Source organism: Uloborus diversus, chromosome 9 (genome assembly GCF_026930045.1).
Source record: "Uloborus diversus isolate 005 chromosome 9, Udiv.v.3.1, whole genome shotgun sequence".
NCBI classification, from domain to species: Eukaryota; Metazoa; Arthropoda; class Arachnida; order Araneae; family Uloboridae; genus Uloborus; species Uloborus diversus.
The window spans coordinates 138,689,974-138,834,152 of record NC_072739.1 but is presented as its reverse complement, the minus strand read 5'-3'; the positions used below and the strand labels follow the sequence as shown (position 1 = coordinate 138,834,152).

The 144,179-nt window shown below is 35.3% G+C and overlaps 1 protein-coding gene across 1 annotated transcript; it reads left to right on the top strand.

Annotated features, from left to right (window-relative positions):
- The first annotated feature begins 60,779 nt into the window (after nucleotides 1-60,779).
- LOC129229927 (epidermal growth factor receptor-like) lies at nucleotides 60,780-129,671 on the top strand. The gene is made up of 25 exons (XM_054864307.1): nucleotides 60,780-61,211; nucleotides 61,739-61,863; nucleotides 76,150-76,360; nucleotides 76,616-76,753; nucleotides 77,957-78,144; nucleotides 80,330-80,471; nucleotides 82,182-82,283; nucleotides 87,517-87,808; nucleotides 89,782-89,981; nucleotides 91,479-91,611; nucleotides 91,698-91,767; nucleotides 102,065-102,189; nucleotides 106,795-106,882; nucleotides 107,141-107,242; nucleotides 116,560-116,814; nucleotides 118,433-118,545; nucleotides 119,656-119,794; nucleotides 120,104-120,244; nucleotides 121,934-122,032; nucleotides 122,271-122,456; nucleotides 123,443-123,506; nucleotides 124,688-124,776; nucleotides 125,217-125,292; nucleotides 126,902-127,048; nucleotides 129,368-129,671. Exons 1-25 carry the CDS (start codon nucleotides 61,049-61,051, stop codon nucleotides 129,652-129,654), a joined length of 3,675 nt encoding a protein of 1,224 aa, XP_054720282.1. The 5' UTR covers nucleotides 60,780-61,048; the 3' UTR covers nucleotides 129,655-129,671.
- Nucleotides 129,672-144,179: the final 14,508 nt, after the last annotated feature.

The window sequence follows — 144,179 nt, the reverse complement described above, 5'->3', positions numbered from 1 at the left end:
TCCTGAGTTGAAGTTGGGGTCGAAAGCTCATGAATTTGATGAGTCGGAGTCTGAGCCGGTGTCGATCATTTTACCTCCGCTCCGACTCCGCTGCCCTGCAATATACACTAAAAATAGAGTATATAATCCCAATCGTACAAAACCTCGTTTGTACGGCACCCCTTTCGACAGAAACGAGGTAATAACTCGCCTCTATCGACGCAGAATTAGTTACTTATTTTTTTTAAAGGAATAATAGAAAAATTAAAATGCAAATAAGATTTTTTTTCCATCTTTGTTATAGTTACTACGAGACCCGGATCTGCGTGTCCGCAGACCTCAGGGGGGGGGGGCGTCCTTAAAGGGACCAACGACCCAAGAAACTGAAAAAAACTAGCACTAAGACTCATTCACGTTGCAAATGTACAGAGTTCGCCTCTGGAGAGGGGATCTTTACATTTTGTTGCAGGGGGCCTAAAGTTTATAGATCCGGACCTGGTTACTACTTTATTATAGTTAGTCAGGTAATCAGTTTATCATACCTGAACATCAAATCTCAAACTTCTTGCTCCGTTTTTCAAAAAATTTTTCGCCCATTTTTCTTCAAGAAGAACAGTATAATGAGAAGACCATTATTGACTATGGTTTGGTTTATTTGCTTTTAATGGCACAAGAGCCCTATTGAATATGAGTAAAAAAGTTACTGAAACTAGCTAATGTAGAACAATTTCAGTGATTCGCATACATGTCTTGCAGAAGCCAAAACAATTAAGTCCATTTTTAGACACATTCTTTCTGTAAATTTTAATGAAGCACATAATTATCATCAAATCCTCACAGAGAAGTACACAATACATTTATTATTTGCTTTTCTGATTGAATTAGGAAATGTGGAGTTTGAAAAGTTGATTTAAAAATATTTCATTTCTCATTTTCTCCCCATAGAACTAGGCGGTATTGTCTAATCTGAGAAACTCGTATACAGTCAGACCTCGATATAAGTTCACTCGCTTATAAAATCATCCCGCATATAAGGTCACTTTTCTATAGTCCCGGCTCATTGAATAGGAATTCTACGTTGTGTCTTATCGGATATATGGTCAGGTCATACTACTTTAATCGCTTATAAGGTCACTTCTGTCTGATTTCTTTAAATAATTTCAGTGCTAAATAGATTCACTTCCAAGAATTTTTCGCGATATACGATCCTTAAAAAGTGAAAAGTATTCCTATTACGTAGCATGTAATGCACCAAATGCAGTAGAAAGTGAGTTTTACGACAGTGACACTAAAATATGAAGCAGTAGTAATGAGGGCACTCAGCGTGTACATATAACACTTTTATAACCAGTCATGACTCATGAGAAGCTGAAGAAAATTTTCAGAAAACAATTAGAAACCATTGTGCTTAAACGGAAGAAAAATCCTATCAGTTCTGTATTTATGATAATTTTAAGTCAGGTAATATGCTCATCAGTTCTCTGCTTGGGCATATTTGTATGCAGCTTGACTCTAAATGAAAGTTCTAAAAAATCATTTCAAAATGTCTTATTGCTTCCAAAAGTTTTAATTAGTTCAAATCTATTAAACTATTATAACCCAATTACTGATATTTTTGATTGCATTAAATTTTAAAAATAATTAATGTATATACGTGTTTATTTATTAAAAAATATACATGGATCGGTTATAAGGTCACCTCTCTTATAAGGTCAGTTTCGTGAAGTCCCGAGGGGTGACCTTATATCGAGGTCCGACTGTAATTATGGGTAAGTGGCATTTATACGTAGGAAATTTTCGAGCAATCTCGAGTTACTTATTACTCTCACTTGACCACTGTTTGAAGTTGATCTGATTTTTCAGATTACCATTGCGACGAGAAAGAGAATATGCGATCAGGGGCGTATGCAGAAATGTTTGTAAGGGGGGTCAAGTTTCAATGGGTAGACCTCTATCATAAAAAAAGTATCAGTTAAGCAGGTGTGCCGGTGTGTCCATCCCTCCAAGGGTGATGGAGCTCCCCTCATATGCTACGGAGCACCCCCCATCCCAAATGAGACAAAGCCTCTTTGAAATTGCCACCCCCCTCCTCCTAAAAACTTCAATGGCGTAACCTGAACCATGCATCACATTCCCTCAAATTTGCGTAAAAAGTCACATTTCTTTAGGCAGACAGGTTGGTCACGTTGGAAAAAGCACGCGCACACATACATACGCATGATTTGAGATGAAATAGTGCTCTGAAAAACGATAAGCTCATTAGAGACGATTATTCTTTGGAAAAGGAACAAAAAACTCAAAATAGCAGTAGGACAGTAAACGAACCTAGTCAATCCTTTGAATTACGACGCGCTGAGAAGAAATAAGTTGCTTTGCAGAACCAAGTTTTTAAAAAAAATGGTTAACATTGATTTCATGTACTATTTTTTGGAATTAAAAAAATTGAATTTTAAAAATTATCCCAATAAAATTCTTATCGCAAGGGGGTCAGATGACTCTTTGACCCTCCCCTGAATCCGCACCTGATATGCATAGCTCATTGTTTTTGATATTTATAAAGAGGGTTCGCTATGATTACAAATCTTGTTTGGGTTTTACGAAGGACGAGGTCCTTAGTGACCCATTGCTGTTCTTGGATTTTTTGCAGATATTTGGATTCATGGGGGTTGTTTAGCATTGCTATACATGCCCGAGATGAGTCAAAAAAAAAAAAAAAAAAAACAAATCGTGAGCTTTTTCGTTCAGTCATTTCATTTTTTTTCTACGCTGTAAATGTCATCTTTATGTTAAATATGCGAGTGCAAGTTGGTCACAATCACCAATTCTTAATAGCCGCATCCTAATTATTGTTTCTGTTTTTATGGACGTGCGTCGCATCATCTAATCTAGAAAATCGCCGGTTATGAACTCGGTTGCGAATTTCCTCTCTATTTCCATTCCATTCGTAGAAAGAGAAAAACAAAGAATAGGGTCCTATCGCAATTCGTGATTGCGAAAAACATAATTTTAACTCAAGACTTCGAAATTCAAACGATTTCCTTCTTTCTTTTTTTTTTCATTTATTAACTGTGATTGGGTAATAAATATGATTACATTATTTTAACAAGCATTAATCAGAGAACTTACTTTTTTTTACTCTTAATACACTCAGTAATAATTACACTGCCGTTTCTGAGAAGCTGATCTCCGCCAAAAAAAATCGCCCATGGCCCCACAAGAAGTAGGGCCGTCACTGATTAAATGCCTCTCTGAAGAGGCGAGCACCACAGGGGCAGATTCAGGGGAGGGTCAAAGGGTCAGCTGACCTCCCTGTGACAAGATTTTTTTTATGATTATTATTCAAATTTCAAACTTTTAGATCCGAAAAAATAGCATCTGGAATTAATATTCTCCCTCTTTTGCTCGTTCTGTAAGGTTTTTCTTCCCAGTACGTCGTAATCCAAAGGATATGACTGAGTTCGTTTACTGGGCTACTGCTATTATGAGTTTTTTGTTCATTTTCAAACGAACAATCACCTCTAATGAGCTTAAAGTTTTTTTCAGATCACTCTTCCATTTCAAACCACAACGTTTTGTGTGCTATAAAATACTTATGCAAATGTATCTAATTATTTAATATGGTAACGTGACCAGCCTGTCTGCCAAAGAAATATGATTTTTAGTAAAAATTTGGGTGAATATGATCCATGGCACAGGTTACGCCACTGAAAAATTTATTAGCAAGAGGTTTTTTGAAAGGGTTTTGATCTAAATTTATGATGGGGGGGGGGGGGTCGTAACCTATGGAGGGGGCATGCCATCAACCTTGGGGGGATTGGCACCTTTGTTTAACTTATTTTTTATACGGTATAACACACTGACATTTGAAATTTGACCCCCCTTTCACAAAATTCTGGATCCGCTCCTGGCAGCACCACAATTGGAAACCACTGTGCCAATGTATCAGTAGACGGTAGACGCAACAAGGGAGAAGGCACTGCCCATAAATGATGTCACATTTTACCTTAAGATCTCCCTCCTTTGTCACATGTCACTTTTTTTCACAAATATAGTCTTGTACAAAATGCGTGACATCAACACTTATTGTCACCCCCTCCCGTTACAAACTGTTACACTTTCACGACAAACCCCTTCCCCCCCCCTTAAATCAGGGCATCATTTGTGGACAGCCCCTAACTCTACTAAAATATGAATGGGACAGTTAAAAAGAGAGAAAGCTTGGATAAAAGTTACCCGAAGCACTTGAGAACCAAAATGTCGGACATGTGGACCGCAGATTGCATCGGGCATCGTTGGCTCGTCGTTTCCATCTTGGCGGTGCTTTTTTCTGTCTAATGTCTCTTTGATAAGGTTTTAATTCTCAAGACTTTTTTATGTGGTAGAAATTGAGCACTTAGCTTTTTAAAAATGAGCCCTGCTTTCAGAGGGCCTGATTGTTACCGAGTCGCTATCACGCCCATTCATAAACAGGGGGGGGGGGGAGGGGGGGGGTTCTGGAATATAGTAAGATTTCTGTGCCGTCCCAGAAAAAAAATATATCGCTCTTGTTGGATGAGTTATTAACGACGTGATCCTTCTCTTAGCAACTCCTGAAATCTCGCCAAACGGTTAACGCCAATTAGCTGTTCAAATAGACAGAAAACATATGCAGATTCAGAGTTTTATCATGCGTTTCTTGACAGGTAATTGGTAGAATGAGTTCTTCCAGGCGTGAGCGTAAAAAGCTTGTTATTTAAGTGTGGTGAGTCTGTATTTTCTTAGTACAATAAAATAGATTATAGAATGTAAAATTTTCCTAACACTGTAACACTGAAATAAATTAATTGCTCTAGAATTTCGATTAGCCGAAGTGGCAGGTAAATCGAAAATTCCGGATAAAAAAGGCATTGAGATATGACACCCAGGAGCTTAATGCTCTTAAATCATGTTCATATTTACAGAATGACAATTGCATGTGTTTTAAACCTGCGTTTCTTAACCTTTTCTGACGCACAGATCGGCAAAATGTTTTGAAAAAAAATTCACCAACCAGTGAGATTTTTTTTTCCTTATTCTTCCATTTTTTTAAATTAAAAAAAAAAAAAAAAAACTTTTGAGACTCTATGATTGATGAAACGTTGTGGAAAAAAATCTGACCATTGCGATTTCTTTCATCTTTTTTAAATCTTTTTTTTTCCTTCTTTTTTTGCAAAAAAAAAAAAAAAAGAGGAAAAAAAAAACAAAACAAAACCGGACTTACAGACCAATGAATATGCGTGAAAAAAAGTTTTCAGACCGGTGAAGTTTTTATTTTTTGCAAAAATAAATAAATAAAATAGATTGTTATTTATTTCTTTTTGCAATTATTTATTGTATTTGGTGTTAAAAAACTGTCACAAAAATATTCGATGTGAAGATAAACATCAACTATTGTAACAAATAAGTATGTACACATTTGAGCAAAATCATTCAAAATTATGAAAATTAATCACAAAGTTAAAGGTAAAGTTCACGTAAAAAAATACACTTTTTGAAAGAAAAAAATGTTATTTGGGAAGATTCTTTTAACGTGGTCGCAGTGGCACAGCGAAGGGGGGAGGGGGTCCCAGAGGCATTGGTTTTAATATAAATGCGTATTCTAATACAGTATAAACATATGAAAGGGGACAGTTTTGACCAAGAAACCTCGTCCAGAAAGTGTTTTTGATCAAAAAACCAACCCCAGAAGGTATTTTCGATTAAAACCCCGCTCCAGTAGGTATTTTGGATCAAAAAAACCCCTCCAGAAGGTTTTTCTGGCTGCTCTAGTGCGTGGTCGAACAAAAATCTCCGAATACTAGTCCAATTTTCAGTGCAACAGGTATCGGACCACTGGTTGAGACTGACTGTTTTAAACCACTCTATTTTACCCTTTCTTAGCCGGCTTGCCGGAATTAAGTGAGGTTGACCAGCATACCGGGAAAAGTCGAATATTTCGTCATGCCGGATTATTCAGGGCTCATTTTGAAACAAAGAAAAAAAAGTTTCCACTCTCAGTTAAAATCAATTATTTTCAAATAAAAAAAGGAACCGACTTCAAAAAACAAAGAGGAACTAAAAAGTAAACGAGCTGATGTGTGCATCACATGACTTCCTTTTTTACTCCAATTTAATGCCATTTCCTCACTATTGGCAGTTTTAATATGATTCAATAGTTTACTCTCTAAATATCACTAACAGTGGCCAAATTGAAAGATTAAAAAAGGCGTTACCAAAAGACTGGCGATACGTCGCCAAGTGTCCGCCAAATTATAACACCACTTGAGTTTACATCGAAATTAACAATGATTTCCCCCTAAAAAGGGGCAAAAGACCCCCTTTGGAGCATCCGAATGCAACCAAAAAAGGAGGTGCACAACTAGACCCCAATAAGAGTCTACGTACCAAATTTCAACTTTCTAGGATATTCCGTTCTTAAGTTATGCGACATACATACACACATGCGCACATACAGACGTCACGAGAAAAATCGTTGTAATTAAGTCGGGGGTCGTCAAAATGGATATTTCGGGTGTCAGTACGTTCCTAGGTACATACCCACGTGTGGTCAGGTTGAAAAAAAACTCAACATTCATTCGGGGGTGAGCAAAATGGAAATTAAGGTTGATTTTTGGGTGAAAATTTTTTCGCGAATACAATACTTCCCTTTTTTGTAAAAGGAAGTAAAAAGGAAAGACGGTTGAGAAAAAAAAGGGGGGGGGGGGATTTGCGCCATTGAACTTGGGGGGGGCAGCACCCCTGAGTCGGAGTCCGATATTTTGCCTGCAACTCTGCCCGGGGTAACGAGTAAAAGAAGGAGTCGTGGAGTCGAAATCAGATTGATTTTGGGTCGGTGCAGAACCTGAAAGAAGTAGAACCCCTGTCTTTAACAGGTGCACCCCGAACTTAAATTTTTGGGAGAGGGGAGATTTTGAATTTGCCGAATAAAAGTCCGAGTTTTTCCGAATGATAAAATATGAGCATAGCATCTTTATAATTTTGCTTCCATAAATTGCAAATTAGCGGTGCTGTGTCCAATTTTGCCGAATCGTCCGACAAAATTGGTCGAATAAGGAAATTTTAGGGAGGTCATGGTGATCTCCAATTGGAACGCCCCAGGTTTTAAACTACCATTATCTAATTTACATTTCTGTTGCAAGGATGAATTAGGGGTCGTTTCAAAAAAAAGTTTCTGATTCGTGTACTGAAATAGTCGGAAGTCGTATATTGACAACAAGTTGGTTTTCTTTGTTGTGCTTTCGGAGAACACTGGTTTAAAAGCATCATTTTAACTTTATTTCTATCGATTTTTATTGCGACTTATTTGAATTTAAAAAAACGAATGGACGCTTTAAGAAGCCCTTGATTGATCTCTATGTAAACTTAGTCTTCCGCTTAGGGTCAAATTAAGTCATAAGGTACTTGAAGCAAAGGCCCAGGGCACCAAATGTGTTGCATGTCTTTAAAAATTGAAGTAATTTCATATTGCATTATAGCAAGATTTTAATATTGAATCAGAAAAAAAAACACTTATTTCTTTCGAAAATCCTTAAGCCACTGTACTCAGAACACTATATTTAAGTATTGTAGCATTTATAAGTTATACAATAGATGTTTTTGATGTTTGCGCCATATTGCAATCAGGCAAAGTGACGACATTATCATCAGGACTTAGATGCGTGGGAGCTCAAGGGAGCTGAGCTACTGCGCTCCCTTATATGATTTTGCCCAGAATTCAGTCGATTTAAGCATTAAAATAAGTTGCAGGTGCTATTGGGCTCTTACACTCCTTTCGTTAGAAATTAAGCCCAGCTAATCATGTATTGATCATACACATATGGCAATGGGGTGGTTTCCTTCAGTCAAAAGTACTATAGCTTGACCACGAAAAGAAGGCGGATGACCTTGCAGCAAAAACATAATTTGTATCATTTGCAATAGGATTTTTGTTATTATTTTGGAATGGATAGGATTAGCGAGACCATGCCTCTTACTATTCGGTGCTTTCTGGCAGATTCTACCTATCACAAATGATACAAATGATGTTTTCAAGGTCATCCGCCTTCTTTTCGTGGTCAAGCTTTACTTTCAGTCATTGAAATGGATAGAATGAGCCAAAAAAATAACATGGGCCCAGAAAATACTTTTATTTTCCCAGCAGTTTTTTTAAATAAATTTTTTAAATGTCCGATTTTTCAAACAAGGCGTGGTCTTTATGACGTCACGAACTATGCTTTTTGGCGCATCTTTCTACTACGTTTCCACGTTATGATAATCAAGCAGCGAATTAAAATTGCGCTCTATTACGCTTGCTATCAACCATATCGTTGCCAATACACGTGAGTAAAGATGCGAGTTAAATATTTAGCTCTGTGAGTGGCAACAGAGAATGGCATTTCATCATTTGTATGTCATCGCCAAGAAATGTAAACAATGAAAGCTCACCGATTTAAGTATTTTTTTTAAATATTAAACTTAAACAAATTATTTAAAAAATTGTCAGATCCTATGTTTTTAAGCATGCTGTTTCAGAAAAAAATACTTTTGAAATTTTGGAAACGACCCCATTGTTGTTGTTGTCGTGTGCCATCCAGGCTGGCAATTTGGGGTGCGCTGCTTCACTTTTCCAACCCAACTGTCATTTGGTGTGAAGTCCGACTTCCACAGTACGTACATGCCATAAGGACCTGTTTATAGGGTAGGCAACCATTCACAGCTCAAAACATTAACACAAAGAGAGGACTAGGACGCGAGAAAGAAAGTACATTCTTGCTCGAGCCGGAATTCGAACCCGGGACCTCCCCGTCGCAGTCAGACTTCTCTGATCACTAGACAAGGCGGGTACACATATAGCAATTAATGAAAAGAATAATAACTAAACATTTTGCCAAATGTGATTTCATTGCGATTGCGACAATAATTAAGCATCAAAATATTTTATTTCATTTCTATACAATAGAAGCCCGGAGGCGGGGGAAGGGGGCACCAAATCAAGTTCATTGTCCTGAAAAGTTGTAGCCGAACCCTGGCTGGGGCGGATAGAAGGGGAGGGTCATGGGGTCATGCCCCTCCCCTTTAAACAGTCTACAATATTATCCGTCCATATTGTGTTCAAACAGCATATGAATATAATGTAAACGATTTCAGCGATCAAAAAAGTTCATCAATTATTTTTAAATGTAAGCGCAGTGGATACCGGTTAATTGATTCAGTGGTTAATTGAATCAACCGTTTTAATGAATCAAATCGTCCAGAACAGAACAAAGTCTAGCTTTATTGAATTTGCCGCTTTATGGAATTAGAACTGTTTCGAACAAATGTGATTTATATAAGCGGCGGCCACTGTATTTTAAACTAGTGGTACCCGCACGGCTTTGCCCGTAATAGAAAATTAAAAGGTCTTTTGGTTCTCCTGTATATTTACAAATTGTGTATGGTGAATTTTCTCGCCAATTGTCTTGCTCCCATGCTACGGTTCCACGTTATGATAATTTCGCAATTTACTTGTCCATCTTATGATAATTTTATTCTTAAAATTGGAATAGAAAAAGAACCATATCGAATTTTCGAAAAATCGCTTCGAGGTGCGCACCCCCATGCTACAAACTAACTTTGTGATAAATTTCGTGAAAATCGGCCGAACAGTCTAGGCGTTATGCGCGTCACAGAGATCCTGACAGACAGAGACTTTCAGCTTTATTATTAGTAAAGAAAAGATAAATATATTATGTCTTTTCATTGCTTATGAAATTAGTAACTTTTAAGCTATACTAAGTGCCCTGTTGCTGTCCGATTTGGTGCTTTTAATTGACACTAAAAAAGTTTCAGAATTTTTTCGTACCCAAAATCGTAGTTTCATTCATGAGGGGAGGGGGGGGGGATTCTTCTGCATGACCCCTCTAAAATGGTACTCTGTATCCGCCCCTGGTTCCACGGAATACAATTTAATTATGCTGCCATAGCACAACCGCAAAGTTATTGTCAGGCGATCTCTTCACCAATCAAGCCTTTTGCCATCGCAACTTGTTTCTTGATCTGCGCATCTCTTGGAAAAGCTTCTTCTCCCATTATTAGTTAGGAAAGGGCAAAGCACTTTGCCTCCTCCTCCTGAAGCGAGACCAAATGGGGTGGGGGGACACGAAGAGACGTAATTGGCCATTGTTTCGAATCCACGGTGCATGACCACCATCTCGGCAGATGGCCATAGAGTTGTTCTATGCCGATAGAAGATGGCTCTTCGCGTCTTTTGGAATCACGTACCGCTGAAAGAGCCATATACGCCGATTTAACGGATAAATATTATCTGAAGTTGTAACTAAACTTGATTTCCGCTCGTTGGGAAGTCGGGACCACTAGTTGGTAATGAATAATTGAATATGCGTCGATGGTTGGCATGAGAAACATTGAAGGAATTTAATTGGCGTATGAAAAACTTTAGATTTTTCACTCATCCCTTAATATAGGGACGGTGAAAGAGTTTTATCAGGGAATATTTCGATACTTAACAGGGCTCAAATTTAACAGAGACTACTACTGAACCACAAAAGATCCATCGATCCAGCAAATACTGTACTGATCCCGTGGACCACTAAAATTTAAAAAGTGTTTATCAGGTTTCTATCTTAAACCTCATAACGTTTTGAAATCCCCAAAAGAAAGGTTGCAATGCTTATGCACAATATGTTTACAATACTTGCTTGCTTATTCATGATTTCAAAATTTATTTACTATGTTTAAATGTTCTTTACGAAAAAATATGTGTCAAGGAATTTCCGCATCATCGCATCAAATTGTTTAGGCCATTCTTATCCTCCCTGTCAAAGCAATAACAGAGACCAGATTTTATTTTCTGAATATCCTGACTAGTATCGGTGTTGAGAAGAAAAATGCCTGCTACTTTCTCTTCCCCACTCGCTCAGATATGTCTGATTGACTCCATTTGTCATGTTAATTTTGTTTCCGATGTTTTTGTCCCTTTTCTTTCACTTTTCATTATTTAGTACCAGGACTCAAAGATGAACCACTATCTACGCACCAGTGAAATTTTGTAGATACTAGTCCTTTGGACCAGTGACTGATTATCTAAAACTTTTACCCCTGCTTGAGATTTTTGGTTAGGTTTCCAATTTGCTCCAAATATTTCGACTAACTAGTAATTTACCTTCATTTAGTTCCCAAAAATTGTTATCATAAATAGAGTAAAAGTTCTAAACGAAAATCCTTAGTAAGGTTGCTTACCTATTGCGTGTGAACTAATTAGGGTTGCCATGGGATAAAAGGTGCCCTTAAATGAGTAAGTTACCCTCATTGAGTTTCTAAAAATTGTTGTCATAAATGAAGAGTAAGAGCTGTAAAGAAAACGTTGAAGTAAGGTTGCCTACCTTTTTTATTCCCTAATCGAGATTATCAGGGGCTAAAAGGTGTCCAAAAATGAGTATTTTACCCTCATCGAGTTTCCGTATAAGTTACATTAAAAATGTAGGTAGAAATATTACAAAACCGATGTTTAGGGTTGACCAAGCAAAAGTGGTCCAATCATAGGGTTGTCGCTATTCGAAGTTTCAATAATTGAAACACCCAAAAGCACGAAGCGCCCCCTGTCTGCGGGTCATAGGTTCGGCCCCACTGTTATAAGCGATAGAATAAAAGCAGATTCGCCTCGAACTTCGCGAACAAGTGTCAGCCCGTGAGTCGCGCTTGAGCTGAACTGTTTTGCTTGACTCTCACAAAGGCAAGAGGAGCGCAGTTTAAAAAACAGTAAGTAATTGCAACGCACAACCCACGGTCGGCACCACCCCAAGCGGAACCGAACAAGTCACAGGACAATGCCTTTTGATATTTTTTTCACTTTTTTTCTTCAATCACAAAGACTTTCGGCTTAACCTAAGCAGAAAACGTTCGCTTTGTTAAAATTAGACTTCTTTTCTTTTGTCTTCTTTTTCACCCTTCAATTGCAACCTCAGTTTTCTTATAAAAACGTACTGAAAGCAGTCGGAACAGGCGAGGAATTTGAGCAAGCTTATTTACTGACGTAACCCGCCTTTTTTTTAAAAAATCACTTAAAAGAGCTTTTCTATCTCAGTAATAAAAATAATTAATGCAGTTTTAGATATTCCAGATCAGCGTGCCCAGCTTACCGCCCACGGGCAATATGCGCCCGCGAAAAGTGCTCCGGAGGCATATAAACAACCTTTTTACTCAGCTAGGGACCTTGTAATAATTTTGGAACTCCTGATTGGCCAGTCGACGCAAATGTGTGAGCTATGTTTTTCCCTATTCAACGTATTGAACAAATTTCGCTCCTCGGAAGTTCTGGGTTGTTTGTTACAATTGAATGCTTTTAATTCAAACCCTCCCTTTGAATATGTCGAGAAAACATTCTCGTTCTTCGACTTAATCTTCATTAGAAATGGCACAATAATTAGAGCGTACAAAACAAACTATACAAGAGATGGATGATGTTTTCACATGGTAGCCAATCAGCAGTCTAGAAATTTTTACATGGTCTCTAGCAGAGTAAAGGTTGTTACAAAGCGGAGTCACCACGCTTTTTAACTGCTAGTAACCGACCGTAGAACTTACGGATTCTCACATTTATTGAGCACGTTGTTATGTGTACGGGACCCCAAACCGATGACCGTCCGATTCCGAGTTTGATACCCTATCTGCTATAGACTAGCTACTTTTATCGCAATAATCAACACTTAAATATGATTTAAGATAATATTTTTAAGGATAGAAATAATGGGGGGGGGGGGGGTATCCAAAGAAGAAATTGATTGTTTGAAACATTCTTCGAATCACAAATTTCAAGATCACTTCTCCTTCCCTAGCAATTCTAATCATTTTGTGAACATAAAAGCAATTGAATTTTGTTTTGAAACTCATCTTCATTTTAGCGTCTTGCATATTTGCCTTTAGGGGCCATTCATTAGTTACGTAAGGGTGATTTTGGCAATTTTTGACTCCTATCCCCCCACGTAAGGGCAAGTAAGATTTTTCAAACCCCTCTCCCCTATCTTACGCAAGAGTCCATTTCGTTTTACAAAAATAATAAAATAATGAATCTTACATCACTGGAATCGTTATAAAATTCGTTATTATTACATTTTTTAATATTAATTAAATATTTACTAAAAGAAATCTAGACTGAATGTTTTTCCGACAAATATTTTTTTTATATGATGCGATATTAATTAAAAGTAAGACATTCGATATAGAGTGCGATTCTTTTTTTTTTTTACACTATTCATTCTTTGTAAAACAAATAAAAAACGTTTTTTACCTTCAAGAAGCAAATGAAATGTGATCCCTGCGAAACCACTTGACCGCGCGATTTCTAATATAAAATATCGACTCGGAAACTATTGCGTAAGAAAGCGTCTGACCCCTCCGACACCCTATATAAGGGTATGTGAACATTTTTCCAACCTCCCTCCCCCCCTCTTGACTCTTACGTAATTAATGAATGGCCCCCTTAACACTGTGCAAATGTAATGCATATGAACATAAATGTAATGCGTATATACATTAAATATACAAGTTAATAATTAATATAACTGATGCATTGTAAGCAAAATATCAAACTACGTTGCGGCATCTAGATACCGCAGTAACATCCTTGTTCGGGATCGTCAAACTGGAATAGCCATAACAGAGCTAAACGTCTCACAGAAACTGAGCTTTTATGAGACGTTCAGCTCAGGATCGTCCGTCTGGATTAGCCATAACATAGTTGGACCATTCATAGAATCTGAGCTTTTATAACTTTCAGCAGTTCTATATCCGAATGAGCTGAGCATCTCATTATGAGACGTTCAGCTCAGGATCGTCGGTCTGATTTAGCGATAATCGCGTTGAACCTCTAATAGAAACTGAGCTTTTATAAGACTATCAGCAATGTTATAACTATCCGCACGAGCTGAACGTCTCATAGAAGCTCAAATTCGATGAGATATTCAACTCTGTTATGGCTAATCCAGACTGACGATCCTGAGCTGAACGTCTCACAGAAGCTCGGATTGTGTGAGCCGGTCAATTCTGTTATATTTATTCCAGATTGACAATCCCTAAAAGAGTGAAACTTCTGTGTCTGAATGCAGCAACGAGCTGTTTGGTTGTTGCCTGCAATTCTGCCCTAGCTTCAGTTACGGAGTCAGTAACTCGAATCTAATATTAATGATTTGATAGAAATAGCTCATTGTAATTCCTGTTTGTGTTACTCTGAATTAATTTTCTTTTTTTCCCTTTCAGGTAAGTGCTGAAATGATTTTGAAATCATTAAAATATAACTTAAATTTAAAATATAACTGTGGCAGCTCAAGTATTCACTAATTGCAATTGAATTGGCGTATGTATAAAATCTCTCTCTTTGTTTTTCCTAGTCTATCTCTAATATTTACAAGGAATGAATTTTGTATTTCAAAATGCTCTAAATTTTAAACTACCTGTCAGTGTCAGAATGTCTTGATATATTTTAGAAAAGTTGTGAGGCAGCAACGGAATTTTGTTTGGTGAAGGACAAAAATACATGAAATACACCGCCAGCTCAGCCATTTCCAGCCGAGTTTCGTGCTTATTAGCACTCATCAGCCCGGCATAGGAAAGTGACTGAGTTGGAGATGGAAAACCTCTTAAGGAAGTCAAGAGTGCAAAACAAACTGGTAGCTAATATAGAATTAGCGCAGACCAGACGAATGACCGAAGCAATGTTTTGATTAAACTCGATGATTGAAGGCAAGGCATGGTATATTCAGTAAATTGCCGGGGGGCCCAATAGCCAGGGCTAAAGCAGAAATACATGAAATACATGAAGACACACATGAAACGCTTTAGCCCCTGGCTAGTGGACGGTAATTTACTGGGGCGGTCATTCCAAGCTTGTCAGCTTGCGAGATCGAGATTCTTGCTCACGTGATCGGTTGTGATGTAGAATCGTCGCAAAGTAGTATTCTAATCTACTCGAACTTAGCTTGCGGTTAGCTTTGAATAGATTAGAATACAACTTCGCGACATTTCTACGTCACAACCGATCACGTGAGCGAAAATCTCGATCTCACAAGCTGACGAGCTTGGAATGACCGCCATGAATAAGGAAAGAAATAGTTTCAAAATGGGTCGATTGTTGGCCCTGTCTGTTTTGGAGTAATGCAATTACTAAGACATGCACATCGTAGACATAGCTGTGATGGAAAGAAAATGTGAAAAATGTCTTCTGATCTTCAAAAGTAATTTTATTAAAATAAATAAATAAATAAATATCTTCTATTGCTACAGTTTCTATTTATCGATAAAATTATCCCTAAAGGACTCGGCCCCGCTTAAACGAATACCGTCGTTTCCAAGAAATATGATTCGATTAGCCATTTTTTAAATAATTTGAAAAAGTTTAATATTTTTTAACAATTATTTTAATTGGTGCGCAGATTGAAATTCATTTTTTATGCTTCTGCACGTGACATCACAAGTGATGAAATGCTATTCACAGATGACATTAGTGCACAGCGCAAATTATCATAACCTCTCAAGCAAAGCGTAATAATTTAGCTCGGCAATAGAGTAGCGCGCCAAAGTTCGTCACTTGTGACATCATAACGACAACGCCTTACTTCCAGGCGTGACATTTAAAATAAAATAATAGTTTAAAAACTAAACACGCTTTAGTAGCAAAATGAACTAAAAAGTTAAAATTAATCTTTGGATTACAAGTATATAAAGTAATTGACCAAGCACTTAATTTTAATGTAATAAGAAAAAAATCGTAGGGGGCTGCCTATTTACATTTTTGTATGGATAACAAGTGAAAGAAATTTAAGACAGCTGATAAGAAGCCCCCCTCGCTTTTTTTTCTATTACAGTAAAATTAAGTGTTTGGTCAATTACTTTATGTACTTGTCATCCAAAGATTATTTTTAACTTTTTAGTTCATTTTGCTACTAAAGAGTGTTTTTTTAGTTTTTAATTTATAATGGAATGTATCTTAGCATTCAACTGCATTATTTGCATCAGACATTTTGAATGTTTTCTGGTAAATTCATGTGCAAACATTATTACACTCCGCAGCTCTGAGTTGTACGTTGTAAGTAATTCTAATAAGCCACTGGCTATTTGTCCAAAGGAAAGTTGGACCCACAAACATACATGTTGAGCTAATAAAAGCGTGTTAATTAGAATAAACTAATAACTTATCGTTAATAAATTAATTTGATTATAGAAGATTGCATTGTCATCGGGTCTGAGGTTGCATTTCAATTTTTAAAAGAATCCGATCACAAAAGTGGGCGAAAATTGAGTTGCAAGGTTATAAATTTAATTTCGGTGTAGACAGGTTTGGAACGCACTCCCAATGATTTCCGGAGGTGGACGTCAGCGAAGACTCGCGCCTTAGGGGGCCTTGACAATTTATGACTTTTCTGTGTTAAACCGACACAGCTCATTCATCCACCAATCAATGTCAACGTTTCAGAGTTTGTTTATTTTTGATTGGACGTCACCCATTTTGACCGCAAGAGGCGCTGAACGGAACCCCTGCATCCACCAATCAATGGCAACGTAATGGAAACAGAGGTGCCCTGTAGCGCCAGCGCCCTCTTTGTTGCCATGAGTTTCAGCGATTGTCACGGGTAATAGGAATTAATTGGGATCATGATCTATTTCAACGAAATAAACTTTCAGCCCCGATTAAACTCCCACCACGTTGCTTGAATTCCATTAAAACAAAACTTCCGTTACAAGGAGCAAAATTTTCGGACCCTTGAGGTTCCTTCCAACGGAATTTCACTGCGTAACAAAGAAATTAGAACTGATCTTTGGTTTTACTATAGAGACCACTTCCCATCCTTGCAAATGTTTATACCATATTTAAGAAGTAGTGAATTCCTCTCAGCTGCTGCACATACGCGTTGCAGTCAAAGGTCACGTGGTTTCGAAATCCCTTGACTGACGTCGAAGAATGATGTTGGGAGTAGGGTGGCAGGATGAAGAAAAGAAAGAGAGAAAAAAAGAGAAGGGTTTGGCGAAAGAAAGGATTAGCTTCCGGATCTCTGCGCCACGTATGGTAGAGATTAATGCGAACGGAAGAAAAACTTTTTTCTGGAATAGGAAGTGCTGGTTTCGTTATTAAGATGTAATGGGGTTTCAAACTATCGATAGTATCGACTGCTGCTTTCCTAAACGCCTCCCGGGGGAACAAGACCCCACATTTAAAACTATAGTGATTGAATACAATATAACTTCAATTTAATGATCTATTTCACTGGTCCGGATTTGACTGCATTGAATGTCTATGCCCCTCGATTTATCTATATATCATTGATTTAACGACAACTTTTTCCAGTCCCTTGACAATCGTTTAATTGGGGTAATACTGTGTATAATATTTATTCAAATACAGTAGAATTCCGCTATCCCGTGCCTCAGTTTTCCACGGGGGTTATGTCAGTCTCGATATTTAAAAAAAAAAGGTTACAATTCCGTTTTATTTTATTCGCAAAACCTCTACAATCTCTCGATTTCACCTTCTTGTCAAAGAATCATAAGCTTTGCGGTAGCAGTGGTTCTCAACAAGGGGGAGGCAGGCCCGACCAGAGGCCATGTCAGCCTAGTGGGAAACTAGGGGCCCGGACCTTGGGGTGGGGTGGGGGGAACGACACTGGCGCAAAAAAAAAGTAAGAAAGAAGAGAAGGAAATAAAAAAAGGGGGAAAAGATGAAAGAAAGGGTGGGTGGGGAGGGGGGTTCCGAATCAGAGGAAACGTAAAGATTAAGTACTATTTAATCTTTTGGTAGTTACTGCAGAGTAAATTGTTTTCTAGTAAGCAGTTTTGATATTTAAATGTCCACAATTATTTAAACTCTGTAAAATTAACTGCTGTAGAGCCATAGCCCGCGTTTTCATCAACCGCATTACTTTTTGAGTAAAAATCCCTTCCCTCCCATATGAAGCGAAGGGCACACTTTTGTGCACCAAAAGATGGTTGCTTATTATTATGCAACTTTGCAGTGCTCTACAAATGGTGTACTGAAAAAGCCTCGAGCAAAACTCACGCATTCTTTTAGAGTTGTTGAAAAACAGTAATTTTGGAAAAAACGTGATACAAATATGATACAGTGGCGTCCCTAAAGCATGGGTGACACATGGGGCAGTAATTTGAGGTGTCTCCCCCTCCCCTCCGGAAAAATTTTCAAATTTGTAGTCTAAAAAATGCATTTTATCTTCATATTTTTCAAAAACTTGCAATTCCATTTTGGGTGTCACCACCCCAGGCGGATCGCCCCGTCCCCTCCCGTCAGGGCCTGATTACTGAATAGGCAACTAGGCCCTGGCCTAGGGCCCCGGATATTTAGGGGCCCCCAAATGGCTGAAATTTCTTTAGTCTATGGCTAAAATTGTTTTAGCCAACGGCTGAAGTTATAAAGTTTGAATACAGAGGGCCCCAAAAAATAATTGGCCTGGGGCCCCTCGAAATCTTAATCGGGCCCTGCCTCCCGTAGCGACGCCATTGTATGATAATGACACATAATATTCTACATATGTTTTGGTGTTTAGTTTTTTATACTTAATTCTTGTAATAACATATTTCTATGTAATAAAATGAAAACGATGTTCGCAAGACTATTTTATAACCTTTAACTTTTTTTTTTTAATTTCACAAAACTAAACTTTTAATGTGACCAGAAAATAAATTCAAATATTTTTTTTTCTTTTAAACATAAAGAAATTTATCAAAAATTCTTTATTAGCAAAAATATTTTTAAACCAACATTTACAAAATAAAATTTTCAAAGCTATACATTTACATTGAAAATTCTAACTCGAACTTTTAAAAAATCCTCATTTTTTCGTTCTATGCGGGAGCCTAAATGCCGCATGAGAGCAAAACCTTTTATTTGACGATAATTCCCGGCTTTATTGCTCACAATTTTGAACTGAAAAAAAAATAACATTTTTTCTGTTATTCAAAAAAATTTTTTAAAAAGAAATTGATTTTTTTTTTTTTTTTTGAAGAAAATAATAAACTCTTTAGGCCTCGTGCGGGGCACCTAAATATTTTTTGATTCGAATAAAATTTTTTATGTAAGATGTGGGTCGGTGGGGGCAACTTTTTTTATCAACTTGACAAATTGAATTTCGAAAAAAAGTTTCTTCGATACACCCTATTGCTGAGAGTGGCAACCAACTGATAAATAAAGTTGACTTAGCACACGCGTTTTACTAAAAACTTGAAAATTTCCGCTTTCATCCCTTTGCTTCTCACTGCCTCAATTGATGATGTGAAAGTGATTGGTATTACCTGATCATCGCTTGGATACCTCAAGTTATTGTGTGTTTAGTTTTTTGATTTCATGCTTTATAATAATTAATGCGTTCAAAAATAAGGGGAGTACCTAATATCAAATTTTGTGTATGAAATTGCAGTGAATTCTCGATTTTACGTAACCCGAATCTACGTTTTTCCTGCATTTTACGTTTTTTTCATGAGGTCTCAGTTTTTCCGAATGCAAATAATGTTAATTTTCCCGGATTGTAACTTTGCTCTTTATGAATTTCCCGCGTTTTACGTTTCCCTCGGAAATAAATAAAGAAAAATAATGAGCACTATGTTTTATTTGTGCTTTTTAAAAGTTAACCCACGCTTTTGAAAATTAATCAGTGAAATCAGAAATGCTACTGCCCCATCCGTAGCCGACCTTATGGATTTTTCGTCCGCCAATGAAAATGAACAGGAAGAATCGCTAACATAGATATTATACCTTTTGCAAGAGTCGTCTTTTCTACCTTTATTTCTTTCCATTTGATTTTTGCTTTCTATGTATTTCCCGTATTTTACGTTTGTCCATATTTTACGTTTTTTGAATCCTGTTCCCCGAGAAACGTAAAATTGGGGATTCATCGAATCTATATTTTCATTCATAACCAGTTTCAGCTGTTTTGATCAGTTTCAATTTCAAATTGCGACTACTTGTGTTGCTTAAGCACGTGCGGCGGGGGGTCGGCACCTTACAACAGTGTTCAAAGGGGAGCGCAAATTGCTATCCCCTGCGGTGGAGTGTAGAAATTTTTTATGTATAAAACCATTAAAAAGCGACATGCAACATGCATGTCAAATTTTTTGAAAATGAGTTTAGTAGATTTTATGTCAATAGTTGGGACAAATGCGTCTGGTCCCTGAGAAATGCGAAGCGATAACTGTTTTCCAAAATTTGATAAACTTATGAGTTAACTAACTTGGAAGTATTTGGAGAATGGGATCGTTTCCAAAATTTTAAAAGTTTTTTTTTTTTTTTTTTTTGAAAGAGCATGCTTAAAAACATAGGATATGACCCTTTTTTAAATAATTTATTTAAATTTAATGTTTTTAAAAAAATTACTTAAATCGGTGCGCTTTCATTGTTTACACTTCTGTCGTGTGACATCACAAATGATGAAATGCCATTCAATGTTGCCATTCACAGAACAAAATATTTAATTCGCATCTTTACTCACGTGTATTGGCAACGATATGGTTGGTAGCAAGCGTAGAGCGCAATTTTAATTCGCTGCTTGATTATCATAACGTGGAAACGTAGTAGAAAGATGCGCCAAGCTGCATCATTTGTGACGTCATAAAGACCAGGGCTGTGGAGTCGGAGTCGGAGTCGAAGAGTCGGAGTCGGACTAATTTTGGGGTAAAGGAGTCGGAGTCGGAGTCGTTAGAAAACATGTCGACTCCGACTCCGACTCCGGGCTTCTTTTTGTCTTTCATTTTTACTGACTCTCATTGCATTTTTTAAAAACTGACTACTAGCAATTGGTTCGATTACATGTATAAAAAGTTACTAATGAAAAAAATAACTGCTACAATGGCAATCAGCTAGCTTGAGTGCTTATCGAACTTTCTGTAGCCGTCCCCTAGTTTGCTTGCTTTTTAACTTAAATAATATATAGCAACTGTCAGCAAACAGTTTTATCGCCTAACATTTTCAAGTAATCAATTTCAAATAAAAATAAAAATATAGTGTTTTGTTCGATCTCAGTTATAAAATAGTAAAAGGGACGTAACAATTTAGTAAGTCGGGGCCCGTACCTCAGGTGGAAACTTTTGAGAGTGATCGATAAATTCAAATAAGTTCTTGCGCGAAAACACGAATACAAAAGATCCGATGAAATAATCAAATGTTTTGGAGCAAAATAAGTATAAATGATTTCTTGATTACAATACTAAATAATTGCAGTTAATCTTAAAATCTTCACATTAAGGTTAATTCTAAAGCAGCCAATAAAATTGAAATTAAAAATTTAGCGAAGAAGAAATATAGGTATAGTAAAAACTATTCGTATAAATCTGTATACCGCCGCATTTTGTGTAAAATTTGCACCTGACGTATATGTGCCCTATTTTCGTTGAAATTTTATTGATGAAATATAATTTAAAATATAATCGGGAGAATTTTCAGAATTAAAGTATTTATACCTTTTATAAACTCTGAAATTAACTTTAGGTGTCACCTACCACATGGGTGTCACCCGGGGCAAACCACACCCTCTCAAGAACTTGGACTTAGAAAAAAAAAAAAAAGCTTTTTTCCTCTCAAATTACAGCTTTCAAAAATTGAAAACACACGATTTGATCAATACCTATTTGTAAATATTAAAGGGGGCAAGGTAATCCTTTTCAATTTTTTTAAAGGAATTCTAAGTCATTTCATTTTTAAACTCGTAACTGTTGGAAAATTTGATTTTTAAATTGAATTTCTAACGTTATATGCATCTTGGGTTTACAGAAAAAATGCGAAATTTTCATAAAAAGGAATTAATATTTTAATCTCTGTTTAAAGGTTTCCCCCCTTCTCCTGAAGGGAGAGAGGGAATTGAAAAATACAACTAAAAAAATCCGGAGTCGGAGTCGGAGTCGGGCGTTTCAAAATCCAGGAGTCGGTGTCGGGGTCGGAGTCGGCCATTTTCCTTCCGACTCCGCAGCCCTGATAAAGACCACGCCTTGTTTGAAAAATCGGACATTTTAAAAAATTAATTTAAAAAAAAACTGTTAGGGAAAATGAAAGTATTTTCTGGGTCCATGTAAATGTTTTTGCTCAATCTACCCATTTCAATGACTAAAAGTAGTACTTTTGACTGAAGGAAACCACCCCATTAATCACATTACCTGCATTTAATCTTTCATTAAAAAGTCCGACTCCGAACACGCGGTTTTGTTGTGAGAAAGAGCAGTTCAGTGTTTGCATTTTGATTTTGATCCAAAACAGCGAAAACAGAAGTGACAAGTTTTCAAAATCTTCCTTTAGAAACTTGAAAAAGAAAAAAAAAAATCTTTCCATTGATTGTTGGGGAAGTAAACAATGGAATGTCTCCTACTTCTGCATAAACGCGTCCGGTGTTGAAGCCGATAACTGAGATAACTCTGTTTACAAAAGGGATGAGTGTGCAAGACGACTTTTCACATTTACGTTCCTCTAGCTCTTGTTAAATCGGAACATTCTGTAGGGATAAAATGGAGCACTAAAAGCTTTGGAATTCAATAATAAAGAGCAAGAGCTGAGAGTTAAAAAACAGGCAGAAATTGAAATATGTGTTTCATTATTTATTTTATTTATTTATTTTTATTACATAACGCATTTATTCCCTCTCCCCCCCCTGTTTTTTTCTTTCTTTCTTCCCCCCCCCCCCTTTTTTTTGAATCAATAACTTTTGAAACTTTATGATATTTCTTCTACTTTAATGAATAACTGAAATACCAAGAATCGAATTTCAAAAATTGAGAGAGTTAAAATTTGAAAACCAAAAATAAATCGAAGCAACTGATAGTTATGAAATCAAAAGCTTAAAAGAAAATGTATTTTAAACTTTTTTACTATTTTTCTCCCTCAATAAAATAAATAAATTTAAAATAAAAGCTTTCTTTTCTCGAATGACTTTCCATCCAGAAGCTCACACATCTTTGCATTGAAAAAGGAATTCCTTGTAACACCGAAAAACGTGTCTGCAGTAATTTGCCGTTTTTGTGCTTCAAAACGTTGGATAATTTATTATTTTGATTTTCAGCACAAAGGTATTTATTCGTTATATTGTCGGAAGTATTGCGTAGAGACTGTTATGGGGCTTTGTCCTGGAATTTTTTCGAAACTGTAGTCTTAATAACGCAGCCCGCCGTTAGTAACTTCAGAGGAAGAGGTGGGACTTAAGTATTCAAATGCAGCAATTTTTCAAACTGGAGGTCCGACAATAATTTCAGGCCGCGATTGGTGCCACTAAGGAAAGGATTGTTCCCCGAAGACCGCTTCTCTTCACTCTCCTTCTCTACGTCCTTATTTTCATTCATTTTAAATAAATATTTTGTGGGAAAACATATTAAAATTTTTCTTTTCCAACAACATTTAAAAGTTATATTTTAAGAAAGCAATATTTTAGATTTCTAGATTTCTATCCTTATATTTTTATTTGGTGAAATACCGTAGATTTCTAATTAATGTTTTGTTTTATTTCCGTTTTTATCTTTGAACATTTAATTACTGGCGTACTAGTGTGACTTTTCATTACAACCCTTTAAATCCCTCTCTCTTTCTCTTTTATCTTTTCTTCTGTTAGACACACATCCTGCAGATCATGTATTTTTCTCTACTTTGCCGTGATTTTCGACATAGTATTTTCATTTTAAAAAGAGAAATATGAGTATGTCAGAGGCCTTTGTCGAGCTATCATATTTTCTTATCCATTCATTTTTAAAAAATATGATTGTCATCAGTTTCTACAACGTGCAGAGTACTTTTTGTTTCTTAAAAAATGTTTAAAACCTACATTTCAGCCGCCTTTAGCAAAGTGTTTCCATCGACATCGGCCATCGGCCATTTGAAACAAAAATAATCGGCCATCGGCCGTCTTTGAACCATCGGACAACAATCGGCATCGGCCCATCAACCAAAAATTGCCATCGGCCGAGCCCTACTAATCAAATAGCACCTGCGGATAAAAATTGTTACAAATTACTTGGAACGGTCATGGCCTCGGAGCGTTTTCTTAAAATTTCGAAGTAGATTTTTTGCAATTTTTAAAGCCAAAATTTCAAAAAACTGCCTATTAAGAGAGTGACGAAATCCCTTATCCCTTAATATTTTATAGCATTCTAAAGGTCTTTTTTTTTCTGTACAGGATGATGTTTGTTCCAAATTTCTCAATTGATTAAAACAGGAGCTATAACTGCTATAAACATTTCTAATTTAGATGAAATGATAGGCCCGATTTTTTTCGGATGTATTTGCATCCATAAACTCACTTCCTTTATATTGAAAAAGGAGTTGGTTCCTTGTAACCCCGAAACACGTGTATATGGTTCTTTGGCTGTCAACAACACATCGAAATCAAAAATGAGAAAAAATAAAGTTTCAAATTTGATAAAAAAGATTCAAAATCGCAATTCTTTGAGTGAAGATTCATAAAACTTTTTATTTTTATTAAAAGGCTTTTTTTTTTTTTTTTAATTTGGGGTTGAAGTTTTTTCTCAGATGGTGGCAATGATGCAATTTCTTTCACGGCTACATTAATAGAATTCCCCTTTTTTAACAGGAATGTAGTATTAATGATTAATGAATGACGAGACTATTCGGGAAAATGGAGTTTTTGGAAAGAACCATTTCTGAATCAAACGGCCCTACGTCTAGTTAAATATACTGTCGCTAGATGGCAGCATCTCTTTTCTGATTTATGAAAGATTCCATAATGGCGATACGATAATGGCCATTCTAAAAGATCATTTTTAGTGCAATTTCAAAATCCTCTCCAATTCCAGTGTGTCTCCAGTAAAATTTTAATAATTCCTTCAAGAAGAACAAATGAGATTTTTTTTTTTTTAAGTTTCCAATGGCAGGGTCCAGAAACAAGAATAGTGACAGGAAAAATGAACGAATGAAATAAGAAACTTCAGTAGTAGCTGCTTGTCTCCTGAGAGTCACTTTTTTTTACATTGAAAATTGCTTCCATGTAATCCTGAAACATGATTATGAGACTAGTTTAGTGCAATATTTTAGTCAAAAGCTGTTAGCTCCCATTCACGTGTTTTTGAATCTATTCGGGGGGGGGGATGAAAAAACGTTTGAACGGGAAAGGAAACAGAACGCTCTACGTGACTGGTGCTTCTGTCTCAGGTTATTACGAAAAGTTTTTTTTTTTTTTTAGAATTCAAATATATTTTACATTTTTATTCCTTTTCTTTTTTTGTGTCTGAACGTTTTTCTACTAGGCTAAAAATGTGAAAGTGCTACTCTGATAAATGTTTATTAAAAAATTGGAATAAACTGTAGTTACACTAAACGACTTTGAAAATCTCACGTAGCTCACAGGACAGTGTTTAATCTCTATCTGGACATTGTACACTTATTATTATTATTCGTTTTCAAACAAAAATCTTATTAAAATTACTAAAATGTCCACATGAGAAAAAAGGATACAAGCAACTAGTTACAGTTTCTTTATATAGATGGCAGCACTAAGAATTTTCAAAGTTCTGAAGTCTGCTATTGTTCGGGAACTCCGTATGTCCTTAGTCCAACCAAAAGGCTAAATTTGGTAAATGTCGACATTCCTTGGTGAATATCAACAGCAACAGACCAAAGAGATTGGCGAAAAACCGGATATTTCCTGTGACCCTACCGATGATATTCGACTTTCTCCCATTTCGCTCTACAGTTGCTGTACTAAGCAGGGCCCGATTAAGATATCAAAGGGCCCAAGGCCAGAAATTTTTTTAGACCCTCTGTATTCAAGTATTTCAATTTAAGCCATTGGATAAAACAATTTTAGCCACTGACTAAAACAGTTTTTGCCATTTGAGGCCCCTAGGCCACGGCCAATTCAGAAATCAGGCCCTGATATTAAGTAAAATAAGAAATTACAACGTTAAATAGCATAAATTGCAGATTACTGCAGACACGTGTTTCGGCGTTATAAGGAACGCCCTTTTCAATGCAAAAGAAATGAGCGAATGGATGAAAAGACGTCCGACAAAGCAATTTTGGTTTTTGTTGGATGTCTTTTCATCAAGGTAACAGTGATATTTGTCGGTTAACGTATACATAATCATGGACGTAGCCCAGGGGTGCTCACCCCACTAAGAGCAAGGGTGCACTCCCCCTCCAATAGCAAAACACCCCTAGAGTAAAAAATATCCCGCAAAACACACACCCCCTACAAATGTTAATGGCGCAGTCTCGGCCATGACCCCTTCCCTCTAGGTGGGCACCCCTGACGTAGCCAGAGGAGGGGCAGTTGCCCCTCCATAGAAACGAACCGCCGTGCCGACACCCACGCTCTTTCCAAATGACACCTAAGATATCTAAAATTGAGATTTTAGGATTTCAATTTCGAAAAAATTCCGGGGGAGAGCCACAGAACCATTTTTTCTGCCCTCATCTGACAGAAAATAGCATAAAATAATGTTTTAGAGGGGGAGGTGAGGATTGCAATTGCAAGAAGTTTCATACGAGGGGAGGGGGGAGTTCACTAAAAACCACTATCTTATTATTATTTCGGTTGGGTTGAAAAACGGCAAATTTTATGTAATTCCCCCCCCCCCCCCCCTTAAATGTTTAAAAATAAAACTCATTGTTACTAATTTTGTTGTCTTACAACAGCAATATTAATAGCTATCATAATAAAAAAATTGAATCAAGGCATCTCTGGAGCAAGCATGAAATTTATTCACTGCCATTGCTTTCTTACAATTTTTATCCTCATCTATGACAAACCGAAAACGGGGCTAAGTAAAAGCACATAACCGGATCTATATCACAAGTAGCTTGTATATTTTGAAGCATAAATTAGTTTGGGAAAACTTTAATATTTAAATGGTTTTAATTAAATTAGCAAACAAACAACAGGGACAAGGATTAATTTTTAGTGCTACTGCTAAAAGTTTTAGACACGTGTATAGGTTTTTTTTACCCATTTTAGTACGGAGCATTTATATGAAAAAATAAGGTGAAGTTTCGTGATGGTAACATTATTCTATTTCTGAAATGCATTTTCTCTAAAAAGAATAAATAACAGAATTAAAAAAAAAAAAAAAAAAAAAAAACTAAGCACTTTTCAGAATGCACTCAAAAGTACAAAATAACTTTTCTGGGTCACAATGGACAATTTAAGTATTCCTGTAGTTTTCAAAAATTTCAAGAAAATGACACCACAAACGAAGAAAAGTGCGGTTCTAGTTCTTTCAAAGCAAACCTTCCCAATATGAAAAATATGCATGTTTCAAAATTCAAAGTTATGATTGAAAGCTTGCTTAGTATTTTTTGTTTTAAATTCTGTTTATTTATTGAAGTGAAACTTTTCATGCGAGGGCTTTGAAATTCTGATGGGCCAACTTTGGTGTAACGGAAGTGACGTAGTTGTTTTGTATCTATTTTCTTCATGAAAGAAAACAATTTTGTTGCGAATATACATGCCTGAAACGTCTTATAAAAGAGACTCCGATGGTTTCGAAACTTATTTACGCCCTGCCGATTGAGACACTGTGATTCGTCAGATTGCGCTCTGCGGTAATATTAGTATGAATACGAAAATGATAACTTCTCTTCTTAAAGAAAGAAGACGACTCATAGTGGCATTTTTGTATATAATTTTGTGTAAATAAATGAATTATAAACTCAATCCATGTTATTCAGAAGTGAATGATGAATAATTAAAATGCTTCCCGGGAAAGGCAAAAGTTTCACTTCTATCGTGTGTCCGTATGACAGTCCCTGTATTTTTATTTATTTATTTATTTTATTGTTATTATTATTATTACTAGCTTCGTCGCCTGGCTTTGCACGGTCTACTTCGAAAATAAGAGTTATGTCAATAGACTAGTGTTCAACAACCAGGCTTGAACAAAAAAAAAAAAAAAAATCTGTAAAATTTACTGACAGATTGTGGAAAAAAGAACCAAAAAAGAAAAATTTCAAATCCTCTGATTACAGGAAAAGCCTTAAAAGTGAGGCCGCTTTTACGAGATAGCAATAAATAATGCAGTTGGGTGAATTTATTTAACATTTCAATGTGATCAGCATTTCTCAACCGTTTTTGAGTCCGTGAACTGGCAAGTGCTTTAAAAACAAAAAATCGCAGAGCATTAATGGTCCTCTCCCTCTTTCCTTCTATTTCAAAAAAAAAAAACTTGCATTTGCGGACCGTAAAAAACATGTGAAATTTCTTTTAGGGACTGCTGAGGTTTTTCCCATTTTTTCTTTGCAAATTAAAAAAAAAATTTAATTCGGCGTCCGTCAAACATTTTGCGAACGGCTAAGGGTCCCCCTTCCCCCCTCCCGCCCCATTTTTTTTTTTTTTTACAAATTAGCAATAAGAAAAAATGAATAAATATATACATTTAAAAAAAAATACATAGTGTTAAATAACTATTTAAATGCTAAAAATAAGATAAGTAACTATTGTAATTATACATAAGTAATAAATATTGTTGAAAAATCATAGATTAGTACAAAAATTAAAAACAAAATTCGAATAAAAGATGTTGTATTGGATAGATTATTATTAATGGTGTTTTCATTTTTGAGTAAGGACAATTTTTGTTACGTGGACAAAAAAAAAAATCTACATTTTTCTGCGAACCGATGCCGGTCTGCCGGTTGAGAATCGCTGCTCTAAATGTAATTTACGGTTTTTAATTTTTTGTTCCGTATTTTAAAGGAACTTTTAATGATTTTTAAGGCTTCGTTACGTACATTTGATGGAATTTTCATATTTTAACCCTTTATGACCCGACGGGACTCAAAAACCCATAAAAAATCGCTAAATTTTCAGAAATTAGGACTTTTTCATGTCCCAGTTTTCAATAGAAGAAAAACAATGAAAAATAAAAAACATAAGTTGAACTGTTGAATTATAATCTCATCTTAAATTTGTTTCTCACCTCCCATTTTTAATTTAAACGAGCTGATTGTGCATCACATGACTTCCTTTTACCCCAATTTAATGTCATTTCCCCATTACTGGCAATTTTAATGTGATTCAACAGTTTACTCTCCAAATATCACCAACAGTGGCCAAATTAAAACAGATCTAGAAAAAACCCGCCAAATTTAGACTGGCAATATATCGCCAAGTGTCCGCCAAATTATAACACCACTTGAGTTTACATCGAAATTAACAATAATTTCCCCCCAAAAAAGGGCAAAAGACCCCCTTAGAAACACCCGAATGCAACCAAAAGGGGAGGTGCACAACTAAACCCCACTAGGAGTTTACGTACCAAATTTCAACTTTCTAGGACATACCATTCTTGAGTTATGCGACATACATACGCACATACATACATACGTACATACAGACGTTACGAGAAAACTCGTTGTAATTAACTCGGGAATCGTCAAAATGGATATTTCGCGTATCTATACATTCTTAGGCACTTATCCACGCCCCCGTGGTCGAGTCGAAAAAAAAAACCCCATCATTCATTCGGGAGTGAGTAAAATGGAAATTAAGGTCGATCTTTGATTGAAAAATTTTTTCGCGAATACAATACTTCCTTTTTTGTAAAAGGAAGTAAAAACAAGAATTATTTTAATGAAGATATGTAAAAAAAAGTTTCATTATGATGATTGCTTCGTGTATAATAGTATAACTTTTCAAATATAACGAAATTCATTGGTTTTCTTTCTTTCTTTCTTTTTTTTTTTTTTTTTTTTTGTGTGTGTGTGTGTGTGTGTGTGTGTGATAATTTGAACGGGGAAAAAAAACTGGAAAGGTGACTAAAATTTATGCAAAAGTATCAGTTTTAGAAGCATGGATTAATTACTGGCCGTAATCCTTGATTACAAAAACGTGTCTGAAACGAATTCAAGTTAATTTTTTAGTAAATTTGACCTCAGTTAATGGAACACTTTTTTTTTTTTTTTTTGAGCAATCACTAATTGTTTATTTTTCTCACTTGACCGTTTTAGGTGTCCGTCCGTCCTTCGATTTTATTTTTGTCTCCGCCTACCTCTGCAGCTCCACCGTCTCCACGTCCTTTGATTTTTGGACAGGGGCTCCACCTCGATCGGTGTTGCTTACTCTCCAATGAGCATCGTCTCCGAGTTGCGTCCATATCCTACACACACACATTCACACACGCCTGCACACACGCACGCGCGTGCACACACACACATGCATCCACCACACGCATACACACAAACACACACATGCCTGCCCACAAAAACACACGAACATACGTCTTATACACACACGCACACACACACTAGTGATTGCGAAAAGCAGAGTTTGAGTTCAAGATGCCAAAAATTCAAATTTTATTTATTTATTTATTTATTTATTTCTCTTTTGCCGTACTTATTGTAACTTTGCTCCAAACTTCTATTCAGATGATTTGTTGTGCTTGAATGTGCAGCTCGATTGCACATTAAAACAAATAATTTAAAAAAAAAATGCGTTGTAATAGGGAAGGCTATCGTATTACTTAAGAGATATTGTCTGTAAGGATCAGGCAGGTTGTGATTGTTGACATTTTGAATTTTCTTTATTTTTGCAAATGTTGTTCCTCATCATGAATGTAATGTTTGTGCAAAATATGAGCTTTGTCTGATTTACCGTTTTTGGGAAATTAAAATTTTAAATTTAGGGGGCGTGGCACATTTTTGCGTGTTTTTCAAATTTGCAGATTTTAAAGTTCTTGTTGCTTTAAGCGCCCCTATAATGACATGGATGTTTAAATTCTCTACAAGAATTCAAGAATTTTATTGTGACTATTATTAAACTCCATTTTATTGTATCTGAAATCAATGTTAACCTTTTTTTTCCTGTACTTGGTTCTGTTTGGTACTTCTTCTCAGCGCATCATAATTCGAAGGACTGACTGAGTTCGTTTAGTGGGCTATTGCTTTTTTGTGGTTTTTTTTTTTTTTTTTTTTGATTTTCAAAAGAACAATCATGTCTAATGAGCTTAACCTTTTTTCAGAGCACCCTTCTATCTTAAACCACATGGGTGTGTGTGTGTGTTGTGCCGGCTTTATCCAGCTATTTTTTGCTGAAATCCCATATATTCAAAGCTTAAGGTAACGTGAGCAGCCTGTATTCCTAAAGAATATCACTTTTGATGAAAATAAACAACACAGATTGCTTCGTTGAAAAAGTTGGGGGGGGGGAAGGGTATTTGAAAGGTTTTGGTTTTGGTCTAATTTTGGGGGAGGGGTGTGCTCCGAAGCGCCATCATCTTTGGGCAGCACCCCTGCTTAACTGTTCTGGTCATTGAAACTTGACCCCCCTTTCAAAAATTGCTGGATCCGCCCCTGAGTTATGTGCATTGACGTCAAAAGGAGCAAAACTAGGCAATTGCATATTATCTAGGCTTTATTAATGACCAATGAAGATGACTAGCGATTTTCGCGGCATCAGTTAAAAAGCGTTTTTAAAAGCTTTTTTCACCGTGAACTTCTTTCAAAAAACCTTTTACTTGGGAAGATGACTAAATAAGTATCACGGACAATCAGGGTCGCCCAAAACTAAAATTTTTGGGAGGACGAAAATTCTCAAATTTCCGAATGCGACTCCAAATTTTGCCGAATGATCATCATTTTGCCAAACAGAACTCCAAATTTCTCCGAATGAGCATTATTTTGCCAACTAGAACTCCAAATTTTGAAATGATGTAAATTTTGCCAAATCGTCAAACAAAATTTGCTGAATACAGAAATGTTTGGAATATCAGTTACCTACCTTGAACCCCTATTAGGAAGCTCCTGCGGACAATATTTAATTTGCAAACATTAATTAAATAGTCGTTAATGCTTGCGTTTCTAACATGCAGGGCCGGCGAGAGGCCACGTCAGCCTAATCTGAAACTAGGGGCTCATCCCTTGAGGGGGCCCGGCTCGGAATCGGACTTTTACGAATGAAACAATTTTTATTTGGGGGAAGGAACCCGGAGATCAAACTAACAACGGCTCTCCGCGGCCCTGCTAGCACGAGAACCGCAACACGATTGAAAATTTTGGAAACACTTGGTCCTATTTGACGATTTTCGAGCGATATGTGTGCACTCTCTCTTCTCCCCGCACAATTTATTTTTTTCTCAATATCCTAAAGCACTTCGGACGAAACACCTGTGTGGTCTTACGATATCACCTCCCAGGCAAACTCCGTACAATCCACGTTATCTCCAAATGCGAGCTCTGTTTGAAGTGTTGGCAATCTAAACTCTTCAGATATTTACGCATAGAGGGCAAATGTTTCCCGCTGTGTTGATTTTCGAACTTGCCTTGCTCTGGAATGTCTAGCCGTCTAGGAAAGAATTTAATACCCAATTATGATAGAAATTTTTTCGTTATCTTTGCATATGTTCAGCAGACCCGTCATTTAGGGGGCTCAGGAGAGGGCAATTGCCCTCCTGACTTTTAGAAATCAATGTGTTTATAAATAAGTAGGCTTGGTTTTGCTCTTTTTCAATAGAATTTGCATTCATTACCATTTTATGCCCCTTGAGCCCCCCCCCCCCCTCCCTCTGGAAAAAAATTCGAAATGACGGGAATGAATTTAATACCCAATTATATATATATATATATATATATATATATATATATATATATATTTGCATTTGCATATGTTCAGCAGGCCCGTCATTTAGGGGGTCAGGAGGGGGCAATTGCCCTCCTGTCTTTTAGAAATCAATGTGTAGTTTGTAAAACTCAAGTAGGCGTGGTTTTGCTCTTTTTCAATAGAATTTGCATACATTACCATTTTATGCATCTTGAGCCCCCCCCCCTCTCCCTCTGAAAAAAATTCGAAATGGGGGGAAAGAATGACGGGAAAGAATTTAATACCCAATTATAATAGTTTTTTTTTTTTTTTGCATTTGCATACGTTCAGCAGGCCCGTCATTTAGGAGGTCAGGGGGGGGGGGAGGGTAATTGCCCTCCTGACTTTTAGAAATCAATGTGTTTATGCATAAGTGGGCATGGTTTTGCTATTTTTAGATAGATTTGCATTGATTGAAATTTAGCAAGATTGATGATGACTTTCCTCTGAGAGGACATTTTGTTCCTTGCGACCGGGATTTCGGGGCAGTAAAACGAATGTTAAACAGGTATGACAGATTATTACCATGTGAAATCCAATCTCTTATAAGTGAAATTCTGAAAATACATCAAGGTTCACCGTCAAAGTAACGCTTGTCGGCTGAACTACCTTTGCCAATATTGAGTATAAAGGGAAATTTTTCATATTGTACGAAGAAATGACAGATATCAAGATGATTATTCAGTGCAATTTTGAACATGATCATACTAATATGTACATCGAACTTGGGGGCACAAAAGTAGACAAGACAAGGCTAAAAAAAAAAAAAGATTTCCATGGAGGATGTATTTGATGGAATATGAACATAGTTTTATATACATGTAAAACTTTAGCTTTTTTTCTCTGTTTGTTAGATTTTACATTTTTTTAATTTCTTTTTACACCAGACTTTATTATTTCACAAAAACAAGACGAGAGAAAGAGGAAAATAAAAAATGTATTTTCTTAAGGTAGTGAGTTTATGAATACGGGCTTCATAAAAAGTTCGTCACTTTGTCAACAAAAGTCTCACTTTTATGTTCGTCACTTTGTTATAATATTTTTTATTATCATTAATCAGTTTGAAACAAATCTGTTTCTCTTGATTTACATTTCCATCACTCTAAACTAACCTTTCAGAATATTTATTGCAGAAAAGGCATAAGTTCAAATTAAAAAAAAAATTAATAATAATCGATTTAAGTAGGGTATGTGTACAGATTATTTTACTTACAATATACGTTATCCGACAAAAATGCACTATTGCTCTAATTCGCCTTGAATTTATACTGTATAAATCGCTGTCTTGCTTAAGAGAAGTCCGGTTTAAAATGGTCCAGATTAATGAGACTTTACTGAAAGGGATGATTAGTGCGCAAAACCTTTACTAACAGATGAAAATTAATGTAAAATTACTATTACTAATTTTTGTTTTCAGCGACGAAAGAGAAAACCCGTCCCAACCAAACTGACACCACAACGGAGCCATTAAAAAAATAATGAAAATAATAAAAAAAAAATCGTCAATATTGAAAACATCCGTGTTGAAAAACACCATCTGCAACCTGTACTGACGATAACGAACTATAACGAAAGCGTAGAAGCGCGAAATTTTAAAGACCGCCAACTCTGCTTCATTTTTTTTCTTTCTTCAAATCCGGCATTGCCTGAAAAACCGCGATTTTTTTTACTGAAGAAGCAGCTTCTTGTATAAATATGGATTCTCACTCGCCGAGCGTCGGCAAAGGCCGAGTGGAATGAAAAATCGTGAAAAGGTGTCATGGCTCTCCCCCCACCTGTGCTCGTCCCACCCTCTAACAACGCGGGGTTGCCACTTGGCTCGAACATTCCGGCTAGAAATTTCTTGCCCGAGCTGACGAAGAACAAAAACGAAATTGATGGACGGCACGGAGAGGGGAGGAAAAAATGTGTTTTCTTTCACGGCGAGCTTTTGTTCTTTACCGTGAAAACAAACGTAAGAAATGAAGTGAAGCGAATCGTATTTTATTCTTCTTTCTTTTTAGAATTTGAAAAATTTCGTGTCTCGAATTAATAGCAAAAAAAAAAAAAAAAAAAATGATTTTTAAGATCTTAAACTCTAAATAATTTTCAAAGTAATGGAAGTAAAGGGCAATGGGGTTGTTTCCCTCAGTCAAAAGTACTACTTTTAGTCAATAAAATTGATAGAATGAGCAAAAAAAAAAAAAAAAAAAAAAAAAAAAACATGGAGCGAGAAAAGGCTTTTATTTTCCCAACGCCCAATTTTTAATTAATTTTTTAAAGTGTCCGATTTTGAAAACAAGGCGTGGTCTTTATGACGTCACAAATGATGTACTTTTGCGCATCTCCACTGGCGGTTCCACGTCATGATAATAAAGAAGCGAATTAAATATTGTGCTCTACGCTTGCTATCAACCATATCGTTGCCACTACATATGAGTAAAGATGCGAATTAAATATTTTGATCCGTGAATGGCATCAGTGAATAGCATTTCATCGTTTGTGATGTCATCGGCAGAAGTAGTAAACAATGAAAGCGCAACGATTAAAATAATTTTTTAAAAATACTAAATTTAGCCAAATTATTTAAAAAATGGTCCAATCATGTGTTTTTAAGCATGCTGTTTCAGAAAAAAAGCCTTTTAAAATTTGGAAAACGACCCCATTCTACGAAAAGTGGTCCTGACCCACCAAAAAATTTTTTTCACATAATATAGAAACAACCTTATTTTTTGGCAAAAAAAAATGTCTACACTTTTCAATTCTAGTATCAATTTTGAATTTAAAATATTTTTATATCAGATTTTTGCCTTATTTGATAACATTTAGACGAAGTGAAAAAAAAACGCATTGTTAGTGAAACAAATGTAAGAGCCATTTTTTTTACTTAATCATCCCCTTTGTTTTTTTTTGGGGGGGGGGGGGAACTATCAAATATCATGAACACAAATTCTTTACTATATTTATGTAGCAGTTTTTTTTTTTTTAATAAAGACATTTGATAAGTTTTTAACCGCTTAAAATATGCAGGTCACTTTTTATTGGTCAAACACGTAACGCAAAAGTAAAAAAAGTTTTCCTCCAAGGTGAAATAGGGGGACTAGAAGAAAAATATCTCATATCATAAATTAACTTGATACATAATACCTGTGACCAGACTTTCATCTTCAAACATTCGTACATTCGGCAGAAAAATTTTAACGAGGGTTTTTGAATGATGTCACACACGTAACGCTCCTGAATGGTCTTCATTGTAAAACCATTTTTGCGTGCCTTTTTTACAGAAAAAAGTACGTTACATAATTCAGCTAAAAATATTGTGTGCTGTCACTGAAACCAGGACTCAATGAGTGTTAAAAAATAATTAATAATAATAATCTTTACTAATAATAAAGCTGAAAGTCTCTCTGTCCGGAGGATGTCTGTAGGATGTCTAGATGTCTGTAGGATGTCTGTGACGCGCATAGCGCCTAAACCGTTCGGCCGATTTTCATGAAATTTGGCACAAAGTTAGTATGTAGCATGGGGGTGTGCACCTCGAAGCTATTTTTCGAAAATTCGATGTGGTTCCTTTTCTATTCCAATTTTCAAAAAAATATCATAAGATGAACGAGTAAATTACGAAATTATCATAACGTAGAACCGTAACATGGGCACAAGCCAATTGGCGAGATACGAAATTATCATAACGTGGAACCGAAAGATGGGTAACAAGCCAACTGGCGAGAAAATTCACTATACATTATTTGTAAATATACAGGCGAACCAAAAGACCATTTGATTTTTCTATTACGGGCAAAGCCGTGCGGGTATCACTAGTAATAAATAAATAAGAACTGTTTATTTCAAAGAGCAACCTCAACTTAGTATTTGCAATCTCCAAGATAAAAGTACGTATAATGTTCTACTTCCTTAAATTGCATTTCTATTTTTTGATAATTTTTCGTTTTTGAGAAGAGAAGTGAATAAGTTCTACAGATGATTTAAAACATTTCAAATAGTTTTAAATCACATAAGTAAGTATTAGAAGTTCGTGATAGTTTATAAGTTTGATATTACTATTTAATTCGAAAACAAATAAAAATTAATTTCACTTCTTCTTTGTTTTGTTAATATATCCTTCCAGTTTAAGTATTCAGTGGCTGCGTTGCCCGGCGTTGCACGGACTACCTCGAAAATAAGAATTGTGTCAAGTGGTGCATTTTCAACTATCAGACTTAAATAAAAGAAAATAATAGTGTAACACTTCCCGTCAATGTGTAGAAAAGAGCAATTTTTTGCATCAAAGTTTGAATTCAGACGTCTTAGGCTTTTATTTTAATTAAAAAAATATTATCATTGATAATAGGACTAACTACCCCGTTTCATGGATTTTCTGGCAAAATCCCCTAAGAGGGATCAACCCCTCATAGGAGGGAAAATACCCCTATGTGAACTCTTGAGCATCGAAGGACCTCTGTGCCAAATTTGGCAAAGATCCGATGTAAACTAAATTTGAATTAGGAAAATCCACGTGTGTGGGGGGGGAGGGTCATGGCCCCCCTCCCCCCCCCGGGGTAAAAAAAATCTCCATGTGAGTTACTGAGCACCAAAGAGCCTCTGTGCGCAATGTGGCAAAGATCCAACGTAAATTGTGGATTTTTAATAGGAAATCTCCCTCAACTGCTGCACGCGGTCACACACGTAACGCTCTAATGTCACACACGTAACGCTAATAAAATATTTTTTATTGCTATTGTATGAGCTTTAGGAAAAAAAATATTTATAGAATACTTGGTATACTTAGACACATGCCCCAAAAATACTGTTCATTTACCTTTCAAAACTTTACAGAAAATTACAAAATAATATGAGGTACAGCTTATTTTCAGATTTTCCGAGTCACACACATAACGCTGCACTTAAAATTCTATAAAAAAAAATTTAGAATTATCCTAGGAAAAAAAACAATGCCACCTAAAAACTCTTATATATGTTCTGTAATTCGAATAGAAACTATTAAGAGATATTTAAAAAATATCATACTATTTTTTATTGTTTTTTGCAAAGAAATGGAGTCAAAAAATCACACACGTAACGCTAGAATGGCTTGTACCCACGAGAAAATTCACCATACATTATTTGTAATTATACAGTCGAACCAAAAGACCTTTTCATTTTTCTATTACGGGAAAAGCCGTGCAGGTACCACTAGTTATATATATATATATATACTAGAGGGCCCAACAGACGTTGTTCTGTCCAAACTTTGTAAATTGAAAAGTTAAAAAAAAATCAATAAACTATCAAGTGTTTGAACGTTATGTTGAAAAAAAAAAGTAAAAATATGTTTTAAGCTGTTGTGGTGTCAGAATGCGTATATTTATTACAACTTGAATTATCTAATGCCCACTGAGCAGTTGTTTTATTAACTATTTTTTCTCCCGTACTTGATGGTTTGTTCCTTCAGCCGTACTCAAAGGATAAAAAGCGTCCTCAGATATTAAGTATAAAAATCTTTATATATATATATATATATATATATATATATATATAAAGAAAGAAAAGCAAACCCTTTTTTAACGATGCCATGAGCCTCTCCAACAATAAATAGTCCCTCTCTAGAGAATTGCCCAAAAGGGAGCCCCTCCCCCTTCCATCCCCCTTATGCGAATTCCTGAGCATTAAAGAACCTCTGTGCCAAATTTGGCAAATATGACGTAAACTGTTATTTGTATCAGGAGCACACCCATAACCTCATATGCGCTGTGGTTTCGAAAATACAATTTTTAAAAATTGGATCCATCTCTCTAGTGCTTCCCCTGTATATTTTCTTGAAATTTAATCCTTAATAGCTTCTACTTTTACTGACATTAATCAACAAAATGTCATCTCCCGATTAGCAGTTAACTCACGTTATAACGTGTACAATTACCGAAGTTATTTTTGAGAAGCAAGCAAAAACAGCCTGTAAATTACGTTTCCTTGCGTCGGTAGTTTCTTTGCAGTGAAACCTTGCTAACTGGGTTTACATTTTATCAAAATGAGCTGCCGTTGCTGAAAAAAAAAAAAAAAAATAATTTGAATTTTGCCATCTTGATTTCAAATTATGTTTTTCGCAATCACGAGTGTGTGTATGTAGGCATGTGTTAGTGTGTGTGTGTGTGGGGGGGGGGGAGTTTGTGTGTACGGGGGTATGTATGTTTGTGTCTGTGTGCTGGTATAAGTGTGAGGGGGGGGGTATGTGTATGTGTGTGTAGGCATATGTGTTTGTGTCTGTGTGCAGGCAGGAATGTGTGGGTAGTTGTGTGTATGTGTGTGTATGTATGCGTGTGTGTTTGTGTGTGTATGTGTTTGTGTGTGTAGGTGTATGTGTGTATAGGTGTATGTGTGTATAGGTGTATGTGTGTGTGTGTATGTGCGCGTGTGTGTGTGTAGTTGTGTATGTATGCGCGTGTGTGTAGGACATGAATGCAACCTGGAGACAGCTTTCGCTATAGGTGCAGCATCGTGAGGAGCCCGCCTGTCCACGGTGATGGTGCAGAAGGTGGCGGTGGGAAAAATAAAATGATAGGACATCAAAAACAGTCAAATGAAAGCAATAAGCAATCGTGATTGCTCAAAAAAAAAAAAAAAAAAAAAAAATGGGGGATAAAATTAGCAGCTGGAACAGAGAATAGCAATGTAATGTTTTTGTCAAGTTCTGCCAATGAAATAGTGTTTTTCAGGAACAAAAATTTTAGTGATATTGTAAAACTTTTTTTTAAATTTATTATTATTTTTTAATGAATGGTTGAAGATACTTGTAGGGAAAATCTGTAGGGGAATTGTTTTGCTTTAATTAATTTATTTTATTCTGTTTAATTTTTTGTTCATTTGCTGATTGCTTAATAATTCAAAAGCCTTTTCTGAAACGGGGAAAAAAGGAATTTTGATGTCTTGAATTCAATTTTTTCTTTTTCGCAATCACGAATTGCAATAGGACCCTACTCGTTGTGATTCTTGTTTCTACAAATGAAGTGGAGAAGAAATTCGAACCCGTCAGGTTATGACTGGTAGTTTTCTAAATTAAGAAAAACGAGGCATATCCAAAAAATAAATAAATAAATAATTGACAGTTAGGATGCGGTAATACAGATGTCATGACTGTTATGGCCCATTTGTACCCGTACACTTATCATAAAGATTATATTTACCGTGTGTATATTGTTATGGTATTTTTATTTCTTATTAGTGGTACCCGCACGGTTTTGCCCGTAATAGAAAAATTAAAAGGTCTTAGGGTTCGCCTGTTTTTTTTTTTTTTTTTTTTTTCAAATGTATGGTGAATTCTCTCGCCATTTGGCTTGTACCCATGTTACGGTTCCACGTTATGATAATTTCGTATCTCGCCAATTGGCTTGTGCCCATGTTACAATTCCACGTTATGATAATTCGTAATTTACTCGTCCATCTTATGATCATTTTGTTCTTAAAATTGGAATAGAAATGGAATCACATCAAAGTTTCGAAAAATCGCTTCGAGGTGCACACCCCCATGCTACAAACTAACTTTGTGCCAAATTTCATAAAAATCGGCCGAACGGTCTAGGCGCTACGCGCGTCACAGAGATCCTGACAGGCAGACAGACAGAGATCCGGACAGAGAGAAATCCTGACAGACAGAGATCCGGACAGAGAGAAATCCTGACAGACAGAAATCCGGACAGAGAGACTTTCAGCTTTATCATTAGTAAAGATCAATCATCAGTGATGGGAATTAGTAATCTGCAAATTTTATATTTAGATGAAGTATTGCAATTAAGTTCATCTATATAGGTGTTTTTCCTGAGAAATCGTGATTTTGCACCCTCCCCCCTCCCTCTCGTTTCTTAATGATAAATCTGCTTGAGTTTAGCCTTGAATGAACGCAGACGATTTGTAACCATGACGACGAAAATTAATCTCTCTAAATAAATATTGAAAACAACGAGCTAGAGTTGTTCTCGTCGTCATGTTAATCTGACAAACCAGACCAACGTTAACTACGGTCAAGTGAGGATAATAAGCAATTCGTGATTGCTCAAAAAAAAAAAAAAAAAAAGACGACGTACTATAACCAGGGCTGCGGAGTAGGACTAATTTTCGGGTAAAGGATTCGAAGTTGCAGTTGGGAATAGAAGGCTTACATTCCAGGAGTGGAATTGGTCATTTTGTGCGCAACTCTGCCCGGGTTACCAAGTAAAAGAGTCTGAGTCGTGGAGTGGGAACGGGATAGATTATAGGGTAAAGCAGTTGGAGTCGAAGGCTTAAAAACTCCAGTTGGAGCCGGAGTTGGTTCGCGTCCCTCCGACTCCGCATTTGCTTGTACGCTATTTCTCTTGGGTAATTTGTTTCATGATCAAATTTAAGATTAATTGTTACCGGTTCCCATTAATACAAAGTATTGAAATTTCTTATGAATTTATTTCTTAAAACATCACAACTCTTCAATTGTTAATATTTAGTTTAAAACTTTTTTTTTCTTTTTGTACTCAACCCCTTTATTTACTTAGAAACTAAACTTGGAACAATTTGAAAAAATTCCGTCTTAAGAATTTTTGCATCTTTCACCTCTGTTTCTAATATTAGAGCAAGAAGGGGGGAGGGGGAACCCGTGTTTTGCTTTGAAAATTTTGAATTAAACTGCCCTGAACTATCCAATTTTCTGCAGCCTTTATCTTGCTTTCTAAATTACGAGGGAAAAAAAGGAATCACCGAGTTGTTTTTTACCTTCCGTTTCTTATGCTGCTGCCAGATTTCGAATTTCTTATCAAAGTCACCTTATGTTATCAGTTCTGAAGACGTTGTATTTATCTCTTTCAGAACTTCAAACACACGGAATTTGTACGTTACACGGTTTTGATTTACGCTCTAGACAATTTACTAGCAGCATTTCTTTTACATGTACAGAAAGCGCGCGAAGACTGCAGGCGAATCAGAGCAAAGAGTATTTTTTGCTGCCAATTTCGCGGTTATCAGCTGGACAAACGGGAATTTTATCCTTTTCTCTGGGTTCATAAAAACCAAAAATTCTTTCTAGATAAACGTCCTCACCCGACCACAAGTGCAGCCAGAATTTACCTGCTGTTTATATTCATTAAGAATTGGTTTAGTCGTACCGGTTCTTAATAAATATAAACTACCGTAATAGGATTGGCAAATGATAAAATCAAGGGTTTGGGGAAAGTGGACCTCAAACTCGGATCGCTGCGCCCCAAGGGAGCAATCAAAAGAGCCAGAGTTTTCTTTTGGGTCAGGGTTATTTGCAACGAACCTTAATATTAGTATACTAGGATTAGCAACATGGCTTAAAATCAAGAGTTCGGAGGGACTCGACCCACGAACTCGCCCGCAGCTGCGCCCCCTGTTAAATTATAGTACATGAAGGAAAATTGCTCTACAACTAACAGTAAAGACAACTGTTACGTATAATCTGTGGTATTGCTGTTAAAACTGAAAAACAAAGTTGCTGTAAATAACAGGAAGATCGTCAACATTTTTCGTTTAAAATCAAGTTTTTTTTCTTTCTTTTTACACTGAAGTAGTATTTCATAAATGAACTTATTACTCATACAACTCTTCCAAGATTCGAAAATCGAAAACTATGAGGTGAAAGGGAAAAACTACAGCTCAATTAATATTATTATTATTATATCATTATACTTCTTCCCTTTTTTTCGAATTGATACGAACTGTTTGTTTTTGAGATAAAACCGCCAAACTTAGCAAAACTCTTTGTCGAGTTTGTTGATGATTGTTTTTTAAATGCCGAAATTTCTTATAATGCACAGAGTAGTTGAGAGAGAAAAAAAATATTTCAGGGAACTCACCTCCGTGTTTGCCGAGACTCGCCAAAAGAAAAGATGATTTGAAACCAATTTGTGTTACATTTGAAATTTTGTTACAACAAATATATATAATACATATATATTGGAGGAGAGCGTCTCCCCCTTTCCACTCCAACCACCACATTCACTGCCCAAAGGAAAGCAAACTAACTTTGAATTGAAATTTATCAAAAGACACCAACTGAAAATGAAGCATGTCGACTTCAGAACACCAAAATGACTTCATGCCATGATTAAAATATACAAACCTGAAAAAAAAAAAAATGAACAAATACTTTTAGTTGATAATACATTTACACTTTTAAACATTTTTTGTGAAAACTAAGCCCAGAAAATCTCAAACCTCCACCAAGCGCTTAGTTAAAAAAAAAAAAGAAAAAGTGTAAGTGTGTGAAGGGTGACCACTTGAACTGAAATATTGTTAGATTCTTGCCCCCCCCCCCCTTGCCTCAAAAAAATAATAATGTGACCCATGAGTAAAAAAGATTGGGGACCCTTGTTTAAATCATTGAAAGGCAAATCTTGTTATGGTATGACTGTGATAAGTTGAGTTATGACCTTGACAATGATTTGAAAAAGGAGCGTGTAATTGACATGGATTTGAATTACACTACTTTTGCAAAACTACTGCGAGAGTAAAACAACTCAAATGATCGCATTGCCCTTCGCTATCACCCCAAAAAGTGGTAAACATCGTCAAGGTCAGAGCTCAACTTTTAGAGCCATACTATAATTTACAAATTGAAGTGAATATCTGTTTCGAAAACATAGACGGAGGTGCGCGAGAGATGTCTTTTGGTTTTAAAGGTTTTTGGCGACATTCGAGATCTCGCCAAGCTCCTGAAACTGTAAAATGTTTCTTTATTATATTACAAGATTATTATACCCTTCGTCAAAAATTAATACATTTGAATACTTTTCAGTAGCAGATTTACAGCAGAACAGTCATTTTTAGGGGGAGGGTCAATCCCCCATCCCAGGCCTCTGGCTATGAAATATCAATGTTTGAACATATAAGTGGCCGCTGTTTTCGTTGTTTTTCCATAAAATTTATACCGAGTAAACCCCCTTTACCCCTTCAACCGGGAAAAATCCGAAATGACGGGTCTGACTAACAGGTTTGTCTGTAACAGAATTCCGTTTAACATTTATCAGGTGTACTTAAAGCCGCCTTTGGGGTCCGTTCCGTATGGAAGTGGGCGCCTTCGTAAATGCGACAGTTCCAATATGATAAAACCGCTACTAAAGGCCGTGTCCAAGGGGAGAGTTTTAGGGGTTAAAACCCCTCCCATTTTGAGAAAAATAATAAAAATAAAGTAAGAATGCATTTGACTTAAATTAGCTTTAATATTAAAGTTAGTATGCTGCGTTTTCTTGAGCTATCACGATTGCTCGTTGTTCTCACTTCACCGTCCTTGATGTTGTGGTTCCTTTTTCAGTTTCGGACCAGGGGCCTCTGCAGCACCACCGCCCACTGGCGGCGGCGCGGCTCCTCTAGTCCTGAGCACTCACCCAGAATCCACTTCTGCTGGACGGCGGCGTCCATGTCCTACACACGCATGCTCATACACACTCGCCTACGCGCACGCGCCTTTACACACATACACATGCCTACGTGCACACATGTAAGCCTACACACACACACAACTATACACACGTAACCACCCAGGAGAAGGGACATGCTTGGGGGGGGGAGCCATTTCTAGAAACAATAACTCTAATGAGTAGGGTCTTGTCGCAACTCGTGATTGCGAAAAACATAATTTGAATTCAAAGTGTCAGAATTCAAATTAGAGTTAATTGGAGGAAGTGGGTCACAGGTCCTTTTTTTTCTCTCTTTTTTTCACACACACACACACACAGCATCTTCTGCGCTTTTTTCAAAAAAATTTCTTTGAAGTTTTGCTGCAACTTAAGATTATCTCTTTATACCGACTGATATAATGTTTTTGAAAAACAGTGGTAGAAGGACCGCTGAATGGTTTGGCAATAACAAAGCAGCAAAATGCTTTAATATTACTTCTTGTAACAAGTTTGTAATGAATTTGACATTTCACAAAAAGAACGTTGCTGCTATAAAGATGCATCGTACTACTGTGTACGTAATTTGCGCCTGCAATTAACTTGTGGCGTATTGAGGAGTCCAAGGCTGGATTTGAGCCACGGCCCTTTGGGATGCTAACTCAGTACTTTAACAGCTGAGCCAAAAGGAGCTCAAGGTTCGAAGGCAAAGTTGGGTTAAGTGCTTTTTGAATGCACAGCACCAAGCTCTTTGTTTGGCTTATAAGCATTATTCTAGAACTCAAAACTTGATTTTAGTCTGGGCCTGATTACAGAATAGGCCAACTAGGCCGTGGCCTAGGGCAAACTTTAGGGGCCCCCAAATGGCTAGTTATTTTTTAACCGATAGCTAAAACTGTTCTTGTCAATGGCTAAAACTGTAAGTGTTGATCACACAGGAGTCGCGAAAAAAATATGGCCTAGAGCCTCCAGATATCTTAATCGAATCTTGATTTTGGTTATAAAATAATTTGTGAACTAATTTTAATTCTTCTTGCAATGTACAGCCCTGTAAGCTGATAATTAATTAGGATTGATTCAAAAGAAGCTGCAAAATGAATGAACATTGCGGATACTCATGTGGTCAGAACTAATTTCATAGAAATACCATGCTGTGATTGGTAATATGATTTAAGACCAAGGGTTCTGGAGGGAATTTTGAGCCCCGTGCTACGAACATCAATATGGCTATCTAGAACAAACGAATTGTTTGACACACTGGTATGTTTTTCTGAGAATGTAGTTTAGAATTAAAAACCAAAAATTCTCCCTGTATGAAATCCTGGGCACGAGCATGCGCCACTGAACCTTTTGAATTGAGTATTGACACTGATGAATTAATGTTTTTGTTTGAGGATTTTTTTCAACAGAACAGGCAAGGGCGCCCACATGCAAAATTTTAAGGGGGAAGGGCTCAGATATTTTCCTCATGGTTTAGCAGGATATTTTTCCCATAGAAACCGATTTCAGTACAGATTAGAGTTATTAAAGTTTGACATTTTTAATAACTTATTCATTAATTGCTAGAGAAAAAAAAGTTTTTACATTTTTAGAGGAGGGGGGGGGGGCTTGGGCCCCCACTTGCCCCCTCATATGGGCACCCTTGAGAGCAGGGGAAAACACATGTGATAAAAAATAAGAGTAATTATTCCCTCTTCGGTGAAACCTGAATCTGAATGGTTCTCTAACTCAAAGATGTTTCTCAAGGTCGATGACGGATCCATGATTTTGATATTTTGATTAGGGTGGGTTCAGGGGCCTGAAGTTATAAAAAATTTTTGTAATCGTTGCGTCTCCAAATATGTGTCCGTTCTGTCCGTTCTGGGGTGAACAAACACTTGTTTTGACCACAAGCGCAGCAAGTATTTTCTCTTTGGGTGGATTTTAGTCTAACATTGCTTACATGCATATAAATTACCGTACTAGGATTAGCAATGTTTCTTCAACCGAGCGTTGTAAGAGGATTTAAATTTCAAATCACAGAAGCTGCATTTCAAATTTCGATACTATTTTTGTAAGCGATCTATCGATCTAGTTATTTAATCACTCAATAGATGGCGCCTCTTAAACAATAAAAAAAAACGTTGATTTCAGCGGCGCTTTCTACTTCAATAAATTTGCTGGGAAAATAACTAGTGGTAAAATGGCTTTGATAGATTGTGTGATCGATTTCAGTTCGGATGAAATGACTCGTAACGGGGGAAAATTTTCGCACTGGGAAGAAACGGGAGCTTAGATCCTGTGCCTCTTTTCAATTTCAGAATTTTTTTTTCATATTAAGCGTAATTAGGGAAGAAGAAAGTAAGCACTTACATCTATTCATATACGTTGCTTCAATGCATGAAACCCAGCACTCGATAGAATCCTTGACATGAAAGTAAAGATATGTTATGCCGGGGTGTGCCCACCTGAGGTGGTGGGGGGGGGGGGTTGTCATGGCGCAGACTTCGGAATTGAAATTTTTAGTTTGGGGGGGGGATGAGGGGTACTTTTGGCTTTTATTGGAAGGGGGATCTTTGCGATATTTAGGGGGGTGCACCTTTGAGTATGCCGCATGCAAGCCAATGCTGCTTTTACACCTTTCATTCCCATTGATCATTCATTTTGCTCATCTTAAAGTATTTCATGTTGAACAACAGATTTTTATTTTTTAAATACAGTAAAGGTTCACTTCTTTATGCAAGAAACTGTAGTTAATTAATGCTTTAGAGCAGTTTGAAGAGTGTTTATAAGTATTTCTTATGCTTTAAAAAATTTGTATGCATATATTTTTCCACAACGCGAAATTTCGACTTACGCGAGGAGTCTAGGAACGCATTCTCGCGTAAGTCGAAATTTCGCGTTGTGGAAAAGGGTATGTGTAAGAACTTTTATAAAAGTACCCAATTATTTTAGACACTTGTAAACACCCCCCTCAACTCTTAAAAACCATTTCTTAACTATACATTACTGTTTCTTACATAAAGAACTGAATGTTTACTTATAAATATAAAAAAAAAAACATTTTATCTAGATCCAGTAACTTAAAAAGTGAAGATGATAATGATTTATGCTGCGTGATCAAACCGTTATTCTAATATATTCTAAAACAGTTGCTTCACTATTTCTTTTATTACGTTTCCATCTATGGCAACACCCTTCTTTCTGGTTTCTTTAATTCACTACACAAGAGCAACTTCCATTTTCATAAATTTTTGCATTTTACTAAGATATTACTCGGTAAACTTTTACGGGTTTCCTTTTCTTGACTTTTAATTGTATGTATAGAATATGGAATATTCACTCATACCTAATTGTCGTGCTACCTTCGACGCATATTTTAGTATATATATATATATATATATATATATATATATATATATATATATATATATATATATATATATATATATATATATATATATATATATAGTAGCCAATTACAAACCCAATACTTACACACCACGATTCCCCACCGAAAATTTTCGCGTTACGGGTGAGGAATTCGCGTTAGGCCAAAAAATTTTTACAGGTGAAAAAATCGCGTTATAGCCCTTTCGCGTAAGTCGGATCGCGTTGTAGCGGGAGTCGACTGTACTGATTTAAGTATGGTAATTTATACACACAAAATAACTGACATGGACATGACGAAAAGAAACCCACCCTAGTTGTCTGCTTGCTAGTGATATGCATTGTGTCCACTTTCAAGTGTGGTCGTAAAAGATCCTTAACAACATTTCGTCATGTAACATTCATAGCAATTCAAAATACTTTAAAAACGCCTCCTTCAGCAAGATGTCTCCTTCCGTCCTGTTCGTTTTCCTTTTTTTCTCGGTTCGTCAATGTCTGCTTGGCGCGACTATTTGACTAGTAGTGAGATAGATTTGTGACGCCCCGATGATAGACCTCGGGAGGTCACTGTGACCTCCCAAAATTTCCTTATTTGGCAAATTTTATCTGACGATTCGGCAAATCTGTCTGACTATTTGGCAAACATTATCGGAATTCGGCAAACTTTGTCTGACAATTCGGCAAAATTATTACAACTCACACATATTGTCTGTCAATTCGGCAAAATTAACAAAATTTGGCAAATTTTGTGTGACGATTAGGTTAAAAATATTATAATTCGGCGAATTTTTTCTGACAAGTTGGCAAAATTATCGTAATTCGGAAAATTTTTATGGCAATTCGGTAAATTATTATAATTCATCGAATTTTGTCTTACGATTCGACAAAATTTGGAGTTCAGTACGGCAAGTTGAGAATTTCCGCCCTCACAAAAATAAGTTTGGTGCCCCCCTGAGTGAGACAAACTGTGACAACAAAGCACTATTCAGCAGATAACAAGACAGCATTACAAAATTTTACAAATTAGTAGGCATCTGAGCTCTCAAGTTTCTTCTTGTTGGAAAAGAAAAGAAATAGAAAATCCAGGAGTTAGCTAATGTTGGAGGACCTGCTGTAAGCAAATTTACTTTGTCGAAGCTAAATTTTTTTTTCAATTTGTTTTTAATATTTATTTATAGCTCATTTTGTCTTCCCTTGTCCTCTCTCCTGAAATATATTTGAAAATACTAAGGCACAGTGACGAAGGCGTTAGGGTCACCTCCTCCCAAGCCTTTGGTTTTAACATAATTGTTAATCCTAATACAGTAGTTTATATTCATGTTCGTATTGATATGACCAGGGGTGCCCCCCCCCCTATGAACAAGGACGCACCCTCCTAAATATCGTGAAGACCCCCCACTCCAAAAAAGCAAGAGCCCCCCCCCCCTCAAAAGGAAAAATTTCCCCTCAAGACACCCCCTCCTAAAAATGTCAATGGCGCAGTCTGCGCCATGCCCCTTCCCCCCCCCCCAGGTGGGCACCCCTGGTTATGACCATGTTCCTCCTCCGGGTTTATTCTGGCTGCGCAGGCGCTTTGGCTTCATACTGCAAGCATAAAAACAGTAAACATTCCAATACACTTTTGTGACATTCCATAAATTTTTTTAGCCAAGCTACACCTGGCCGGGATTTTGTGAGAGGTACTCATCAATGCAGTCAAAAAAAATTTCGCAAGCTGTGATATAAACTTATTTTTGTGCAGGTACACCCTTAAAAAGCATTTTTTGTGGTTTCCTCAAACAATTAAAAGCATGATTTGGCCCTCAAAGGGACCGCTTGTTAAAGGAATTCTGGGACATTAAAAAAAAGGAAACGCACGTTAATTTCTATTTCTTTTTATTTTGCGGCCCGTGTAAGACAGTTTTTAGGTGCAGAGAAAAAAAAAATTGAGCACCGCTGCTTCAACAGATGTAACAGGGATCAGTTGCCTAGACAATCGCTAAAGCGTTGCAAATTAATTTAACAACAAAGCTCTTGTAACCTGTTAAAAGCAGAGCCCAAGAAAACTTATCAGTGTGTGAAGAAAAAAAAAGGAACTAAGTAAAATAAAAAGAAAGGGAATCATCCGGGAACGTGGAACAACAGGTTGCCCGTCGATCCCCGCCCGCCCCCTATTTCCCCCACCATCAAAAGTTGCGAAACGCACACTGAGTTGGTGGTATTTTCGACAGTGCATTCGTTTAGCCAAGATGGTGGCGTAATGCGCCAAATGTGGCAGTTCCGCCTTCTTGGCGCGCCCGAGGCGAGACAAGTCTGTTACTAGATTACGGCGCGGGATCTACCTGAGCGCACGACCAACAAAGTGTTTGGCTCCGGAGTGGGCCTCTTCGCTGTGACAACCTGTGCGATATCGAACGCTGTTTTCATGCTATCGAATTCGTAAAACGCATTGGTCTGCACATTTCTGCATAGCTAATTGAAATCAGCAAATCGCCAGCATGCGGCAGGGCTGTTGCATTAGCTAAATTGAAAGAATTAAGGTCAGTTATTTAAATGCATTCATGTGTGCGTGCATGGAATAATAGTGCAGGCTAAAGTTCAATCTGATTTTCCAACTTCAGGTATGCATGGATTTGTTTTTAACTTCTGCATTTCGTAAGTACGATCTCTTTTTTTTTCCTCCCTTTGAATTGCATACTTATTAGAAAAAAAAATATTTTAAAAGACTACAGGATTTTAAAATTTTCATCGCATCTGTGCAGGGTCCGATTAAGAGATCAGGAGGCCCAAAATCAAACGTATTTTTTGGGCCCCCTTTGATCAGACCTTGCAATTTTTCCCATCGGCAAAAAGTTTTAGCCATTTGGGGGTCCCTTTACAAGCGGGGACCTAGTTGGCCTGCCAGGGGCCGGATTTAGGGGAAGGCAGGCAGGAATACTGCTCCTAGGCCTCCACAGCAAAGGGGCCCCCACAATTAAATTTTCACAAAATATCCTAACTTTCACGGGGTCAAAAAAAATCGAAAATATTGAATATATACATATATATCAAAATATTCGGATGTATGTCAAAATATCGGATATTTTCGAAAATACGATGATCTTTTTGAACTCTGATTAGGGGCATCCACTCCTTCGTTGCCCCGGGGCCTCCACACTTCCAAATCCGGCCCTGTGGCCTGCATCTGCGCATGATTTAAATGTCCTATGCAACAAAAACAAATACATTAAAAACTGCTGCCTCTCCTACAAAATATGCTTCAAACTCTAGTCTCCAGTTGAAGGAAAAGCTTCATGTTGATCAATGATGCAGCGATGTTGTGGGGGGGGGGGGGGGCAATCTTCGGTGTTTTACTGTAGTCAAGGATTAATTTCTAACAATAGAAGTGTGGAAGCATTATTGTCTTTAGCATCTGAACCTATCTCCCAAAGAGCGATGGTACAACCTCAAATGCTACGAAGCGCCCTTATTTTTCGATTTTTGGGAGGAAGGCTCATTTTGGGGGGCCCCAGAATGAGCCTTCTTCCCAAAAAAGAGAAAAATACCCCTTGAACGATCCCTTAAAACTTCATTGACCCCCCCCCCCCCTCGTAAGCACCCCCTAGTCTTCAGAACGTTTTTTTATGTGAAAATAGCCGGAATTCTACCAATTATGAGAAAATTCACCTAACACTGGGAAAAAGTGGGAGCCGAGCTCCCGTGAGCTCCTATAGAAATTAAGCCCATGCCATGTTGCAAAATCCTAGTTTTGAGTGTAGGATCGAACCTCTTAGAGGTAATTCTGTCATTATGACCCCCCCCCCCGCTCCTTCCCCACCTAAGAGAAAACTCTGCTGCATTAGTGACCAAACAAAATGCACTGATGAGGGCCGTAACCAGCCTTTTGTTTCGGGGAGGGCCACGGCCCGACTAACTAAAATTGAGGCCCTAGGCCTACATAATTTGGAAGCCCTCTGAAGACTCGATAGCGAAATACAGTGGCTGATTTATAAGTTTGAGGCTCGGCGGAATGCATTTTTGGCTCCTCTTTGTCTATCACGGAACTAAGTAAATCATTTATCGTGTGCATTTATGAATCTCCTTCAGCGCCCCTCCTAATTTTGACAGGCTAAATTCACTGCTGGCAGAATGAATAAAAATTCTCCTCCAAAGAAGTTGTTTTCCCTATTGAAAGGTCATTACTTCTTTACTATTATTTTAAAAACACACGTGTATTATTTGTATGGTTGTAATGCTATGCATAATTTTTCAAGTAATTTGGTGCCCCAGGCCTAGTTGGCCTGTGCGGTAATCAAGCCCTGTGGAGGGCTTCATACCAAGCATCTCATTTCTTCAAACCTATATGACCAATAAAATTTGATTTCATTTGTATTTTCTATTTAATTTTTGTTACAATATGATATTTAAATGAGGGGTGCTGCTTTAAGGACATTAGCATGCGCAAATGTATAAAAAAAATTCAACTTTTAAATGAAAGAAAGAAATTTGATGTGTGCACTACATAACTTCACCGCTGTTAATATTCAACGCCTTTTTAAAATAACAACTCAAAAGAATAGATGCATGCACTTTTTTTTTCTCTCATTTGAAGCAATACTTCATAATATTTTTTGGCAGTTACAATATATGTTAAATAGATGCATGCACTTTTTATACGCTCATTTGAAGCAATACTTCATAATATTTTTTGGCAGTTATAATATATGTTAAATATAGAGTTAGGCACTTACAATTTTAGATAATTTTGATATTTTTGTCAGCGTCAAGTATTCAAAATTAGAAGGAAAACATGGTAAAAGTTTATAAGAAAGAACGTTCGCAATAACTACAGTAAAAATAATGCTGCAGATAAGGCACTGAGTTTGTAATATTCTGCAATAATAATAATAATAATAATTTCATTTTCATGTGAAATTGATTAATAAATAAAAATACAGTAACAGAATAAATAGAAAAAAATATTAACAGAAAAAAAAGTATAACAAAAAGCATTTTTTGGAATAGTTTCAAAAATTTCGGAGAGGGTTTGAACTCTAAAAACCCACCCCTTAAATACGGACCTGCACTAAACATGTAACCTGACACCTAGTATAATTATTTTTTAGGGGAAAGATTTGCTTTAATGTGAGAAATCAAGTGTTGATAAACTTCAAAGGGGCAGGATAGGAGCATTGAAAGAGGCAAAAAACAAGGCAGGGTGCAGCTCCACACTGAAACTTTTTGTCAATTTTTTTAAGTATGAAAACTTTTTAGAGACAAAAAACTGTTTCATGCATTTGCGCTAGTGTAAAACAGTAAACTGTTCAAGGGGAAAAAAAAAACTGCAAAAAAAAAATAAATAAAATAAAATAAAAACGATTTTACACACGTTTAAGAAAGTTCAAAGAAAAAAAAAACGAAGTGAAGTCGCACAGATTTGTGAGCGCAAAAATATTAATAAGGAAGTTGCACCAAAAAGTGAAACATAAGATAAATAAATAAATAAATAATAAGGAAATTTGCACCAAAAAATGAAATAAATTAAAAAAAAAATTAAATAAATTTTAAAAAAAGGTGTTCAGACTTGAAGGCGCATAGGCGAGAGGGAGCATCTAGCATCGGCCCGCGGGTCAACAGGCCAGGCCGCCCCTGACTACAACAATAAGGCCTTTACTAAGGATGGAAAAGTGCGTTTAAAACTTATTTTCGTATACCTTTCACAAAATTTTTCTTAGACCCCTTTAAAAAGACCTGTTGCAGGACCTGGTATCAAAGCGGCGTTATTCAAGCTTTTTTATGCACGCATTCGTCAACTCTTTGAAAAGTGAAGTTATTTTTCAGTTATTCAAAAGTTCAGTGAAGTATTTTTATAGTCGCTAGCTCGACTAGAATTTTCTCGCAGGGGTACGAGAGGGTCATTCATATCAGGCTTTAAGTGCACATATAAGCGCATTAGAGGATTAACAGCATGGTTTACGGACTCTGGGGAGGATGCAAGAGCTCAACGAATTTAGATTTTTGTGAGGGAAGAGTTCTCAATTTGCCGAATGGAACTCCAAATTTTGCCGAATGATATAAAGAACACAAAAATACGTCTAATGAAAAGGGCATTTATAGGCGTATAATGAAAAGGGCACACTGGCGATATATCGCCAAGTGTCCGCCAAATTGTAACACCACTTGAGTTTACATCGAAATTAACAATGATTTCCCCCCAAAAAAGGGCAAAAGACCCCCTTAAAAATACCCGAATGCAACCAAAAGGGGAGGTGCACAACTAGATCCCACTAGGAGTCTACGTACCAAATTTGAACTTTCTAGGACATACCGTTCTTGAGTTATGCGACATACATACGTACATACAGACGTCACGAGAAAACTCGTTGTAACTAACTCGGGAATCGCCAAATTGGATATTTCGTGTGTCTATACGTTCTTAGGCACTTACTTATCCACGTGTTGTCGAGTCGAAAAAAAAAAAAAAAACACTCAAGATTCATTCGGGGGGGTGAGCAAAATGGAAATTAAGGTCGATTTTTGAGTGAAATTTTTTTCTGGAATACAATACTTCCTTTTTTGTAAAATGAAGTAAAAAAGTTGAAATCGGAGTAATTCTTATAAACGATATGGACAGTGGGGGCGATAGGGCTTACAAGTGGGGGGGGGGGAGTAGACAACTAAATGTCGTGGGACTCAAAGCGGCAGTAAAAAAAAAGAAAAAAAGTTAAAAAAATTTTGTTAGGGCTGGTTTTGAGAATATTGAAGCAGATAAGTGGAAATTTCCCGATTGCAAGTCTAACAGCTTAACTTACGTTTTTAGCCTACTTTCGCAGAAATGTCAGTAAAAGAAGAAAAAAGTATGAAAGAAGACTTAATGCATCTTAAAAATGTCGCGAAAAACAAAAATAAAAAAAATAATTAAATAAATATCGAAAAATTAAAAATTGGAAAGTAGGGTATTGAGATGGGGAAAAATGTCTGTCGGGTCTGTCTGTCTGCCCCCCCCCCCCCCTAATAACTTTTGAATGAATTGTCCGATTCGAGCAAACTTTTTTTTTGTTCGAAAGATCTCGGCGAGGACACCTCATTCCCATATTTCACTTTTTGATTTGAACTACTTTTTGTTCAATTTTGAACAGTTCAAAAAAACTTAACATTAGCGTCTACGGGGAAACTGAAAGTCAATGTAGATTCCGTACTTGAAGGCGGATTTACTTCAAACAAATTTTGTTGGAAATAACTCTTGACGCCAAACTCCAGACTTCGACTCCGAGAATTTAGAGGCACCTGGATCCGACTCCTCTGCCCGACAATTAATCGGACTCCGACTTCGACTCCGACTTCGTTAGCTTTGGCAAAAATTTATACACGGAGAACAAATGACTGACTCCGATTCTTGGATATTCGTCTCCGACTCCTTTATCCCAAAATGAGATTGACTCCGACTCCGAAGCTATGGTTTTCACTGTGAAATAATTATTGTTGATATGATTTGTTTTTATTTTCACACTAAAGTTTTAATTTAGGTATTCAGTTTTCGGCGAATGAACTTGAAGTCATTTATGTTTCTACATAACGATATGCGCCGACGATTTTTTTTTTTTTTTGACAATGAAAAGTATTTCTTTTAAGTTGACATTTTATTGTTTTTATTTATTTTGGAAAGTGCATTAATTCATTTAAAAAATTATTTTTGGCTACAGGGGAAAAAGAAAAGATTTTTTTTTTTTTTTTGATATGATGTATTTATGAAAGTAGGCTCGTATAGTTCTAGACGGAACTTCTTGTTCTTAAGATTTTGATGCATTTTGTACACAATAACTTTCCCCGAAGAAACACTTATGAATTAGACTTACATTAATTACCCCTAAGGGGTATTTTGAGGTATCACAAACACTTGATTGAACAAGTGTGGTTTGTTTAAGTAAAACAATTGATTTACTAATATCTGAAAATTGAAAACATAAAATAAAAGTTATTGCTTCTGCTAAGTAATGTTTCGTAAACAGATATACAAAGTAAAACAAATAATTTCGTTCTGAAAATTTTGACGTTTCTGCTTTTTTTATAGTTTCTTAATTTAGGTTCCTAAATTTGGAAAATAAAATCAATAAATTAACCATAAAAAGTAAAGGGGGGGTTGCCCCCCTCAACCCCCCCCCCCTTCCCAAGTCGCCGCCACTGGTTTTGGGAAGGAGGTGGAACTGACAGACAGGCGTACATTTTGAAAATTACGCACGATTCATTTCAATAAATATTTTTAAAAATAACTTATTCAACTGTAGTACGTAAGTAGCTCCGAAAAAAGGATGTTCGAACATTTGTCCTAAAATTTGGAACAGTCGAAAAGGACGCCATGAGGGCAAGGTGGTGGGGGAAACGTGGTTACCTTTGTTAAAAAACCCTTTCCTTGGCCAGAGGAGTGTTAATGGAATGTGACAAGTCACTGGAGGGAATGTTTTCTGCACGATTCCTGGCGTTTTTCTTCCTTTGTTATTGACCACTGGAATCTAGTTTCTCCTTACGGAGGCAGAGAAAAGGGAAAGAAAACGTACATGCTTTCTTTTTCTTTTCTTAGAAATGTATACATGTTTCGTTGTAACGGAATGCCTGAAATTGGCTGTTGCGCTCTAACGAGACTGATATTAAAGAATTTTACGACATAGACACACTGTCGTAGATTTTTTTAAAAGAGCATTTTGTACCGAATGATAGAAAACGGGCGAATATTCCCCCCCCCCCTTTCTTTCAATGGATCGACTAAAATTTTTGAGGGGGAGATGGGGAGTTCGCAATATACCGAATAATAAAGTACGAAAATGCACATATACCTGCAATTTAATGAGAAGAGGTATCAGACTTCATTTTCAAATGCAACATTGCAATATTGTCTTCAAATTTTTCACAAATCGTTGAACAAGGGAATAAGGAATTATTGGTGAGGTCACGTGAGGTCAGCAGTGGCGGATCCAGACTATCCTTTTGAGAGGGGCGAATGGTTAATAAGATAGGGCGGGGGTGACTAACTAAAATATATATATGGATGTATATATGTATTTTAAGTTTAAAAACTGACTTATGTCGTTTTCTTCATTATATTTTTTTATTTTGAATAACATTTGTGGCTAATAAACTATGTGTGTATGTAGGAGGGGGGAGGGAATAACTTTTTTTTTAAGTTTAAAAACTGAAGTATGTTTTTTTCTATTGTTTTTATTTTTACTAATATTTGTGATTAAAAAAGTTTGTCTCTGAATGTTACTAGTGCTTTGAATACAAAGAATAAAAAGTTAAAATGACAAAAAAAAGGAGGATCTTAAGGCGGCGGTATCAATGTTTGTCAAGTCTCAGAAAAAACGATTTGGATGTTTAATTTTATGCGTTTTAAAAACTAATTATAATTTGTCCCAACTCATAGTACGTCAAAGCTAGGCTTGCCAGATTTCTGAAATGTTCAACCGGGACACCGGAAGAACCCCCCCCCCCCGTGTCGCGAGTATTCAAAAGGATTCACACCCTTGGCTGGTTTTTAGAGTGTTTTAGACTGTAACTCATTTCTCAATGCTAAGAATAAATGATTACTACAGTTATCTCTCGCTTATACGCGACCTCTGTTATACGCGTTTTTCACTTATAAGCGTTTTTCTCACGGGCCCGGCCAGCGATATAGGGAAACAATGTTAACTCTTGTTCATTTATACGCGAAACCTAAAATGCACCTTTCACTTATGCGCGATAAAAAAAATTTAAGTTTTAGTTAAATCGCATATTTGCGCTTTGCTTATCAGAAGATTTGTATCCTTCTTGTTCTGTCTCTTTCTCTTGGAATGTATCGCACGCCTCTGTTCCATTGTCCGAATTCTTCCAAACACGCGTTCTTTTTTGCACAAGTGAGAAATTGGGGTTGGAATTAGTGTTGTGATTGACATCGAGAGGGGAGAACGGGTTACATACGAAAAGGTTGTCATCATTAAAAGTCGTGGTCAAGCGGTAAGCATTGACGTTGCCTTTTGAGGATCTTTTGCATCCTCGTTGACTATAGCTCTGATCGCGCGATTTTTTAGGTTTTGGGGAATTCGATTACGTGCTGTACAGTGTATAAAAAATGAGAGAACGTACAACTTCATTTTTTTTAATTACAATGCATAAACCGAAATTATGTGCATATTTATTCATTAGTATTAGTAGTGTACTATTAGTATTACTGTAACTGATGTACACTTTCTGCATTTAAGCTTATTTTAAGGTTTTTCGCTTATGCGCGAATTTTACTTGTGCGCGAAAATTTCCTTGTCCCCTTTGGTCGCGTATAAGTGAGAGGTCACTGTATATGGTAAATTTTGAACCAAAACCAGCAGTAATAACACCTGACCCAAGTAGATAAATTTAAACATTTTATTTCTTTTCACTAGCTAGAACTCTTTTGGTTAAAAAATTGTTTTAAAAACCTTTACAAGCTAATTCAATATTAATTTTACATATTAATGTTTCAAATGACATAGTAATTATCCTAAATAATCCTTCAGGTTTAGTTATTTTTATAGTTTTTGGTCATCTACAGTCAAATCTATCATTTTCCGGGACGTGAAGTAAACCGGCCGGGACACCGGAATTTTGTCTGAAAAGCGGGACTGTCCCGGTCAAACCGGAACGTCTGGCAAGCCAAATCAAAGCCAGGGTGACGTAAATCACGTTATCACTACTTTGCTAGAGAGTGTAAAAACGTTTGTTTAGTGCGCACTAAGGATGCGACTCGCGCTCTCTTAATACTGATACATAACTACTATTTGTTTTTTTAAATTTTTCAAATAGAATTACGTTGGTTATTCTATAAATAACGCCATTTTGGTTTCTTTAGTCTGGTCCAGAGGTACAGATTTGACATGTGGATAAGAGTATTTTAAATTAAAGGTCTTTGATTCGAACATTCGCCAAAAACTAATTCTTTTATGAAACAAGCAGTACAGCTCAACAAGATTTTTTTCCTTTTATCCAGTAACGACAATGGTTAGTAAAAAACAAGCATTTATTGTTTAATTGCTATTTTCTGCGTATTAGAACTGGAATCTGAATTAATGAGAGATCATCTTCCTCTTTAAATAGTCGAACATCAATCAAACAAGCCTGAAGATTATAAATCAATCTTACGAAACCTTTTCTACATAATTTTGCACTTTCTTTTTTTCCTCCTTTTGATTTTTCTTTTCTGATCCTTTTTCTTTTCATTTTGCCTGTTTCTGCTTCTGTAAAGTAAAGCTTTTGTTTCTCTTGGTTAGAGGTGTAAAATTTCCGGAAATTTTGAGGCGGCAGGGGGGGGATCCGTTTTTTTTTCTAGAAAAGTTGTTTTTACAAAAGCAAAAACACTTTTCAAATTGTTCTAGCATGAAACGTCTATTTAAAAATAAATGCGATTTATATTTTTGTGCTTTTCTTCTTAACAGAAATACAGTATACCCTCGTTTTACGCGGGTTTATGGTTTCGATTATACGCGGTTTAAGGTTTGACACCTTTATTTTATTTTACTCGGATGAGTTTCGGTTTTACGAAGATGCGGCAATGCAAACAGATAAAATTTTCCCCTCTTTCAAAATCCAAACTCTTAAAGATTGCAGATTATGCGTAATTAACTGCATTTTGGCGTGCTAATAATCGAACTTGGGCCACTGGAGACATTTTATGCGATTGGTTCCAGAGCTCTTTCCAGAAGTAGTTATTAAACTCACATAATTCAGAACTCACTGGAAGAAGAGCTTTTATGAATGACAAAGGAGGCGAAAACCAACGAGGATATCGACGTCGGTGACGCACAACCAAAAACGTTCACATTGAAAATTTTGAGTAATTCCTAGACATTAAAAAATGATCTTCCTGATTTGTTGGTGAAGGAAGATTCTATCATGAAAGAAATGACGCAAGTGATCATGGATGCGTTAATGCTCTTCAAAGAATTACAGAGAAAAATTCTTAATGACTTCCAAAGACTATCGTAGCCAGTTCTTCTTTATAAACAGAACACGAAATTAATTTATGTTTTCTTTTTGCATGTTGTGCATAAAAGTCGATGTAAGTACACATTTAACTTATTATACAATTAGTCATCACTAGAATGAAGTATTTTGGTATCTACGGAACCAAACCCCTAGTTTAACACTATTATTAGGTCTCAATTCACTCGGTTTCGATTTACGCGGCATTTCCGTGGAACGTAATCCCCGCGTAAAACGAGGGTCTACTGTGTACATTCAGCATTTGCTACTTAAAAAAAAAAAAACTTTTCTGTTGCATGTGTGCCAATAGCTTACTTCGTTCACAAACCAAACATTATGCAATTAAATAATCATTGATCGATTAATTGGAGACATGATGTGATTTTTGCAGTTATTTAACCAAACTTTTTGACTATAATTTGCAGGTGTTTTTCTTCTTTACAAAAAAAAGAAAAAAATATGTGATATATTTGAACACAAAGTTACTGTTTTACAGTTTGTTACATGCATTCTAAAAATTACTACATTTTTTCTATTTTCTACTATTGTGGTTGGTCGATTATTAATCGTATAAACGATAAAGTAAAAAGATAATACAACGTCAATCTCTCAATAATTATTTCTTTTGAATAATTTCTTTTTGCAAAAAGGTGTAAAAATTTTCTGCTGCAAGAAAAATACTTTATTCGCAATTAAAATAAACTGTAGGAGGCGCAGTAGCCTCTGGCCTATGGCTGCGGAAAGAGGTAACACAAAGACACACCCACTTCACCTGTCCAATGACGCATCTGCCTTTAACTTAGGGAACAAGTAATAATCACTAGGCGCTAGGTCCGGACTGTAAGGTGGGTGGGGCATGACATTCCACTCTAAAAGTTCCTGGGTTTCGTGCGTTGTCGTGAAGCAGCGTTACACCGGCCGTCAGTCGTCCTCGCCGGCAGTTCTGGATAGCTCGTCTGAGTTTTCTTAGTGTTGCCCAATAACTGTCTGAGTTGATTGTTGCGGAAGTTAAAGGAACACTTTGTGGTCAACCCTTCCATAGAGACGATGAAGTCAAAGAAGAGGTTAAACGTTTCGTCAACGGTTTGGCGCCAGAATTCTATGATATTGGAATACAGAAATTCGAGCACAGTCTACAAAAATGTGCAGAAAAAAAAAATGGGGATTATGTAGAAAAATAGAGGTAAGTTTCATCTTTTCAACGATGTAAATTTCTATAAGAATAAAAAAAATTTGTCATTTGTAAAATTGATGGGAACCTTATTTCCGGATCGACGCTCGTATATCCACGAAAAGAACGTGTGACAAGGAGAGGGGGTGAAGTGTGACTCTTTGTGACACACGAAGGGGGGGGGGGGGGGAGCGTCAACAGTTTTGAAAACAAGTGTACAGCCCTTAATTTTATATCAAAATATTTTTTAAAAAGTTATGCAATTGAAGGGAGGAAAAAAAAAAAGAGTCGATTCTTACATCGTCAGTTTTAAATAGATAGTTTATTGCAGATTGAAAAATAGGTTTGTCTTCACTTACGTATTCTCTTTTTCAGAAAATGGTGCCAACAGAAAAACAAGTGTTGTAGCGGAGTGCTATTGCGTAGCTATGACCAACATATTTCATTATTTCAATAATATCGGTGTTTATCCCAAGTGTTTGCCTTCGACAAACATCATTCTAGCATTTCAGACTGCGTGCATAATTAATATGACTCACTGTGTCGAAAATCTGGAATTGTGTTTAGACATCAACTTGCTCCGAAATTTTCCAGTGCAACAACGATATGTGTGTTGATTCAAAGCTTTTGCTCTTTCCAAAGAAGGACAAAAAATTTGTTGCGATGTTCCTGAAATCAGTATAATGAAATGTACAAAGTATTTAAGATTATTTTTGCTGCTGGCAGCAGAAGTTAAAAAATGCCAAATTTTGTTCCTAATATCTTATGTGATACTTAGTTTGAGTGTTAATTTCTGCCATGGAAAGATCGCGCGGCTGCAAAAGGAGCGGGCCACAAAAGGAAAAAGTTAGTTCATAATTTTTATTACTTACATTCGGAGACTTGTGATAACTGGGGGAAATTTCGCCCAATTTGTTTTGCCATAAACATCCAAGTACTGCAACCCGATGTACCAACTTGCCTTCTAAAACTCCCTGGGAGTTGCCATCAAATTTTGGTGAACTTGGCGAAATTTTCCCAATTTATCGAGTCTCTCTTTATGTTGTGTACCTATATTTCCATTCGTAGCAATTGTGCAACTGTAAAATATGCTTTACAAGCAAAATAAAGTTATATTTTGTAATTATACTATTCCACTAACAAAATAAAATTGTTCTAATGTATAATTATGAACACAAAAAATAATTATTGTAGCTATTTTTTCGTATTTTTTGTGATCTTATTATGTCAGTGCGTTCATGAATTTAGTAATTAAATTTGCAATACTTTAGCTGCCACCAAATTTAACTGTTCTTTTTATTCATAGTAATTAATTTTATGATGAAAAAAAAAAAACTTAACGATGCATATGTTGTTTTTTTTTTTTAAACTAGTATGCATTGGAACTTTTGGGCGCATGTCCGTACCTTCAAACAGAGAGCACCATTACCAGAACCTCAGAGATCGCTACATGAACTGCACTTATGTCGACGGAAACCTGGAATTGACCTGGTTGGAAGTAAGTATTTTCTACTAAATATTTAATATGTAAGAAAACTTTCGGCTATGAGGGCACCAACATTTGGTGAATGTCGCCAAATTTTGGGGATAATATTTCAATATGGTAGTTTGAAGGTTAAGCTCCTTTTTTATGGAAACCCTTGAGGCAGTCAAATTTAACCGAGGCAGACTGCATAACAATCACAGCGCAGGAGTTGGTAAAGAAGGTAGGTGTGTTAATTGTAGTAATGTCCTCTTGTGAATCAAGAAGGAGCATCACTTACAAAGTTTCACTGGTGTGCCATTTGTTTGCTGTTAGACCAAAACCTCTGACGAACAGAAGGCCTTTGCAGAGGTTACAAGAACTCGCCTCTGACGTGACAGAAAATGTTGAAGTTTATTACTTGGCTGTTTAGGTGTTAGGAGCCTGTAAAAGGTTTATTGGAGGTAAGGGTGCCGCGATGAGAGCTCTTAGGAGATCACGATGGCAGATTTGGAGAAAAAACAGCAACATTGGAGATTTCTTTCTTTTTTTTTTCAGAAGTTTTTAAAATTGTTTTTAATGATGCCTAGTGTTCCTTCTCAACAGATGCATGCATGTCTGCTAACGTATTTTAACATCCGATGTAATTTGAATTTCATTCGGCAGATAGAGAATTTTTGTCATCCCAAATATTCGTCACTTCACCATGACTGGGTCATCCTGTCCTTAATTCCTCTGTTATTGCTACAATCCAGATCTCTCCCCATGCGATTTCCATATTTCCGGAACCCCGTAGAAAGACAATTGTTTTCCGAGTTCGATTTGGGCAAAGAAAAGCTCACCTGGGTACAATCGTGGTTCCGCAGGCAACTACAACTTACAAGGATTTTCCCATGAAGAGAAGGCGTAGATCGTGTTGTCTCGTCTTATAGTGGGGTAAATGTATTAGCAGTTAGTGCGATAACTTCTCAAGTAATCAACAGTTTAGAATAGAACTTCATTAATCTGGACTAATATGGGATCCAGGTCGTCCAAATTAAAGTAGAGGTTAAACAAAAACAGAAACCTATAAATTGAGCCAAGGTATATAACCAAACTACAGTACATAGTAAAAATTTTATTTTGAATTCATAAGTATAAAACATAAATACTGCTTAAGAGAAAAATACGGCCCACAAAAATACATTATTCTGCCTTGGGAAGGTAAAAAGTAGTAACTGCATTTTATTTTTATTTTTTTCATTTTTGTTGTGCTGTAGTTTTATATATTATACGCTTGCTTGTTTGGTATCCGCCGAAAATAAAGCTCGAAAAAAACGTCTTAATTCCAACATTTCCCTATTGTTAGTATGGAATCCAAAACGCATTTCTTCAAATATCACAAAAACTCATTTTTGCAGATACTGCCCTTTACCTGCCCACGGCAGCACTTTATTTATACAGTAATGTAGTACATCTAATTTACTGTCCGGATTAAGCGAAGTCCAGTTTAATGATGTCCAGATTAATGATGGTTTATTGTTCGTTGTCCTAGGACCCCTTTTCTCCCACCTGCTTCGTTTTCAGTTGACAGCTTCGAAAGCAGAGGTGGCCACCCCCTATGAGCGACGGCGCGCCCCTAAATACCGCAAAGACCCCCCCCCAAAAAAAAAACAAGAGCCCCCCCCCAAATGAGAAAAATACTCCGAAAAACACCCCCTCCCAAAAAAAGGTTCAATGGCGTTGTCTGCGCCATGGTGGGCACCCCTGTGGAATGTATTGTACTATTTGGTCTAGTCAGCACTAAGTTATACTTTCGTTTATGAAGATCTGATGACAATTTCTTTTCATGATCAAGCACGGCGGCTATGTCAAACGATATTTTATTGTTTTCCTTGCTAGAAGTTACGTTACCACCTAAGCTAAAACCTTCATAAACGAAAGTATATCATTCTCAAGTTATAGAAGCGTAAGTTATCTTAACTCGCAAGTCGGAAATTAAAATCTGGTTTTTTTGTCATGATATGTTATATGACAGTTATATTAAGAACGATTGGTGGATGACATAGCGATTTATACAGTTGCGGATATTAGGGGAGGGGGACGCAGGGGGTCTGGGCACCCCCTAAAAGGAAAATTTAACCAAAATTTCATCCAAAAGCTCACACTTCTTTGCATTGGAGAAGGGGTTCCTTGTAACTCCGTCCCCAAAAACGTGACTGCAGAAATTTGCAATTTTTGTGCATTAAAATGTTGGTAATTTATTCATTTAATTTTCAGCACAATGGTATTGATTCGTTACACTGTTTCTCATGCTTTAGCAACATCAATAAAAATCAGTTCGTACTAAGTTTAGTGGTGGATACAGGGGGGAGGTTCATGGGGTCATGACCCCCCACTCCCCTGAAACGTCAACAATAGTATCCTTCCACATTGTGTTCAAACATTTTATGAATAAATTACCAAGGATTTCAGTAGTATTTTCATTGAAATATTACTTCCTTTCATTGCTTACGAAATTAATTAATAACTTTATGCTTTACCAAGTGCCTCATTGGCTGATTTGGTGCTTTTTATTGGCCCCCAAGCAGTTTCAGAAATGTTTCGTACCCAAAACCGTAGCTTCATTCATTGGGGGGGGGGGGAAACGGCATTCTTCCACGTTACCCCACCTAAAATGGTAGTCCCTAGCCGGCCCTGACTAAGTTATTCAGGGGTGCCCACCTCCCTAAGAGCTAGGGAGCACCCTCTAAATATCGCGAAGACCCCCTGTCCAAAAACAAGAGCCCCCGCCCCCAAAAAAGTGAAAAACGCCCCTTAAAACACCCTGCCCCCCCCCCCCCAAAAAAAAAACCAATCGCGCAGTCTGCGCCACCCCCTCTGAGTGGTCACCCCTGAGTTATTATGAAATATGTTTGTGTGTGTTGATAAAAGAGAAAGAGAAAAAGGGACGCAAGGAAAAGGGAGGATACTCAGAACCTTCTCCCCCCGCTCGTCCCTAAAACGCGAAGCGATGTTTTATTCTAAAATAAGCATTCTGTGTAACATTTCGTACCACAGTTGGTGATTATGATTAGTAATCATGATTCGATGAATGGTGTTAAAAAATAAATCCCGGTTCTACGCAGCTGCCGTCGCAGGTGTAAACAAGACATAGTAACGGTGAAGTTTTCAATGAGCTTGCAAAAAAAAAAAAAAAAAAATTGTCTGCACATCAAGGTGTGGTTTTGATTTTGATGCCTCAATTGCCAAATCGTTTAACTCCACTTAAAAAAAAAATGCTCATTTCTGCTTTAATAGTGCTTTATAAATGCTTAGCATGTGAATTTATATTAAAGTTTTGGTTCAGTACATTTCTGACCACGTGACGGCAGAAAATGTAACACGAAGGCCTATTTACTATGGATAACACCATCCTTCTTCATAAATGTTCTCTACTTCTGGTTTTACGTAGTTAGTCGATTTGTCAGTTGAGGCTTCAACAATAATTAACAATTCGCACTTCTTAGAGCTCGAATACGCTAGAGGTGATGCCCACAGGGAGGGGGGGATTATGGCACAAGTTGCGCCATCAAAAAATTTTTTTGGGGGGGGGGGATTTTTTTTTCTGAAGTTTTTTTTCATCTTTAAACAAGAAATTTTGGGAAGAAACTTGTCCAACATTTTAACCAACATTTAAACTTGTCCAACAAGTTAGAGGTGCATAAATTATCCTTTTTAACGTACTTCTTTCGAAATTTAGTAGCCGTGTCTCTTTTTCAAATAATGATAACATAAAAGATGGGATGGAGTCAGTGTCCGTTACAAAAAAAGTTCAGACGATTTGATTTCTTTTACGCATTTTCTGGAAGCATTGCACAGTTCTGTGTAATGGAAATGTATGACAGCGATGAGAGGTTAGGGGGGATAGCTAAAATAAAAGGTAATTTATTGTGTGTTGTTTTTCTCCTTATTTATAGTTTGTAAGAATTTTGACTAGTAAGCTCTAGCCTTTCAACGATTTAATTGCTCCGAGAAAAAAGTTACGAACTGGTTTTGAAGTATGTGAATAACATATATTAGCCTTTTCCATAGCAATTAATATATTTTCTTTATAAAAAAAAACTTTAGCTTGAGTAGACTTTTTTATTTCACTTTACTCCCATCCTTTCTACCACTTTCAAATTGACTGCTCTTTCAATAATTTATTAGATGATTTGTATCAAACCTTCAGCGATGTTGAATTTGGTTAATGTAAGTAGAAGTATGTCCCTAAAGTATCTTAATTATTTTTCTTTGAATCATTTTTACTTTCTTCCATATCTGATTAGGTTCGTGAAAATTTCCGAATCTTGAATTTCGAAACGTAGTTCCGAATAGTTGAATCCATTTTGAATAATTCCAGAAAATATCTCTATGTGTATTTGTGCGGGACCCATCTTTTGTGGGTATGTGACTCAATTATAAAAAAAATTCCTGAAGAGCACTCCCACCGAAAAACGATACCTCCCTGTCATTAAGAGTTATCTAAAGCTGCGTTTAAAAACTACAATTCTGAAAAAGTAACCCCTCTCCTAAACATAGTCGAAGACAATCTACAACTGCGTCTTTTGAATTCCAATTTCGAAAATTATGGACGAAGGACCAGCGAACCTCTCCTCCCACTAACATTAACAAAGATTAGAACAATTAACCCGCAACAATTAACAAAGATCTACCTAAACTGCGTTTTAAAGCTGCAAGTTAGAAAAATTTCTGGAGGAGCGTCCCCCACTCTCGCCAACATTATTAAAGATCGCCTTTAAACTTAGTTTTGAGGGCTGCAATTCCAAAAAAACTTCGAAGGGAGAACTTCCGAAAATACCTTTTCCTAATGTCATGAAAGGTTGGCTACAATTGTAATTTTGGAGCTTCAGTTTTGGAAAAATGTCTGTCCGCTAACATTACCAAAGGTAACCTGCAATTGCGTTTATAACACTTCAATTTCAAAATTTTCTGGAAGAGATCTCTCAAGTCTCTTTTTCCCCTAATGTCAACAAAGATGGTATGCAACTGTGTTTTAGAACTACAATTTGGAAAAAGTTTCTGAAGTGAGAACCAAACCTCCTCCCCTCTCCATAACATAATCGATGACTGTCAAAAATTGCATTTTTGGAGTTTCAATTCCAAGCAATTGCTGGTTGAGGGCCACCGAACCTCTCTTCCTACTAGCATCAAAGATGCACCAAAACTGCGTTTTTAAAGTTTTCAGGGCTGCAAAATCGAAAAATTTCCGGAGGTGATCTTCCAAAAAAATTTTCCCCTAACGTAATGGTGGAGTATAATTGCAATTTTGGAACTTCAATTTCGGAAAACTGCCTGTTCGATAACGTTACCAAAGTAGCCAACAATCACGTTTTTAAAACTACAACTTTGAAAATTTTCCGGGGCCCTCGAATCTTTTTTTTCCCCAAACGTTAATAAGACTGTATAAAACTGCGTTTTAAACTATAATTTTGAAAAAGTGAAGAGGAAAGCTCGTGAACCGTAACATAATCGAAGATTATCTTAAACTGTATTTTTGGAGTTTCAATTTTGAAAAATTGCCTGGGAAGGGTCTAAGGTCTCCGCGCCTTTCCTTCCCCTAACATTATTAAAGATTGTCTAAAACTGCGTTTTTAAAACTACAATTTTGAAAATTTCCGGAGAGGAAATTCACTTTTTGGAGTGAATATTATACTTACGAAAAATATCATATTTCTCCGATCTAGTAATGACTCTCTCTTGAACCATAAATTGAATCTATAGTCCCTGTGTTTATTCATACACTTAAAAAGGTGTTGCAAAAACCCAGGAATCTCCAATCTTTCTCACTCAAAGGAACATACAGTAAATTGGAGATTCGGGATTCCAAACAGATTTTTTATTCAACTTGAAAAAGGAACAACCAAAAAATAACTAGATTAATACATTTAAAAAAATGCTTTTATTACATTTTTTCTTTTTTTCTTTTAAGTTAAAGAAATAGCATCGCTTGTACTTGTAAATGTTATCTTGTCGGTAGTCGCAAATACGAGCAATTCATTTTTTCAGATTACAGTGCATTTATTTCCCTTTATTTATCTCACGCAAATTTAAATCTTGATTTTATTAAATTGATTCACAAGATGCGAGATGCAGAACATGTGAGTTAACTGGAAATCAAAGACTCTAAAAAGTGCTATATTTATTTCAATTTGGACAGGAGAAAATTCGGGGGGGGGGGGGGGGGGATGGACACCCCTGCGGTGATTTAAGAAACTAGCCAAAGAGGTTAAAACATTCCGTTCCACATTTTTTCATTTCTTTCTATGTGAGCCAGAATATCAATAAAAAGATAAAAAGACAAATCGAAGGAAATACATTTCAAAAAAAAAAAAAAAAAAAAAAAAAAAAAAAAAAAAACGATAAAATTAAAAATTTTAAAGACTTCCGACTGAGTCGCAACTGTAGAATCAAGAGGGAAAATTGAGACTCCTTATATTATTAAATATCAATGTCAAGTATGCAATTTGCTACTAACTAGAAACTGGCAACAGATGAAAATTTTAAATCATTGCATTTTCACTGCAAAAATCGCGAAAAACCTTTTAGAGGTTTTAAATTAATATCTTCGTTAATTAATGTCACCCAAAGATGCAACCTAGCTAAGAACACTCTCGATTAACTCTCCTTTCAAACATTTTTTTTTTTTTTCAAAATGAGTGCCACAGAGAGACGCACAGATACACAGACACGTCAAACTCATAACAATCTTCCTTTGTGTGTCGGGAGTTAATAAAACAAATAAATTAATTAATTTTTAAAAAATAAATAAACGCCCACAAGCACGACCGTAAAACTAAGCTTAAAAGTACGTCATACGTTGCATCGTTCGTTTCTTTTACCTCTTTCAACCGCCGTTGGCCAGAGAATGATAATAGTTTATTGAAATCCTAGTTTATTGAAATTGAAAATCCTATCTACATTAAATTTTATACTTTAATTTTATTTATCAATTTGCACATATCAAGATAATATATTTTGTTTTTAGTCCATCGCACTGAATTTAAACTGTTTTTGGCTCAAGGCTAACTTGTCACCATTGGGAAGTCTACAGAAAGCATGATCACACCATTAGTACGACGCTGTCATGTTAGCCTTTTTCCCGATCTATGAATTTAATTAAAAAAAAAAAATACTTTGCTCCGAGTGTGAGTCATTGTTGAATTTGGGGGAGGGGGGGGGAGTGTACATTTTAACTCAGTTTTGGGCGAGAAATGTCCGTACCTTTTCAGCACAGCTGTTCAGTAACTTTTTCCCAGAGAACTTCCTTTAAAAATTAAAAAAAAAAAAAAGTAGCTAAATTGGTACCACTAAAAAAAATGAGCGAAATTAATACAAATTGAAATTAAATAAATTAATTTAAAAAATAGAATAATGGAAATGAAGTATAATAAACCTTGAAATTTTTTCTCTTCAACTCTCTCCTCTCCTTTGCCCTGCCAAGCTTTTAAAACGAAAATGCGAAATTTAACCTGAAATTCAAAATAAACCTTTAAGGGGCTATTTTTCACTGATTTCTGAGGGGGAAGGGGGGGGGGGGCAAGACCCATTACTCTTCATGCCTCGAGATTGCTGTTGGTCTGATGAAACATCCTGAACCCCTTGGCCCGGATTTACGTGCCCGTAGACCCTGCAGTACGTGGAGGGGGAATGGCCCAAGAGACAAAAAAAAAAAAAAAAAAAAAAAAAAACGAGCTGATGTGTGCATCACATGACTTCCTTTTACTCCAATTTAATGTCATTTTCTCATTATTGGCAGTTTTAATATGATTCAATAGTTTACTCTCTAAATATCACCAACTGTGGCCAAATTAAAACCAGATTTAAAAATAAAAAAAATTAAAAAAAAATTGGCAAATTTGTCGCCAAGTTGGTGACAAAACTTGGCGACCAAAAGACTGGCGATATATCGCCAGGTGTCCGCCAAATTATAACACCACTTGAGTTTGCATCAAAATTAACAATGATTTCCCCCCAAAAAGGGGCAAAAGACCCCGTTTGGAGCATACGAATGCAACCAAAAAGAAAGGTGCACAACTAGACCCCGCTAGGAGTCTACGTACCAAATTTCAACTTTCTAGGACATTCCGTTCTTGAGTTATGCGACATACATACACACATACGCACATACGTACATACAGACGTCACGAGAACACTCGTTGTAATTAACTCGGGAATCGTCAAAATGGATATTTTGGGTGTCTGTACGATCCTAGGCACCTATCCACGTGTGGTCGGGTTGAAAAAAAAAACTGAACATTCATTCGGGGATGAGCAAAATGGAAATTAAGTCCGATTTTTGGGTGAAAATTTTTTCGCGAATACAATACTTCCTTTTTTGTAAAAGGAAGTAAAAAAAAGGGAGGGGGGAGAAATTTAAAGAACCTAAACTAAAATGCTAAAAGTTTATTTTTTATTTTTTATTTTTTTTTTATGATTTAGTACAAATTTGGAGGTAAAAAAGAAACCCATATTACGTCTCAGAACAGCGAAACAAAATTAATAGAAATAACTTACTATGGAGCCGTCAAAATATGAATTTCAAACAGATTTTTTAATCCGAAAAAAAAATTGTTTTATGTACAGAAAGCGTTAAGAATTCTCAAAGTTTGAAAATATCGTGCTGAGAGTCACACCAGTTCTGAAGATTTGAAAGTTGAAAACAAAAATTTAACTCAATCAAAAGATTAAAGTTCATACATTGTACCTGTACTTGTGCCTCATGCATTGTATCACAACAATGCCAATTTATGGGAGATTTGTTTCTTTGCTGACATACCTTATAAATAAAACTAGTTTTTAAAAATTAGGGTTAAAAACCCATATTATTTCTTAGAAGCGCTTATGCAGGTAATCTAAAAATCTGAAAATAATAATAATAATAAATAAATGAACGAATAAAAAAATGTAAATGAATTTTCAAAATTTCGGTAAATTTATTAATGCAGTCAAAAACAAGCAAAAACTACTGTTTAAAAAAATTAATTATTGGGGGAGGGGGCGATCCAGTATGCGGTTAGGGGCCAGCTTTTTGCAGGGGAACCCGAAAGTTATAGATCCGGACCTGCCCCTCCCCCTCTCAGCAAAATCGTGGGTTGTGGATACGCTACAAAAAAAAAAAAGTGTAAATGCGACCTTACCTGGCAGCATGATAATTGATAATGCTGTCATTAGGATCTGCGTAGCCTTCACAATGCTGCCAGAAGGTTAGATTTGCCCCCAACTATAATGCTTTCATAGTTTCATCCCATTGAGTTAACAATTTATAACGGGTAGCCACTTTTTACTTCCTTTTACAAAAGAAGGAAATATTGTATTCGCGAAAAAATTTTCACTCAAAAATCGACCTTAATTTACATTTTGCTCACCCCCGAATCAATGTTGAGTTTTTTTTCGACCTGACTACACGTGCATATATACCTCAGAACGTATAGACACCCGAAGTATCCATTTTGACGATTTCCGAGTTAATTACAACAAATTTTCTCGTGACGTCTGTATGTAAGTATGTATATGCGTATGTATGTCGCATAACTAAAGAACGGTATGTCCTAAAAAGTTGAACTTTGGCACGTAGACTCCTAGTGGGGTCTAGTTGTGCACCTCCTCATTTGGTTGCATTCGGGTGTTTCAAAAGGAGTCTTTTGCACCTTTTTGAGGGGAAATCATTGTTAATTTCGATGCAAACTCAAATGGTGTTATAATTTGGCTGACACTTGATTTGGTCTTTTGGTCGCCAAGTTTTGTCGCCAACTTTGCGACAAATTTGGCGGTTTTTTTATTTTTATTTTTTAAATTTTTTAAATCTGTTTTCAATTTGGCCACTGTTGGTGATATTTACAGAGAAAACGATTGAATCACGTCAAAATTGCTAATAATGGGGAAATAACATTAAGTTGGTGTAAAAGGAAGTCATGTGATGCACACATCAGTTCGTTTAGATAAGATAAATAAAATTTTTGAAACCCAAACATCGCTCACAGTTTTTTTTTTCTTAATTTAAATTTGCGATATTTTATTGTTCTTTCCAGTTGTTGGGTCTCTCTGAAATTCTCATGTTTTTTTTTTTTGCCTTGTCCCCAAGGCGAGAAGCAAATGAAATTATATTTCGTTAATTTTAATCCTATGCGTTAAAGAAGTGAATTCCGTTTTTTAACATCCGTTTTCATTCTTGCAATCTCATTAGCAATGTTTGTTGTTGAATTTTTTTTTTTTTTTTTTTTTTACAGTTTCACCTGCGTCCTGAGTTTGATTTAAATTAATTTCTCTTATCTTAAAATAGACCATAACAAATTATTCATTTGAGAACGTTCTTTTTTGGCTGGAGATAAATATGTTAAATCAAACAAGTGAGATAGAAAACCCGAAGTACTCAAGTTTTTTTTTTTTTTTTTTTTTTTTCCCCGTAGGATTTTATTTGTTTTTGGTGCTTCTTTGACGATTGAAGCGCTGCCTTAGTTTTTACCAGTGGTTGTCTGGAATGCATTGAAAAAACCAGTTATGGAGGAAAATTCTTTTATATCATAGCAAACTGCGATAGAAAGTGCATCCCCAAGATCAAGTTTACAGATTACTTGAAGTGTGTATTTGATTTTTGACGTCTAGTAGACATCGTTCTTTGTCTTCTTACAATATTTACATATAAGGCTTGGATTTTTAAGCAAAAGAAAATAAATATTCTTTCTGTGAAGTTAATTTTAAACATTTTTGTCTCCGTGTTAGCCAATGCTACCATAACAAATGCATTTTTTTTTTGCATTTTAGTGCAACTTTTTTTTTGTGTTTTACTTTTTTTTGATTTTAGCAACGTTGGTAGACAGCGCTTTGTTTTGACAAGTTTGGTGCAATTTTTTGAATAATGCTCCACATAAGTTCCTCGATGTTTTGACTTAAAATTTTGAAACAAAGATTGTTATTATCTTCTTATAACTGGTCGACTGTGCCAGAGGATTGGAAGCTGGCTAACATTACACCGCTCTCAAGAAAGGGTCTAAGGGAGTGCGGGAAATTATAGACCTGTGAGTCTAACTTCGGTGGCTTGCAAAATTTTTGAAACATTGATAAAAATTAAGATAGTAAATTTTTCAGAGACTAATAATCTATTGACTAGTTTTCAGTACGGTTTTAGGAAAGGTAAATCTTGTGCAACTCTAATTTATTACATTTCTATGACAAAGTTACCATAGCTTTAGTCAATAAGAAGCCTGTGGATGTTGTTTGCATTGATTTTCAAAAAGTTTTTGATAAGGTACCGTATCTTACTCTACTTAGCAAATTAGCTGATCTAGGAATAGGAGGGAAAACTTTCATTTGGGTAAAAAAACTGGCTGATCGGAGGGAAACAAAGGGTAGTTGTAAGGGGAAATTATTCTAAATGGAGTGAGGTTTTAAGCGGGGTTCCTCAAGGATCGGTGTTAGGGCCTGTTTTGTTCATTGTTTTTATGAACGATATTCATAAAAATATTTCTGGGAACATGAATTGTTTTGCTGATGATGTCAAAGTTATGGGGATTGTAAATGATGAAGAACAAGCAAATCAGCTGCAAGAGGATCTAGATCATATTACAGAGTGGGCTAATAAATGGGGTATGGCTGTTAATGTTGGGAAATGTCAAGTGCTACATTTAGGGCATGGAAATAAGTGTGCAAGTTATTATTTGCAAGGTTCAGTCATTAGTCAGGCAGAAAAAGTTACGGATCTGGGCGTCTTAAAAAGTCAGGATTTAAAGTTTAGTCAACAGTGCAGCATAGCTACTAACAAAGCCAATAAGATGCTTGGGTTTATCAATAGATTTATTTCAAACAAATCTAAAGAAATTCTTCTGCCCTTATATAGAAGTTTGGTAAGACCTCATTTGAAGTATGCTGTTCAGTTTTGGTCTCCTTATCTTAAGAAAGATATTAATGTATTGGAAAGGGTTCAAAGGCGGGCTACAAGGCTAATAAATGAACTTTCTCATTTAGACTACGATTCCAAGCTTAGAATGCTAAAAATGTACAGTTTTGACTCTTCAACAAAGAAGAGACTGAGGGGATATAATTCAGTTGTTTAAATTTATTAAAATGAAAGATGTTATGGGGCTAAAGTGTAGCACTGAAAACAGGACAAGGGGTCATTGTTTTAAGCTATTTAAATGTCAGGCTAACATGGATGTTAGGAAAAATTATTATTTTAGCAGGGTAGGAACCTTGGAACAGCTTACCGGAAGAGGTGGTAATGAGCAAAGGAGTAGATAGTTTTAACAGGGCTCGCACTTCTTTAAAAAACTTTTAACAAACCCTTAATTTCATCAAGCAAAATTAAGGTCCCTAAAAAACCCTTAAAAAGTCCCTAATTTTCTGAAAAAATTCCTTAATTTTTTAAAAACTATATGAAGTTCAGTCCCATTTTCTTATTTTTTATATTTTTTCCCCTCAAATTTTCATTCTCTGTGATATCTGCTGAAAACCTATGTTTAGGAAACATGCTAACAACGTCAAACACGTGTTTCACCGAAAATTGCATGCCTCGTTTGAGATTTCAATCTTTTTGCATCCTGCAAATATTTTAATCATTTTTAATGTTGGAAGTTTTTTTTACCATATGCTACTTTATATCTGCTTATTTTATTCATTATTTCAATTATATTTTTATTTCTTAAATTTATTTTTGAAAAAATGCAAAAGTCGATCAAAAAAATGTGGTCCAACTCCCACTGTCTCGGATTGTGCTGAAATTTGTTATGGTTCCTTTTTTATGTATTTTAGAAAGCATTCAAAATATTTATGGTGAATCTCTAATGGTTTTGGTTTTACAGCGTGTAAATTTTTTTGGAATTTCATGGTTAAATGAAGCAACTTCAAGTTGCTGTTTTTTTAAATCCTGAAATAGTTTTTTAAACCAAATTATGAGTTCCAATGCAAGGAAAATTGATAATCAATTATATATTTATTTATTTTCAATTCTCTTTGTGAAAAGTATGTATTACCGCATAAAGAAAACTTGCTTATTACTTTACAAACAAACCTAATTTTAAAATTTACGTTCTCATTTTCAATACTTTAAATTCAAATGTTTTTAGTTAAAAAAATATATTTTTCTCAAAAAAATTATGAAAAACTGATATTATTGAGTGATGCAGCAAATATTGAACTCTTGCTTCCTCAACCCTTTATTCGAAATTCAAGGGTTAGAAATTGCTGCCTTTTTTTCAAAATTTAAACTTATATAGAAACAAACAAACTTACATGAAATGGTGCAATATAGCAAATTTTCACAAAATGGGATGTTAGTAACAATAACAAGTGAAAGCAATAATAGCAAAACCATAGTTTAAATATCTTGACAAAAAGAGAGGTTTGAGTTCTTTTTCTTCAATTTACCTCGCAATCCAATAACGTATGCTAAAAAAAATTTGAAAAATAATCCTTCAATATACAACTAATTTTCTAGTTATCGTGATTTTCCTGATCTTCTTTTATAACTGAAGTTTGAGAAATAAATATTATACCTTACGAGCAATATGTGCCATATATTCTATTGATTACTACCCATTATTTCAAGCAAAAATTTAGTGTCTTTCAAACTGGTTAATTAGTATTTTTTGTTGAATTTTGGAATATCATAGACTTGCTCTCTCAGGGGCTAATTTGATCTCATTCCTTTTCTGCATGACTTTAAGAAATCTTTTTTTGTTTTTGATTTACTCCTTTTTGTCGTCTGACTAGGACCAGTCTAGCTGGGCCCAGAGCCTGTTGCTGGTCATCACTTTTGTATTTGTATTTGTATTTCTGTGATGCATGAAATTTCAAAATATAATTCACTGATAATGGGACATCCCACTCGATTGCACCTCTTTCTGCATTTTTTAAACAATGTTAATATGCATTTGTGTATGTGTATATATAATGTGTATCAAGTACTTTACCCCTTCCTCCCCCCCAGGAAAACTTTTAAATGGTGTACCCTAAAGTTATTTTATTGTTCTTAACGAGTCCTTAAAATGCTTTGAGAGTCCTTAAAAAGTCCTTAATTTTTACTTTTAAAAATGAGTATGAACCTTGTTTAAGAGGGCCGTTGATCTTCACTGGGGATTGTAAATTGACTAGAACCAGCCTAACTGGGCCCAGGGCTGGTCGTCAGTTTTGTATTTGTATAATTTTTTGTATTTATTTTTTGTGTTTGATTATGCCAATTTGTTTATGATAAGATAGGAAAGTTAACCCTGTTGTGTTTTACTGCATTACAATTACAAATTTCTGTTTTTGTGATATTATTTACAAAGAAAATCTTTTCTAATAATTTTTCCATTCATTTTTCAGGATGAAAATTTAGACTTGAATTTTCTTGAAGAAATTCGTGAAGTTACGGGCTATGTGTTGATTTCTCATGTTAATGTCAAAAGAATAATTTTACCAAACCTTATGATAATTCGTGGACGCAACCTGTTCAAATTAAATGTGAGAAATGAGAAATTCAGCCTGATTGTAACTCTTAGTAAAATGGAAAGTTTGGAACTGCCTTCTCTTAGAGGTTTGTAAATGCTTGAAAAATACCTTAATAACTCTTCTGCTTTAAATATTTTTGTTCTGTCTCAAATGGTTTTACCTTGATTGATTGTGTTATACAGATCATAGTAAATTTACATTTATATTTATTTACTTGAAATGTGTTTAAATTAGTAATATTCAATTTTTCTGAAGCATAATAGATTTCAAGATTGAACAGGATTGTTTCATAATTAAAATATTGTGTATAAAGTTTCCTCTTTATAAAATTCTTTTGTAGATATCCTGGCTGGAAGTGTTGGCTTTTATAATAATTACAATTTGTGCCATATTCGTACCATTAACTGGGTTGAAATACTAAGTAGAGCTGATGCAAAACCTGTCTACGTATATAATTTCACAGAACCTGAACGAGAATGTAAGCAGTTTTTCTTTCCTGTTTGTATTTCGTTAATAAAATTTGAATATTTTTTACAACATTTTAGTTTTACATCTAATTTTTAAAAAAAGCAGAATGTGTTGAAATGGAACAATCATGGATACATGGGCGCCCATATGAAGGGGTAAGTGGGGACTCAATCCCCCTCCTCCTAGAAGTTAAAACTTCTTTACTTTTAGTACTTTTTTTTGCAAAAGTGTAAAAACATTTCTTCTCCAGCCGTTGTTAATGAATATATTATTAAAAAAAAGAAATTTTAAAAACACTAATCTGTACTGAAATCAGTTTTCATGGGGGAAAACATCTCGCTAAACCATGGGGGAAAAACCCGAGTCTCCTATTTAAAATTTTGCGTATGGCTGCCCATGCGTGAATAAAATGCAAAAAGGAATTGTTACTAAAGTTGTGGCTTGTAATTTCTGACAATGCCATAATAATAAAAAGGCTCCCATCAGGCACTGATCCTGAGGGGAATCATAAACCCTCATAAACAACCAAATATAGCCTACAGTATTTTCGAGATTTATACGTCGAAAAATTTGCCCCAGACAGGTGGATAAAAGAGGAGGATGTATCATTCACCCTTTTCTAAGATATGAGAAATTCACAACAGTGTTGATCCGAAATTTCTGAAAATGTTGGCCTGACAACATATTCTAAAACTGAAAAATTAGTTTTAAAAAAAAACCTATTGCAATCTTTTTTTTTTCCGCAATGATTTTTGTATGCATATTTGAAGAGTTTATAGGAGGGCGGGGGAGTTTGAGCTTCCTCATAGTTTTCGCAAGTTTTACCCTGTCTTCAGAAAATGTTTCTTCAGTTCATTATCATCCCTGTTAATTCAAGAAACTTAGCTATTTCGTGACAGAAAAATATGATTCTGTTTTGGCATTACAAATCACACTTTTTGTGATTTATAATGTGTTTCCTCTTCTGCTTTGAAAGTTATACCAAATATAATCTTATCAATCTTGTGCTTGATGCATGTGATGGAAAAAAAGTAATCCTTGAAGTATGTTTTTGATTTTTAGTGCTTTTGATGCATGTTTAGAAGGGTATCCAAAAATGAATAAAAGCCATTAAAGGATTGATTTTTTGACTGGTTTTGAAATAAAATGGAAAGCAATCTTCAATACATTCGTTTTGCACACTATTCATATTTTTGTGCTCTTGGTATGTTAGGTCCTGCATGTGATGCATCTTGTGAAAAGGGATGCTGGGGGCAGGGACCCAACAACTGCCAGCGATTTTCGAAAATCAATTGTTCCCCTCAGTGCCATCAGGGGCGCTGCTTCGGCCCCAATCCTCGGGAATGCTGCCATCTTTTTTGCGCTGGAGGATGTACCGGACCCACTCAAGCAGAATGTTTGGTTTGTAGTCTGTCTTTTAACTTTCTCATACTGCTGTAATTATCATCTCATTGAGTTTGACTGAAATATTTGTTTTAAGGTTATAAAACCTTGATGAATGTAGCAAAAATGTACAATGCTGGTTTAAGCCATTATATCATATGGCCGACATTTGAAAATTGTTGTTCTGTACAGTAGAACCTCATTTATCTGGATGTCTGGTTTATCCGTATCAAAATTCTAGAGTTAAATTTTAAAAGAAAGTATTCACTGAAGGAGGGAAACCAGTTTAGACTGGTCAAAAAAATCCATTTTTTTAATGCCATAAAATGTTAGTAAAACTATTCAAATATGTGTTGCTAAAATTGCAGCGAAAAATTTCGATTAGTTCTGAAGCCTTGAGCACTTAAGATAAGACTGTGGAGATTGGAAAACTTTTACAGCAGTTTTTTCAAACGCGTTTTTCTGGAAACAACTTTTTTTCAACTGATGGGCTTTCTAGATCAAAGAGTTGTAGACCAATCGTTCTGAAAATTTGTGTGAATATTTTTTATTCAATTATACTCTATTATATGAACCTATAATTTTGGGATGATATTATGATTAAAAATATTTTTTCTTAATGAGGGGGGGGGGGGCTAGAAATGTGAACAAAATAGGAGAAAAATATGACGTAATCTAACGCCTCAAAAACGTGCAATTTTTTATTTTTTCGATCACAATTAGGTTCATATTCTTAGGAAATATGTTTTTAACGAAAAAGAAAAATTGTGACGATTACAGATAAAATTTTTGGCTTCAGTATTGCCCACCAGTCGCAAGCTCTGATGGCGACCGCCCGTGTGTTTCACCTTCTAACTCCACTATGACTTGCAAAAGTACAAAGTGTACTTCAAAGTGTTCTTCTCCAGTTTATCCGGATCAGATTTGTAGAGATTTAAAAAAGATATTTATATCGCTTAAAAATAGTTTTAAAAAACAGTAAAAAGAATGGATCTACAAATACACTAAACAGTGAGGGGACCTGGGCCAGGGGGGCCCAGGACCCCTCACTTTTTTCAGAAGACAATAATTGGTAACTTTTTATTTATTTTCCTTTTTTTGTGCGTACGTGCTTGAAATTTAAAAAAATGGATTATACCGTATTATTCTGCATATAATCCACAGATTATCTGTTAAAAAGTAAAATTAATAAGGTGTGGATTATAAGCTGTCGCAGATTATCTGTGCGTGTGTGTTCCCCCCCCCCCTCAACACCAACGTATTGAGCCTCAATATTTACAGCAGGATTCGCATAGACCGTTACCCTACCTGTAAGCTGTTTATTTTACTTGAATGTTCTTATGTGATTCAAACTATGTAAAATGAATAACATACAGTAAGGGAAGAAGCCTTCATTTGCACAAGATTATACCGTTTGCTCCTTTCTTGACTCTTTGTCTTCAAGTAATTAGCGTACTACAACGGCAATTTAGAGAAGCAATTATATTTTTTAGATTTTTTTAATATTAGTTTTGAATATACCTTAAATGTTATTATTCCTTCACGTTTTTTATTTAGTTGCTAAAATGAATTTATTTTTATTAATTTAACAAAAAAAAATTAAAAATTTTAAATATTAAAAAAAAATATTTTTTTAAATATTTTTTTTTTTTTTTCAAAAACCAAGAGGGGAGGGAGGACGAGTGTACCCATGATCTGGCCCCCTCACTTTTTCAAGCCATGAGCCGCCACTGATTGTATTATAAATTATAATAATCTGTCAGACATCACTGCATTCTTGGTGCATCAGTCTGTCCCCACTGCACCTGAGCGATTAATGGTGCTAGCCCGAAATGATCCAATGTAATTTTGTTTAAAAACTTTGTTTTTTGCTGAAATAAAAGATGTCTTCTTATGAATGTGTTTTGTTTATATTACTCGGATTATCATTTTTCTGGATTGTCTTTGATCCCAGTTAGTCAAGATAAGCAAGGTTCTTATTGTGTACTAAAAGCTATGTAGTGGTGCAAATTTTAATCCACGTGGTTCAAAATTGCACTAAATGACTACAATATGTTTGCGGATTGGTGGGGGGTTATATTTCATGCATTTAATTATATCCTAGTATTCTGTGAAATTTGTGGCAAACGCGTAATGAAATTTTCTTTAGATTTTTCTTTTTTGTTATTTTTATACGGATTTACAACCATGTATTATTCTCCAGGCTTGTCGAAATTTTTATGACAGTGGCGTTTGCAAGCAGGAATGTCCCCCAATGATGCGATATAATCCAGCCAAATATTCTTTGGAAGTAAATCCGGATGGGAAATATGCTTACGGAGCAACTTGTGTAAAAAAGTGTCCAGGTAAGATAAAAATTCCTTTAATTAGTATAAATTAAATAATGTTTCTCCAAAGACAAAAAATTACCAGTTTTTTAGACTGTTATTTTTCAAAATTGTTTTATGATAATAAGACATTAAACTTTATTTAAATCTCTTTTTGAATTCTTTCACTTTTTTTTGTAATACCCCTTTTTTGTAGCTAATATTTAAGGTACACATGTAAAATTTTTTGAATTGAGTTTTGAAACTATTCGTTTGAAAAGAAAAAAACCGCAATGAATCATAACATTCTTTTTTGATTATATAATGTGAGGATGAGGTGAAGTGTATTCCTCATAAAGGGAGTTGAAATAAAATTATCTTCAGTCTTAGAAAAGTAAAGCTCAAGTGTCAGTGTAATAATGCAAAATAAATAATTAAATAAATTAATAAATAATAATAAAAAATAAACAAATAATAATAATGTGTTAGATTACAGTACCTTTTTTGTGTACATTGCATAAAGTTCAATTTTTGTTCAATTTTTAAAGGGAAACAAAATTTGATTTTCTTTAAAAAATATTTTATGAAATTTTCATTATAATATGTAAATTTCTTTTGACTAAGAGAAATTCATCATTTCTGAACTTTTTAAGAATTCCTTTTGAAAATTTAAAATGCAACATTCTCCTGTACCTATTTGTTTTGCGAGAAAGATGTTGGAAATTTCATCATCTTCTTGGATATTTGCTCTCTAAATCATTATGAACCCTGTGAACCAGTGGAAAAATGCTGTAGAGTGAAGGTTTTAAACCTAGGTTCTGGGGACCCTAAGTGTCCCTCAAGCTTTGACAAAGGTTCTGAAAGTGTCTATTAATTTTCTCAAAATTCCAAAAAAATTTAAAATTTAAATTTGCCATAAAAAATCAAACTTTTGAGGTAGTTTGCTTGTAAAGTTAAATATAAATAAATCTTTCATTGATAAAATAGGAGGGTTCCAGGTCCATAAATAATGCAGTAAAAAGCAGCCAAAGTCAAGTCATTCAAACCCCAAATCTCAATTTTTGGGGAGGGAAGTTCTCATTTTACCAAATGAAACTGAATTTTAACAACTGATTTTTGTTAAAAAAATGAATAAGGAAAAATGTGTTCATACTACAGCCTACAGCTAATGAGAAGAGACATTAAGTGTAACTAAAAAGGTTTTGAAAACAAATTGCAATATTGTCTGTCTCAAAAATTTTTTAGGATCATCAGTCAAAATTTGCTGCGTAAGAAAATGTTGTGGGAGGTTTAAGGGCTGTTCACTTATCGGCCGTCCGTCCCATCCATCCCATTTTTTGATGTGACTGACTGCCGACGAAAGCAGAGTAGCTTTCACATATGGTTGCCGTACATCAATGACGTGACTGAATTCACTCGCCAGAAAGAAGAGCGTGCTGCTTGGCGGAAACCAATGAAATGCCATTCTACTTTTGACGCCCCTCAGATATCAAGGTTCTTCTGATCGAAACCGGTCCCGTGCAAGATGGCTTGCTGTCATGGCAACCAGCAAGAAAACCTGTTTCGGGACGAAAAAACGTGATGGACGGAAAGGACGGCCGATATGTGAACATGCCCTTCCAGTGACCACCAGTGAACCTCCCATCAAAGCATCCATGGTTGTTAGACTGATCAAAGGAAACTATTACTATAAAATCTATCACAAATTGTGTTTTCTTTTTCATATAGTACAATTAATATAAATTTCAGACCATCTGTTACGTGACAGCGGAGCCTGTGTTCGGTCTTGTCCCATGAATAAGAAAGCTGAAAATCAAGAATGTGTTCCATGCGATGGACCATGTCCTAAAAGTAAGTTTAATAGATTAACACCCTTAACTATTTACTTCTTTAAAGCTGAATCTGTTATGCTGTCGCTGACAGTTTTAGTAGTAAAAAACTTATTGTTTTTTAAAAAATAGCTTACTTTTTGTTAGTTAATGCTTTGATGAAATTTGAATTTTTTAAAGTCATGTTATTGGAAAACATTCATAAAAAGTTATAGAATGGTAAGTACTATTTAGTAGCCAATATAGATGTGATGGGCCATTTCAGAGAAAAACAGACAATTTGTCTGGCTAGTGAGAGTTAGGTATTTCACCACTTATATATTTCACTTAGGTATTTGGCCACTAGAGGGCGCCTGTGATGCAGGGAGTGTTATTGCTGCTAATTTGATAAGTGGTTTTCTTACTATAATTTTTCATTATTACTGTCTAGTTTTAGGTTTTTTTACTTCACTTTATCATGTAATTTAGTCTTATTGTGTTTTGGGGGCTCATTTTTGCTGTTATTGTATTCTTGAAGTGTTTTTGCATTTTTTGGAGCTAAGCCTAACATGTGATCTCCTGGTTTTTGATCTTGTGTGCTTTATTGGGTGTAGCAACTCTGTTTATTTACTGCTGTTTTTAGTATTTATTCTGTGTTTTTTGCATTTTTATCTTTCTGTTTTGCCGTTTGGAACATATTCACTGAGTAGAAATGGGTGTTATATGCATTATGAAAGAGGTAAAGAGTGGGAAGGGGGACAGGTGGATCTCTTGTGATTTATGTCATATGTTCTGCCTGTATAAGGGGGAAAATGAGTCTGTTTTTGAGGAGGATTATATTTGCGCTAAATGTGCTGAACTCTCAGACTTAAGACTTAAGATGCTAGTTTTGGAAGCCCAGTTAGCATTAGGGTGTAAGCCAGTTGTAGAGGGTATAAATGTTCCAGAGATTCAAGGGGAAGTTTCAAGTGAGGAGTTAGATTGGGAAACTAAGGGTGTAATTTTGGGGGACTCTATGGTAAGGGAGGTGGGTAACACAGTTGGGAGAGTAAAGCGTAAGGTGGCTAGGTGTTGTTTACCAGGGGCTCGGGTAAAAGACGTTAATATGGTTGCTGAAAAGAAGGGAGTATTGAATAAGGAGGACATGGTTACTTTGTGGGTGGGAACAAATGATGTAGGCCACAGTAAAAATGAGGAGTTTTCTAGGGAATGGGAATCCCTGTTGGATAAAGCAACCAGCTTTTCGACGAATGTCCAAGTGGTTGGTTTGCTTCCCAGGTATGGAGTGCATAGGAGCTGGCTAAATCAACGTGCGAGGTGTATGAACTTGCTACTGAAGTCAATTTGCGAAAAGCGCAGTATCAGGTTCATTGATGTATGGAGTCATTGTAAACGGGATTGGATTGCTAGGGATGGCCTGCATCTGAGCTCTACAGGGGTCAAAATGGTTAGTGGATTAATTTTAAGGGCTTCGGAGTCAAAAAACTAAGTTTGAATGTGGGGCATGGTTCAAGCATCAGGTATCGAGAGAATGACATTTTTTTGGGTACTGCTAGAAATGGAAATAAAGTGATGAACAAGAGTAGTAATGTTAACAATTGTAATTTAGGAAATTTCAGGGTGTTAAATAAAAGCGACTTAGGCATGCTTAAAGTTTTCTATACCAATGCTCGCAGTATTAGGAACAAGATGGATGAATTGAAAAGCATAGTTATGGATGAGAAGTTGGATGTTATTGGAATTACAGAGACATGGGCTACCGAATCTGATGCAGAGTTATTACATATTGCTGGGTATAATTTGTTCAGACAGGATAGAGTAGGTAAAAGAGGTGGTGGGGTTTTATTTTATGTTAGAGACAATTTTATTTGCAAAGAATTGGTCATAAATGATAAGCCTACTGATATTGATATGGTTTGGCTGGAGTTGATGAGCAGTAAGGGCAAAAAGCTACGGTTTGGAAACATTTATAGGCCACCTAATTCAAACCAGGGACAAGATGAACAGATGTACCGTATTATTAGTGACATGTCCAGTAAGGGATCCGTTATCATAATGGGGGATTTCAATTTTCCGGGTATTGATTGGAATAATTTTTATTCTGGTAATGGCAAAGAAGAGGAATTTTTAAAAGTAATTGGTGACTGTTTCTTAGATCAAGTTGTAACTCAGGGAACTCGAGAGGAGGCAATTTTGGATCTAGTTTTTTGTGACATAGGTAGTTTTGTTCAGGGGTTGAGTGTAGGGGAGCATATTGGAGATAGTGATCATAACAGCATTAGGTTCCGGGTTAAATTTGAAGTGTGCAAAGATGATAATTTTAGGTTTGTGCCCAATTTCAGAAACACTGATTTTGTTGCACTTAGGCAGAGCTTGAAAGAGGTTTTTTCGTCTGGGTTGGAAAATAGCGACGTAGATCAGCAATGGACGGAATTTAAGGATAAACTTGCTAAAACCGTTGGGGACTATGTTCCATTTAGGAGAAAAGGTGTTAGTACCAAAATTTGGCCCATGTGGTTCTCCAGGGAGACTAAAGAAGCTCTTAATTATAAGCAAGCCACTTTTCGTAAGTTTAAAGAAACTGGTCAGAGTGCGGAGAGACTCCAGTATAGTAAGGCAAGGCGAAATTTTAAGTATTTGGTACGGATTCAGAAAAGGGAATTGGAGCAAAGACTGGCAGATGACATTGATGGGAATCCTAAGAGGTTTTTTGCTTACGCTAATTCTGGGAAAGCTCAAAACAGTCAAATTGGGCCTTTGGTTGATGAGTATGGAAATTTAATCCAAAACGATAGGGATATTGCAAATGTTCTAAATAACTTTTTTTCCAGTGTGTTTAACGATAACTGTATCTCAACAGTTGACACTAACAAGACACAAGCTATTATACAGCTTGAGGATTTTGTATTTTCCAGGGAGGAGGTTTTATTTCATTTGAAAAAGATTAAAGCAACTAAAGCTCCGGGACCAGATAATATTTATCCAAAAATTTTAGTAGAATGTGCAGAGGAATTAGTGGATGTTATTTTGAATATTTTCAATGCTTCTTATAACTCGGGGACGGTGCCAGAGGACTGGAAGCTGGCTAACATAACGCCACTCTTCAAGAAGGGGTCTAAAGGTATTGCTGGGAATTATAGACCTGTAAGTTTGACTTCGGTGATTTGTAAGATTTTCGAAACTTTGATCAAAATTAAGATCATGATGTTCGTAGAGACTAATAGTCTGTTGACTAGTTTGCAGTATGGTTTCAGGAAAGGTAAATCCTGTACTACTAATTTATTGCATTTCTACGACAAGGTTACCTCAGCTTTAGATAACAAAAAATGTGTGGATGTTGTTTATATTGATTTTCAAAAAGCTTTTGACAAGGTACCGCATGTTGCTCTTCTCAGCAAGTTAGCTGACATTGGAATAGGAGGAAAAACTTTACTTTGGGTAAGAAATTGGCTTACTGGTAGGAAGCAAAGAGTAGTTGTGAGAGAAAATCATTCTAATTGGAGTGATGTTTTAAGTGGGGTTCCTCAGGGATCAGTTTTAGGGCCTCTTTTGTTTATTATATTTATGAATGACATCAATGAAAATATTTCTGGAAGCATGAATTGTTTTGCTGACGATGTAAAAGTTATGGGGATTGTCGAAAATGAAGAACAAGTAAAACAGCTGCAAGAGGATTTAAATCATATTACTAAGTGGGCAGATAAATGGGGTATTTCAGTTAATGTAGGGAAATGTCAAGTGCTACACTTAGGTCATGGAAATAAGCGTATGAGATATCGTTTACAGGGTTCAGTCATAAATCAGGCAGAAAATGTTATGGATCTGGGTGTCTTTATAAATCAGGACTTCAAGTTTAGTCAACAGTGCAGTATTGCTAGTAACAAAGCCAACAAAATGCTTGGGTTCATCAATAGATCTATTTCAAACAAATCTAAGAAAGTTCTTCTGCCTTTATATAGGAGTTTAGTAAGACCTCATTTGGAGTATGCTGTGCAGTTCTGGTCGCCTTATCTGAAGAAAGATATTTTTGTATTGGAAAGGGTTCAAAGAAGGGTAACTAAATTAGTAAGGGGACTCTCAGATTTAGATTATGATACCAGACTTAATAGGCTTAACATGTATAGCCTAGAGCAAAGGAGAGTCAGAGGGGACATGATTCAGTTATTTAAATTTATCAAAATGAAAGATGTAAATGGATTAAATTTTTGCGGGGAAAGCAGGACAAGGGGTCATTGTTTTAAGCTATTTAAATCTCAGGCTAACTTGGAAATCAGGAAAAACTGCTACTTTAGCAGGGTCGTGGGCACTTAGAATAGCTTACCGGAAGAGGCGGTAATGAGCAAGGGAGTGGATAGCTTTAAGAGGGCCATTGATCTTCATTGGGGACTAATTAATTGACTAGGACCAGCCTAGCTGGGCCCAGAGCCTGTTGCTGGTCGTCACATTTGTATTTGTATATTACAAATACAAATACAAATACAAATGTGACGACCAGCAACAGGCTCTGGGCCCAGCTAGGCTGGTCCTAGTCAATTTATTAGTCCCCAATGAAGATCAATGGCCCTCTTAAAGCTATCCACTCCCTTGCTCATTACCGCCTCTTCCGGTAAGCTATTCCAAGTGCCCACAACCCTGCTAAAGTAGTAGTTTTTCCTGATTTCCAAGTTAGCCTGAGATTTAAATAGCTTAAAACAATGACCCCTTGTCCTGCTTTCCCCGCAAAAATTTAATCCATTTACTTCTTTCATTTTGATAAATTTAAATAACTGAATCATGTCCCCTCTGACTCTCCTTTGCTCCAGGCTATACATGTTAAGCCTATTAAGTCTGGTATCATAATCTAAATCTGAGAGTCCCCTTACTAATTTAGTTACCCTTCTTTGAACCCTTTCCAATACAAAAATATCTTTCTTCAGATAAGGCGACCAGAACTGAACAGCATACTCCAAATGAGGTCTTACTAAACTCCTATATAAAGGCAGAATGTTACATGTTACAGAACATGTAATGAACAAATTTTTTGTTAACACAGTTCTTCTGTTTTCTCCCAATATTGGGAAGTCAGAAAACCTATACCTGCTTGTATATTTAATGATGCGTTTTGTAATGTGTACTTAGTTATTTGTTTCTGTGTGACTGAAAATACTTGTCTCTGAGCCTTCTGTATTAGGAATTTAAAAATAAAGAATGCTGAGATATCTTTCTTGCCTATTGACTTTTATATTGCTTGGCCTGTAAACCTTTTTTAATCTTGCATCCGTCTTTTTCCCCCGCAGATTGTGAAGGCGTTGAGGTGGTACATGCTGATAACATAGACTCTTTCAAAGGCTGCACTGTCATTGAAGGTTCCATCACCATTTTGGAGAGCAGTTTTATTGGATATCAAGAAGTCTATCCAAATTTTACTTTTGGACCACGGTATGCACCCATGCATCCGAGAAAGCTTGAAGTCTTCAGTACGTTGAAGCAAGTCACTGGTTATATAAGCATACAGGCGTCACACATCGACTTCAAAAATCTGAAATTTCTTCGAAATCTGGAAATTATTGGTGGCCGCCAACTTACTGAGTTAGTATCTTTTTCTAAAAAAAGTAATAATTCTCAGCTTCAATGAGAGGATATTTGCCTCCGGTTAGGTTATTCACTATTCCTGACTGAGGAGTTATGATTAGAATGAAACTGCAGTCTCAGGATGTGATAACCAGGCTGTCGCATATTGGATGTAATATTCAAATGTATTTCTCCAACACTTCTATCAACTCACAGGTTATTTAAAATGGCTTTTCAAACTATGTAGCTCTTGGAGCAAGGGGGGGGGGGGGGTTAAAAAGCTAGAATTTCATTTTGATTAATTTGGAGGAAGCCTACTTACAAGTTTTCAAAGGTGACCGCTGAATGATAGTGAATCCCTTGTACTTAAAGGGCAAAATGAAATGAATGCTGTAGCTTTCAAATTTATAAGCATAACTTTTTAGGACAAACAAAATGTTTAACTTTGTGCAATAAATTAAAATAATAAAAATACGCTGAAGTTAAAAAGTAGCAATTATAGTTGCAGACCTGTTTTGGGACTACAGGGGAACCCTTTTTTAACGCAAAAAAAAAAAGAGTTTATAGATGAAAAGTCTTCCATTGAAAGCCATAGTATTTCAACTGTAAGTTTTTTTTTGTGATCAATATTTTCAAATTATTTGGTAGTTTTGAGAAAATGTAATATTTTCAAAAACTTTTGTCAGATGTCTTTTTTTACTATTAACTTTTATTTTTTTTTTTTTCATATCTTGCATAAAAAAGTTCTTTGTAACCTCAAAACACTTGCTTTTTTTGCTTCTTTCCCGGGGGTAAAATATTTTCGTCGTTAAAAAAAAATCGAAACATATTGATATGGAATAAGATAAAAGCTGAAAAGTAATAAATAATCAGTGAATGAATTAAACTAAGAAGTTGAGTTTTTTTTAAAAAAGTTTAATTTGTGTTTTGAGATCATCTTTAAGAGAAAACTGCTACTTATTACTTAATGATGAAAAATGTATGATTCTTAAGCTAAATGAAATAATTTCTTATTTTGTTTCTTTAAAAATCATTATAATTCTTCATTGCGTTTGTAATAGTCTCAAGTTTTTGAGCACTTTTTGTAGAAAATAAGTTACCTTTTCTTTTAAGTATCAAGTGCTGTATTCTACCCTTTTACTTGACTTAAGTACTTAATTTGTGGCTCACTTTCTTTATATCTGAAAAAATTCTGTCTTGAGAATTTCTGAAACTTTAGTCACTGATTTGTCATTCATAAGTTTATTGAATGTGAAACTTAAAAATTACAAATACTAAAAAATGTAAGTTCTTTTTGAACTGTATTGCTTATTCATATTGTAAAGGGAAGCAATTTTTGTTTTCGAGGGCAGAAATGATTACTTACCAGTTATATATTCCACAACTGCAACATTTTGTCATGCTTAACAAATGTTAATTTGATTTTTTATGGTAATAGTTTTTAAAATTTATATCTGTATGAGATGTACACCCATCAGATGTCTTAATTTTACATCTGACCTTCCTTTTACTTTTAGTCTTTTAAAATAATGTGTGCAAGAAAGAACATTTAAAAAGAGTTTTAATCCATTACTGGTGCGTAAAAGAAATTATTTTCAATCGTACATTTATTTACATACATTTGCATGGTACATGAGCATCAATATCTGAAAACTTTCAGGGATTTTTTTCATAAATTACTCCTGCTAAAAAAACTCCATACCAGAGTTAAGTGATATTAAGCAACAAAAGAATGGTTATAATGTAGCTCTCATAAGTTGACCGCTGATCTGCTGATGCTTAAACAATTCCATTTGTTAAAATAGGGCAAAGGAAAGCCGATTTGCATTGCAATAACGATTATTTGCTTTATACCAATTTAAGAATTTCGCTTCTTTCAATTCAAACAAAAATGAGCTTGTCAAGGGTCAAGTTTCCAGAGTCACATTAAAATCTAAATGATTCGCATTTTGTTATGTTACATTCATGCAAAACCTTTAATTATATTCCAGATATTTCGCTGCTCTGTATATTGTGAAGACATCTCTGGAATCGTTGAACATGAGGTCTCTGAAGAGTGTCAGTTCTGGCAGCATCGCCATCCTGGAGAATGAGAATCTCTGCTTTGCCAAAACTGTGAACTGGACGACGGTGATGAAATCCAATTCGCATAGCATCCTCCTCCAGAGTAATAGAAATCAAACCCTATGTGGTAAGCTTAGCCATGAAAAAATGTTATTTTTTTAAAAAAATAGGGACATCACTAAAAATCTGTGTTCTGAAAGGGACGCAGCTCCTTGTTATATTAAGAAAGACATTAACGTATTGGAAAGGGTTCAGAGGCGGGCTACAAGGCTAATAAATGGACTTTCCCACTTAGATTATGATTCCAGGCTCAGAAGGCTTAAAATGTACAGTCTTGAGCAAAGAAGAGACCGAGGGGACATGATTCAGCTGTTTAAATTTATTAAAACGAAAGATGTTACGGTGCTGAAGTTTAGCACTGAAAACAGGACAAGGGGTCATTGTTTCAAGCTATTTAAATCTCAGGCTAACACGGATGTTAGGAAAAATTATTATTATAGCAGGGTAGTGGAACCTTGGAACAGTTTACCAGAAGAGGTGGTAATGAGCAAGGGAGTAGATAGCTTTAAGAGGGCCATTGATCTTCACTGGGGATTGTAAATTGACTAGGGCTATTTAGCTGGGCCCAGAGCCTGTTGCTGGTCGTCACTTTTATATTTGTATTTGTATATTCACGGGTGATCCAGCTTCCGATTTTATCGGGAATTATTTTTGCAAAGCAGAAATCATGAGTGTAATATTCGAGTACAATTTTCCCAAAGCATAAGTCTCTCAAAAGCAGCTTTAGGTTAATTTTGGCCACATAAAAAGGAAGGTGAGGACATGACCCTTATGACCACACTTGTGGATCCGCACTTAGTTATATTTTGCTTGTCTGAAGACAAAATTATACTAGATAGAAAAATATCTTGTTACAGGGATTATAAAAAATAACACATAACCTCCTCAGCTAAATGCCTTCGGCAATACAGCAAAAGCCACAGGCAATTTTCTTCAGCTGTTAACAAAACCGTCATTAGAGGGTGCTAGGTACTTGCTATTAGAAAACAAGGATTTGCATTGTAAATGTGTGTAAAATAGCATTTAATAGGGGTTTAATTGTCCTTTTTTTCATTGCCATGATCTTTAAATATTTGATCACATAGTTTCGCATACAGTATAAAGTGAAATTTAATTCCTGCTGTATTTTAATAACTTGTTATTGAATATTTTGGCAGGACATTAAAACTGTTCACTTTTAGCTGCTTTTATGATAATCTAGGGTATTTATTCCACGGAATATTTTTGTTACATGAATAAAAAGAGTTAATTTTCATGTGAGTACTGATTATTGCTTTTGATCTTTAAAATGAAATTTCTCTTAGTTTTTTCTCTTCTAAGGCATGCAGTGGAACATCATTCACAATGCATATGTTATGAAAATTTGCTTGTTATTTAACAAAAGAAAAATGAAAATTTGATGTTTCAATCCAAAAAAAATTCTAATAGTGCATAATTAATTATTTGAACAAACAGATGCTCTATTTAGTTCCTTAACTTGAGATTAGTTTTTATTTTCTCCATCTATTATTTTTTTCTGTTCATAAAAAAAAAAGTTTCATGATTGTCACTACTTCCCACACAGAAGCTGCAAACTTGAAGTGTCACCCCCAGTGTTCCAGTGACGGTTGTTGGGGCTCTGCTGCAAATGAGTGTTTATCGTGCAAGTCTTACAAGTTACACGACGAATGCGTTAGAACGTGCAATATTTTAGAGGGGTAAGAACTGTTGTTTCATTTCTCGTATTAACATAAAGTTTCATGATTTTGAGACGTTACAATAACTGTGTGTTTGAAACTTATAGAATTTATGATGCTGGCAACAAGATCTGTGAATATTGTCATGAGGAGTGCTTAGGGCAGTGTTCAGGACCTGTAAGTAAAGACAGTAATTTTTTTCTTACTTTTTGTAAGTTTTGATCCGAAAGTTCCACTTTTAGATGTTAGTCTAGAGTGGATTTGTTCATTTCAATCAGTTATTTTTTACTAACCAAAACAGCCCTTACGCATAGATTCAAGTTTTGTCAGTGCACTTTAAACATGAAAATACAGTAAAAGACCGTTATAACGCACATCTTGGGACCAGAGCTTTTGCGTCATGCAGTTTTTGGAGTTATATATAGGTCATTTCTCAATTTTTTAAACTAATATTCAGCATATATCTATATATTAGCACTTCAGAATGAGTTTTATCTGCAATGAGCATTAAAGCACTAATTATACAATTAATCATTTCCAAATAAATATGTTTCAGGGGTGCCCACAAGGGGGGATTATGGCGCAAGTTGCGCCATCAAAATTTTTGGGGGGGATTTTTTTTCCAGAAGGTTTTTTTTCTTTAGAACATGAAATTTTCGAAATTTGGAATGAAAAATATTAAAACTCATTCAATAATAAATAGATGCATTAATAATGCTTTTTTCACGTACTCTCTTACGGGCCGTCGCAGTAGCTAGCACCCCCCTCCCCCCCTAGTTTTTCAGAAATAGGGCTGTCAATTTCATTTTAGCGATGCAACTAACGAAGAAAAAGGGAAACTCTTCGTTGTTTTACAAAATTAAAATAGTAATTATAAATGAACAATTGAAATAATAGTGAAAAAAAGTATTTTTTCTGTAAAATTTGAATAGCAAATGTAATCTTAAAATACAATTTAGGAGCATCCATGATTCTCTTTTATTAGGAGTATCTAAGTAAAGGCCGCAAAAATGTACGCTTCAAACATTTTTATTAACGCAAAAAAAAGTATTCAGTACAGTACACTCTTCACTAGGCAGCAGAGTGGGTATGTCTGCCTAGTCGGAAACTATGGGCTCGGATCAGATTAAAGTATTGCGCATAGAGTAAAATTAGCTTAATGGGAGGGATGACCGGCGACAAAACTAACATTCTGCACGCCTTGTCTCTCGGAGGTCCTGGTTATACAAAATCATGCTTCATGGTTCTTCAGTTTAAAAAAATAAAAATAAAACACATACATAAATAGGACAGCCCACAGGATAGGGGTCGCCGAAACATTCCCATATGTATTTTTTTTTTTTTTTGATGAAAAATGTTGCAATGAAAATCATTGCCAAGTGGAGAAAAATGTATGGGTCGCCGAAATAAATTTCAAATAGAGAGAGAGAGGAAAGAAAAACAGTTAAATGTAAAGAGAGATTAAAATTATTGTAATGAATACTCACACCAAAAGTTCTAAATGTTTAAATGTAAAAATCGTAAGTAAATCAAAGCTTGATCAAGAGATGCAGGTTGCATATTTAAAATAAAATGAAGTGGAATAGAGACCTAAGGTATCGCAGAAAATTACCACATCCGTTCAAATTGTTAAAAGTCCTTTCTCTAAAGCCGCAAATGCTTGTATTGCAAGAAAACAAAAATATATTCGGCGAGAAATTGAAAACTTTATTATGGAAAATCCAAGCAAATAATCGTGTTTGGCAAAGGAAAATTAGAAAAAAAATTCCCAATGTGTTTATCAATAATTAAAATTTACAATGAAGATAGGAGGGACCATACTGAAAGGAAGAGTGGAGAACTCCAAATCCTTCTTTTTACATCCCCTAAGCTGGCCTGGAAGTGAGTTTTTAAAACTTAGATTTTGAAAAAATCCCGGGAAAACGTTCTCCAACCCCAATTCTTACCCTAACGTCATTTAAGATGGCCTACACCTGAGTATTTAGGACTGCAATTTCGGAAAACCGTGAGAGTGCTCCCAACGTAACCTCTGAAAAACGCCCTCTCAATTAATCATTCACATCATTCAAGGTCGAATAAATTTCGTTTTTGGACTTTAATTTAAAAAAAAAACTCCCTAAGGTTTCCCAAAACTGTCGTCCTCCAAATATTACCGAAGATCCTCAAAAATTTCATTATTAAGACTTAAATTCAGAAAATTTTTCGGGGAAGAACTCCAAAACCTTCTACCCTTCTAACAGTATTTAAAATCGTCTACGATTACGTTAATTAAATTTCAATTTGTAAAAATTTGCCAGGGGATTACTCCGAATATCTCTACCCATTAACATCAACAAAAATCTTCTAAAATTGCGGTTTCAACAGATCGAATTTTTTTCAAGAGAATGCCTTCCCCTTCAAAACTCCCCCCGCCCCCTTTCATCGAAGGTAGGCTTAAATACGTCTTCGGAGATATAGTTTCAAGAAACTGGCGGTGCACTAAATTTTTAACAAAAAATGTCTCCAATAGTGTTTTTAAGGCTTCAAAATTTCGGGGGGGGGGGGCACATCCCTCTTCTCCTTAATATAACTCGATCGTCTAAAACTGAATTTTTCGAACGACAATTTTGAAAATTTTCCCGGGGGGAGTCCCCGGACCCCCCTTTACGTAATCAGAAATAATTCCCAATTGGGAATGCGTGCTTGAAGTTTACATTTTGAAAAATTATAGAACGATGACCCCGAGTCTCTTCCTCTCTCAACATCACCATAGATCGTCTAAAACTGTATTTTTTAAATAACAATCTTGAAAATTCCCGGGGGAGAGCCCCCGGACCCCTTCTTCGGAACATAGTTAAATATAACGTTCGATTTTGTTGGGAACTTAAATTTGGAAAAATTATCGGGAGATGCTATCCTGGACCTCCCTTCCTCACAAACTTAAAATATACTCTAAAACTGCATTTTTATATCTTCAATTTCGAAATAATGCAAGAAGGTAACCCTCCGACACCCCCTAATTCTGATTGAATATTATCCTTACGATTAAATTTATATTACTAGTAATAAGGTCTAGTAATATGACTATCCCTGCTAAATCAGAAGCCAAATCTTCTCTCTCTCTCTGAGCATTGAAACATGCGTTCGAAACATTTAAGGGGCCGCCAAAAGCGTCCCCCCATCCCGTTTTTTTGACCTAGCGACGGCTCCGGTACTCTTTCCAAAATTTAATAACCGTGTCTCCTTTTCAATGAAGGGAATATCACAGACGGCTATAAGTTGGTGTCCGTTTCAAAGCTGGATCAGACGATTTGATATCTTTTCAATTTTTTATAAATTTTCTGGAAATAGCACAATTTTGCATGATGAATACGTGTGACAGTGATGAGAGGGAGAGAGGTCAAAAATATTTTAGTGTTTGTAATGATTCTGACCATATGCTCTAGTTTACCATTGATTCATTTGCACCTTGACAATCGTTAAGAACCAGTTTTGAAGTTTGCGAATAACGTATTTTTTATCACTCCAATCGATAATTAATATATTTTATTCATTAACTAGCTTAAGCTTATGAAGAATTTTTCTCATTTCACTTTACTCCCATCTTCTCCACCATTTTTAAACTGATTGTTTCAATTTATCATTAGATCATTTTCATTAAAACTTTCAGTGATGTTGGTTTTCGCTCATGGAAGTAGAACAGTCTGTTCTCAAGGTGTTTAAATTACTTTTCGTAAATCACATTTACTTTCTTCTATATCTGATATGTATAGAAGGATATTTGATTCGTTAAAATTTCCGAGTTCTGATTTTCGATGTGGGCTGAATAGCTGAATCCATTTTTGAGGATTTCCGACAAAGATCGGTCATAATGTGCGTGATCCATCTTTTTTGGCTATGCGACTTCAATTTTGGAAAACTTCCATAAGAGCTCCCCCACTGTAACGCCAGAATAAGACTCTCTTTATCATCAAGAATCATCTAAAACTCCGTTTCTAGTACTGCAGTTTTGAAAAATTTATAGGAGAGAGCCCCCGACTCCCACCTTTTTCCTTAGCACGATCAAAGAAAAGCCTAGAATTGCGTTTCTGGAATATCAATTTTAAAAAATTGCCGGAGGAATGGCACTGAAATTCACCTTCCACTAATATTATCACGATCTATCAAAACTGCGTTTTTAAAGCTACAAGTTCGAAAATTTAAGTGGAAAGCCCCTCTTCCTCCCCCCCCAATCTCGTCAACATTATTTAAAAAATCGTCTTATATTTGGTTTTTAGGGCTTCAATTTCGAGAAAATTACGGGAGAGCTTCCGAAAACTCTTTTGCTTAACGTCACAAAGGTCGGCTACAATTGCAATTTTAGAGCTTCAATTTCAGAAAACTGCTTTTCCCTCAACCATAGATAACGTTTTTAAGACTTTAATTTTAAATATTTTCCTGGGGCGAGCCCTAGGATCTCTTCTTTATCTAACATTGCCACAAATAGTCTAAAACTCGTTTTTAGAACCACAATTTTGAAAACAAAGGAGAGCCCTCCTTAACACAACGTTAAACTATCTACAATTGCACTTTTAAAGTTTCAATATTGAAAAATTACCGGGAAGGGGTAACCAACCCTTTTGTCCCCCTGACATCACCAGAGATCGTCTAAAACTGGTTTTTAAACTGCAAGTTCGAAAATTTTCCGGGGGAGAAACCCCCGAGCTATCTAAGTGACAATAAAATAGGATTCATATTGTATAGATTCGTATTATATACATTTAATAATGACTCCATCCCAAGCCAGAAAGTTGAATCCACTCTTCCTGTAATTATTCATACGTTTGAAAAAAGAAAAAAAAATAAGGTGAAGCAAAATTCAGGAGCACCCAAAACTTGTTTACTCAAGGTCCACGTTGTAAAATTTGGGGAGGCAAGGCAGGTCAACAATTCAATAATATTTCAGTTCAAATGGTATTTTTTAGCGCTAATCCCCCCCCCCTTGAATTTTACTGGAAATTATACACTCCAAAAACTAATGTTTGACCCGATTCGAAAGTGAGAAAAAATTTTTTTTCTCACTTTCGGGGGGGGGGGGGGGGGATTTTGCGCCATTGAGCTTGGGGGGGATGGGCACCCCTGATATGTTTCACAATCAAAAGAAAGTGAATTATCTGCTTGCTTCATGGTTTGCATAACAGCTGCATTTTAAAGAACCATCTTTTATTTTCTTTTACTTTGAATACTAATTTTCATTTAAAAGCTTTGAATCAAGATGGAAAGATGGAAACTGTGTAAAAATTCAATTTTTATGTTTGCAAAGCAAAACAGAGGGATTTTTTAAACTTCAAAACCTATTGCTTACTTTGGAAAAATTGTGCAGTTTATAGAGAATTGCGTTATATAGGTCGGCATTATAAAGGTATTCTACTGCAATTTGTACTTTGTATACAATTGGTGTTATAAAGTAAGTGTTTGTATACTTTATTCTAAGAGATGGTGCCAGTTGTAAATACTGTTGGCCCCGCTTAAACAAATACCGCTAGTTCCAAGAAATATTATTTGATTATGCGGCGAAATTTCATTTACCTTTCCTAGTTGATAATTTTTCTTAAAACGTAATAATAAATCAATATCTAAATAATAGAAGAAAAAATGTTTTTTATTAAAAAGCGTTTTAAATAAGCTAAGTAATCAATAAAATAGCATAATAATTAAGTATATAATATAATACAAGTATGTTTGAAAAATAGAAATATGTAACTTACAACTTGAGTTGTTAAATCTTTGTTTAGACACCTTTTTTCTGTTCATATTTTTTTGGAGAAAGTCCACAATAGTGGGTTCTTTGCTCAAGATATGTTGAGAATACTTTTCTAACTTCAATTACCATGTTTTACGTAATTAATATTCATCAATTTCTTATCGTCTGCAATGTTTGTATTTCCTTGTGTTTTTTAATTTAATTATCGACTGTCTGTTGGTAATGGCAACAATAAAAGAAACTAGATAGAATAGTGGAAGTGCTTTGATGGGACATGAATGTTGTTTTTCCCGCCCCTTGTTTGTCGAAAAATAATGTTTTAACTTTTAATGTCAATAATTGCTCTTATTTAATTTATTTTTAATGTATTCAAAATTTTTCTCAGCAAAAATGTATGCAAAAGCTGATCACTATTATTCGATTAACCGGGAAAATTATTCAATTGAGCGGGGATGTCTAACATTGCACCTATGGGGAAAATATTCAGTTCCGGGAAATTTTATTTGTATAAGCGGGGCATTCGTTTATCGGTTACCTGATTCAGCGGGACTGACAGCATCAAAATTTTTTGTGCATTTACTCCTTAGAGCAGGAATTAATAAATGGAGGGAGCAAGTTCAATCATTGGCTAAGCAAAAGCTTGGGCAAAGAGCTCAAGTCTTTGTGACTCGACAACAACGAGACGAATGATCGACACGTTTTGCGAGAAACTAGTGAAGGGAGCCTGATTCCTTCCGATGCTCTCTTTAAAATCTATCACGTGACTTGGGATCTTTTCTTCACAAATGAAAGTCTTCACTCCCTCCATTTTATCTCTTCTCAATGTTTTACTTTCCGCCCCAGGTCACTCTTCCACCAGTCAGGAACAGTGCAGTATGTAACTTGTAAATGTGGTGTAATATAAAACTATATGATCTCTCCAATAGTGTTTCCCTTGCTCTTTTGAACAACACTCATAGCAATTGGTTTTATTTTACTACAGTAGGCGCCGCTTAATGTGATCACTTTGGGACAAACATAATTTGATAACAATAACCGAAAAGAATCCAGGAGACACAAAATAATGGATTTTTTTTCCAATTAAGGTGCATTTATTTTGGCAACCTCAAATTAAAATCACAATGATTCAACTGAACGCAGTTTTAAATTATAATTATTAAATTAACAGAATACAAATATCTGAATTATAAAAGTTAAAGCCAAATTATGCTATTTTTAATCACATAGTAATAGGTGAAGTAAAATATGACCTTTTTCGCTGACATTCGTAAACCAGTTTCAAAGCACATTCCGCTTTTCTATCTTTTCCAACATGATTTTGCTTGTTGTTTAAATTTTAATTTAACTATGCTTTGTTTTCAATTTCGACACAATTCTTTAATAGTTTACAAAGTAATGGCAACAATGGAGGTCCTACATCAATGCTGCAACATGTCCAGCGACTGAATTTTTTTTAGATACAAAAGAAAGTTTTCTTAGGGGGAGTCTGTGGTCAATGGGAGCGAACTTTCTGTAGCTTCATTCCTAGAAAAGTTTTGAACTGCAATTGAAAATCACAAAATGCTACACAGAAAGTTTGTCTCGTCAAGGTTTGCCTATGTATTTCTGTTAATTGAAGAACAAAAACGGGGAAAAAAATTGAAAGTTTATGAAAAAGTGATAAGAATAAATGAAGACGCTGATTACAATATCTGACTTTTTTAACGTATGTTAACATACAAGTGTTCTGGGACTTTGTGATTCTGATAACATTAAGCGAATGATAACATTGACCGTGATCACATTAAGCGGTGCCTACTGTATTTATATACATATTTCATCTTTGATTCAGAGATCTTACAGAAAAATATTACAAAAGCCTTGTGGATAAAATGGCTGTTAAATGTTGCAATAAGATTTTCATATGTTAAACTTACTGGCAGTGCAAACAATTTTTAAAACTGATCAGTTCTATCTTACAGCTTGTTTTTTTCATTTTTGATATTTTGTTAGGAATTGCAACACTCTACAAATCAGTGATGTAATTTTCTTTAACAATGTGTGAATTGCAAAATGAAATATAGTTTTTCTATGGATATCGAATAGTTATTTCATGTATGATCATGTATCGCACCATTGAATTAGACTGGAAAGTTTTAGAATGCCTTAATAACTTTATGCAGTTTATAAATTTATCTCATTGTGGGAAATTAATTAAATTTCTTTAAAATATTATTTTCTGTTTGATATACACTGAAGAGCCAAAAAAACTGGTACACCTGCTTAATATCGTGTAGGGCCTCCGCGAGCACGCAGAAGTGTCGCAACACGACGTGGCATGGACTCGATTAATGTCTGTAGTAGTGCTGGATCCAATTGACACCATGAATCCTGCAAGGCTGTCCATAATTCGCTAAGAGTACGAGGAGGGGGAGATCTCTTCTGAACATCACGTTGCAAAGCATCCCAAATATGCTCAATAATGTTCATGTCTGGAGATTTTGGTGGCCAGCGGAGCTGTTTAAAGTCAGAAGAATGTTCCTGGAGCCACTCTGCAGCAATTTTGGACGTGTGGGCTGTCGCATTGTCCTGCTGGAATAGCCCAAGTCCGTCGGAATGCACAATGGTCATGAATGGGTGCAAATGATTAGACAGGATGCTTACGTACGTGGCACCTGTCACAGACACATCAAGACGTATCAGTGGTCCCATATCAGCCCCACTGCACACACCCCATACCATCACAGAGCCTTCACCAGCTTGAACAGTCCCCTGTTGACATGCAGGGTCCATGGATTCGTGGGGTTTTCTCCAAACCCGTACGCGTCCATCTGCTCGATACAGTTGAAAACGAGACTCATCAGACCAGGCAACGTGTTTCCAGTCTTCAACAGTCCAGTGCTGGTGTTCACGGGTCCAGGCGAGGTGCAAAGCTTTGTGTCGAGCAGTCATCAAGGGTACACGAGTGGGTCTTCGGCTCCAAAATCCCATATTAATGATGTTTCGTTGAATTGTTCGCACGCTGACACTTGTTGATGGCCCAGCGTTGAAATCTGCAGCAATTTGCGGAAGGGTTGCTTTTCTGTCACGTTTAATGATGTTTCGCAATCTTCGTTGGTCCCGTTCATTCATGATAATTTTTCGGCCGCAGCGATGTCGAAGACTGGATGTTTTACCGGAATCTTTATATTCACGGTACACTCGTGAAATTGTCGTACGGGAAAATCCAAATTTCTCCTCTACCTCGGAGATGCTATGTCTCATTTCTCGTGCGCCGACTATAACACCACGTTCAAACTCACTTAAATCGTGATAACCTGCCATTGTATCAGCAGTAACCGATCTAACAACTGTGTCAGACTCTTGTTGTCTTATATAGTCGTTGCCGACCGCAGCGCCGTATTCTGATTGCTTCCATATCAATTTATTTGCATACGCATGCCTATACCAGTTTTTTTGGCTCTTCAGTGTATGTGATTCAAAATGTGTAAAACTATTTCTAAATATAAAGTATCAATCTAATTATTGTTTACAGAAATGCATTAATGTATTTTTAAGAATGAGTTATGTCCAATTTCTTTCAACCTTTTAAGTCAATCCTAAGGTAAGGTCTTGGTAAATTTTAATCATTTAAATAATGCCTTCATTTTGGTCCCCCTCCCAGACTACTTTAAAAGAGGGAATCTGAGAAAGAAACTTAGGCAGGAATACCACCTTTAAATGTAGCCTCTGATATATGTGTAAATGTATTCCTAATTCATATTTTTGAAAACTTAAACAATAAATGGAAGTTGTTTAGCAAATTACTTTATTGTGTACAATTTTTTGGAATCTTTTCAACAAGATATTTAGTCTGTTGTTTATTCTTGGATGTACTGTCGGACCTCCATATATCAAAGTAGCAAATTGCCGGAAAAAATTCGATATATAGAAATTTCGATATATAGAAACAATCTTATTTTGTGATAAAAATCTCCTAAAACATTAAAATCAAAGCTAATTTTCGTGCATGAAACCCAATTTCTAATTTATACAAGCATCGGATTAAACGAAAGTTAATAACTGAAAAATTAACAGAAATTACATTTTTGTGCCTTCATACATCTTCATTCTTCAGCAGCTCAACTTGATTCGCAACATGAGGGGATTTTCGTTTTGACAATGTAATCGAGAGACAAGTAAAAAATCAGTTTACTTAACTTAAATGATTTTTACTGAAACTAAAAAGACTAGGAATGATAATCAACAGACAAAAAGGATAACTTAAAACTGATTTTACAGTGTTACTGGTTACAACTAAGATTTGAAATAAACTTGAGGGAATTTAAGAACTCCAGAATGGAACAATGACCTATTTACACACCCCTCAACCTCAGATTCCTTATGAGTTTCGTAGCAACCTTTAGTGAACATAATGTTCTCCCCTAACCTTCATTTTTCATCAGATAAACAGTCTAAAGCGGAAAAAATCTTCGAATATCTCGAAAAATAATTTCGATACATAGAGATTTTTGCAATATATAGAAACAGTTTTTCTATGTAATTAACATTGAAATTTGCTGGGATTTCGATATATAGAAAATTTCGATATGTGGAAGTTCGATATATGGAGGCTCGACTGTATATTGTCATCCATAGTTGAATCTTTCTGCTCCAGATATTCTTAGACTGACTTAGTTCAAGTAAACATTTTCTCTCTTGATTTTTTGAACTTATTCCATTCTGAGATTGACATTAAAAAAAAAACTCATTCTCAAAAATTTTATTTTACAGACAAATGCAAACTGCTCAGTATGTAAAAATGTCCAAGATGGTCCATATTGTGTGAATAAATGCCCCGAAACTAAATACAACAATGGAGGAGTGTGTCAGCATTGTCATGAGAACTGCGTGGGCGGGTAAGTTCCTATTTTGTGTAAAAATCTGAAGTCTGAAACTTTCCGATTTTCTTTTCTGTTTTCATGTGGGGTGCTTTGCAATAGATTCCCTGATGATTTTCAGGTGTGTGGTTTAATCTTTAAAAATTTGTCAGTTATTTTTATACGAATTCAAAATAAGCATTTAAGTAAGTACAAAATGACAGCTCCCTGTCAGTTGAGCGATGCTACCTTACGGCATCTACTAAATAACCTTGTGTAGATGGGACTGACGTAATCATCTGTAATTTGAACCCTTTCCAATTATATTTCTTTATTCAAAATGTTTCGCAGATGGGCTACTAGGCTAGTGAGGGGATTATCAGACTTAGATTATGAAGCTTAACTTAGGAGTCTTAATATGTATAGCCTGGAACAAAGGGGGAGACAGAGGGGACATGATTCAGTTGTTTAAATTTAGCAAAATGAAAGACCTTAATGGGTTAAATATTTGCACGGAAAGCAGGACGAGGGGTCATTTTAAGCTATTCAAATCTCAGGCTAATCTGCAAATTAGGAAACATTACTTTCTTAGGGTTGTGGGCACCCCGGTAGCAGAAACTGCGAGACGTGAGACGTGCATCGCAGATTTTTCAGCGGCCTGCAGACAATTTTACAAAAGAACAAAAAGAAAGAAAGTAGAGACGTACCAAGTAGCACTTTGGCCGAGTACCGAGTACTCGGCCTTTCACTACTCGGCCGAGTACCGAGTTACCGAATACTCGTCCTTTCACTACTCGGCCGAGTTACCAAGTACCAATTATGTTTTAAGAAGAACCACCGACACACATGTGATGAATTTTGAACTTATTGGAATAGTAGTATAGATTTCCTTGTCCATATAATAGTTTTTAAAACTGAATTCCTGCAGAAATTCAATTACGCATTATATAAACAATTTTGTTTGAGTCAAAAGTTTTACAAAAAAATTATTTTTAAAATTAAAAATAAATAAATAAAAGGTATGATTAATCAAGTTCGAATTAAAACAAATTACAGTAAAATCCCTCTAATGTGGACACTAACAGGACAATTTTTTTTGTCCGCAATAGAGAGGTGTCTGCATTATAGGGGTTTAATAATGTTATTTGTATTGGAACTGGGGAATTAAAAATTGTCCACATAAGAAGGGTGTCCGTTAGGAGGGGTTTCACTGTAACCAATCAATTATAGTTTTAGTCCACCAAACATAAATAATTTTTTTAATACAACAAATGTGCAGGAACACTGCAGACACATGTTTCTGCCCCCCTCCCCTCCCGTTACAAGGAACGTGTTTTTCAGTGCATAACATGTGAGCTAAAGAATGTAAAGACATTCGACAAAAGAATCCGACTTTTGTCGGATGCCTCTAAATCCACGAGCTCCCATTTTGTGCATTGAAAAAGGAATTCCTTGTAACGCCAAAACACATGTCTGCAGTGTTCCTGTACTGTACTTTTAACGTTGTTTTATTTCCTTTTATTTTTTAAGCAAAGGTATTTTTATATTTTTTATAACTAATTTTTGTTTGTAGCAAAAATCCATTTTTAATATAGAAATTCCATATTTTCAATACTTAACCTTTTTTGCATAATTTTTAATAAATAAGTTTTATTAACTTTGGGGACATTAAAATAAAGATTTATTCATTGAAGCATTACAAACTTCATTATTCTCAAAATTTAAATTTGACTTATAAATTTTAATTGTAAATGATTGCAGAATATAATGCTTGCTCTTGTTTTTTATAAATTTTATTACAGCTTTGGACAATATTCAATTTTTTGCAACTACTCGGTATTGGCCGAGTATCTGATCAGAATTTGGCCGAGTACCGAGTACTCGGCAAATTGGCCGAGTAGGCCGAGTACCGAGTAGTTACCGAGTACTCGGTACGTCTCTAAAAGAAAGTAAGAATAAATAAATAAAATTAAAAAAAAAAAGAAATTCAACTTGGCAAAGATCGTTTAGAGATCATTTTTTGACCAGAAAGTCGATGGATGCTTTCAGAATATCAGCTAGAAACATAGCCGCCATATTTGGTCATTCACAAGATCGAAGTAGATAAGATGCTTAAGTGCCTAAGTTTTCAAAAACGAAGCAGAATTGGATGTTTTATTTAACAGCAAACTAATGAAAATAACTTAAAATGTGCAGCAAATCTTTTTTTTTTAATTTTTATTTTTTAAAGTAATTTTCTTGAGAAATGAAAAGTTTTACATTTAAAATTTCACCTTATCCTTATTGCTTTGGTCGCAAAAGCGATAAAAACTTTTCAACTAAAGTGTTATCTCATGAAGATTTTTAAATTATTTTTTTGCAACAAATTCAAAAATCTATATCTTAATTTTCGGCGTAGTCGCCATGTTTGGTCATTCCCAAGATGTTGGTACGCAAGAGTTGGTAAGTACCCAAGCCCGGATTACCCAATAGGCCAACCTAGGCCCTGGCCTAGGGGCGCAAGCCAAAAAGGGCGCATATCCAGGAGGAGAAAAAAATGAACAGCTCATTAGAAAAATAAAAGGAAAGTGGCATGCTAGTATTTGGACAGTAAAAATACAGCTAGAACTGATTGGGACCTTACCACTGAGCAGAAAAAAGCAATTAGAGGAGAGGGGGCGTAATGCTTGAGTCTAGGTACTATTTCTGGTCAAAACAGATAATTTTCTAGGGGCGCCGACTCCGAGGGCGCTGCGATGCCCCAGCAACCCCCCCCCAATATTTTCGGGGGTGCCGGGCACCCCCACTATCAGCAGAAAACTGTTTAAAACCTTTTTGTATGGCCTCTTTTTCTACAAGCAGAAAAAAGAGGCCATACAAAAAGGGACGAATTTTTAAATATTTAGCTAAGCTTAACAAAAAGAACAAATTATACTGTTGTGTTTTTGTTCCTAAACTATGTGTTTTGATTCTCACTAAAATTTTCTCTGCTTTAATTTAATTCATTCTATTTTACTTTATTTTATTTTCATTTATTTATTTTTTTCTCATAAAATTTTTTTGTGGTAAAAACCCGAAGTAAAATAAGATATTTTCCGCCTAGTGTTTCTGTTTATAAAACTGAAGCACATTTTCTTGAGAGTTATACGCTCTGAAAAATTGCCCTTATTTGGTCCATTGTGCTCGGTGTTTGAGCACCCCCACTGGTTTTCAAAACTCGGTGACACTAAATTTTCAATATCTTTGATTTGAACAATGATTTCAAAATTCGGTAAAGCTATGATATAGAAAGTGTTCAATGTAAAAAACTTGTTCATGAAACAATTTTTCTCTTGATGTCTTTAAATCATGTCAATAAATTGTTTTGCAATTAATAATTTATTAGTTCATGTTTAGTTTTGACAGTCAATAATTAGCGGCGCCCGAAGCTTAAATTTTTGAAGGGATGAAATTATTAATTTACCGAATGAAGTTTCAAATTTTATGAATGACAAAACACGAGTATGCATAATTGCACGTGTAGCAAAATCTAACGAAAATAGACAATAGACATCCCTTTAAAGAATATTTTTATGTTGTCTCCAAACTGTCAGACATTGTTTGACGCATAAAGAAATTTTGGGGAGTTCACAGTGACCTCCTGCGGCCTTTGCCAATAATATCCCCTATTTTGTACACAAAATATTCACCATAGTCTGCTTTAGTTCTCCACACAAGCATTGCATACAAGTTTCCTAATAAATAATTTCTTTGACACAATTTTCTATCTTTTCCTTTATAATTACCTCTGTTATTGGGTTTCACTTCCAACATATTATTTTTCTGAATATTTTTTTTTTCAAAACATCATCTAGATCACAACAAAGTTGATAAAAATAAAAGAAAAATTAAATATATTTACAGAGAGAGACCAGCAGTTTTAAATATTTTCAAGGTAAAAAATGAAACTATCAAGGAATTCAAGAGTCATGATATCTAAATGTAAATAAAAAGGGGAAAAAATACTTCAGATATCACTGCTAAATATCATCTCAGCTCAAACCGGTAAAAGCTTTTTCCTTGGGCTAACAGACATTTGTTTTCCAAACAGATAAACATTTTGAGGCGGAAAATTTGAAAATTTCACAATGGAAAACCAAAACAGTTAAATGTTTTTGAAAAAAAAAAATTGAGGCAAGATGTTTGATAACATATTTTAAGAAATGAATGAAAATTTCGAGACGTAGCAATGTGGGGAGGGAGGCGTTTTCTGAGCCTAATCCCATCATGTTACGTCACCAAAGGTAACCTAAAATTGCGAATTTTATAAATTTAATTTCAGAAAAAAATTACAGAAGAGATTCCCCCAACCCACTTCTACTAACATCTTCAAAGTTTTTCTGAGTTACCGTTGTTTTACAAATAAATTAAACTGCAACCAATCATTAAGCATATTCAGGAAAGACTAATTTTTGTAGATCTAAGGTTGTTTGACGATTTTGTTGTTGAATTAATCCCCAGACTCCTCTTAAAAGAAAGGTTGAAGCCAACAAGAGTGCTAAACCATCATAATTCAGTATCATGTCATATTTTTACTATAGTAAAAAATATTTTCTTCTTTGACATAATTATAAATGCAATTTGTAGCTGCCTTTTATTCTTATGAAATTTTCAAAATAATTCCAGTTGCTTTGGACCTGAAAACAACATCAGCCCTAAAGGTTGTAAGAGCTGTGAAAAAGCAATAGTCAGTGCTTTGGATCCAAATATTGTTGTAAGTTATTTTTATTATCATCAGAGTTATGCCATAATACTCATACAGCTCTAAATGTACAAAAATGATTCTTATTTGTACAGTTAACACATCTGTAATTATGTTTTTTTTAATTTTTATGTTTTTAAATTTTTTCAATCTAATCTGGCATGCAAAATTATTCTTTGAACTGTTTTCATTCTTGACCAATTATTTTGAACGTCATTATGAATGTTGTAAGTTTTAATTCATAAACTTTTGGATTTTATGACTTTTTAGGAAGCGTGTCTTAAAGCTGAAGATCCATGTCCAGAAGGGTTTTACTTGGAATACATTGGTCCCGAAGAAGAAGGAACTCTCCGCTCTTTGACAGGAAAATCTGTAAGTTGAGTTGTTTAAAAGTTTCAAGTTTATTTAGTTAATAATACATTTGTTCTTAAAACGTCAAATTAAAAATTTAGTAAGATAAGTTATTTAAAAGTTGTTTAGGGCATAAAAGTAGTCACTTGCTGTTTATTAAACCATAATTTTATAGAGAATGACAAAGTAGGAAATATCAATTATAATTAGCAAAGTCACTGTATGATCTAGGTCAGGATTCTGAATTAACCTCATAGATGGCTGCTGCACCAAAAAAGTAAGGGGTCAAAAGATTGTGGGGGAAAGGGCACTCCTGAAGCTGATTTTTTTTTTTTTTTGGTGAAATTGGTTTATCTTGTTGGATTTTACTGACCTCTAAAAAATGTGGAATACGGCCATGGATGGCCACTGTAGACTTCTCCCGTCTAAATCAAAGTTCTATTCTTATGAAATAATGTGTGCAAAAGTCTGTTTTTTGGAAATTTTAGTTTTTAATTTTATGAAAAAAATCAATTCATGCTGTAAAAAATATTTCAACAGATCATTATTTTTTTCTAAAAAGTGAGGGGCATGTCCCCTTTACTTTTGGAAGTGAGGGAGCAATTATTCCCTCCCCCCCTCCCCCTCCGTACCAGCCACCAGACATCTGAACAAAAGTTAGTTCTTTCCAAGGTTAACCTATAATTCTAGAAAAAAAAAATGGTCTTGAACCTTCCCTAGTAGCACATAACGTACGACGATATCGTAAAATTTACCAATACTATATCGCTGCGTCATCGGGTCACGATATAAAACGATGTCTAATCCGACAGAGCGTGCGCTATCGTAACAATATCGTATTCGATATTACAACGATAACGGAAGCGTCATTGTGTCGTCATCGTTTTGCCCATAGTTCCGATATCTCCCTATATCGTTTATGCGTCATTGTAACGATAACGTAAGCGTCATTGTGTCGTCGTCGTTTTGCCCATAGTTCCGATATCTCCCTATATCGTTTATGCGTCATTGTAACGATAACGTAAGCGTCATTGTGAAGATATCGTAAGTGACATCGTGCTGTCATCATTTGGTTGACTATTCTGATCTATCACCCCTATTTCGCTTTATATGTCGACATCGCTAGCTGTAATTAAGATCATCTTTTTTTACAAAGAAATAATAAAAATCAGGTTTGCTCCCCCCCCCCCCCATCTCAACTCTCTTTCCTTTTTTTTTATTTTTTCACTTTTTCGTAATTTTATTAATTTTTTTTAAATTATTTATTTGATAATTTATTTATTTTAATTATTGTTGCTATTATTATTTTGATAGAAAAGATCTGTGCTATGCCAATGACACACACACAAGCTAAATAAATAAATAAATGAAAGTAAATTAATAATTGAAATTAAAAATAAATCAATAAATTTTAAAAAATGAATGCTGCCTCCCCCCCCCCTTGCTTTTTTTTTTTTTTTTTTGATGCCGCAACTTGCGCCATAATCTTCCCCTGTGGGTACCTTTGATAAAAATTAATTGATAAATAGTTTAATCAAGCTTTGTTTAGTTTTAAATAGGGTTGCGGAGTCGGAGCCGTATTAATTTTGGGGTGAAGGAGAAGGAATCGAACGTTTGAAATTTCAAGAGTTGGAATGCGTCATTTTCTCCCAAAGTTTTTAATGCTGCCTGTGCTTGCAGAGTCAGAGTTTGAATCAGTCTGATTTTAAAGTAGAGTAATCAGAGAGTTGGTCATTTTTCCTCCCACTTCGCAGCTCTGGTTTTAAAGAACTATTTTTAAAAAATATTTAAACGTTAATTATAAGATTAGAAATTATTCTGATATAATTATACATGCGTAATAAAGACTGCAATGTTAAACAAAGTAGAAAAATACGAATATTAATAACAAATTAACCTAAAAGATTTCAAATAGGTTACATAATGCAATATTTTTTATTGAGAAGTCACAATTGTTTGTGGTTTTACTTGAACGTTGAAAGACATTCTTTCCTGTTTGAACACCCCCCCCCCCCCAGAATCCACAGACTGGTGCTCCTCCTGGGCTGTGGCATCCATGTCACCTGACCTGGAAGAGATTTCATTTATGCCGGACCCACTTGACTTTATACAATCCTTTGTAGACATCCGGAACCCTGCGCACAGCATCTGGCATCCAGTTCCCTGCATTAATTTGAATTTTGACATCTTGAATCCAAATTAAGTTCTTATTAAATTATAATTACAATAGGAGGCATTTGTAAAAACAAGAATCCCAAAGAGTATGATCCTATCATAACTTGTGGCTGCGAAAAACATAATTTGAATTCAAGATGCCGAAACTCACATGTGTGCCAGGGATTGTACTCTAAATGTTGTGAGCTAAACATTAAATCTTTTTTTTTTCTTTCCTTTTTTCTAAAAAAAATAAGGTAACTTTTTTAACATGAACTAACAAAAACCTCTGAGGACCAGTCAAATTTTTCTGTGAACCAGTTTTTGGTCCTTGGGACCATTGGTTGAGAATTGCTGATCTGCATAGTAAAATGAACACTTACTTCACAAAATTTCTTTACTTTACCTGATGCACTAGTCAACAGCAATAGCTATTCTTTGGGGTTATTCAATAGCAACCAGCAAGGTCATTAAAATGACAAAATAAAATTTTGCCTATCAAAATCACCCAGCTAGTGTTGAAATTAATTTTCAAAACTGCTGAAAACATACTTTTTTCATTTTAAAAATATTTGACTTGCTCAAAATGCATGTTATTGCATTCAAACAACTACATGCATCATATCCCCCTACATAGTCAAACTTTGGCCAAGAGCAGAGTATTAAGGGACGGATACAAGGAGAGGATCATGGAGTCACTACCCAACTAAACATCCACAATCGCATGCAATTGTCATTTCAACCAATGCCTTTCGATTTTTTTTTTCCACAAATTTTACAGCTAACATAACTCATTTATGGTTGGTAAATTTCAAAAATGCAAACAGGATAATTTGAAAGACTGAGATTTCTACAGATTAATCATACACCAGTCACCATTAGCAAACATGGATAAACTTACACCGACAGGAATTGAAACCATGGCCATCCAGGCGGCACGGATCTGTAAATTGTAAGCGGCCCTCTTCAAAAATTTTGCGGTGTCCCAGCGGCTCACTGGATTGCCCCCCCCCCCCCCCAAACGATGAATTTTTAACCAAGTGATAGTTGCTTGTTTCTACCTGTTTCAATATTTCTTCTCAAATTTTGGATTTATTTGTTCAAGTGTTTTTATTTCATTTTATTCTTATATTATAGTTTATTGATTTTTAACTTACCTGTTTAAGCATATCGAGGTAGTTATGTGGGTTTTTTAATGTTGATTTTGTTAAACTCATTTTGTTTATAAGTTATGTCAGCAAAGAAACAAGTTTCCCATAATTTTACAGCTCTCCGAGATTTAACCAATCTTTTAATTTCAATCCAAGTTTAAGAACCTCAAAACTGTTTCGGTTTTGAAAGAATTTTTACATTACACGGAATCAGCTTAACGTAGTACAGGGTAGGGCTTTCATTCTATAAATCTTTCAAGTTAGGCTTACATTTTTGCCCGCTTTATAGGTTTTCTCCCAATTCGTGAATTTAATCATGAGTCAAACTGAACAATGCTTCATACACTCAATGGTGAGATAAATTTACTTTACCTTTCGTTAGTTGGCATTCTCAGCTTCAATGCCATTACATCTGCCTCCAGCTTGGTTATTCACTATTTTAGACTGATGAGTTCTAATAAGAGCGGAACTGCAGTCCCTGGATGTGATAAATGCAGGCTCCGATCTGCATACCCCTGGAGTGGGGGGGGGGGCACGTCCTTAAGAGGTTTTAAAAAAAACATGAGCACTACAACTTATTAACGTTGCAAATTTACACTGTTGGCCTTTGAGGGGCGGGCATACAGATTTTGTTGTAGGAGGGCACAAAATTTATAGTTACAGGCCTCGATAACCGTGCTGTATTTCATGTATTTCTGCCTTAGCCCTAGCTTAGGAGTGGTAACTTACTGCTAAATCACTCTATATTTGTTATTGTAGCCCTGATTAAGACCACTTAAGGAATTTCGCAAAACAGTTTTAACTCAGGAGTGCCCAGCCCCCTTAAAAATTACGAAGACCCCCCAAAAACCAAGAACCTCCCTAAAAAGGTAAAAAATACCCCCTAAAAACTTTTTGGACGCAGTCGGCACCATGATCCCCCCCCCCCCTCAGGTGGTCATCCCTATTTAACTAAAGTTAAATCTGTTTTAACCCTAATTTTAGTTTACGGCAAAATTTAACCAAGAGCCAAAAGATTGAAATATGATAGCCTTCCTCTATTTCAAGAGCAAAAAAATCAGAATACTATACTACAGTCGACTCTCGATAACTCGAAGGCTTATAACTTAAACATTCGTTCATTTCGAAGTTTCCATTTGGTCCCAAAATAATTAAGTTTTTCTTAATACCAAGTTGTTTCTATGTCTCAAATGTACCCCTACGACTGCACTATAGTCTTTTCTTGAAATGGCAGCAAGAAAAAACAATAAGAATAGACGAAATGTTTTGATGGAAAATTCAAGTTTTTTCTCGCCCGTTGAGGGCGGAAAATATTGTTTTACATTTTTACGTCAATAATTGTTCTTACTAATTTCAAATTTATTTAAAAAATTTCTCAACAAAAATATTTGAAAGCTGATCACTATTATTCAATTACCCAGGAAAATTATTCGATTAAGCTGGAGTCTTTAATCAGGCCGGATTACACAATAGGCCACCCTAAGCCCTGGGCTAAACGTGCAAGCCGAAAAGGGCACACGTCACGGGAAAAAAAATTAATAGCTTGTTGGGAAAAAAAAAAAACTGGCATGCTATTATGAAGAAGCAAAATTCAACTTTATAGATATGCAACCAGATCTTTAGACAGAAAAAAAGCTATTTGAGGAGAGCTGAGGGGGTGTATGCTTGAGTCGAGGTCCTTTTCCAGTAAAAGCAGATAATTTTCAATATCTTTGATTTGAACAATAATTTCTTCAAAGTATAGCTTTGCTCAGGGTTAGACTGGGTCCTCTCGAAGAGCTCACAGATTCAAAGGCACAAAGAAAAAGAAAAAAAAAATGTTGCACAGGTTCAAGAGAGAAAAAGTTTGGGGATGTCCCATGACACCTCCATTGGGGCGCCCCTGCAAGACATATCACCTATTTTGCACAAAATATTTGCCATAGACTGCTTAAATTCTCTACACACACATTAATTGCGTGAAAGTTTCAAATTGATAGCAAATTATATACACAGTTTTATATATTTTGTTCATAATTATATCGGTTATCGGAGTTTGCTGCCAACATATTATTTTTTGGAGCATTTTTATTCAAAATTTCATCACGAAGACCCCAACAAAGTGGATAAAAATACATGGGATGCCCCAAAATATGTTTTAAATAGAAAAAATAAATAAATAAATAAATAAATAAAATGAAGAAAGTAATTTAGAATATGGTAAGGAAGAGATACTAGCAGTTATAAATGGTCCTAAGGTAAAAAATGAATGGTGAACAAAAGTGTATCAGGAAATTCAAGAGACATATTTAAATTTAAGTAAATAAAAAAAAAAAAAAAATACATAAGATACCCACCTCAGCCCAAAGTATCAATATTTCCTTTTTCAGGGGGAACAAAAATTTGAGATTGAAATTTGAAAATTCCTTTATGGGAAAACTAAAAGTTAAATATTTTTGGAAAAGAAAAAGTATGGCAGGATGCTTTACAAAATATTTTTAAAAATAAAAAATACAGTAGGCTCTCTGTTTAACGACTTTCAAGGGACCACAAAAAATCATCCTTAAGTAGAAAGCGTCCTTAAATAGAATGCTTTTAACATTATAGTGGACTATCTGGGACCGTGAAAAGCCGTCATTAAACAGAGAGCCAACTGTATATATTACGGACAAAGCAAAATACGAGGAAGGAGGCCTTTTCTGAGCCTAACCCCATTGGGGTGGGGGGCTGATTTCGATATAGTTCGGATGTGAGGGTGGGGCGTCATTTCAAAGTTTGGCCTAGGGTGTATATGGAACTTAATCCAGCCCTGTCTTTAAAACTGCATCTATGGGGAAAATTTTGGTTTCAGGAGGTTTTATTCATACAATCGGTGTAGTCATTTATCTGTTACCCCATTAAGTGACAGTATCTTAAAAAATTTATTCTGTTCTCTGTAAAGTTATTTTTATTTAATACATATTAATATTTAATTTATCCAAACTATGCATGTTATAATAGTTTATGTATCGGGCACTATTCTTGAGAAACAAAATAAAAATTATACTCGAGAATGATAGGAAAGGAAATTACGGTAACTTGAACTGCTGATTATTAGAAGGTTTTAACCACGTTCTTGGGACTTTGAGTTACCGAGAGTTCACTGTATATATTGGAATTCTATTTCACTAGCTTTCTTGTCTGTTGTTGCAACCATAATGTAGAATTTCAGGCAGTTCTAGTGCGCACTAAGCCCATCATTTAAAATTTTTTCACGGGGAGCGAGGCAATGGACATATACACATTGCAAATGTTAGGAAAAAAACAGTACAGTAACGCTCAATGCAATAGCTTTGGGACAAATATATTTTGATAACAATAATCGAAAAGAATCCAGAAAAAAACAACATTTTTTTCAATTAAGCATGCAATATGCTGTAAATTAAAATTGCAATCAGCCAACTAAACTGTTTTAAATTACTAAATTAGCAGAAAAGAAAAGCAGTTTTTTCCATCAATTAAACCCTTCCACCGGTGCTTTTTGGCCTATTTTTAAAACAAGATCTTCTGTGTTTTTTTCCCGCAAGGACAGTGTGCTGAGAAATACTAAAAAAGGGCACAGGGTCTTCTTAAAATGCCAGGGGAGGGGGGGGGGACATAATAAGAAAATCAAAATTTATTGGGGAAAAAATGTCAAACTATAATTCATCTTTCTGTAGAATATTCAAAATTGCAGCATTTCTAGTAATGAGATAGATAATCCAGGAGCAGGCAAGCATATCAGCCATTTTTATTGTACCGTTTAAAAAAATACTAAACCTAGTTATATACAATGCAAGTGCTTGTTTTAATGGAATTTCATCTGACATAAATTTACTGAAGCAGCTTTGCATAAGGAATTAAATTTGTGATTTAGTTTCAATTAGCAACAAAAAAATCATGTTTCAGCCATAACAGCGTTCCATTACCTTGCATTCAAACTCACTGTCGCTAAAACAATGTTTAAATTTTAAACACAAATTCATTATTTTAGAGTTCGACTTTGAATTTTAGAGCTTGTTGACACAAAACAGTCAAATGTCATAATGTAGATCCCGAAAATGAATTATGAAATTTTTCACGTTCGCTCGAAGCAAATGTTTGTTTACACTTGAAATTTGAATTAGAAAACAGCGCGAACGCCCTCTGGCTTCTGGAAGAAGCGAAAAATATCGTTGTCATTCCTAAAAAAAAATGAAAAAATATGAAACCTATTTTCGAACGTAGAATAAGTTATTTTTCGAGAGGAGTGACTATCCAATATAAATGGGTACAAGTAAAAAAAAAAAAAAGAAATTACAATGACGTACGACGATATCGTGAAAATAACCAATCCTATATCGCTGCGTCATCGGGTCACGATATAAAATGATGTCTAATCCGACAGAGCGTGTGCCATTGACAAAATCGTCACGCGTCATTGTAACGATAACGCAAGCGTCATTGTGCAGTCATCGTTTGCGATATCTGCCTATATCGTTTACGCGTCATTGTAACGATAACGTAAGCGTCATCGCGTCGCGATTAGAGAAGTGCGTGAAATTTCAAATATTTGAATTTTTTTATTAAAACTGAATTATTTTTGATTTATTCCATTTTATTCATAAAATAACTGTACAGTTTTGAAATTTGACTATTATAAGCAATTTTGTAAAATGCCGTTTCGTGTGATATCGTGCCGATGACGAGCTATACAGTAGAAACGATATACGATATCGGGTAGATGAAACGATATACGGCAATGACGTACAGATGACGCTAAGATATCGGGTGCTACTAGGGTTAGGTATAGTTACTGCTTTTAAAATGAGTGTTTGTCATGGCTGCCCATATCCAAAATTTTAAGGGGGAGGAGGAGAGTTCAGATATTTTCTTCATGGTTTAGCAGGATATTTACCCCATGGAAACGATTTCAGTACAGATTCGAGTTATAAAATTTGACATTTTTAATAACTTATTCATTAATGGATGGAGATGTTTTTTACATATCTGCAAAGAAAAAGTACTAAAAGCAACGCATTTCTCATTTCTAAGGGGGGCCTGAGCCATCCTCCCCCCCCATATGGGCGCCAATGGATACTGTAGACTACGTATGAAAACTAATCAAACATTTCTTGTGCCAAAATATGAGCAAAACACAACCATCAAAATAGTCACTCTTCAGTCTCAAAGTCTTGAGCAACATTTGCTTATGCTCTGCTGTTGCGTATTGGTCCTTGAGCACTTTTTCAATTGATGATGTGGCTCTTCTGCAACTTTGAAACTGCTGCTTGCTGTTAATTTTGTAATGTCCCCCCCTACTTTTGTTGATCATTTATTTTAATATTTTAATGCAGGGATTACCACTGTTGGTGACATCATGCATTTGTACCATACCAGGTCTATTGTGCCTCTTTGAAGGGCCAAACACTTTTCTCTCTATTGTTAATTTTTTATATGCAGATTTTTTACCTATAGGTATCAAGATACTGGAATATTTATTTATTCTAGATCACATAATCGCTATAACATTTATTTATTGAATATGAAGTAGTCGCATTATAAATGCTATATCATGTAACTTTTCCAGCAGTTTTCATGTAAAGTAAATCTGTATAATAATCTTGCAACTCATTTTCATTGGTGTTTGAGGAATAACGTTTGGCAAAACAACTTATATATGTTTTCTCTTTAACAAAAAAGAGCTTTTGAAGCATTGTAATGCATGTCATGGTTTAAATTATCAATGTATCTTAATGTACTAGTAATGAAATAGTACTGTTATACTCCATACTAATACTCACTATGTAGATTTTTTGTTTTAACTTTATTTTTTTTAATACCATTCACATAGAAAATCAACATGCTAGAAAGTTGGTAAGTGAACAGGACTGTTCACTCTAAATTTTGTTGTTGTGTGTTGAGCATTTTTTTTTTTTTTTTTGCACTGATAAAGAGGTTTTAAATAATAATTTTTTTATTATTTTCTTGACAAGTTGTTCTGTACTTCCCTTTTCCTCCCTTTTTACTCATATGTAATTTGTTATTCCTTGTCAGGTTTGTCGTAAGTGTCATCAACAGTGCCGAAATTGTACTGCTTACGGGATTCATTTCTCCGTATGCAAGTGCTTACACTATATGTCAGGAGAACAATGCGAAGAAAGCTGTCCCAGAGACCACTATGCTGACGAGAAAAACCAGATGTGCTTGAGGTGTGAAGAGGAGTGTCGGGGCTGCACTGGACCAGCGACAACAGACTGTATCGCTTGCCGAAACTTTAGGGTGTATGAAAATGAGCATAACAAAACAATGGTATGTTTCATTTTTGCATTAGTAATCATATATTTTTCAAGGGCTAAAATTCAACGCTGGTTACTATCAGTTGCTGAGGATGCTAACTCTTGGTCATCTCTTTATTTTACGTTGATGATCTTGGTCCACATTTAAACCTTATTAATCTATAGCTCATCTTAATGTTGAATATTTCATTTGTACAATATCAAAGCCAGCTCATTCATGAATGTTTTAAATGTTTTTAGATTCCTCAATGTGAATGACGCCCCCGAACCAGGTAAGTAGGGCCGTGCTTAGAGGATGGCAAATTGTGCGGCCGCACAGGGCCGTTAAAATATTTTGAACATAAGGGGCCGCTAAAATATTGTGAAAAAATATTTTCTTTCTAATGGTGCCATTGAAAAGAAGTGCAATGGGACAAACTTGAGCTACAGAGCATTAAAAATAGGCTATTTTTCATGTGAACGATTTTGACAGTCAATTGGATGCCAATATTTTTTAGAAAATCAGTATTTATGCTCTGCAACTATAACCCCTTAAAAGCATGTATATTGACAATAGAATTACAAAATAAGAGCTTTTGAATCATTTTTGTTCAAAATTTATGACATTCTAAAATCCAGGAAAAAGTTTCTCCACTGTTTTTCTTTTGCTACTTTGCATGTGTACTACACAAAAGTTAATGAACTCAAATTCATAAAAATACAAGAAAGTATTGACAACCAAAAGTACTTTGAGCTCCTAAAATTTCAGGCTTCCAGTGTGATAAAATTTCCCGTAATCTGAACTTAAACATGGCAATTTGTTAAGACAGACAGAATTTAAAACTCATTTTTCTATCCTTATTCAAAAGACCACCATTGAAGAAAAAACTTATTTTGAAAGGAAAAAATATGTTCTTTCTAATGGTACATATTAACGAAAAAAAGATGCGAGGTGACAAACTTGAGTTTCATCGCTTTGAAAATAAGCTATTTTTCACTTGAACGGTTTTGATAGCCACTTTGAATCACAATATCTTTTTGAAAATCAATATTTACGCTCTGTAACTATAACACATTAAAAAACAAGTATTTTTTAATGTAATCATGAAGTATGAGCCTTTAAATTATTTTTGTTCAGATTTTATGACAACCTAAAATCCAGGAAAAAATTTCCCCGCCACGCCTTTTCACGAGTATGCTCCATCAACATTGCTCCATCAACGCGCGTTTTCAAGCTTTCTTGCAATGCATTGCATGAAATGAAATATCACATGAATTTAATCGAAACTGGAATTTAAAATGCAAAAAAAGCAAAATTTTTTCAAGCCAGCTTAATCCAAATTATTTTTATCCGCACATCATTAGCAAATGCTGCTAATTTAAAAAAGATGAATATATAAAACGTTTGTCGAACATTTTTCAGACAAACTATGCCCCCCCCCCAAAGGAAGTGGACAGAGTGCCAAATTTTTTTTTTATCTCCTCTGTAAAATTTTAAAAAATGCATTGAGCTGATTTTGGTCCCAAATGCCTTGTTAGAAATTTGGTGAAGTACTCCAAATATTAAATCACATGATGTTATCTTTTTTTTTCTTACAGTTTATTATTATATAGTTACTTCAACTGTAGAATAATATGTGTTGTTCTTGCAGTTTAATTGTACAGCATCTTGTCCTGCTGATAAGCTATACAAGATTTTTGTGGACAGTGTGCAGGATCCTTACTGTTCATCTGAAGATGCAAATGCTGTTGCATTGCATGGAAAGTACGTGCTTCTTTTTTGTAATGAGCTGCAGCTTAATCATATGAATTTAAAAACTGTTAATGTATATATTTTGCTGCGTGATTTTTCTTTTTTTATTTTGTCATAGCTAATGTGTTAATAAGTCAAATATTCGTGTTTCAAAAAAAAAAAAAGGAAGTCAATTGATTATCATTGAATTGCATATAATTAAAGTTAAATTCGTAATTGTACTATCACTTTTTTAATATTTAATAAATTTCAAATTAAATCAATTTAATCATTTCAGTTTCAAAATGTAAACTGTTCAAACTGAAATTAGTTTGAATGAGTTATGTTGGATGAGAGTCTAATTGCTCGACCCCACTCCCCTCGTAAAAACTCTTCAAATATGCATACATAAATAATTGAATCCATTGAAAAAAATATTTGATAAGTTTTTTTTTTTAAATAGTTTTTCAGTTTTAGAATGTGTTGTTGGCCCAAAATTTTCCGAACCCAAACACCCTTGCATTAGAGTTTTGAGGGTGGCTTTGCAAAGACTAAATGTTGGAATTGCTACCTATTGTTTGATCCTTTAATTTTTATTTAGAATATGAAAATTTTAACATTGCAAAGCATTTTGCGAATTTGCTCTTGTTTAAACAAAGAAATAACATTATTAATGTAGTCACTTACTCATCTTCTCAAAATGATTAAATTCCTAACTTGGTTTTCTTTTATTTTAAATTTTTTCATAGTATGATGCCTTGAAGTTCTGAGATTTTCCTCTTTGCTGAACATTTTGCATAAAATTATGTGTAAAAAAGTTAATTTAATTAAATTTTTTTATTTGTTTAAATTGATTGTGATAATTGATATTAGCTGTATTTATATTAAATTCTCTTTTGCAAAATCTTGTCAAAATTAATTTGTATATCCGAAGAATATATTTTTGGAAAATAAAGCTGTAGTTTTAGTTAATTTTTGTTATTTCTCCTATTTTTTCTTCATTTAAATTTACAAGGTTTGTCTTCGTTTGAGTATAAGTTTGGTAAGCCATGAACAATGTTTAATCTATTATAGTTTTAATTATTGTCTATGATTTACCAAACTGAAATTTTGAGTCATTTTTAAAACAATTATATGTTTCAGCAGTGAAGAAGACAATATTCCCGCAATTCTGGGAGGTGTAATGGGATGCTTCGTTATCCTTGGAATATTTTTTGCTGTTTTAAGCTACCATCTGCTGGAGAGAGCTAGAACAAAGGAAAACACAGTGAAAATGACAATGGTAATGTATTTTCTGGTATTTGTTTTAATATCTGTCAGCTGTCTTAATGGAAACCTTTAGTACAAACATGAGACATTCTTGCAAATTTATTTTTATAAGATTAAAAAAAGTATATATATCCAGGAGCCAATGCAATCTTTTAATGCTCAGAGTCCCAAGTGCTATGATTTTATCTTGATTTAAAAATGACAATTCAAAAGCAACAACGGCATTTAATCTTGATTTTAAATGTTTGTATATAAATCAAGATTATATATAAATGTTTTATATTATATCTTTAACAATATTATATTATAAATCATTTCTCAGAGAATGAGTGGCTTTGATGATAACGAACCCTTGAAGCCAACTAACCTCAAGCCAAATTTAGCCAAATTAAGGATTGTGAAAGAAGCAGAGCTTCGGCGTGGAGGTATTCTTGGTTATGGAGCTTTTGGAACTGTTTATAAGGTAATTAATGCTGGATTTTTGTAACTTTGTTGTGCATTATTTCTATTTTACTTTCTTCTTATTATTAATTTTCGGTTGAACACAGATATGTGCAGGGCCTGATTACTGAATAGGCCAACTAGGCCGTGGCCTAGAGCCCCTAATAGTTTGGGGCCCCAAATGGCTAAAATTACTTTATTCTATGCTAAAATTGTTTCAATCAATGGCTAAAGTTATATAGTTTGAATACAGGGGTCCCCAAAAGAGTATTTTGCCTAGGGCCTCTCGATATCTTAATCGGGCCCTGGATATGTGATATCACGTGTACTAGAAACACTTTGCTCTCAGAAAGAAACATCAAAGCTATGTTTCAGAATAAAGGTTTTTTTTTCTTTTTTTTTTTGGAAGGGGGGGGGGGGGGGATTTACAATGAACAATTGTATTAATCCAGTTATGTTTTAAGTATGTCATCATAACCACTTTTTCCTAGTCTGGAAATCCCATATTACTTGAAAATGTTCAAGCTCTAATGATGCAGTCTTATGCTCTAGTGGGAAGATCCAGATTTTATGAAAGGGGAATAATAATGGTGCTACTCCTGAGGAACCAATGTGGATAATAATTATAATATAGTCTGTATTGACTCTTTTATTAAGACTTGCATCCCAATTTAACATCCTTTTTTTTTTCAAAAGGAAAAAAAGAGGCATTTCGGATTACAGTCGAGTTTCGAAAATCAGAGTCTTAAAAGTCTGAGGTTCCGTTTAATTGGAGGTACTTTATTAATACTTTAAGGCACATTTTTTAAAAAGCTAAAAAATGATTTGGATTAAAATTCAAAAATGAAAGTCTTTTACTGTTGCTAAGTTCTTAGCTGCATACAATAATGTAATAAAAACATATGGAGATGTCAGTGTCAACAATGCTCAGCAAGGGGCATAAAATATTCATTAACTACTAGAGATAGATTAATAGATGCCTTTCAGATAACAACTTGTTACAGAAATAGACTGAAAACTACTATTGTTTTGCTGCAAAGGATGAAGAAACAGCTATTTTGAAATATCAGATTGCAATCAAGGAGCGAAGTGTGCAACTTGATGACGTACAAGTCATATATACGAAATTTTTATTTTCACTCAATAACTGTTTTCGTGATATGAGTGGTACTTACACACGCACACACAAATGTCAAAATAAAGCTACTCAAAATGGATTGTGAGATTTTCAAAATATATTTTTTGGTAGCTTAAAAATTCACTCAAAAATGTGTTTAGACATCATTAAAAAAACTATGTAAAATTCCTTTAGAGGTAATTAAAATGTAAATTTGCTGAACTTTGAGTGATATTTTTTTCGTAATGACAATATACATTCTTTTCATAGTACAAAGAAGTAAAAGGTGTCCATCCTTATGCCGCCCAAATAGTATAAAATTTTAATAGCTGAGAATTTTCCGAATAATCCAAGTTTTCAGTCATCTGAAGTATCATGAGCCCCAATCACCTCGGATTTCCGAGACTCTACTGTATACGTTTTTTCAATCAGGAATGGGCAGCTCCAAATAGCAGGCTTTTGCACTGTAAAAACTGTCATGCATAAGAGGGTTCTATTGCATTTCTGAATTATTTTTTAAACTTCGTGCACTCTTAACTTTTTCATTTTCTGAAATTTAATTTTTGAAATCGAGTACTTTTGATCAATTTTCAGGGTGTCTGGGTACCAGAAGATGAAAATGTCAAAATTCCTGTTGCCATTAAAGTGCTTAGAGATGGATCATGCCCAAGCTCAAACAAGGACTTTTTAGAGGTAATTTCATCGACTAATCTTCGTCATATGATGATTTAAAACAAAGTCTTGTAGTTGTTTTGAGATATGATTCATATATTTTCAATTCTATTTCATGCATTAATTTCTTACATGGATTTGTAAAGGTATACTAGTCGGTGAGTGTTTTATCAATGACATGTGCCTCAAGATTTTTAGTTGTATGCAACGTATAAAAAAGGTTCATGTTTTCATGTTCATCTTTTTTCCCTCTTATTAGGAAGCATATATAATGGCCAGTGTGGATCACCCAAATCTGTTGAAACTTCTTGCTGTTTGCATGGCTTCTCAATCAATGCTGGTGACACAGTTGATGCCTCTGGGCTGCTTGTTGGACTATGTGCGCTCAAATAAAGATAAAATAGGATCCAAGCCTTTGTTGAGCTGGTCTGCTCAGATTGCTAGGGTAAGTTTTTAGCTTTTGCTTTAATTGCAGCGCTATTTGTTTTTAGAAAATTCAATAGCAGAATTAACCAATAAGGTACTTGTTGAGTTTAGTCAGGTGTAGTGATGCAAGATACCTTGATATTTATTTTTAATTATAACAGAGATTAAATTAAATTTAATCTCTGTTTAAAAAAAAACCCTAAAATAATATTTGTAAAAGACAAGCTTAAAAAGTAAGAAAACTTTCCAACCTTGGTTGTTTTGTCAAAGAAATGATATGTGAAACAAAGTATGTCAAATTATTTGTTTTTGTTTGAAGACAAAAGGAATTTATTTCATTTTTTTATTTTTGCTGTTCTGTTGTTTTAAATAAAACCTTTAGTCTATGCACTGTGAAACGTTTTGCAAAGAAAGAACAGGAAAAGGTATACTTATAGTGTCTTATATTGTTTTATTTTATGATATGCACTGAATAGAGATAATCATTTCAAAAAAAAAGGAAAACAAAAGCTTTTTATTGTTACATCTTTTTTCTGCGATGTGAAGCGACTCATTCTGCTACAGCCATTTACAAGAAATGTTAGTATTTTACCATTGCCTTATGACTTATCATTTCCATACTATTCAGTTATTATTTTTTTTATTGCTGAATTTCTCAAGTATATTTTTATTTACCTTTGCAAGAGGATTAAATGTTACAAGAGAAAAGTAAAAGTGAGAAATGTTAATCAAAGAGGACACTTATTATATAGCATATCCAAAGTTAAATTGGAAAATCTTTTTCAATTATTTATTTTTCTAACGAGGGGAGGGGAGATTTAACCATTGAATTCCTCTCCATGGGTATTGCCAGAGGTTGAGATTTATAGTACATATTTCCATATTAAATGCTGGGCAGTTTTGGGGAATTCTGCAGCTTCTGTTTGATTGCTATTATAACTTGTTGTATTTTTTTCCATAAAAACTGAGAAGAGATAAGTGTAAGTGTTTGTTCTTTACTTTTAGGGGATGGCCCACTTGGAAGAGCGACGCATGGTTCATCGGGATTTAGCTCTCAGAAATGTTCTTCGTAAGTATGTCCGACTAAACCTTTATTTTTCCAATTGGTTAAAAGCATGGCTGAGTGGACAAATAATTCTATGCTCAAATGATTGAGAGAAGGAGCAAACCAAATAATTTTTACTTAAAAATACTAACTGAAATAACTACTAACTTAAAGAAATATTTGCTCTGTTAATTTTTCATTTTTTTCTTTTTTTTTCCCCTTCCATGTCATCTCTATATATTTTTTTTAATGGACAGTCAATGAAAGGCTTTAAAAATTGTAACTGTTTGTTCAAGTTTTTTAGACTGCAGATCATGATGCTTATAGATTCTAACTTGTTCCTTTGTCCCCTAAAAGTTTCCCCTTTCCAAATTTCAAATCCTTTAAAGCCATTCCCCCCCCCCCCCTGTTTTTTTGTTTAAAATGTCAGGATCATTTTGAATTTTCCCTGTAAACTCTTTTATTTATTTGATTTTTTTTCCTGAATATATATATATATATAAATATATTGCTCACACCCCTAGCATGACAATTTGTAACTTTTGAATCAAATGGGGGCTTAGCAGCTAGAGTTCAAAACTATTTGTTAGGTGTGATAAATTCATTCATCATAGTTTCTTGTTCTGGGAAAAGTCATTTTATTGAAAAAATTCATTTTAAAATCAATTAATCAGTAAAAATTTTCCAATTATAAATAATTCGCAAAGTGGCCAAATACTGATTTCTGCCTGTCAGTCAGTTCATCTTTAACTTGTACCCTCAAAGCTAGCTTTACCTTCAATTTGTGAGTTGCAACGCACCATGACTGTGGACTCTTGCTGGTGAGATACATACCTTATCTACCAGTTTGGTTGCACTGTCAGCTTCAATGAGATGACATCTGCCTCCAGATTGGTTATTCACTATTCCAGACTGATGAGTCCATAACAAGGACGAAATTGCTGGACAAGGACGACTATTTAAATGTGACCGAAAAATTGAATATATTATAACAAATTTGGCTGTTTTATTTAATACATTTATGATTCACGCCTCCCCTGAAATTCTTCCACGCCTTCTAACAGGGGTGCACACCCCAGGTTGAGAACCCCTAATTTAAATGGAGGTTCACAAAACAGAAAATTGAAATTAAATATCAATATGTGGCTTTACATACAAACAAGTAATGTCATTTGTAGTAACTGTATTTTTCTTCTAATATTTAGTTCAAACACCTGGTTGCATCAAGATTACTGATTTTGGTTTAGCTAAGTTTTTGGATGTCCATGAAGAATATAAAGCTGCTGGCGGAAAGGTAATTTGCCTGTTGAACCATACCTTGTTGAATTCTACTTAATGTTTATCTTTCGGTTTGTGTTTAAAATATGGCCTATTTTCACCAAACAAACATAATCAGCAAACAAAACTGGTTGACTTTTTTGAATTTAATGCATGGGATTTTCAGGATCTCTGGTATAAACATCTTTTAGTTAAAACCTTTAATTTTTTTTTTTTTTAAATTTCAATAACTTGCTAATTATTTTAAAATTCTAAACCTTGTGTCTTGAATCTTATCAAACAATGAAATTGTGTCCTTCGAATTAAAAGTGGATCTCCTCTCTGTGTAACAATATATCCCTCTACAGTGATAATTGCATGCACTGAGTCTCTTTATTCGCGTGCCGATGTTTTACTGTATGAAACGTAGTTTCTCATTTTGACTGCAATTTATGAAACATAATTTCTGTTTTTCAGATGCCTATCAAGTGGTTGGCTCTAGAATGCATAGAACATAGGGTATTCACTCATAAAACAGATGTATGGGCATTTGGTAAGTATGACGTTCTTTATGTAGCATATCTTATTGAACTTGTGAATTTTATATCGTATTTTTATTGTTATCAATGTTTTAGTATAAAACTAAATTTTTTTTTACGTTCCGCTTAATGTACTCATTAACTAATCCAACATTGTTGGACACAAATTGGCGAAAATGAGCTATTTCTTGTGACTGCAAAGCACATGTGAACAATTTTTATTTCAAAGGAGCATGTCTGATACTCTGGTTTTACACCAAAAAATAAAAAAATAAAAAAAAAAAAAAATTGGAAAACAATCCCCTTGAAAAAGAGAGTTGTAGATTATTTAAAAAATATTTTAGGTTGGAATACCCCATGAATCTCAACTTGCTATAAATGTTCCTGCTTTTGAACTTTTTGCTTCTCTAGGCCCTCAGAAGAATGTTATTGCTTGATGTGGATGCTTAAATTGCCAAATCGATAAACTCTACTTTTTAAAAAATATTGAATTCATTTGAATTGTTTATAGGGGATGTGAATTTTATAAATGTTGATTTATTGTTCCTATTTACACTCAAGTTTAAATAAATTGTTATTTGTCTTAAAATTAATATGTATATCCTTTCTCCCGGGCAGATTACTCCACCTCCAATGTTTTTCAGCTGATTTGGGGCCAACATGTTCATATTTCACTGCATATTAGGGTGGACTGAGAGAACTTTTTTTCTATTTTCGATGATGAGTAGTGTGCTATTTGTCGAATAAAGTGCTCATAAATTTTTTTATCATTATTAGCCAGATTGATCTACTGCAATCATGTAGAAATTTCAGCCAAATGCAGTTTTTTGACATTTTGTAGCAAAACTCATAAAAAAAATGTATTCCATTTTCGATGATGGGTATTGAGAAAAAGGTGTGCAGGTGCCAGCACAGATCCAGAGGTGAATGAGGGTCATAACCCCTACCACCAATTATAGCTTAAAGCTGCGTTTTGAAAACTTAAAAGTCTCTACATGGTATTTTTGCCCAAAAATTGGATTTTAACCCCTTTCCCCCTCTTTCCAATCAGGCCCGTCATTTAGAAGGGCGAAGAGGGGGCAGATGACCCCCCTCCCAGACTTTTAGTATTTCTATGTGTGTGAGCATGGTTTTTGCTGTTTGCAATAATGTCATCCTCCAAAACCAGAAACTCGATCCAAACTTGTATTGGTGTCCATAAATTCTCATATAAAATATAAAGTGTGTATTGTAATTTCCTTATTTGGTTTAAATACATAGAAATTTTGGCAGTTTCCTGTTTTTTTTTATTGTTAATAACTTTTGTTTAAATGCCAAATTATAGTTTTGCCAGAATTTACTATAAACCAGAATTATTTACTGAAACATTTGTTATTTTACTTAAAATAATTATGTACAAACTATAAGTTTGTTATAAATTAGCTATTTATTGCTATTTGTAAAAAGCTATTAGAAACATTTCAACAGTTCTCAGCTTGTAGAAATGTGTGTCAGTTAGTACTTGTAGGTTTTGCGCTCAATTCTAACTGGAAGCAACCTAGTACTAGCCCCTCTTCAGATAGATCTTTTTAATAAGGAAAAAATACCATTTCTGAACTAAAAAGCAGTTTTTCTTTTTCAAAGGTGTGACCTTGTGGGAACTTTTTACACTAGGGGGACGACCCTATGAAAACATTCCAGCCCGAGAAGTGCCCGAATTACTTAGCAAAGGAGAGAGGCTACCTCAACCTTCCATCTCCACCATCGACGTTTACATGATTATGATCAAGTGTAAGTTTTCAATGTTTATTCAATTCCTACTTTTATTTCACGATCTATATATGTAACTGGTATGTGGAAGCTAAAAAAAGGCGTCATTGCACCTCATGGAATGCCAAGGCTTGCGAAATGACCAAAGATTGCAGCTAAAAATGTCACATATTAGACCTAGCTGACGTGGCTCAGCTACATCTAACGCATTTTCAACACAGTTTCCTGTACGGTTGACTTTCTGTATGACAATTAACAAATCTCAGGGGCAAACTTTCAAGAAAATTTGTGTTATGCTGCCCAAACACACGAGGTCATTTAAATCTTTCGGTGGTGGCCCCAAATTCACTTATTTCTAACAGTATAATATAAAGAAATATAGGTGACTAATACAGATTTTGTATCAAATTTTGTAATTCCTGTATTAAAAGAGCTGAGAAGGAAGGGTCATTGGGACTTGATTAAGAACTTAAGTGACCGTGAGTGAGCTCAAAGATCTTTATGGGACTGTGTCAGCAGGACCAGGCCAACAAGTCATTTTAAATGAATTTCATAATTGCTATTTCTTACTTTTGGATAACCGGACAATACTTTAGGAGTTTCTCTTCAGCAATGATGTTCCCATCAATTTTTCTGAGGGTAAGTAATCCATTATCCACAATATGTGTATGCAATCATATACATAATATGTCATAATATGAAATATTTTGCTGAGGGTATACGCTATGTGTCTAAAAATGTTTGAGAGGATACAGTGTATATGGAGTATGGGAACACCACTGCTCTTCAGTTTTACACTAACAAAAACTTTAAAACTATTAAAGTACAGTAGAGTCCTTCAAAATTTGAGGTAATTGGGGTTCCCACCAACATGAATTATCCAGAAAAATTTCAGCAATTAAACCTTTATACTATTCTGACACAAGAGGATGTGCCTCTAACGCCCTAACTAAACTAAATCATCCCTAAACTAAATGTTCAGGGGACAATACAGGATTTTTTTTCTCGCTACCTATTTTTGTAAAAGTATTGCATCATTCTATTTTTGTGTAAGTTTCTTTTATCAGCATTGTTTTGTGAAAATTTTAGACGCATCCTAATTTTTGTAAAAGAAGTAGTGGAACAAGTGAAATTTTAGTTCGAAAAGTGTAAATGTCATCTAGTATTATTTTTAACAGGTTTCGTTTTTATTTTTTTGGGGGGGGGGGGGAGCTAAAAACCTAAGAAGTACGAATAATACCATCGTAATTTCAGCTTAATGGTCTATGTACTGTGTACAATATAGGAAATTATGAGAAAAACGGTTCTTCAAAACAGATGTTTAAAGATTGTGATTATATTGCATAAATACACTTTGGTGAAAAACAGCTAAAAATTAGTTAAAATACTACAAAACGGTTTCTATTCAAGCGATTGTTCATATAAACCTGCTTATAATTTTATTTTATAAGTATATTTTTTTTAAACAGAGAAACAAATTTTATATTTTAAAATGCGAATTTTTGTGAAATTTTCGATGTTTTTGTGAAGTTACTGATTTTATTACTTGATTTTTGTGAAAGTACCGATTTCAAAACAAGATTTTTGTGAAGGTACCGAAAAACGGTAGCAAAATCAGCCTGTATTGGGCCCTGATGTTATCAGTTTTTTTTTTCATAATGTCTGGATGTATTTTGTATGTACTCTTGTAGGCAATCAAAAATTGCATTAAGACTGTCCCCGAATAAGTTTTGTCTTGAAGTTTCTATATGTATGTGTGGGTATGTATGGATAAAAACGACTACTCATGGAAGGTTAAAATTGCATGTATGCGACTTGTACGGCATCTAGCTGTGTACTTCCTCTCTTTATTGCAATTGGTTATTCAAAAAGATCTTTTATTTGTTCTTTGTGGCAAAGCAATGTTAATCTTAAGTCATTTTCTGTACCAAGGTATTATTTCTAAAGCATCCTTAAATTCATCTCTTTAGTCAATGAATATCATGCGCCTCTTGGCAAGAATTGTTAACACTGACCTCTCAATAGCTTTTTATTACTTTATTTTATGTAGTTCAGGGTGTTTTGAATTTAAAATATTTCAATTTTTAGACTTTATTGTAAATCTTTTTTTAGCTGTTACAAATATACCTTAAATAAAGCACCTTGAATTGAACGGAACCTCAGGCTTTTGAGACTCAGATTTTTGAGACTATGCTGTATGAGTGTGCAGTTTGAAATAGAGAAATTGTGACTCCGAGGTAACCCGGATAACAGTAGTGTAAAGTGTTTTGTGTGTGTGTGTGTGAAACTAATTATGTTTTGGAATGCTGCATTTAACTTGCTGGGTTTTTCTTTCGGCAGGTTGGATGCTTGATGCTGAATCTAGACCATCGTTTAAGGAGCTAGCTCAAGAGTTTGCCAAGATGGCTCGAGACCCCGGGCGATACTTGGTGATACCAGGAGACAAGCTGATGAGGTTGCCCAGTTATACTCCCAAAGATCCGAAAGAGTTGTTGAGCTCCCTAAGTATGCCCATGGATGGCCTTGAAATGATGGATGCTGAGGAATATTTACAACCCAAGTTGGATCAGTCTGAAACAGATTCTAGGGATCCCTCGACACCAGTAAAAGTAAATCACTTTACGTGATTTTTAAGTACGGTGTAACTTCAATTTAATGGTTTCCTCTATTTAAGGATACATTTCACTGGTCCAAATTGGACTGCATTGAATGTCTTTGCTCCTCAATTTAACGATATCCTTGATTTAACAACAACTTATTCCAGTCTATTGACAATTGTGAAATCGGGGTTATTCTATATTTTCAGGTTGAGGTAAGGGGGGGGGGGGAGGGGGTATGACTAATTATGCATGTCACCATGAGGGGGCAGTCTGTACTGGATGACACCCGTCAGGGTGACACTCAGAGTCCCCGAAAATAAGCTTAAATTACATTTAATGAATCAAAATTCATTGTAAATAGAGTACAATATTGAGGGAAAGATTGCAGTTGCATATACGTTTTTGGAAAATTTTACATGAAATGCTACCCTAATTTTTACTTATCTTTTTTAAGTTGGCAATTCTCAACCGGTGGACCGGCACCAGTTCGCAGAAAAACTTGACCAGTCCTCAGAGATTTTGGTTTGCCCACATTAAAAAAAAATTCCATACTCAAAGAAGGAAAGAAAAAAAAAGGAAAAGAAAAGAGCAAATACCAAAATAATAATAATAATACCCTGTATGATATCTTTTAAATAAATTTTTTGATTAATTTTCGTACTTTTCAAGGATTTTTCCGCATATTTTATTATTTATGTACTGTTATTACAATAACTACTTATTTTCTTCTTAACATATAAGTATTTTTTTGTAGCAGTTCTTTAACACCAAGTAAAGTTTTATTTTAATATTCATTTACTCATTTATTATTAACATTATTATTTTATAAAAAAGAAAAAAAAACCCTCAGTCCTTTGCAAAGTTTTTTAACAAGCATTTAACGATCCTCAAGGCTAAAGCTTTTTATTTATGTATTTATTTTTTTTTTTAATGAAAGAAAGAAAAAGGGGGAAAAAACTTCAAAGGCCCATTAAAAAGGAGTTCATATGTTTTTGACAGGCCACAAATGCATATTTTTTCTTTTGAAAAAAAGGAAGAAAGAAAAAGAGAGAAAGAAAAGAAGAGAAGAAAAGCATTTCCAGTTAAGGAATTTTTTTCAAAAGCTGTTGTTGGTCCATAGGTCAAAAAATGTAGAGAAAGGCTGTTTTAAGTTCAACTTCCTGTAAAACGAAAAGAGAAATGAGTTGTCTCTGAAAAAAGGTCAAGCTTTAAAAACCTGAAATGAAAGATGACCTGTTAATGAATCAACGATTATGTTTTGAGAAACTTGTAGAGTTTTCTCCAGTCAAGTCAATGTTGTTGCTGTATTCCTAATGTGATCATTTTAATAAGCCTTCCAAACCATGGAGCAAACTGCGACACATCCTGTATACTGGGTGCCTGTATAGGAGGGCAAGTGGGGGCTTGAGCCCGGTATACGCCCAAAATGTCGCGGCCAAAATGTCGCGGGCCAAAATGTCGCCGTCCCAAAATGTCGCCGGTCCAAAATGTCGCCGTCTCAAAATGTCGCCGGTCCAAAATGTCGGCGGTCCAAAATGTCGCCGTCCCAAAATGTCGCCGGTCCAAAATGTCGCCGGTCCAAAATGTCGCCGTCCCAAAATGTCGCCAGTCCAAAATGTCGCCGGTCCAAAATGTCGCCGGTCCACAATGTCGCCGGTTCAAAATGTCGCCGGTCCAAAATGTCGCCGGCCCAAAATTCGCTAGTTCAATTGGTACGAAAAATTTAAATGTACGTCGATGCTTTTCAGCATAAAAGTTGCGAAAGAAGATTAATTGCCTTTCAAAGTAAGTTCCTTCAAAAATTCCAAACGTTTTCTCCTGTCTTAATTCGTAAGCATCAGATTAATTCCAGAAAATTAATAGTTTTCAGAAAAACATACGTTTTTCTGTATACTATTAAGAACGTAAACATGCGAAAGGCTGCTGCAACGGATTTCTCTTTCTCGTTTAATCTGATTAATAATAATACTCAAGATGTAAAGTAAAGCAAAGGATCAAGATGTAACGCAAGGATTCAGACAAAAAATTGGTATGGAAGTAAAACTAAACTGTTCTAAAGGCGAATGAAAGAATAGTGAGGCGCTATGTGAATATGGCAAGAGAATAGGCGGTTTGTATTTTTTGGCGTAATGAAGTAAAAACAAATAACTCCTTAACTCTAGCATATTATTACCTCAGCGACAAGTCAGTAATTTAGGGGATCAGGCGGAATGGCCCCCGACTTTGAATTTTTTTTTTATATATACAAGTGGAAGTGCTTGTTATAGCAATCCTATAAAATTTGCATTGGTTATATGCCCGTTATCCTCCCTCTCCCCTTTCACTAGAAAAATTCGAAATCACGGGCCAGGGTGGAAATCAAGTAGAAAGGTATCTTAATGAAATTTAATTTTCTCATAGATTTTTTAACATCACCCTAAGAACTGTAAAAAAAAAAAAACTGTACGTTTTCAGTGAGATATACGTTGGTTAAAGTAAGATCAAAACTGTTCTGAGACCTTTTCTGGAAATGAAACTGAAGAAGTTTAACAAGACTGCTCGAGACCTTCCTCTGAGAGGACATTTGTATGTCCTTTGCGACCGGAATTTTGGGACAGTAAAACAAATGTTTAACAGAGATGACAGATTATTATTTAACTCTGTCTTATGAGTAAAATTCTGAAATTACGTCGAAATCTTCACCGTCAAATCTTTTGAAATCAATGAAACCCGTAATTGCTAAAACAGGTGTCTTTCACTCAGATTTTTGAAAAACGACTCTACGCGATGACAAATATTTTCAATTCTCAACATTCATGAAATTTATATATTCGATAGAACATCAAGGGGGACAATTTCAGAACAGCTATTTTATTAGAGGTTTTCAAGAGGATACTTTCATGCTTGCGAAGTAGCGCTAGCCAGCTGAATCACATTTTCCAATTTTTAATAGAAAAGAAAAAATTTCACAGTGTAGGGTGAAATAACTGATATCAATGAGATTATTCAGATCAATTTTGACCTAGACTTATTTTTAAAATGAGTTTCAAAAAGTAATAGTTCTAGCTCAATATAGCTTGGTAATTCAGAAAGAAAAGAATACTGATAATAATAATAATAAACAAATAAGTTTTTCCCTCTCAGAAAAAAATGCTGTTTTAATTATTGAATTTTTACTACGCAAATTGTATAAGAATGCAAACTCAGTTTTTATTTAACACCCACGCTAGTTAAAGTGCTACAAAAATGAGAGGAATACACGGCTAATTTAGATTTTATTGATATCTTGCTCAACCTCTCATATTTAAATTCAGTATATTTTTTATTGTTTATTTAATTACACTGACTCACGTAAACGACTACGAAACTCAACTTAGAACGAAAATAAGGCTTGTTTTCGTTTAATTTCACTTGCATACTACATTTTTGTATGAATCCTCGCATTACTTCTTGAGATATAGCAGTCGCATAAAACGATTAAAAATATTCGGTGATCCATCCTTTTGGGATGACTGAAGCCAAAAATAAATGAGCAACTCGCCCTTTAAGATATACTTGTAGACCAAATTTTGTCTTAACCCTTGTACAGTAGACCCTCGTTTTACGCGGGTGTTATGTTCCACGGAAATGCTGCGTAAATCGAAACCGCGTAAATTGAGACCTAATATCAAAAATAGGGAATGGGTTCAAAATAGAGATTAGGTTCCGTAGATAAAAAAATACTTCATTCTAGTGATGACTAATTGTATGAAAAGTTTAATGTGTACTTATATCGATTTTTATGCATAATATGCATAAAGAAAACAAACTAATTTCGTGTTCTGTTTATGAAGAAGAGCTGGCTATGATAGTCTTTTGGTAGTCATTAAGAATTTTTCCTCTAATTCTTTGCTGAGCATTAACGCATCCATGACCACTTGCGTCATTTCCTTGATAAAATCGTCCTTTACTAACAAATCAGAAAAAAGATTATTTCTATTGTCTACGAATGGTTCAAAATTTTCAATGTGAGCGTTTTTGGTTGTGTGTCACCGGAGTCGGTATCGTCGTTGGTTTTGACCTCCTTTGTCACTCCTAAAAGCTCTTCTTCCAGTGAGTTCTGAACTGTGTGAGTTTAATCTCTTTACTTCTATAATGGAAAAAGCTCTGGAACCAATCGCATAAAATGTCTCCAAGGACCCAAGTTCGATTATTAGCACGCCAAAATGCAGTTAGTTACGAGTAATCTGCAATCTATAGGAGCTTGGGTTTTGAAAGAGAGGAAAATGTTACCTGTTTGCATTGCCGCATCAGCGTAAAATCGAAACTCATCTGCGTAAATAAAATAAAGGTGTCAAATCTTCAACCGCGTATAATCGAAACCGCGTAAAATAAACCTGCTGAAAACGAGGGTCTACTGTATTACTTTTTGAAAGAGACACAGTTTTTTTTATCAGTCACAGATAAAAAAAAAAAGAAAGGAAAAAAAACATTCGATTGCTCCACTTTCTGGTGTCATTGGCCCCAAAATCTGTCCCCCTGCTGCTTCCTAACATTTTATTTGATTCCGTTCATCATTTTTTGAGCAATGACAGTCACGCATATCGATGAAAACGTTCAGTTACTCCACTATCTTGAACGAATTGACGCAAAAAAACCACGCAGCCCTAAATCATATATGGGTACTTGCGGGTATCGTTCGAATTCTTACCACAGGTTTTGACGTAGAATGGCCCCAAAAAATCGGTCACATACAAACGCACACTATTCTTGAAGAAAAGTTTTAAAAAATTTATCGAACGTCAGAACTGAACGCCGTCAGAACGTTTTACAGTTGGTAGATAGCGAGTCACAAGAAATAAGATAACGTAACGCTTGTATTCTATTTGTTTGCTGAAAAACAGCCGAGAGTTGCGAATCAAAACGGAATAATCTTTTTAGAATTCATCAAGAAACTCAGTTAGTTCAGTTCCAGTTTTAACGAAGACATTCATTAAAGGCAGTAATCATTTATTCTGCAAATTTGGTGTTAAACAGCATTTTTGTACATTTGCATTTTTCTTACCAACTGAATGAGTGAATTTTGGTTCTACGACATTTTGGCCCGGCGACATTTTGGCCCCGCGACATTTTGGACCGGCGATATTTCGGCCCGGCCACATTTTGGGCCGGCGACATTTTGGGCCGGCGACATTTTGGATCGGCGACATTTTGGCCCGGCGACATTTTGGACAGGCGACATTTTGGCCCGGCGACATTTTGGACCGGTGACATTTCGGGCCGGCGACATTTTGGCCTGGCGACATTTTGGACAAGCGACATTTTGGCCCGGCGACATTTTGGCCTGGCGACATTTTGGACAAGCGACATTTCGGCCCGGCGACATTTTGGACCGGCGACATTTTGGCCGCGACATTTTGTCCCGCAACATTTCGGTGGCGACATTTTGACCCCAAACCCTTGAGCCCCTTCCCCCTAGAAGTTAGAACTTCCTTGCTTTTAGTACATTTTTTCTTTGCAAAAATGTAAAAACATTTCTTCTCCAGCCATTACTGAATAAGTTATTAAAAATAAGTTACTAATATATAATAAGTTATTAAAATTAAATAAATTTTAATGACTCAGATCTGTCCTGAAAACGGTTTTCATGGGGAAAATATCCTGTTAAACCATGGGGAAAATATCAGAGCCCCCCCCCCCCCGCCTCCTAATTTTGCATATGGGCACCTATGCCCTGTACTATAATACATGGTATTCTATTTTACAAGTACAACTATAAGAGTACAACTGTAATTTCAAAGCATTTAAGTATCTGTCTCTGTACTATGTACTTCTAAAACACTGCACGAGGATAAGGCAGCGGTGCAGCAATTTGTACTGGTCTGGGAGCTAGGTCAGGGGACATATGCCCCAATTTGATTTTTACTTTCTTCTATACATAATACTAGCTGCGTTGCCTGGCTTTGCGCGTTCTACCATGAAAATATAAATTATGTCAAGTGACTTATGCTCAACAATCAAGCTTAAATGAAAGAAAAAAAAACATCATGCAAAATTTACCTTCCAAACAATGATGACAGTATTCAAACACTTTTAAGAAATTAAAATGGAAAAGATGGATTTAAAGAGCGTGACCATGGAAACATAAAATAAAATAAGTTTAAGAGATTAAAGTGTGAAAGATACAATGGATTCAAAAAGCATAACCATGAAACGCGAAAATTAAATGGTTAACAACTTAGTGGAAATGGGATTTTTTGAACTTGATTTAAAAAGCCTTGTAACTTTTTTTCCTTTGGAGTTGGTAGTTTACTTTTTCAACCAAAGGTCAAGTTAGAACTGGAGTAAAAAATGTCGCTTTTTTCAATGGTGTCAAAAAAAAAAAAAAAAAAACTGTGAGACAATTTATTCACTTTTATTGATTTTTTTAATCAAGAAAGTAGTGCCTAAATTTCAGCTATGTATAAAAAAATTCGAATGAGAAACACAACTCCCGCTGTAATAAAATTAGAGCATTGGAACAAATTTCGTAGAACGCGGAAAATTCTACCCTTTCTAACGATATGTAATATTATGTGCAAGCAGGCCCGTGTCCAGATTTTCATAAAGGGAGGGGTTTTAATCTTACCAGTAGGGGGGGGAGAATTCAACCCCCTTACAGCTTTTAGTTTTACGACAAATTGCCGATCCCAGTATGGCGTTTATTCACATGTAAGGACTGCTGTATTCTTGAAGGATACCTCTAGCTGTACAAGTTACCCAAGTATTCCTTCGTTTCACAGATTCGCTTTAATCAAACTTTGCTTGCTTCTTTTTAATTAAATCTGTTTACTATGTAGCATATTGCAATGAATATTAAAAACTCTTCACAAATTCTTTTATAATGTAGAATGTATATCAGGTTGTTACTACTAATTTATTGCATTTCTACGACAAGGTTACCTCAGCTTTAGATAACAAAAAATGTGTGGATGTTGTTTATATTGATTTTCAAAAAGCTTTTGACAAGGTACCGCATGTTGCTCTTCTCAGCAAGTTAGCTGACATTGGAATAGGAGGAAAAACTTTACTTTGGGTTAGAAATTGGCTTACTGGTAGGAAGCAAAGAGTAGTTGTGAGAGGAAATCATTCTAATTGGAGTGATGTTTTAAGTGGGGTTCCTCAGGGATCAGTTTTAGGGCCTCTTTTGTTTATTATATTTATGAATGACATCAATGAAAATATTTCTGGAAGCATGAATTGTTTTGCTGACGATGTAAAAGTTATGGGGATTGTCGAAAATGAAGAACAAGTAAAACAGCTGCAAGAGGATTTAGATCATATTACTAAGTGGGCAGATAAATGGGGTATGGCAGTTAATGTAGGGAAATGTCAAGTGCTACACTTAGGTCATGGAAATAAGCGTATGAGATATCGTTTACAGGGTTCAGTCATAAATCAGGCAGAAAATGTTATGGATCTGGGTGTCTTTATAAATCAGGACTTCAAGTTTAGTCAACAGTGCAGTATTGCTAGTAACAAAGCCAACAAAATGCTTGGGTTCATCAATAGCTCTATTTCAAACAAATCTAAGAAAGTTCTTCTGCCTTTATATAGGAGTTTAGTAAGACCTCATTTGGAGTATGCTGTTCAGTTTTGGTCGCCTTATCTGAAGAAAGATATTTTTGTATTGGAAAGGGTTCAAAGAAGGGTAACTAAATTAGTAAGGGGACTCTCAGATTTAGATTATGATACCAGACTTAATAGGCTTAACATGTATAGCCTGGAGCAAAGGAGAGTCAGAGGGGACATGATTCAGTTATTTAAATTTATCAAAATGAAAGATGTAAATGGATTAAATTTTTGCGGGGAAAGCAGGACAAGGGGTCATTGTTTTAAGCTATTTAAATCTCAGGCTAACTTGGAAATCAGGAAAAACTACTACTTTAGCAGGGTCGTGGGCACTTGGAATAGCTTACCGGAAGAGGCGGTAATGAGCAAGGGAGTGGATAGCTTTAAGAGGGCCATTGATCTTCATTGGGGACTAATTAATTGACTAGGACCAGCCTAGCTGGGCCCAGTGCCTGTTGCTGGTCGTCACATTTGTATTTGTATTTATGTTCTGAAAAAATGCTTAATAAACTAAACAAGAAGGAGCTCTTTGCAGATGCAAATTACATAGCCAAGCACAATCACTAATGCATCTTTATAGATGTAACATATGCCAAATTCACCATAAGCTCCTTACAATAAGCAATATTCTTTCTTTGCATTGGTAGATCATTCAGCGGTTCGTCCGCCGTACTTTTTCCGAAATATTACATCAGTTTGTAAGGCTTTAGCAGTTGTAAATCGCAAAAAACTTCAGAGAGAAAATTAAAATAAAATAAAAATGCTGAACGCAAACTTTCTCATTAAAGTAAATTTAAGTCAAATATACATTTTCTTCATTTTGCTTATTTTTTCCCCAAGGGAGGGGTTTAACCCCTAAAACCCTCCGCTTGGACACGGCCCTGTGTGCAAGTAATTTTTCACCCCCATACTCGAGAATTTATGTGAAAATTGGGCCTAAATTGGAATAAAAAAAGAACAACTTGTCGAATTTTTTTCAAACTGTTCTGCAAACCTTTCCATGGCTAAAATAAAGATACTGTGAAAGTTTCAGTGAAATCGGCCGGATAGTATTGAGTTTTGCACATCCAAACAAAAGGATGCTTTTTGGAAACTTCATTTTATACTATGTAGAGATATAGAAGAAAGTATTGGATTCGTGCAAATTTTCGAATTTTGACAGATTTGAACATTTTGAGGTGTGCCGAGTCCATTTCCACCATTTTTGGAAAATGTCTGTCTCTGTGTGTCCGTATGTGTGTGACTGTTTTTTTGTGGCCACTCTACAGCAAAACTACTGCGTGAAATTGAACAAAACACATATAAGCCCCTATGTGAACTTGTTCCCATTGGTTTTTAGCATGAATTCCTCCAATGGGGGTGAAGCAATGGAACTTTTCTTGAGTTATGCGGTCCTGTTACTCCGCAGAAAGTAATCAGGCGAAACAAACAAAATTTGGTCCATATGTTGCCCTCAACATGTACAGGTGCTGATTCAGTTTTGGTGTCAATAGCTCAAACAGGGGCTAAGCTATAGAACGTTTTTTGTCATCGATTGTGACTGCTATATCTCAAGAAATAATGAATGAAATCAAACAAAAATTTATTGACAAGTAGCCCTTAGCAGGTATAAGAGCCGATTCTATTTTGGCATCAATAGCCGAAAAGGGAGTGGCGCAATTGAACGTTCTTTCTTTTTCATTGCGAGTGCCCTATCTCAGGAAATAATGCTACTTTCTGAATGAAATTTGGAAGAAATGTGAACCTATATGTAAACAAAAGTTGGTTCAATTTTGACTCCAAGAGAAGCTGACTTTTTTTTTTTTTGTGCGAAAAAAATAGCTTTATTAATGCACAATAAGAAAGATAAATCGTAATAAATTGTCGTCTGCTTATTTCCCGTGATTTTAATTGTTGGGAAATGATCGGAAATATTATTTCAATGATTTAAAATTTTCAACAGTTGCCATCTTATGTTTGTTAACGAATAAAGTATTTGTTAATTATTTCAGCAAGCTTTTAATATATCTTTTAATTTTTACTCTTTGCTTTGCTTTTGAGATAATACAAAAGTGACGACCAGCAACAGGCTCTGGGCCCAGCTAGACTGGTCCTAGTCAATTTACAATCCCCAGTGAAGATCAATGGTCCTCTTAAAACTGTCTACTCCTTTGCTCATTACCACCTCTTCCGGTAAGCTGTTCCAAGGTTCCACTACCCTGCTAAAATAATAGTTTTTCCTAATATCCATGTTAGCCTGAGATTTAAATAGCTTAAAACAATGACCCCTTGTCCTGTTTTCAGTGCTAAACTTTAGCCCCGTAACATCTTTCGTTTTAATAAATTTAAACAGCTGAATCATGTCCCCTCGGTCTCTTCTTTGCTCAAGACTGTACATTTTTAGCCTTCTAAGCCAGGAATCATAATCTAAGTGGGAAAGTCCACTTATTAGCCTTGTAGCCCGCCTTTGAACCCTTTCCAATACATTAATGTCTTTCTTAAGATAAGGAGACCAAAACTGAACAGCATACTCCAAATGGGGTCTTACCAAACTTCTATATAAGGGCAGAAGAACTTCTTCAGATTTATTTGAAATAGATCTATTGATAAACCCAAGCATCTTATTGACTTTGTTGCTAGCAATGCTGCACTGTTGGCTAAACTTTAAATCCTGACTTATTAGGACCCCCAGATCAGTAACTTTGTCTGCCTGACTAATGACTGAACCTTGCAAATAATAACTTGTACACTTATTTCCATGCCCTAAATGTAGCACTTGACATTTCCCAACATTAACAGCCATACCCCATTTATCAACCCACTCCGTAATATGATCTAGATCCTCTTGCAGCTGATTTGCTTGTTCTTCATTTTCTACAGTCCCCATAACTTTGACATCATCAGCAAAACAATTCATGTTCCCAGAAATATTTTTGTGAATATCGTTCATAAAGACAATGAACAAAACAGGCCCTAACACTGATCCTTGAGGAACCCCACTTAAGACCTCACTCCAATTAGAATAATTTCCCCTTACAACTACTCTTTGTTTCCTTCCGGTCAGCCAATTTTTTACCCAAATGAAAGTTTTCCCTCCTATTCCTATATCAGCTAATTTGCTAAGTAGAGCAACATGCGGTACCTTATCGAAAGCTTTTTGAAAATCAATGTAAACAACATCTACAGGCTTCTTATTGTCCAAAGCCATGGTAACTTTGTCATAGAAATGTAATAAATTAGTTGCACAAGATTTACCTTTCCTAAAACCGTACTGAAAACTAGTCAATAGATTATTCTGACATTGGGATGGTCGTTAAGTTTTTGCTTGTGTAATTTTGTTTTGGCTGGGAATATTGCTTTCTCATCAAGCATGGGGAGAGGGATCAGAATTCATAAAAAAGATACAGAAGAAAGTTTCGTGATGGCCACAACATACTAGTTTTTCTTGGGATACGCCACTGGTACTGATTATCATTGAGGCAGAAGCAGTAAAATGAAAATTTATCTACAGTTGTCTGTCAGTTTTGGTCTCCTTGCCTGAAGAAAGATATTTCTTTACTGGAAAAAGTTCAAATGAGGGCTGAAAGGCCAGTGAGGGGACTTTCATATTCAGATTATAATGCCAGACTTAAATGGCTCCATATGTATAGCCAAGTGCGTCCAAATGCAAAATTTTAAGCGGGGGGGGGGGGGGGGGGGGGGGGGCTCAGATATTTCCCCCATAGTTTAGCAGGATATGTTGCCCATAGAAACCGATTTCAGTACAGATTAGAGTTATTAAAATTTGATTTTTAGTAACATATTCATTAATTGCTCGAGAAGAAATGTTCTAAAGAAAAAAGTACTAAAAGCAAGGAAGTTCTAATATCAAAGAGGGGGAGGCTTGAGCCCCAACTTGCCCCCCCCCCCCCCCCACCATATGGGTGCTCTTGTGTGTAGCATGGATCAAAGAAGAGTCAGAGGGGAGATGATTCAGTTTAAATTTAATCAACGATCAACGTGAAAGATGTGAATTGGTTAAATTTTCGCATGGAAAGCAGTGCATGTTTTAAGCTATTCAAATCCTTTGATAATCTGGAAGTTAGGAAAAATAATTACTTTAGTAGGGTTGAGGGCACTTGGAACAGATTACTGGAAAAGGCTGTTATGAGTAAGGGGGTAGATAGCTCTAGGGCAACCATTGATCTTCATTGGAGACTCATAAATTGACTTGAACCAGCCTAGCTGCACCCAAAGCCTGTTGCTGTTCATCAAATTTGTATTGTATTTGTAGATATTCAAAAAAGGAAATTATTTTTAGAGTCAAAAAAAAAGTAAAGTTACATTATTCTAAACATTCTTATGCAATGAATAAAATTTTCAGATTTATGGGTGCAGTGTGAATGAATAGTAAGTTCATTTATATAGATGTAATCATCTGTATTTTTCTCTTTTAGAAATTCTTAGAGGATGGGGAGTTTGATAGTGATTCTTTCGCTCTGAGCAGTGCTGCCACTATGCCTATTGACGAGTTCAAGAACAAAGGAAATGGATTTAGTGGCTCTCATGCAAGCCACACCAGAGACAAAAGCTTCAATAGTACTAGATACTGTCCTGATCCTCTTACTGGGGCCTTAGTAAAAGGTAATTTTATTACATTGTTTGAGTGGCTTCAAAAGCAAGTTCTACAAGCATACTTGCAACTCTAACGGTAAATTAGGCCTTAAGTTTACATATTTTGAAATGTTTTTAAAACTTTTACGTATCAGTCCCATTTTTTTGGTAATTTAATTTTAATTCCATCCACCTCTGTAAAACAAGCCAATTTTTATTAAGTATGATTTTGCAGTCCAGCTTTTTAGTTTTAAAACATAAATATGTAATTTTAATTTATATTTCTTATGTGATTCTTGGACATCACTAGAAGAAAGGAGGAAGAGAAAAGTAGGTTATCCATGGCCCTACATATTTTTTTGTGTTATTTTACCCTGATGGCTTAGCACTGCCAGATTACAGCTATTGTTTTTCCCTGTTTAACCATAAAGTGGGAAGGAGTGTCATTAATTTTAAGCACACACCCAATAAATCTAAAATTGCCTTTAACTAAATTAAGTTCTAATACATTATATTTATTTTTTATTATTGGGATCTTAACTTTTCGCAATGGGAAGGGCCACAATCAGGCCCATCATTTCAAAATTTTGCAGGGAAGGTCAAAGGATACAAATTCGTTCATAATGATTATTATAACGAAAACAACAAAAAACATTCACATACCTGTAAATAATTTGACTTTTCAAAGCCTGGGAGATCAGCTGCCACCTCTTGACCCCTCTCAATGTCAGCCCTGCATACAACCCTTCCATTAAGCTAGGTAAATTGTTTGTTTCAAATGAGATGGGTACTTTAACTAGCCATTAATGATTTTAGATGCAGATAGAGATGTGTTCCTGCACAGCACCGAGTCCCCGTCAGCCAACTCGAAGGAAATCAAATTGGAGCTGCCCGTTGACGATGAAGACTACTTAGTTCCTTCCCACGCTTGCAGTTCAGCTGGCTACATGGATTTAGTTGGTGAAGCCAAAATGAATCCAAATAGTAAGTATCCAGATTTAGTTTTCAGTTTAAAAAACAAACATGTACCTGAAATAGTTGTAGATATAGACCAGCAGTTCTCAACCTGGGGGTTATGCTCCCTAGGGGGAGCATAGATTTTTAAGGGAGGTGTGAACATTTAAAAAAGAATTAAATATTCTCAACTTTGTGGTCACTTTAAATATTTTCGACAAAATCATTTTTTTTTAAATTTTTTGTGCAGTTTTAATCTACATATCCCTATGAACCTGAATTCTTAGCATTAGCAGGCGATGAGTTAAAATATATGGGAAGTTTCTATTAACTGTTTCAGAACATCCTAACGACTCGAAATCATACAGCAATGCAGGGTCAAAAATGTTTTCCCACCTGAGAAATTTGAGGTATACCCAGGGGCGTGCACAGGGACTCCTGTTGGCCTGGACCCAAGCCTGAAGGGAGTACAATATTTTTAAAACTAGGGGTGAAATATAGGGGTAAACAATATGGAGGGGACCTGGAAAAGTCATTTGTGACGGGCCCCAAAATTTCTATGTACACCACTGGGTATGCCGGGAGTATTCCAGACTGATTGAAGTTCCATTTGCTGTAGATGTGAGGTTTGCATTGTAGCTGGTCGAAAAAACTTTGAACGCTTACTTTGACCCATGTACCTTTTGCTTTTTTACATGCGTTATTCAATAGATTTTCCATTTGTTGTCTCTTTCTTTATGGTGCTTCTGTGTGCATCACTGCCATATATTGATGTTAAATTACCAGAATTTTTGTCAATAGCAAATCAAAATTGTAAAATAATGTAATTTTTTATATATCTAAATAAAATTCCTCAGAGACCCACTTGCTCAGATTTATCTGAGCATTTAAAACCGATAAACATAGCAATTAGTAGGTGCGGGTGGTCTCTGAGGGTGTCAAATGTGTACATCACTGCTTCAGGATAGCATTTCACACTCCTCAATACTACAGACGGACCTCGATTTAACAAAATCATAGGGACCGAAACTTTTAAACATTAAACCTGGGTTATTCGTAATATCGGGGTGCAAAAAGATAATAACTGCATAAAAATAGCCATAATTAGAAAGTGTACACTTTTTATTCAGCATTCCGCGACTTTTTACACTAGTTAATTTAAAATATTTAAAGTAATTGGTGTTTGAAAATTTTCTTCAAAGCACAGTATCTGTTGAAATGAGTTTTTGAGTTATTACAAAGAAATGCATTTTGGATTCCATACTAACAAGAAGGAAATGTTAGAATTTGACGTTTTTGTTCTTACATTATTTTCAGCGGAAACCAAATAAGTAAGCTTGCGCAATAAAGCTTTAGTACCACAGATGACAAAAATGCTAGGAAATGAAAAATTAAAATTTGCAGATACTGCACTTTACCTTCCTGCGGTGTAGTAGTGCCTTGAACTATCCCTTATG

What these genes read in the sequence shown, in the direction of transcription:
- LOC129229927 (XM_054864307.1), top strand. Translation starts at nt 61,049, where the DNA reads ATGAAATGTACAAAGTATTTAAGATTATTTTTGCTGCTGGCAGCAGAA. An exon ending in CTTTTGGAACTGTTTATAAG is followed by an intron (nt 120,245 to 121,933) that starts GTAATTAATGCT and finishes ATCAATTTTCAG; the next exon opens with GGTGTCTGGGTACCAGAAGA. An exon ending in CAAACAAGGACTTTTTAGAG is followed by an intron (nt 122,033 to 122,270) that starts GTAATTTCATCG and finishes CCCTCTTATTAG; the next exon opens with GAAGCATATATAATGGCCAG.